This window comes from Pelodiscus sinensis, chromosome 15 (assembly GCF_052426305.1).
Source record: "Pelodiscus sinensis isolate ZL-2025 chromosome 15, ASM5242630v1, whole genome shotgun sequence".
NCBI classification, from domain to species: domain Eukaryota; kingdom Metazoa; phylum Chordata; order Testudines; family Trionychidae; genus Pelodiscus; species Pelodiscus sinensis.
Genome location: NC_143066.1, coordinates 20,392,152 through 20,499,605, shown reverse-complemented (window position 1 = coordinate 20,499,605; position 107,454 = coordinate 20,392,152). Strand labels below are relative to the sequence as shown.

The window sequence follows — 107,454 nt, the reverse complement described above, 5'->3', positions numbered from 1 at the left end:
CTTTAATTTTTTGTAAAAAACCCACTGCAGGTGAAACTACAAATTTCACAGCTGCATTAGAGATGTTTGGGGAGGAATACTAAAGGTGACTGGAGAGCTAGCATGGATGGTTGGCATTATTACAAGAAATCAGACCAGATGCCTCTGGCCCTCTAGATGTACGTGTTCCAAGAGTCCATACTAAACAGATTACTCCATTCCAACAAGAAAAGTTTAGAACCAGAAAGCCTCCTACCTGGCACATTACTCCTCAATCCCTTCTAGCAGATGTCTGAATCATGTACCTCAAACGTCTGATAACAAGCTCCTTGGAGTTGTATGAGAAGCCAGGTCAAGGGGACAAGACTCCTGCTTCCACTTTCAAATCAGAAGTAATCCCATTTGATCTCAGCTGTTAAAGAAGCGAACAAACAGTGGTTCATGCCCAGGATGCAAGCAATACAACGATCAGGCCTTATAGATGACAGTGTGTAACACTGCTTTAATGTTGTGGATCACGGATAAGTGCAACTAACATGGTACGGGAGAGCAAAAGCGAAGAATGGTACTTGACTGCTGCAGAATTTACGAACAGCACACCGAACAAAATGCCTCTAGTGCTGCCCCACACACATTGCAGCCCAATCCATGCTCTGCAGAAGAGGCCACCATATCCTGCTGCAGTTGTGTGTATAAAACAAGGAATTACAAAGCAAGATTATAAAGGGCTTGCCAAGGCTGACTGGGATGGGATTTACTACACTGCACAGATGCTGTGAATTTGGGTATACTGTAAACATTACTTCCATGTGGGTTGTCTCACTCTTGGAACAACCAATGCAGAAACATCATGTCTTTTAGTTTCTTCATTAGGTACCAATCCCAACCTCTAAGATATTAACTGTTTTAGTCAGTCTTTTATTTGTCTTATCACTGTACAATACACCAAATGACACTCCAGGTTCAGGTAGCAACTCACCTCAGACCTCACACTTCTCTTGACACTCTGACTCACACTTTTCTGCCTAAAAAAGATGATTCCCTCTGCTCTCCAGAGCAAGGGTGAGTATTCAGAGCTCCCAGCCCCATGAACATGCACAGTAATAGGAAAAATCCCTCTTAGAAATGGAGAACATTAAGTTAACATTAGTAGCTTTACAACAAGATTGGGCCTTTTTAGTACTGCATATACAAGATAGTCTCTTTCTCCACGGAGCCAACTGTTTCTGCACAGAATCCAAGCCTAAAAGAGAAGTGGCTGTAGTGGAATTTATATGCTGCAAGAAGAGAACAGAGTTAAGATTTGATGAGACTTTTACAAGGCAACAGCCCCACTGGAGGTGCCCAAACACGATATGCATTATACAGGAACAAAAGTTAGCAGAGGGCGTTTGGAATTAAGGGAACAGAACAAACTGTGCTCTAATTCATCCCCCACCCTCAAGCCATGTCTGTGCTCTTTTACCAACTTCAAAACAAAGAAGTGGAGAAGTGGGAGAATGCATCTTTCACCCAGATAAGGTTTGGGCATGCAACACTTAAAAGCATTCAGCAAACTCAAAATAGGGAAACACACATAAGAGAAAGCTAGACATGATATGGAATACAACTTTCTTAAAATCACTTTTAAGCAGTGTTGTAAATGTTGAATCATGCAGCACTCCTTTTAGTCATAATTAAGATCAGGTCACAGCATTAGGTAACTAAATCTTAAGTAACAACAAATGACTAATATATCACTTTATAGACTAACAAAACATGTAGATGGTATCATGAGCTTTCGTGGGCACAGCCCACTTCTTCAGATGACCGGAGTTTAGGATGTGCAGACCCAAAATAAATAGGGGAGAACGCAGGGGGGCGGGGAAACAAGGAGCAGAGGGTATGGAAATATCAAAGGGAAAAACAGGAAGACAGAACTGGGAATAGTAAGCACCTGAATATTGGGTAGTTAAGAAGATAAGAATTAAAGGCAATAATAGGAATCTACACAAAGAGCTGTTTGCACCTTCACTGAATGTAAATGACCAAAGTGGTTAAGCAAAAAAAAAAAAAAGGTGGGGATACTGCGCCTTTAAATACCCCCTATCCCTAGCTCCTCACTCCCCCGTCTCCACCAGACGCAGCAGGGGAAAATGGTCCCCGCCAGGCTTCCATCCGAGGGAAACAGGAAATACTGGACATTTCATATGTCCAGTATTTTGTTTGTTTTTTTTTAAACCAGACAGGGGACCGAACAACAGACAGTCCTGGTGAAAACCAGACACCTAGCAACCCTACAAGAGACTGGGGTGCAGGAGACTATGTGAGGTCTGAGAGGGAGTTTGGGTGAAGGAGCAGTTGTGACCTGGTCAGGGGATTGAGGTGCAGGGTCTGGGAGGGTGTTTGGGTGCAGGAGAGGATTCTGAACTGGGAGAAGAGTGTAGGAGGGGATACAGATCATGGGAGGAAGCGGTGACCTGGGGCACAGGGGTGTAGAGGGTTTGGATGGTGACCTGGGGAAGGAGTTGGGGTGCAGGAGGGACAGGGGTGCCAGAGACAGGTTCTGGCTAGGAGGTGCTTACCTAAGCATCTCCTGACCAGCACTCCCAAGGCAGGTTGGGCTCCCGCCAAGCTGCAGCCCCAGATCACTTAGAGCTGCAGGCTATTCCCTCCATGTGGCTCTCAGCTCTGGGAGAGGAAAGAGGCTTACGCTGCCCCCATCCCATCTCCCAGGCCAATCTCTCAGCTCCTATTGGCTGGTTGTTTCTAGCGAATAGGAGCTGAGAGATTGGCTGGGGTCAATTCCTATTGGCCAGTTGCTTCTGGCCAACAGGAGGTAAGGATTGGGCTGGTGGTGGGGAGGTCACACAATGCATCTCCCCACTCCACAGCAGAGAGCCGCCAAACTGCACTTTAATCCCCTAGCAGCTATGTGCCTGAGGGTCTTGGCAGGGTGGTCCCTGGGTCATATTTTGCCCAGCCGTGGGCAAACCTACAAGAGACTGGGGACAGGGGTATATGGATGGTGCTTGCAATATGCTATGATTTTTAACTCATGCAGATAAGGAACAATTACCAGTAGGGACCAGAAAGATTAAGGTAAAGGGCCTCTCCCACTAGACACACTTCACCTCTTTCATACCCTACCACTCTTGATCTTTTTTGAGATATTTCAGTTATTTGGAGGTTTCCTGGACTCTTCAGATGTTACTTCCATATGGCAGAGGGTCACAACACCATTCAGGTTTGGCATGTCCACTCCTCCCTCATGACAGATGGGTAGCTGGGCCAAATTTTAGCCAGTAGTGTAATGACTTGGCACATGGGATGGTAGTGCCGCTACTGTTTTGCCCAGTGGCCCCTTCATTAGTGCTACTTATTTTAGCCATGACTATAGATTTGCAGAGAGTGCTTGGAATGTAATTCACCAGCAAAATCCGGCAGGAGAAGTACCCTCATAAAAATCCAGGGAAGACCTTAGAGACTATACTTGGTGGTGAATAACCACATCCCTTAGTCTAAAAGTAGGCACTTGGTAACCAGAAGAATCACTTTTATTTGCAAACGTTATTTTCATGGAACAGCTACGCAGTGACAGTGCCACCTGAAAAGTGCAGCAAATATCAGCTGGGCATCTTGAACACTGGAAAAAATCTTCAGCAGCCACCTGGGGGAGCCAATACTTTTTATGTGCCACCCTACAAAGCACACTCTGCTCATTTCACATTGTTATTTTAACAGCACTCCATAGAGATACCATGCAGCTGAGGACTATGATCTTCTCACCCAAGGCACATGCTTCCCCATATTCCCTTCCAAACAGGCCTGAGAATAAGGCTCGTTATTCTCATCTGTTAATTCTTTAGCTGGTGATGAGGCTTAGTTTCTACAGGCTTCATTTTGAAGGCATGAACATCAACCTCAGATGCACCCACAGTTCTCTGGGCCTTAAAGACTGTGTCAATAATGGAGCCAACATCAACAGATTGCAAAGCAGTAAAAAAAAAAATAAAAATAGGGACAATCTCTTTCAAACAACAGAAGTTTACTCCAAGTTCTTCGCAAATATTCCTATTTCCATTCTAGTTATTACAAAAAATACCAAAGAATTTTTCAGTTTACTGAAGTTTAAAGAATCATAACTTACAAAAAATAAAATAAATAGCTTTTGATCTAAGAGAAGACACTTGGGAGCTATGTTGCTGCCCTTAAAACTAGACAAGAGTCCACATTTCCAGAGTGGTAGATATTTGGATCCACTGAACTCAAACTGCAGTCACTTCGCCATTTTTGTATAAAATAAGACTGTATGGAACTTGAGAAAAATGCAACTTTTCTTTTTTCCTACAAAGTGAAAACCAAACCACTCGAGTTTCTTGGAACTAGACTCCACTGTAAATTAAGCTCTGACAGGACTACTCTGGCTACCCACACATTTTGATGAATAAAAAGGTATATATATTTTTTGGAACAGTAAGAGCACATTCTGCACAAGCATTAAGAATTAATAGCAGCAGCCTCTAGAGACGGTTTCTCTGTTTCCATAGGGCTAACAGTCCTGGATGTGGCAGGGCTTCTGAATTAAATATTAGACAGTGAAATACAATGACAAAGAATACTACAACCAAATTATAAGATAACTGACTCTGAAGCCTTCAGTCAGGTAAATCCTTACTCACAAGGGTACCTCTCCCTCCATTGGCATAAGTGATGCTTTTCACATAAGTAAAAACCACTGAGTGAATAGAAAGCACAGAATTGGATTCTCAGTGTTGCAATCCATTAATTTTTGCATCCAAGCAAGAGTTTTGGTGTTAGGGTGACAGAGATTCCATATCTGCTTAATAAATACTGTTTTGACTGTGTGTTTTTTTCATCAGTGATACATTTCTGCAAACTTGCTGCTATAAAATATAAACACATATGAAAATGTTAACATAATGCATAAAAGCATTAACCACATACAATATGTGCCAAGGCAAGATCTGGCACACAACAGTATTTCACAAGGATTAAAAACGTTGAGCCATATTGCTATTCCAAAAAATATACTGAGTGTCGCCCATGGCAGATGGTTCTGAAAATGGTAAATGTCAACTGAACACACAGGTAGCATTTTACAGAGATTTTTCAAACAAAAGGACCTTCAGATCATAAGTGAATCAAGAGGAAAAGGACTTTTCTTGCTTTCAAAGGACGAAAACATTTTTTAACTGCAGTTTGATAGATCTGAGGCAGAAGATGAAACAGGTCTACGTTTGGTCTTTAGCCGAGTACATTCGCAACTTCTACTTCTTGCAAAGTAAATCTTTAAGGAAAACCAAATTGCATTTATGCTACTTATATTCTTTGTGTTAAACTCAGATTTTTTTCTGGGTCGGAGGTGGAAATGTTTGGTTTGAATAGCAGAACAAAGGAAGTCAGAGCTCTCAAAATCTTCTCAGTGTCTATATTCAGTCAATTTTCACCCCTCTTCCCCACACGTACAAACTATGTTCTTGTATTACACCAAGCCAGAATCTTTGGCCATATTATAGAAAATGCCTTTCTTCTGAAGTAGATTGGCTGGGGAATCACACTCCACAATTTCGCCTTTATCGAGGACTATAACTCTAAAACAGGAAAAGGAAAAAAAATGGTCAAAATACTGATGTATCTGGAATTTTAGCAATCTTAGCAAAGCATCTCAGTGCCACCAGAAAACACCAGAAACTACTTGTAAGAATTTCACAAATGGACGAATTTGTCCCCAATGTCACGAATCCTACTACAGATACACTGATTTTCTTTGTGCTTAGACTGCCTAAGCAAAGCAACAGTGTTACTGTAACAAGAAGGCTGTGAAAGCAAGCACTATCAAGTCATGACACCTAGCATTCAGAGTTGAAATGCTACCTCCAACTCGCTGTTAGAGGACAGAAAAATATTGCTAGGAGCCCCTAGGGCAATCAAACCAAACATGCAGGGGCTTCTACTTGTGAATGGCTGGAGTGCTGAATTAGTACTGAGTGAGTGTTAATAGCAGTGGTGAATCCCTGCAAGTTTGGTGGGGATATAATGCCCATTTCTGCTTTGTCCCTTCAACCGTGTGGCTCTCCAGTCCCATTAGAGCACTCTATTGTAAGGTCCGGAAAGATGGGAGGACCACTTGAGTCAGGTGCTTGTCAAGTTTTGATTCCGACATCCTACTCAGAGAAACAGGGAGCATTATGAGCCTATGTTTCAATTACAAGAACAAGTGCTGCCCTCAGCCACATCTGTGCAAATGCCATGGACAATGGGGTTGCACAACCATCACCAAGGACAGAACTTGACCGTCAGCATGCTTACACTAGGGACACATACAAAGAACCCACGAATTTCAGCTGACAACAGGTCTAGCAAACAGGGCCAGCTTTAGGCCGATTCGGCTGATTCCCCGGAATGGAGCCCCACACGACGCATGCGCAGGGCTGCCCCAGGTGAGCGACACATGTGCAGTGCCACCACCCCAGGTGCGCAGCGCATGCGCTGTCCCACCCCCGGAATCGGGACCTGTGCTTGTTAAAGTCGGCCCTGCTAGCAAATATAATGCAAGTAAGAGATGCCTAGTCAGTGCAAGGCACAGACAATTTTCCTTTGCAACAGTTGCATCACTTTACCTTTCATAGTCCATAATAGTGTTTAGACGATGTGCTATAGTTACAACAGTGCAGTCTTCAAATTGAGTCCTTATTGTTGATTGTATAAGGTCATCAGTTTCAAGATCAACAGCAGCTGTGGCTTCATCTAAAACTAAGATTTTGGACTTTCGAAGCAGAGCCCGCGCGAGGCACACCAGCTGACGCTGTCCAACACTACAAAAATAGAAAAGGTAACTGTAAGAAACTTGTGGCACCTTATAGACTAACAGATTTATTGCAGCATAAGCTTTCGTGGGCAAAGACCCACTTTTTCAGATGCATGTAGATGACATGCATCTGACGAAGTGGGTCTTTGCATAAACAACAAGAAGTCCTGTGGCACCTTATAGACTAACAGATTTATTGGAGCATAAGCTTTCGTGGGCAGATTCAGACTAACATGGCTACCTCTCTGATACTTGTAAGAAACTTGTAATTTGTTTCAAACCCTGACTTGGTTTCCTATACAACCTTTTGCGAATTTAGATGCTGAGAGTTTAGCAAGGTTTAGATATAGAACTAGCTTCAAGTTCTGATACTTCTCTAAAAACTGGTAATGGTAACAAAAGTTTTCAAGTGTTTTCATTGTTAGGAAAATACACATTACCAAAGGGTTTCCATGTAAGTGCACCAGACCATAGCACTGAAATAGTGCAGACTGTGGCAAAGTTCTGTGGAATAGTTCTGTATATGAACTGGTTTGATGGCCAATTTGTAATCCTAAATAAACACCTTCAACTTACTGATTAGCATTGCAGTTCTATTACAAGAGCACTATGAACCCTGCATTTGTTAGGTATAATTCTCCCTCCAAATTATAAGCAACTACAACAGGCTGAGGTTAATCAAAATATAAATCTACTATATTTAACTTACTATTTCTAAATTATGTACTTTTATTTTCATGACTTAAAGCTTAAAAAATTTTAAACACACCCAACTGCCTGGTTTGGCAATTTCACGTTAAAATTTCTCTTCCCAAACACAAGATAATCAAGGTCTTACACAGTGAATTAAAAAAGCAGAGTTTATTTATATAGTTAGGGCTGTTTTGATGTCTGAGATGGATTTTAAAGGTTCATGGGTCATGGATGGCTTGTGTTTGTACAGTATTGAACCTGGATAAATAAAGTGGGAAGAATATACAAAACGTGTTTCTCAGTGTCAAAAGTTTTAGCTCTAACAGCAAATTGTCACTGAAAAAGAAGGCATTTTACTGTACCTTAGATTCTCTCCACCTTCAGAACACTCGTGATTAAGTTTATCAGGAAGAGAGGACACAAAATTTTTCAAGTGAGCCAATTCCAAAGATGTCCAAATTTCTTCATCAGAATATTTCTCAAAAGGGTCAAGATTCATACGCAGAGAACCAGAAAATAATACTGGATCCTAGTCAGAAAATAGCATGCATTCAACACTTCAATATATAAAGAATATGGCAAAATTTCAAGAGAGTTTTCATTTAAATGGTAAAGAAACAGCTTATTTTGTAGGCAACTAAAGAAATATAAACTCTTGAGTTTCTTTTAAATAAAATGACTCATTTTTTGCTTAGAAAATGTGTTTGCAGAAAGAACCTCAGACTAGTTGCAATACCAAACAATTTATAGAACCATCTTCCACTAAGAGGCCAAAACAGCTTTTTCAAATAAAATGGCATGTGAAAACCAAATTCAGCATACATTCCCACAAGATCCAAAGTCTGAACTGGCTGCATCAGTAAATGCACCATGTGTTCCAAAAAACATCCCATGCTTGCAATCAACAGTGGCAGCAGAGCTGGAATCTAATATGGAATGATTCAAAAAGGGCAAAAGCAATACAATTCCCTGACCAAACCTATTACCCAGATCCATCATAGATGAATTGCAAAAAAACCTCCTACATTATATAAACCCAATTCTTTTTTACATTATTATAAATAGGCAGAAAAGCTTGTAAACTTATTGCTACAGAATAGTAACTCATAAACCCAATTGTTTTAAAAACTAAATTCAATGACACTTCACTACCGCGCCCCGAGTAAGGAAGTGACTCAGTCATGCAGAAATAGATAAGCAGACTTCAAGCCCAAAACAATAACCTGATCAGTGGCATAGTCCCCATCTGATTAATGTTGTTTCTCACAGTTCCCAAAGAGAAGTGAACCTCAGAGACCAGACTTTATCTACCAAGTCATAGTGAAAACAGAGTGAAATGTATTGAGTCCTACAGTAAATCTAGTGAGAAATCTTCACTCTGAAATATGCAATCTATATATACTCTCTATTGGTCCAGAAGCACTAGAGGCTTCTAACGGCCTTCATCGCACCAGTTATACTACCTGCTCCTAACTCTACACTTATGCTGAGCAATCTGCAGCATCAGAAACTAAGTGACTACTGAAAATCTATTATGAAGGAGTTTAAACACAACGAGTTCAGAATGTCAGAAGACCATGGATCCTGCTTCTATGGCATCCAACCAATTCAGCCCAGTCTGACTTTTTACATAAAGCCAGCACAGAAATCTGACCCTCCCTCCCCCCGTCAGCTGAAGTCAATGGAAAGAGTCCCACTGACTTCACTGGGTGTTGAATCAGACACTAATAAGGTATATTAACGAGATACGAATCCAGTTCATTAAAGTCTCAATAGCCTTAAGAAATTAATTGTGGTTTTTGTGGGAACTTTGCACCTACCTGAGGAATAATGGTGATCTTGAACCGCAGCTCATGGAGCCCTATTTTTGCAATGTTATTTCCATCAATAATAATCTCTCCCTCTGCAGACTCATTGATTCGAAATAATCCTAGAGTAAGGGAAGATTTTCCAGCTCCTGTTCTTCCAACTATTCCCACCTATTAGAAGATGCACAGAAAGAAGTTACCATTTACTAATTCTGAGAAAAAGGAAAAAGTCAAAGTGCCACCGAAAATGTCCAGAAGTGGCCACAGCTTCAGAAGGTCTTGCAACCCCTACATCTACCCTGTGCCAAGCAGCTGTGTTAAGAAAACGGAGAACTAAGCTGGCATAAGCAACTGACAGCACATATATCCAGAAAGTGAAAATACCCCTCGAACAGCACATCAAAATCTCAATGTCACCTGAAAAGCTTTGGGACTTTCCTGGACAGGGAAATGGAATTGTGGTGAAAATGCTAAGTAGAGAGGCGCTGACAAAGTTCAGATCACACCTGTTCCTGTATTTGTATGTGTTTTGTGGAGCTACAGGTTTGGATCTTGTTTTGCCACCTGAATTTAGGATACAATTGTGCTTATTAACATAATACTCAGTTGTCTGATTAAGAAGTTACAAAAACGTGCCTTTCTTGGATTTGCGCTTGTATGGTTTATACTAATATAAACTGCTGTGCATTTAATACTTAAATAAATTAATATGCTCACTTACATTACAAAAGGATTCAGAAATCAGTAAAATGGGATCTCTGACATTACTTAGGCTCTTCACAGTAAATACAATTTAAACTTCATACATTTGCCATTTCATTTTGCTTGTGTTGAATACAAGAAAAGGCCATCGGTTAAGGCCACACATTCTCCAGTACATTTATTTGTATTTCTGTACTAAAAGAACACTGAGGAAAACTGAGCATGTGTAACCCACAATGTACAGCATGGGTGTCTGTCCCACTCTAGCTGGCAACTGTGGGCTCTTGTTGTCTTATAAAGACCAGCCACTAAAGGACTTATTGTTTTAGCTCCAATAGAACCTCATCCATCCATTTTCTTCATATAGTGCATGGTCAACCTGTGGAACTCCTTGCAAGAGGTGGTTGTGAAGATGAAGACTAACAGGGTTCAAGAAAGAACTAGATAAATTCATGGAGGATAGGTCCATCAATGGCTATTAGCCAGGATGGATAGGAATGGTGTCAGAGGCTGGAAATGGGTGGCGGGAGAGGGATTGCTTGATGATTCCCTGTTCTGTTCGCTCCCCCTGAGGCATCTGGCATTGGCCATTGTCCGAAGACAGGATACAATCTTCAAAACTGTCATAACTGAGAAAATGGTTCAGTCTTTCTTTAATAGGATAACGAGTCTTGTGGATAAGGGAGAAGCGGTGGATGTGGTATACCTAGACTTTAGTAAGGCGTTTGATTCGGTCTCGCATGATATTCTTATCAATAAACTAAGTAAATACAACTTAGATAGGGCTACTATGAGGTGGGTGCATATCTGGCTGGATAACCATACTCAAGAGTAGTTATTAATAGTTCACAATCCTGCTGGAAAGGCATAACAAGTAGGGTTCCGCAGGGGTCTGTTTTGGGACCAGCTCTGTTCAATATCTTCATCAACGATTTAGATATTGGTATAGAAAGTACGCTTATTAAGTTTGCAGATACCAAGCTGGGAGGGGTTGCGACTAATCTGGAGGATAGGGTCATAACTCAAAGTGACCTGGACAAATTGGAGAAATGGTCTGAGGTAAACAGGATGAAGTTTAATAAAGACAAATGCAAAGTGCTCCACTTAGGAAGGAACAATCAGTTTCATACATACAGAATGGGAAGCGACTATCTGGGAAGGAGTACGGTAGAAAGGGATCTAGGGGTTATAGTGGACCACAAGTTGAATGAGAGTCAGCAGTGTGATGCCATTACAAAGAAAGCAAACATGATTCTGGGATGCACAAACAGGTGTGTTGTGAGCAAGACACGAGAAGTCATTCTTCCGCTCTACTCTGCACTGGTTAGGCCTCAGTTGGAGTATTGTGTTCAGTTCTGGGCACCGCATTTCAAGAAAGATGTGAAGAAATTGGAGAGGGTCCAGAGAAGAGCAACGAGAATGATTAAGGGTCTAGAGAACATGACCTATGAGGGAAGGCTGAAGGAATTAGGTTTGTTTAGTTTATAAAATAGAAGATTGAGGGGGGACTGATAGCAGTTTTCAGGTATCTAAAAGGGTGTCATAAGGAGGAGGGAGAAAACTTGTTCATTTTGGCCTTTGGGGATAGAACAAGAAGCAATGGGCTTAAACTACAGCAAGGAAGGTTTAGGCTGGACATTAGAAAAAAGTTCCTAACTGTCAGACACTGGAATAAATTGCCTAGGGAGATTGGGGAATCTCCATCTGTGGAGATATTTAAGAGTAGGTTAGATAAATGTCTATCAGGGATGGTCTAGACAGTATTTGGTCCTGCCATGAGGGCAGGGGACTGGACTCGATGACCTCTCGAGGTCCCTTCCATCCTAGTATTCTATGATTCTATGGTTCTAAGATGAGCCAGACATATTGGACAAACCTGAAATAAGATGGCTTCTCAATAAATCTTTACAGGAAAGAGATAGAAGAGAGAATTGTGGAGTAGTGTTCTGTGTTGGCACAGCTAAATCAATGCTTAAGGTTTGAAAACTAAAAGGCAGTGTTATTGGAAACCAAATTGATTATAGCCCTTTTTTGTTAAAACAGTGAATAATAAGAGTTTATTGGGATAAAGAAAAAAATACATTTGATGGAATTCCCATTTAACTTTAGGGTTTTTTTGTTCTTTTTTTAAATGGACAAATTTTAACAAACTCCTTTTTGAAAGAAATCTGAAATAAAAAAATTAACTTCATGAAAAAAATATGAAAAATACAATCATTTCAATAAAGCATGTACATTTTCCTTTTATTTTCCAAAAAAAGACATTTAATTGAGTTAAGGACGCAACTCTCAGCATTCTGCTAGTAGTTTATAAAGTGGAGTGCGGGTATATAAGCAATAAGCCATAGTACTTACCTTCTCTCCTCCGTTTATGGTCACATTTATGTTTTTCAGAACTAAATCCAAGTCCTCCCGGTAACGTAAGCCATAACCTTTGAACTCTACTTTGCCTTCATGGGGCCAGTTGTCTGGTGGAGCAGTTTGTTCAATACGCCACGGAGCCTGAAAGAACAAATTGCCCACACATTCAGATAGATTGTCATTAACAGATGATCTATTACCCTTCTAGACTGAGCAAACTAAAGAAACAGTTCCACTATGGGTTGAATAAGGAAAAAGAGGATAAGTCTAGTTTTCAAAAAGGGCTGTACTTGAAAAACACACAGGGACAAATTCAACTACATTAAAGATATTGAAGTTACAGGTTATAGTCAAGGGCAAGAACTGACTCAAAGGTTATGAAAAATCTATGTCCTGAGTAAAACAAACTTCACCTCCCAGGATAAGTCTCTCTACAGTTGCTGATGTGAAAATAACAAAACCAGAAAATATTATGACAAACTGGTCCTGCAACAGTTACACTCTGCTCTGCCAACCCAAAGAGCCTAAACAGAAGCTAGAAAAAAAGCTTGTCTGAGACAACAAACATTGAATACTTTGTGTGGGGGTAACAAACGAGTTTTGATTTGGACTTCAGTGGGCGTGCAAAAAGAGCAGGGTTTTTTATCCTAATCAGCAGTTTTATTAAAGCAGAGATCCCAGTGAGTTTGTTACTAGAGCCAATTAAACATTTTTTAAAAAAATCAGGAAATTTAAAGTTTTAGAGGAACCACAAGAAGAAAGGAGTGAGGAGAAACCCTCTAGTTTGTATCCCCACCCCGCAAATAACTCAGACTGGCCTGGGTGCTGGGTTTCGATTTGAGTGTTTGGCTTCCTATGAACACAATGCTGAACATAAATGTGTGTGGAGGAAGGAGGTTAAGAAGAGAAACACACATGAACGAAAGAAGTTTACATAAGTCATTATCAGACCAAAAATTAATTTTGCATAATTTAGTATGGACTAGACAACAGACAAAGCTTTCCATAAATTAAGTGCAAATAATGAAAAAATGGAAAAAAAAAAAGATACAAATGCTAGAAGTGAAGAAAGAAATGCAAAGTTAACATTCTGCCAGTAAGGGGCAGTCACAGCATTAACTAAGAAAAAAAAAAAAAAAAATCGAGCTTTACAAAGCAAATTCCAAACATGAGGATCTCCAGACTCCCTTGTAAGAAACATCTTAGAGCAGATGTGGGCATTCATTTTTGATGGGGGACCCTTCCAAGAATTTGGGAAGTAGTCAAGTGCCGCACTCTTCCATGATATTAATGGAGGAGATGTGGGGTCTGGAATGGAGGTTGGTTGCAGAAGTGAGCTTGCGGTAAGGTATTGGGGTGCAGGAGAAGGTAGGGTCTGGGAAGGAGTTTGGGTGAGGGAGACCATGGTGGCCTGAGGATCGGAGGGCAGGGGTTTGGGCTGTGACCTAGAATAGGAGGGGCTTGTGAGCCAGGGCAGGAGATTGGGGTGCAGAGTCTGGGAGGGGGTATGTATGCAGGAGGTGGGACAGAGGGTTTGGGTTAAGATAGGGGGCAGAGGGAGATAATGAGGTGGCAGAGTAAGGATGTTAACTAGCGATTAATTTACTAGTCAAGCAGTCGATGGAGTTTCCATCAACTACTCAACTATTCGATAGGCACTTCCGTGTTCTGCCTTTGAAATGTACAAGAGCCCCAAAGGGGGCACTTGTGCATTTTAAAGTTGGAACGCTGCGTGGAGCCCAGGGCCACTGGAAAGTCCCACTGACTCTGGGCTCCACACAAGTGCATTTCAAAGTGGAAGCGCAAGAGCCTCACCGGGGGCTCTTCTGCATTTTAAAGCAGAAGTGCCCATGTGAAGCCCAGTGTCAGCTGGGGAGTCTCCAGCTGATCCCGGGCTCCAAGCAGCACTGCTGCTTTGAAATGCCGCACGGAGCCCAGTGTCCTAGACTCCACCAGGCATTTCAAAGTGGCTTGCAGCCTGGGATCAGTAGGGGGCTCCCCACCTGACCCCGGGCTCAGTCCAGTGCTGCTGCTTTGAAATGCTGTGGTGGTGTTTCAAAGGGGCAACGCCACACAGCTGACCCCGGGATCCACACAGCACTACCGCTTTGAAACATCGTGGTAGCATTTCAAAGGGACAGCACCGCCTAGAGCCTGGGATCAGCTGTGTGGCCCTGCCCCTTTGAAACGCCACAGCTCTGTGCGGCGCTGCCTCTTTGAAGTACCCCCCTCTTGCTGGCTCTATCTGATAGAGGCAGCAAGGTGGGGGGGGGGGAGAAGAGGGGAGGAAGAGAGCGACTAGTTGACTATCCTACTGGATAGTCGACTAGTCCTTAACATCCACATGCCAAAGGCCAGCTCTGGATGGGCGACTTACCTGGGCAACTTCCAGACAGCAGCCCAGCAGGTTTCTCAGGTTTTTGCGTCTGAATTTCTGCAAGCCTGAGGGGAGAAAGGGAGGGGTGCTTTGCGCGCCACCTATTTTTCAAACAGGCAGCTCTCATTGGCCAGAATCCAGACAATGGGATTTTGCTGGTGGCAGCAACTGCACGCAAAGCACCCTTCTCCCCCAGGCTCACAGCTGTTCAAAGACAAACAGGACACCACAACCACCTTCCAGAGTGGTATGAGGATTGGGGCGGGGCAACGCAAGGAGCCTGCTTGAGAGCCCTCACTGCATCCACAGGCCAGATCCAGTGTCTTGGCAGGCTGCCATATTTTGCCAGCCCTGTCTTAGAGGAAGTTCTTCTAGTCAGGAACCAATACCATAGTCTAGCCAACTAAGAACAGCACCGATTTGAAAGAAACTCCCCCCTCCTGTTGGCCTCCGTCGGTCAGTTGACCATGGATGACGTATCCTAGTTCTCGTCTTGGTTCGTGTCGAATTGTCTGGGACAGCGTCGGGGACAGCGTCGTTGGTGGCTGAAAAGGCCAATCCGGGACAGGCATTCTTTGCCGCAGAAGTCGCAGCTATAGGTGGTTCCCTGGCTGTTGTTGTTGCGTAACTTCCTGCGGGCTCGCTTTTCTTCTGATGCACGCATCATGTTCGTTTCGCCTGACTTGAGCTGTGTGGTCAGGGTGCCCCTCCACTTTGGGCGGTCTGCTGCGAGGTCTTCCCAGGACTGCGTGTTTATGTCGATGGCTTTCATGTCCCTCTTCACGACATCTTTAAATCGCAGGTTCGGGCGCCCTGTGGTTCTCTTCCCAGATGCCAGTTCCCCGTAGAGGATGTCCTTTGGGATCCTCCCATCCTCCATGCGGCGTACATGGCCAAGCCAACGCAGGCGACGTTGTCGGAGCATGGTGTACATGCTGGGGAGGCCGGCTCGAGTCAGAACTTCGAAGTTGGAGACTTTGTCTTGCCAGGTAATACCCAGGATGCGGCGCAGACCTCGTAGATGGAAGGCGTTCAGTCTCCGCTCTTGTCTCGCGTATGTGGTCCATGTCTCGCTCCCGTACAGCAGGGTGCTGATGACGCAGGCGTTGTACACTGCCATCTTTGTTGCGGTTGTCAGCCTGGGGTTGGTCCACACTCGGGTTGTCAGGCGGGCTAAAGTAGAGGCTGCCTTCCCGATCCTCTTGTCGAGCTCAGCGTCAAGGGAGAGATTATCGGTGATGGTGGAGCCCAAGTACGTGAACTGGTGGACGACGTCAAGCTGGTAGTCGTCTACTGTGATGGCTGGTGGAGTGACAGTGTCCTGGCTTAGGACGTTTGTTTTTTTCAAACTGATAGTCAGCCCAAAGTCTTTGCAGGCCATGGAAAAACGGCTCATCAGCGACTGTAGTTCTTCCTGGGTGTGTGTGACGACTGCTGCGTCGTCGGCAAATATCATGTCCCTGATCAGCGTCTCGCGTATCTTCGTCTTGGCTTTGAGGCGAGAGAGATTGAATAGCTTGCCGTCCGATCTGGTGCGGAGGTAGATTCCTTCCGTTGCTGAGCCGAAGGCATGCTTAAGGAGCAGGGCAAAGAAGATCCCAAACAATGTGGGGGCAAGAACGCAGCCTTGCTTGACGCCGCTGCTGATGCTGAAAGGCTCGGAGCAACTGCCATTAAACTGCACTGTTCCCTTCATGTCTGTGTGGAAGGATTCAATCAAACTCTGCAGTTTTGGTGGGCAGCCGATCTTGTGAAGGATTTTGAAGAGTCCGTCTCTGCTGACCAGGTCAAAGGCTTTGGTGAGATCAATGAAGGAGACGTACAGGGGCATCTGCTGTTCTCTACACTTCTCCTGGAGTTGTCGTAGGGAGAAAATCATGTCTACGGTTGACCGTTCTGCGCGGAAACCACACTGTGACTCCGGGTAGACACGTTCAGCCAGCTTCTGCAGTCGGGTCAAGATGACCTTAGCAAATACTTTGCCTACGATGCTAAGAAGGGAGATGCCTCTGTAGTTGTTGCAATCACTTCTCTCGCCCTTATTCTTGTAGAGGGTGACGATCTTAGCATCCCGCATATCCTGCGGTACGGCTCCTTCTTTCCAGCACTGACAGAGCACTTTGTGAAGAGGGTGCAGTAGGGAACACTTGCACTGTTTCAGCAGGTCTGGAGGAATCCCGTCGCTGCCGGGGGCTTTTCTTGAGGCCAGTTTATCAACAGCCTTGCTGAGCTCTTCTACTGTTGGCTCTGCATCAAGTTCTTCCATTATTGGCAGGCATTCAATGGCATCTAATGCTGCGGAGGTCACCGTATTCCGTCTGGAGTAGAGGTCAGAGTAGTGTTCCACCCATCTCCCCAACTGTTGTTGCTTGTCGGAGATTATTTCTCCAGTAGATGACTTGAGGGGTGCTGTTTTGCTCTTGGTAGGGCCCAGCGCTTTCTTGATGCCGTCGTACATGCCTCTTGTGTTCCCTGATATGGCTGCTTTCTGGATGTCGTTGCTGAGCTGCTGCCAATATTCGTTCGCACAGTGTCTGGCAACCTGTTGAGCCTTGCTCCTAGTAGCCCTGAGAATTTGTAGGTTCCTCTGGCTTGGTGACCGCTTGTATTCTGCCAGGGCGGCGCGCTTGGCTTCTATGACTGGAATCATCACAGAGGACTTTGCTTCAAACCAGTCGTGCGTCTTTGTGGTCCTCTTTCCAAAGGTTGCCAGGGCAGTGCAGTGCATTATGTTCCGCAGTGTTTCCCACTTTCCCATGGCAGAGTCTCCTGTCTGTGTGGCGTCAAGTTCCTTCTCAAGCGCTTCTGCGAATTTCTGCGTCAGGTCAGGCTGCGACATCTTGCTGACGTCGATGCGAGGATTTCCTTGTTTCCTTGAACGATAAAACCTCTTCGGGTTCAGCCTGATCTTGCAGCACACTAAGGAGTGGTCTGTGTCGCAGTCAGCGCTATGATAAGAGCGTACGTGCAGGACGCAATTGATAGCTGAGCGGCGAACTAATATAAGGTCCAACTGGTGCCAGTGTTTCGAGCGCGGATGTCGCCAGGAGACCTTATGCTGGGGCTTGGTCTGAAAGTATGAGTTGGTGATGCACAGGTTGTAGAAAGCGCAGAGCTCGAGCAGGCGTTGGCCGTTCTCGTTCATTTTGCCGACGCCAAATTTTCCGAGGCACGAAGGCCATGAGTCATTGTCCGCACCTACTCTGGCATTGAAGTCACCCAGAAGGATGAGTTGTTCCTTGTCGGGGATGCTGTTGATGACAGATGTTAGGTTCTCATAGAACCGGTCTTTAGTTTCCAATGTTGCGTTCAGAGTTGGGGCGTATACGCTGACGAGGGTGATAGGGCCCGTGGTGGTGTTGAGACGAAGGGTGAGGAGTCGTTCTGAGCCATTACTGCCTGGTTCTACCATACTCAGTAGGCTATTTTTCACCGCGAAAGCTACGCCATGCTGTCTGGGCTCGTCTGGGGCCTTTCCCATATTTTGCCAGCCCTGTCTTAGAGGAAGTTCTTCTAGTCAGGAACCAATACCATAGTCTAGCCAACTAAGAACAGCACCGATTTGAAAGAAACTCCCCCCTCCTATCGCATTACAAAGACAATAGCCATACAATGCAAGCCTGCAGCATTGGCTAATAGCAGGGAAGACCTTTTGACATAAAATTATAGGTGCTCTCAGGGGAGAAGTTCCAAAACCTACTAGCCACAATGTACCTCTTTCTCCATTTCTGAGTATTCTTTGACTCTTTCCACAGCGACAATGTTGGTCTCCAACTCAGATGACATGCGAACCAGCCAGTTTAAATACGTTGTAACCTGCAAAAAGAATTGCTCAATGTAGAATTTACAATGCAAATGGACATTAACATACAGAACATTTAGCATGCAACACTAAGCTGAAAACTCAAAGTGCCATCTGCTCATTAAATGCATAAACACACACAACGGGCTTTACCTGGGATAAAATGAGAAAAAAAACTCAGCCTCCTTCTATAATTGTGTGTGATCCTAAACCAGCTCCCCATTTGTCCTACTAGAGTCAGGGTCCATCATAATTTCATTTAATTGGTTCAAAAGGTTTCTCCTTACAGTCCCTCCCACATAGGAAAGCCCTTTATAGCCACACCTCAATCTCTTTTCAAATCTTATCTGTAAATATTTTCACCATTGCATGCTTCATAAATTACATACTCTCTCCGGGACTTGTTTCATAAAGAATTCGGGAATTCAATTTGTACGTGACTACAGAAGGCATATCAATTCTCAACTCTAATTCTATTACAAATTTATATCCTGATACTGGGATTAGGGAAGTAAAATCCTGTTTAATTAGTTAACCAATTAAACGTTAAATTTAACCAGTTAACTGATTAAATAGAGTGGTGGAGGGGGTGGGAGGGGCTGTTAAGGGTGATGCTGACTGGGTAACCCATTAAGATCCGTAACTGGGATGTGGTCTTAAAGTGCAGAAAGATTTCCTGAAGCATATACCTGTAGTGAATAGGACACTGAGAGTCCAACTAATCCAGGGCTGAGGCTTTTGCGAGCAATCACTGCAAACAGCGCCGCAAAGAGGACTATACAGTTCCCCACATATTCCAGCCGGACCGCCAGCCACCTGCAAGATACAAACAAGGGATTCGATTTTCCAGAAATAGGTCACTAAACAAACAAAAAAACTCAGGGTGAAAATGCTTCAATTCACTTTGTTTTTTTGAATATAGGATTATACTGAGTCATTTACAACTACTCTTCTCCATCTTTGCCAATGACATGGGAACTGGCACATTTGGATCATGTCCAGAAGCATGGGTTGTGGAAGCACATGAAACTAATAAGGGCAGAAATGCTTGTTTTAGCCTTGAGCAGGATGGGTCTTGGGTACCCAGTGCAGCCGCAGTTAAGCAAAATGAACAGAAAGGGAAGGAGGGGCTCCTGCAGGTGCTGATCTCGCCCTGCCTATGCATCCCAAGCACTCATTTAGCAAAGGCCTGGGAAACACGAGCTCAGCAGTCCCATTCTAAATTAAAATCAAAATCTTTCTAAATACATGCTTCAGTAAGCAAAAACCGCTGCCTCTGGCAGCGAAGCAGTGCGTTAGGCCCCAGACCTGCTGTCCTTGTCCTGGCAACAATTCCTCTGAAATCAATGGATTGTACTTGACTGCAGAACCTCACCTCACTATGCGACCGCTCTCGGCGTGCTGATCCAGCCCTCGCACCCGCCTACCTGTTTGCAACAATGCTGGGATAGTACGCTTTCTGATTCTCATCCACCTTCAAGTCACTCTGCTGGATGAAACGCTTCTGCTCCTCAAAGGCTCGAATGACACTGACACCAAGGAGAGTCTCATTGAAGTGAGAATACACTGGGGAGCGGCTGACCGATTCCAGGCGTTTCAGCTGGCGAGAGGTGGCCACATAAAATATCTGGAAATCACATAGAGGAGAACACTAGGAGTCTAAAGAGAAGACACAGCCTGGACACAACTGCAGTCCCTATTAAGTACAGGGAGTCAAGGGAGCCAACTCTCACCCAGACTTCTACTCTGGATAGAAGTTCTACCCATCATTTAGAGAAATCCTATTTGCTTCTATGAAAATTCACTTATTCATGGATTTTAAAACCAGGAGAGAGAATATGATCATCTAGCCTGACTGTGTTTGTAAGAAGCACGGTAAACACAGCATCGTGGGGATCGGTCACCACCAAATGGCCCCAGATCACATCAGAAAGACATATTTTTCCCCTCAAATGCTGGTCTCACAACTCACTCTGGGATCTGAGAGCCAAGCTGAGTTCACTTTGGATCAGGTACCACCACCAGGAAAAAAAGATTGCTCGACTGGAACTTGGTGAACAAAACCACCGTGCCAAAAGGGAAGCCAATTCCCTTTTCCAAGGCTGTATTGGCTCAGCAGGGATCACAGGAGCAAAGCAGTGATGTCTTTTTGGCCACTGAAGTAAGCAGGCATGACAATACACACAGGGAGCCCGACTAGAGATAAAGAGTTGCTGTCAATCCTATTCTCTCCCTGTTTTAGGCTTACTTTTCTGACCATACCTCCACTTCATACATCTGTGCCTCTAAGCAGCACGCTGTTTGAATTACACTGGAAAACTCCTACTAGAGCTCTGAATGCGAAATACCCTACATACTGCACCTTAGATTCCTACGATTTTCTTTAAGACCAGTTATATTAAAACATTCCTTTTATCTTCTGGGTAGTCGGTACAATAAAATGATCCCTAATAGCAAAATTATTCATGGTTTGACACAGAGTCCTATTCAGAATGGCCAAGTAGAGCATGCTCAGCTACTTCATACGGTGCCCATAAATGGTCAGTCAAACATGGACTCAAGTCACAATCATATCAAATCTAAAACCCAAGTAACCAAAGGAGAGGAGAGGTAAACGCTGGAGTGAACTCAATGGCTGACGTTCCCTACCTGCACAAAGACGTAGACAAATCCCAGCGGTGGAATGACAATGGCAGCTATTGGTGTAGCCATGAGAATGATGATGCAGGCCCCAATGACGTTAAACATGGAGCCCATGAACATTTTGATTATCTGAGGAATCATTGAGTCTATAGTGTCAATTTCTTTAGAGAACCGGTTCACTAAGTTCCCACTGGGTGTTCGTTCAAAAAAACTCATTGGAGACCTAAGGACACTGTGAAGCAGGTCAACATGTAGGTGTCGCGAGGCAAATATCCCCCCTATTGACACAGCCATCGAGTAGCCAAACACAGCAATACCTGAAAAAGAAAACCAAGTTAACTTTCTTCCCCTCCCTGGGCAGGAACGTTTTACCTAATTATGCTTATTCTGTGTTTTAATAATAAATTAAATCTAAACCATAGAAAATTTAGTCAACACAATTTAAGTCACTGACGGCGGCAAGTGGCATCCTCGGGACGTGGCCAAACCCAAATTAAGGAGTTTGCTAGACATGGGGAGGTTAATTCTGGCACCTCTGGTGCTGGTGCCTCAGCTCTCCCTGGGAGCCGACAGCCTCCCTGCTACTGAAGTAGTTCCACTGGTCGTCCTCCCCCCCAGCTGCTAGACCGGCTCGACTCCCAGCCCCTCAGCCACTGGCCCCTCAGGTGCTGGCCTAGCTCTGCTCCCAGCTCCTCGGACACACGAGTCACTGATCATTCTAACATTCGGCTTAATATTTTGAACCAGTCAGTTTTAAAATAACTTAATAGATAATTCCAGGCAAACCTTGAGAAATTCCCAGTGCTCCATATACTCCTAGCCGGACATGGGTGCGCTGCTGAGTCCCATTAATAACGGGATCATCTGTCCATAAACTTAACCAGTAGTTGGAAGCCAGGGAGGCTACATGGTTACACAAAAAAAGGAAGATGCTCAGGAAAGAGATAAAGAGTCCAATGGCTTTCATATATTCCCAATACACTGTCACTTTTACCTAAAGATGTAAGAGGAAAAAAAGTCACTTTACACAGGAAGTATCAGGACTAAAACACTCATATTTAAACACCACCAACAGACTGGTGAAATCAACATACTTGTTACAGAGTTTACATCTTTATGGTGGGTCACAAAATACCTACTGGTCCTGTGCCAGAAAGCCAACGTCTGGCAACACCTGCACCATATTCTACCAGAATGCCTTGCAAAGGTTAGTTCTGAGACCCTCACCTGCCCTGGGATGTTGGCAGGCACTGCCACTTTTACATGCATTCAGAAAGCGAGACACTGATTAAGTGACTTTCATTAGGCACTTACCCTGAAAGTGCTTAATCAGTGAATGTCTATGAACTAGGGGGCTAGTGAACTAGGGAGGCTAATGTAGGCTTTCGAAGTTGCAAATGAAGCCCGGGATTTAAATATCCCAGGCTTTATTTGCACCTTACCATCCAGGAGCCATTTTTAAATCCCCTTCGTCTGAACTAACTGCTCGCGGCTACACGTGGCAGTCAAACGTTAACTCGAACTAAGTCCTTAGTTCGAGTTAACCGTTACACCTCGTGCAGCTACTAAATCCCGGTGTTAATTTGGATGATGGGGGGGAGGGGAGAGGAAAATAGCTCTGCACGTGGCTGTCCCCCCTCTCCTCACTGGGCCAGAGCTGTGCAGAGGCAAGGGGAAGCGCCAATGCTCTAGTCACGTGCTGCCCTCACCTGCAGGCACTGCCTCCGCAGGTCCCATTGGCTGCAATATGCACCCAATGGGAGCTGTGGGGATGGAGCCTGCAGGCGAGGACAGCATGTGGAGCCTCCTTCAGCCTCCACACACACAGTGGCTGCTTCCAGGAGTGGTTAAGGACCAGGGAAGGCAAGGAGCCTGCCTCAGTCCTGCTATACCACCAAATGGGAGCTGCCTGAGGCAAGCACCCTGCCCCCAAACCTTTGCCCAGCCCTGAGCCCCCACCCACACCTTAACTCCCATCAAAAGCCCACACCCACACCCCAATTTTCTGCACTGAGCATCTCCTGCACCCCAAACACTTTTTCTCCAACACCAGCCTGTACCCCCAGTTGGAGCCCTCATCCCGTTCCATTCCCCAAGTCTTTGCCTCAGCCAGGAGTCCCCTTCCACATTCTGAACACATCATTCAATAAATTACTTAAATTTAGTTTCCATTTAAGTGAAAATGTATTAGAAAATTTTAGAGAATTTGGTCATATTTATAGTTATATATTTAATATAGCATGTGTGAGTTTGCTGGGGGTGGTGTGCAGGGCAGACAGGAGTCATGTGCCTCTTTGGTTAATGATGATGCCAACATGGCTCCCAAGCCACATAACAGAGTACCACTTAACAGCAGGATGGAGGTGCTACAATAAAAGGGAAAACTGTGAGCCCAAGGTTACTGCCCAATATGTCTGAATGGGACTTCAAATTTAAGCTACACTTAGGCTACGTCTAGATTACCAGCCTCTTTCAAAAGAGAGCACCCAGGCAGTCTAGATGCTCTCTTTCAAGAAAGCCCTGTTTGCTTTCAAGAATGCCTTTTTTCAAAAGAGCCATTTCGAGAAAAGGCGTTCTTCCTCGTAAAATGAGGTTTACTGCGGTCAAAAAAACCGCCACATTCTTTCGATTTAATTTTGAAAGAACACAGTGGTAGTCTAGACGGAGGGGAAGTTCCCCCCCCCTCAAAAAAAGGCCACCTTTTTTTTGGAAAAAACCCTGTAGTCTAGACACACCCTTAGAGAAAGACTCAAGTGAAACAGTTGACATCGGTGCTGCAGCAGAGAAGTAACGTATTTTAGAGAATATACCCCACACCCGAAAATACCCCGCACCCGAAAATACCCCGTTGTTTTTCCGAGTTGAGTAAAAAAATCTTGTATACCCCGTGCATGAGCATAACCCGCAAGGTATACAAGACTTTTATTTCAAACTGTGCCAGGGTATATTAGCCAATTTACGGTGCCGGGGGAGGGGAGAGAATTAGCCAGCCTAAAACTCTATGGTTCCGGCGGACAGTCACGTCCCCGGTTCCTGCGCAGCCACCAGAGTCCAGTCTCCTGGCAGGGGAGTGCTCATCCCCCCTGGTTCCTGCAGCTGCACAGGAACCGGGGGATGAGCGCTCCCCCACCCGGAGGCTACGCAGGAACTCACCAGGTGAGTAAAAAAAAAATGTTGTATACCTCACACCCGAGTATACCCCGTGGGGGGGGTGGGGGGGGAAGAGGAAAGGAAGGACTGCGAGGTTTGTAAAAACGCATATAACCCACAGGTTATATGCGCTAAAATATGGTACTTTCCCTTCAAAGATCTAGTTCACATGACTTACAAAAAACTCCCGAGTGCACTGAGACTCGGCACTTGGATCAGACCGTGGAAACTTGGTTTTAATCCAGTTAATTCCAATCCCTCTAGAATGTGGCTCAGGTCACAGAACTGGTCACAACCTTTTTACTTCATTTTTTTCCCCAGCTTGCCAAGTAATGGTGCCAACCACACCAGTGTAAGAGACGTTTTTATTTCATCCCTCTCTCCCCCTTCTGTGCCTACAATCAAATCTGAGATGCAAGTTTAATTGCAGCACATCTAGAAATGATCAATCCATGAAGTTACACATGACCGGTCAACTCAGCGCCTCCCCGACTAGTTACTTGTTCTCTGCAGGGCTGCTGAGAGCCATTGAACCAAAGTGTAGGCCCTGAATCGAATGAAAACCATTTCAAGCCAAAGAGGGTCCTGCTGCAACCCCAGCATCCCCAATTCCAGCACTTATGGCTCTTTGCTCCTGTATCTGAATGCTATTGTCTGCTGAATCATCAACATTATTGATAACTAGATCCAGAAATAAAAGAAAATAATTAAATCTCACCCTCCCAGTCTTGGCTTTGTCAGCCTCCGTAAGTTTCCAAGCATTCTCTTCTGTGGGTGCCTTTTGAAGCTCTGTTGTACTAGTCTGATTCAAAGACTTCCCTGTTTCTCCACTGTAGGTGGACGAGTTACTGAGTTGTCTGAAAAACATTTTTAAACACCATCAGATTTCAATGACCCAAGTCTACAAGTCTGGGTGCAAAATTACTCTATGCTTCACCGAGTCAGGCAGAAACCTCCCTTACGAGAGAATGCATGTGAGTGTTAAGCAATGAGCCATTATTCTCTACTTGACTGCACTTCCTTGGCACTTGAAGACAAGTGTTTCAGAAGAAGTACAAGATAATAGACTAACATGCCAGAAAGGGTTTCTTGCTTGAGCAATCAAACTCAAGGAAAAGAGATCCTTTGGTAAAAAAAAGAACAACAAAACCTAAAATCAGCCTTTCTGGATTCTGCCATTGTTTTGCGCAGATGCCAGAACTCAAGAGTTTTCCCATCATCAGCTGCATTGGAAAATTAACCCCGTAATATTTAATACATAACTTGTCAGATCTCAAAATTTGCAACTGAACTGTCTCTCCAGAAATGGGCACATGCATGTCTATGATGTTTAAAGAAGGCATGGACTGAGTTATGCGTATCCTGAACTGAAGCCCACCCAGAAAATGCAAACCCATGCAGAAGAAAAGGCTTACACATTTTCATGGGAAATTCAATTTTTACTGGCAAATGAACTCCCGCACAAGGCTTACACTATAGGACTACAAAATAGCCTTAGATGTTCTCTTTGAGAAGCCTGAAGGGGTATTCTAAGTCTTTGCTCAAATCAAAAGACTTAATTATTTAAGGAAACTCATTCTCACAAAGAGCAAAAATACTCTGTAGAGTAGGCTGCAAACTGTCCAGCATAAAGCAGAAGAAAAAGACTAAGGGTTTGTCTAGATGACGAGAAATTGCACAGACTATTGGGACTGTACATGTGTAGCACATTAGTGTGTCACACTCGCTGTCTGCATGAATACCACTATTGCACACCCATTTCCCTAGTGCACTTTGATCTACTCTGCTTTGAAACAGCTACATACCTCATTATCGGTTTTCCTGTTGCTTCATTTGCAAGAACACCATTTTCCATCGGCTTTCCTTCTTTCACAGATGGGCTGTTTGCATCTGCAGGAAAAGCAAAAATGAGCAAAGTTAGTCACAGCTAAAGATGTCATACTCAAAACCCATCAAATATTTGTGCACCAGAATTGCATCCAAAAGGGACAACACAATTAAGCAATTAATTCTCTATATGGTAATTATGTCTAATGGGTTTAAACAATCATACTTTTTTGCACTAGTCTGAATCTTAATCTTACTGAGTAAATTCAAAGATATTATGCTCCTTGCCCTACTCAACGCACACTAAAGTGGATACTTGAAGTAGGATTATGGGATGTATTTGACACGAAAGCACTCATTAGCTTCATAGTACAGTACAAGCTGTGACTAATTTAAAAGATGCTATGAGCTTTTTTTACTCTTCAAAAATATGTCTTGACTATTCATTATAAAGACAAAGTTATTTTCATTTTAGAGTAAACTTGAAAACAGACATAAAATGGGTTTTAATGCAGTGGTAGAAGATGTATTCAGAATAGCCTGGGGAATGCAAGACAACTCGCACTATGCAGCAGGCAAAAAACAAACTTTCCAATAGGATGAATCAAGTACATCCTACTGAAGCCAAGTAACTAGAAAGGCCTTTCTATAAATCTAACCTTAAGCAAAAAATAAAGTGTTACGTTTCACTTGAAACACCTATATAAACCCATTCTATTAACAAGAGGAAGTATTGCATTTAGGCAAGTTATCCCAAAATGCTTGGAAAACCAAATCAAAATGTGAAGTTTATACAGCCTGTGAAACAGCAACGATAAACAACAAGAATTAAGTTCAAAGCTTTCTCTAGACAGTTTAATGAAACTCTAGAAAACAGTGTGTCTAGTACAGCTATTGGACCCTGACACGTGTATCTGTCACTAGAAGATTTATTGGGCATTGCTCGGGTCCTTCACAGGAGGGGGCTGGAGGAGTGGGGAGTGGAGACCATCAGCACTGGCTCCACAGGTGCTGGAGCACTCACAAAAAAAGTCAGGAGGTACTCCGCATCCACCAGTGGCCAAGCCCTCCCCACAGCTCCTCCCACCCACTAATCAACTTCTCCCCCTTCCTCCCACATGTGCTGTAGTATGCAGGAGGTGCTAGGGGAGGGGGAGGAGGAGGGGGAGCAGGGATGAGGCACGCTTGCAGGAGGGGACAGGAAGAGGCAGAATGGAAATGAGGCCTAGGGCAGAGCAGGGTGGCAGTGGAGGTTTGGAGAAAGAGGCAGGGTGGCAGAAAGAGGCAGGGTGGCAGTGGAGGCTTAGAGAAAGGGGTGCAGTGTGGGCAGGCTTGGGATGTGGAGGGAGGGTTGAGCAGGGCAGAAAGGAAGTCAACGCCTACAGCAAAGACTTACTACAGTCATCAATTCTGTTATTTAGAAGCCAGCATACCGACTGCTGAAGTTTAAGCCACTGTTTTAATGCACTACAAAACCGCATGCTATCTGCCCAAGGCTGCGGTTCTCAAACTTTTTGGGCTCCGGAGCCCTTTACATGCATAAAAATTTATGCAGAGTCCCAGCAGTCCACTGATTGTATGTGTTGTACCTATCAATGTTTCCAGTTCGTCAGTCTCGCAGAGCCCCTGGAGAGATCTCACGGAGCTCTGGGGCTCCGCGGAGCACAGTTTGAGAAACACTGGCCTAAGGGTATGAAGCAAGAAGCTAACCAACACTATTTTTCATGCAGAAACTTAGGCGGACAATGATGCAGGCACACGAGTGAACAAACTGCAGCCATCTCTACTGCTCTAATAAGAGAGAGTACAAAGCAAAGTGACAAAAAAGAAGTTACCTGTGGCTAGTGAAGGAGGAATGGTTCATTCTAATAAATATTTTACATCTAGAAAGGTTTACATCCGCTTTTTCAAAACCATGCAAATCTTTTGTATGACAGTAAACTATTTCCTCTATCTACATGCAGAAAAACACCTGAGCAAACCAACACAAACCTTCCTCGTCTTCTATCTTTGGATCTGTGTGTTCAGGATGGGGAGGCGGGGGGAGAAAAGGTGATGATGTGGTTTAGAAACAAGCACTGAACTCAAATGAAAAATGCTATAAACCAATAAAGCAAGGCAAATCTTCTCCTTTCTTAGCAGCTATATATTAATAGCAGCTAGAAGAGAATGATAACTAAAGAGCAGGATTTTTTTTAATAAAAGGATTACTGGCAATGAAAGTTTACTAAGACAGCTGTGTAGAAATACGGATATGCAGAACACAAGTCAGAGGAGGTTTGTTAGGTACAACTGTATTAGCTTTCATTTGAGCAAGAGAATCAATGTCCAGCTGCAGGATTAGCTACATTTGAGTTAACATCAGAATTCTTTGCCTCTGACATTTCTAGCATTCACTCTCGCCATTATTTTGTCCAGTGCAATTCTCTCTTCACCTGTAAGGCAGGACAAGTGGGTTCACCTCTGTTTTCCTTATACAATGTATATAAAATACATCCTACTTGGATAGATTTAGAAAGTGCCAAGTACCTCGTACAGAACACAAAGCATGGAATAGCTTTTCCTTTGAGAGAAAAGAAAATGACCCCATCTTCCTAGAGATAAACGATGGCCTCTAGAGAGGAGCCAGACCCTTACCTGCTGGGATCAAGTATCTCCTGAATAATGTTGACCCAAATACTGCACCAGCACAAAGACTCCAAAGTTCAACATTTGGAGAGAGACCAACAACCAAACTTGATGCTCTAGTGAACACTAGGCACACTGGGAAGGAGAGGGGTGAGGAAGCAGGGACAAACTTGCTGGGCAAAGTGGGGAGGGACCAGCTCTGTGCTCCCAGAAGAGAGCAGGGTGACAGCAGCCAGCCCTCAGCACCGTCTAGAACGTGCTGTGGCCTCTTTCTCCGCCAGCCCTTAACGCTGCCTTGAGCACACCAAGTGGTGCTCTGGTTAGGGATATTCAATTTAGATTAATTAACTCATCGAACACTCCATGGGATTTCCATCGACTGCTATTAGTCAATAAGGGCGCCTCCATCTCTGCACTGTAGCAAGAGCCCCACTAAGCTCTTGTATATGTCAAAAGCAAAACCGGTGTGGGCGGAGACTGCTTCAGTCCCATCCAGCTGTTTCCCACTGTGCCTCTACCTCCCCAACCCCCCGTGGAGACGGTACTGGGGGGGGGGCGGGAGGAGAGAAACTAGCTTTTAAGCAGATTCCCCCCAACACCAGTTCCTACTCCCTGCCTTTGCTGCCTCTCTCTGACAGAGGCAGAAAGGGGGGGGGGAAGTGACTACCTATCTCCACTCTGAAAACTGACCATTTACTCCTACCCTTTGTTTCCTGTCTTTTAATCATAGAAATGTAGCCGTGTTAGTCTGGTGTACCTGAAACAAAAAACAGGACTATGTAGCACTTTAAAGACTAACAAGATGGTTTATTAGGTGATGAGCTTTTGTGGGCCAGACCCACTTTCTCAGATCAAATAGTGGAAGAAAATTGTCACAACCATATATAACAAAGGATACTATTAATAAATAATAATAATATAAAAAAGTGAACACATATGAAAAGGACAAATCAAATTTCAGAACAGAAGAGGGATGGGGGGGTAAATGTCTGTGGGCTAATGATATTAGATGTGATAATTGGGGAAGCTATCTTTGTAATGGGTAAGATAATTAATGTCTTTGTTTAAACTTAGGCATCAAATGTCGAATTTAAGCATGAATGTCAGTTCAGAGGATTCTCTTTCAAGTGTGGTCTTAAAAGGGTCTTTGAAGCAGGATGCAGGTAATCAAGTTGTTAAGAATGTCCTTTCTGGTTGAAATGGCAAGAAACTGTTTTTTCTTTGTGATCCTGTCTAATATCTGTTTTGTCTCAGACACTTCGCCAAAGAATCAGTGCCTACAAAACAGATATTAGACAGGATCACAAAGAAAAAACAGTTTCTTGCCTTTTCAACCAGAAAGGACATTGTCTCAACAACTTGATTACCTGCATCCTGCTTCGAAGACCTTTTAAGACCACATTTCATGCTTAAATTTGACACTTCCACCCTCTCCTTTTTACTAAGACATATAGAATCTCTATTAATAGACACCCTCGGGACCTGACTGGTCCCAGATCAGGGATTGTGCCGAATCAGGGAAAGTCATTCCTGGCCACCTTGTCAACCCCAGCTGCAACACCTGGTAGCCCCGCTGCCTCCGTGCTTATCAGGCTCTCACGCAGCACCCAACTCCTGCTGCCACTCCAGGCAGCTCTGCTACCTCTGCACACCGGACTCCCGCTGCCCTACTGGGCAGCCCCACTACCTCACATGGGGCTCCCACTGCCCTGCCAGCCTGCAGGGCTCTCGTGCACTAGCTGTCCACCAAGACTCTTTGGTCCTGGAACATTCGTGGTCTGGATGTTGCCAGACCAGAGAATCCCAGTAAAGAGATTTTCAACCTGTTCCACTAACTCACTCATTAGCAAACAGCACATCAGCTTAGCTCAGTGGAGTTCTTTGCAAGCTTACCTCCAGTCTCCACATCCTGGTCAGCATTAGCGTATGTACGAAGAAACTCAGCAAAGGCCCCATCTTGCTTTAGCAGCTCTTGGTAAGAGCCCATCTCAGATATTTTACCATCAGTCATCACTATAATTGTATCCATCAGAGGCAGATAACTGACTCCATGGGTTACCAAAACCCGAGTCTAGAGGTTAAAATAATAAATACATAATATAAGTGTGTCTCTGAACAGTAACTAAGTGTTAAATTCATGCAATAAGTGTCACAAATCAGTGTAATTACACAAATAATAATAAGTATGTAACACACAAGAAGCATGTGTAAACTTTTAGAAAAAATGAGCTTTCATTTTTTGTTTTCCAGCTGATCTACATCTTAGGCATTTGGAGTCACTAAGCTCTGTCACAATACTTTGTACTGATCTTAGTGCACCTTTTATCTGAGAGGGGTAAAAAGCACTTTATAAACACTAAGCCCTGATTTTATAGCTATTGCTCTGCTCAGTACTGCAACATCTGACCGACTTAAGAGCATGTGTGTCAACTTAAAAAGTGACATAGGCATCAAAGTTTCACTAAAATCAATGGAACTTAGGCGCATAAACACTTAAGTTACTTTTGAAAATAAGGCTTAGGTATTGCAGTGCTGAGCTGAGTAGAAAATAAATGCCTTTAAATATCTGGGGCTAATTTGTCACATTCACTTCTCCATTTTTACAAATGAACAAAGCAAGTCGAGAGGTTTCACGTGACTTTCACAAGATCATGTAAAAAGTCAGACATCCAATTGGAAATAAAACCAAGAAATAAAAATGATGAGAACCAGGAAGTAAAGATGAGAACCAGGAAGTAAAGTTGAAGTTGTTTCAAAAGGAGCTTTCCAGTTCTTGAAACCTTTTGAACAAAGCTTACTTTACAGAAAGGATCATTCCATGGAAAAAAGTCACCCTCCTCTAATGTAATATTTCAAAATACCTACTTTGTTTTTCAGGATTCCCTTTGGTCCAATAACTTTTTCAAAAATATGCTTCCCAACATGAGCATCAACAGCTGATAAAGGATCATCAAATAAATAGACATCGGTGTTACAGTAAACTGCCCGAGCAAGGCTGACTCTCTGCTTCTGTCCTCCAGAGAGATTCACACCCTGAAGAGGAAGAAAATAAAGTGCTATTGGGTTTTAAAGTAAATACATTGTTTGAGTTTCTGAAGTAGGGTAAAAGTTATAGGACACTTCTGTGAAGATATTAAAGGAGATGAAACTTCATGATAAATATTCACAAATAGACATTATTTCAGTAACTTACTAAAAATCATGAGCTAACACCTCCTTTTCTGATATGTATGGAAGATCTTGAGATTAACATCTATCTAGGTCTCTAAATCAATGGTTCTGAAACTTTTTGGCCCGTGGCTCACCAAGCTCGATGCAAACCTTTCCGTGAACCACCAGTTGCTAATGAAAACGCGCCATAAATTAAATAATTACACCCAAGCCATTTTGATAGTGCTGCAGCTATGGAGAATGGTTTAATTTTGTCAGTAATAAAGGAAATATTAAATTATTAAACATATTAAGCATTTTAACTCTCTCCTGTTAGTTTATCAAACTTCATTTTAAATAAAGTGAAATATTTTATTTTAAGTCCAACACAAAAGGTTTCAATGTTTTCTTTATTTATGGCATGGGTGGGCAACCTTTTTTGGATTGGGGGCCACTGATCCACGGGGGGGGGGGGGGGGGGGAAATCACAGAAACCACACAAGTGAGAAACAAAAAAACATCCTCCAAAAACCCTCACTGATGTGGCCCCCAACTGAGACACCTCACTTCTCTGGCACTCCAGCCCCACAGGTAGAGGGGGAGGGACAAGGAGGACTGAGGTTCAGGGCTTTCCATGGGCCAGATTTACTCTTCTGGGGTTGGATTTTGTGGACTCTCCCCAAGCTCTGGGGTGGGGACAAAAATGAAGAGTTCAGTGTATGGGACAGGGCTGCCAGTGAGTGGGACAGGGATGGAGGTACAGGAGCAAGCTGAGTAGGGTGTCTAGCCAGAGGGGAAGGGGGCAAGAGCAAGGGAAAGTGAAAGAATAGGGCAGGGTACAGGAGCAGGGTGGGGTGTCTGGCCAGGGAGGAAGGTGTAGGAGCAGGCTTTGGGTGCACAGTCTGGGCATGAGGGGGCACTTAGTTGCTTTCATGCCCCATGCCACTCCCAGGCATCATGTCCCAGGCATGGCCTCCCACTGGCTGCAACTCTAGCCAACAGGAGCAGCAGGGAAAGCAGTGCACCGAGGCACTGCCTGGAGGCTGTTTCCCCAGCCAGGCAGAAGGGGTAGGGGGAAGGGAATGGCAGCATGAGGACCTGCTTCTTCCCCACGATCTGGATCTGGTGGGAGCCTCGGGGCTTTCCCCACTCCCCGAGTTAAGTCAGTACTGGTGCTCCAACCTCACAGTGGGGGGGACGGGGGAGGCTGGAGCACCAGCGCAGAGTCCCTGTGCAGGGAGAGGGAAAGAGGGTGGAAGGGAGGCGGGGGGCTGAGCTTGAGCCACAGACTACCTGGAATGTGGCCACGGACCAGTTTGAGAACCACTGCTCTAAATGCATGTTTCCATAGCACCTCCCTAAAACAGACATTCCAGACAGGGAATTTTGGCACCGTTGTAACACAATTATCTCTACTCTACTGCTCGTCCAATTACTAGTTACATTCACAGGATTTCCAAGAATTGAAATGGAATGTAATGAACCTCCTACATCTGCCCAGTTCTAGAAAGCTCCTTCAACAGGACTGTATTCAGTTCTCTTTCTCCGCAGGGAAGCCACTTCGGCTTTGTACTGATAAGCAAGCATTGTGTGTCCATGGTGAGAAGAGGAATTCTTGATTGTATAGAAGCTATTTCATATCACAAGGGGAAAACGGCACACTTTGCAAGTACACTCTGTGAAAAATAGCCCATTTTCCACTCATGTCTGTAGTTATCATAAGAGCAAGCCAAGCTAGCGCACGACTAGCCCTAGGTTTTGCAAGGCCTTATTCAGAGACCACACTGCAGAACTGCTGTTTATAAACCTCTTCCTCCTCTGTGGTCTGGCACTCTGGCTCTGCTATTGTGCAAAATTAGTGCGAGACCATGTATGCTCAATAGTCTGGAACTATTTAGTAAAACCGCACCCAAACTGTGACCTCTATAGCTCCCTAGATGCTGAACACTCTCAAGGCACCAGTGCAATAGACCCTTTTGTGCCCCTTACAATACATGCAGCACCTTCCTTCTACGTGTGTGCTTTATAAGGTGGGCAGGGGCTGAGGCAAGGGTTTTCCAAGCACACTCCTCCTGTTTTTCCCATTGACAATCAGCTCAATTCACCTAGCTGCCAGTTGCCTGCTCCATTCAGGTAAGGGTACCTGGGTGAGGGCTTAGATTATTAATTTGGTTGGACAGTGGCTTCATAGGGCCTCTCTGGAACTTTTCAGCAGCTGCCTCGCTGGTCCCAAAGAGTCTGCATGGAGAAGCATCAAATTGTCTTTCTTAGCAAGTCCACAGTTAGAAGACACTCCTGGCCGATTGCATAGGTGACCTCGATTCCCTATTCACATGCTTTACATTTTTCAACACTTAGCTAAATTTGAGCTAAGGGTGAATTCTCTGGCATCAGAGCCAGTTTTCACAGGGAACATTCGAAACAAGGGTGATATTCAGCTCTTGAACTGCTTAAAAATAACAATGAAAATCCTTACAACTACAATCTATGAATGGGAACAGACTTCCTTCCCCAGCTCTCCTGGCATCCAAGAAGCACTACCTTTCGCTCAACTGGGGCAGAAAAAAAAATTGCTTTCAGGTGGACACTTTGTCTGGAAGGTCCACCCGAAAGATTTTGAAGTTCAGTACAATTCTAAACACAGAGCTAGACTGGGAGGTGTGTGTCTAACTCCAATGATTTCATCCACTCCAATACTAGGGTGTGGCTCGATACCTTTTCCCCAATTTCAGTTCTGTCTCCGGTAGGAAGAATCTCTATGTCAGGCAGAAGTGCACAAGCCTCAATCACACGTTTATACTGGCTCTCTTTTATCTCCCTTCCAAAGATAATATTCTCCTTCAGCGTTGCATTCTGTATCCAGGCTTGTTGAGGAACATATGCGATTGAGCCCTAAAGGAAACAAAAATTAGCTATTCAATATTTCACCCTACTTAAATAATCTCTCGCAGGCATACTCCAAGCTCCTTGCAAACAATAATCCACACTCCGAACCCTTGTAAGATAGGTATGATGCCCAAACAGCCATATCCTATGTTCTACAGGGCTGCTAGGAGCACACTTCCCAGAGCAGGCAGACAGATGTGCTAGAGCTGCTTGAGCTACGCTAAAACAGCAGTGTGGACATGGGAACTCCCATTAGCCAAGCCTTGTCTTCCACCACAATCATGTTACATGTATTATTTTGGGGAATGGGCTTCAAATGGAGCACCCTTCCCTCAACATCCACTTTGTGGAATTCTCCCCGCTAACTCGTGCTCTATAGAAGTGGTTCCCAACCTTTTTTGTACCACGGACCAGCAAACCCATTCACAAACTTTTTGCAGACCAGTAAATTTTTTTTGCATATTTATTATGCAAATAATGAATATGCAAATAAAATCTGGCTGGTTTGCCAAAATCCGTGGCCCCCCAGAGCCTCCCAGTTCCAGCCCTAACCCCTAGAGTCCGCCACCCGTCTACTACCTACCCAGTGCAAGCCACTGACCCCAGAATCTCCTGCACCCCCCCGCGCCAGCCTCCTGCCCTCAGAACCCCCCAGTGCCAGCCCCCCCATCCCAAACACCTCAGTATCAGCCCCCTGCTCTTAAGAGCCCCCCACCACATACCCCAGTGCCAGCCTCCTGTTTCCAGAGCCCCTCTGCACCAAATGCCCCCCAGTGCCAGCCCCTAGTCCCCAATATTAGCCCCATCCCAGAGCCCCCAGTGCCAGCCCTGCCCCCCATAGCCCTCCCATTACTAGCCCCACACCCAGAACCCCCCAATGCCAGCTCCCCACCCCAGACACCCCAGTGCTTCCCAGCATTAGCCCCCACTTTAGAGCCCCCCCTATTCCTAAAGCTCCTCAAGGCAAGTCCCACCCTCAGAGCCCCCCAGCACTAGTCCTGCTCCCAGAGCCCGCCCCACTTCCCTCACCTAGCTCTGCGCTGCCTCCCAGCCACCAACTGAGCGCTGCTGCCTGGGTCACAGCTGCTCTAAGGCTGCCGTGCCAGCTCCGCATGGCCCTCCCGCAGCAGAGTGAACTGCTCTTCTGTGTCTGGAGGAGACTCTGCCCAGCCCAGTGCTGGTTGGCTGAGAGGCAGGAAGGACACGCGTTGGTGGGAGGGGAGGCACTGGGCAGTATACCCCAACCCCAGTACCACCGTGGCCCGGCAGCCAGCGGTTCGCAGCCTGGTGGTTGGGAACCTCTGCTCTACAGAAGCAGTCAGTGGTAAAAAGACATTTTGGCTCATATTCCTCTCCCCTTCCCCATCATATTCAACAGGGTGTAAGGAAAAGGATGGCTTGTGTTGAATATTTTTTCTGATTAAAAAAAGGGAAAGGTGTCTTGGAGGTTGCAACATTAGTAATTCAGGTCTTGTTTACTTCTTTTTTCCAAGAATATCTTAAGCACGATAGAATTAGTAAAACCACATTATGGGCACAAAGTAAATAAAAGTCATTTTATTTGGGGGGGGGGAAGAGGGGAGTGATTTTTTCTTCAGATAATTTAAGATTTTTCTATTGGATTTTTCTATTGAAATCTGCATTAAGAATAAAAATGTATAGCTGAAAAATAGGTCTTTATAAGAGAGTCAACCCTGACCTCTCTTTCAATTTAGGACTGTCAGAGCTTCCAAATCATTTTTCTAAGTCTCCCACAAAGACCTCCTGCAAAAACAGGAACAAGGTTTTACATTGGGATATTTCTATGATAAAACCAAAATTTTAAAACGCCATGCACATTTTGAGGCCTCTCTGCATATCATAAAGCAGCAAAATGCAGCACAAGCACACCCTCCCCTTTTATTTAAGCCAAACTTGTTAATTTGTGAGGCTTCCCCTGCCCCTTATGCTATGGAAATGCTGTTATCACTTTAGAAGCCCCCGCAAACAATAGAACTATTACCTAGACATTTCCTACCTTGATAGCCACAGATCCTTCCCTCTTGTCCATCTCTCCTAGAAGAGCAGACAACAATGAAGACTTTCCACAGCCAACCTGGCCCACAATGGCAATCAGGGAGCCTTCAGGGATGGTGAAATTAATGCTGAAATAAATCACACACAGTTCAGCCTTCTTGATACATGACACACAAATAATGGTAAGCATTCTATTATAGTGTCAAATACACAGAAACACCAGATACAATCAGGCCACTCTGTAGCCTCTGACAAGCGCAGTACAGTCTCATATAGTCTCACTATGTGATCAGTCCTCCAAAAAGCAGCCACCAATGCCAGCCTTCTTGCCCACCTGTCTGAGGCCCTTTCTTGAAACTCTCTGCACCAGCTCTATTCCATACAGTCTACGCAACACTATAAATACGGTGTTTTACAAACCCCAGACAATGTCGGTGTCCCCAAAAATATAGGATAAAAACAAGGGTAACAATAAGAGAGGCCTAGGAGAAGTGAAGGCTTTCAGCAGCAACATCATGCAAGTGAGTGAGTTAGCATGCTGCATGCTGAGGATTTTGTATGGTTCCTCTCCCAACCATCTGCAGCACTGGAACAGAGATAAGACGGAAGCAGAGCATGCAAGGGGATAAAGGTGAAAGGAGCCCCATAGATCTAGTCAAAAAACAAGAAAGGGGATAGTTAGTTGTGTAGATCACAGCTTGTACAAACTGCAAGCTATTATCACTTCAAGCCCCTGGAGAAGTCCACTCCTACCTCCGTCCTCTATTCTCTTCCTATATACTAGCCCATACGCTCTATACTGTGTTTTCTTTTAGTTAGTCCATTTGACTCCTTACCCCACTAATAACTTTGACTTCTTTTGTGCAAATCTGTATGCCTGCAAAAGGCTCCTGATTAGAGGATCCAAAAGGCTCCCTTCCCATTTAACTCCCTCCCCCCAACAAAAGCCACATACCTTATAAAGTATGAAACATCGTGTCTCTGAGTTAGAGAAATCTATTTGTATTGCTGTTCCTTGAAGGTTATAAACTCTTTGGAGCACAGACTTACCATTTTAGCATGGATTATTTATTGTGCAGTGACACACACACTTCAAGCTTTACAGAAACAATTAAAAAAGCATAAAAGTTTTAGAGCAATTATAGGCTAGAACTAATTAGGATACCAATTCTTACTCATTGAGTGAGGGAGGATCATTTCTTGACCAACTAAATGTTGCATTCTTCACAACAATGCTTCCTTCAGCTAGCAAATAATAAAAGAAAAATTATGTTTAGATGCAGACCAATTAGGAAACAGTTGTACAACATACTTCACTGTGCCATGGGAAGTAAATCCAGACACTCAGGCTACGTTTAGACTACGGAGTTTTTCTGGGATACCGCCGTGTCCAGGGAATGCATGTGCTCTTCCACAATTTTTTGCCGAAGAGCAGACGTGCTCTTTCGGAAGCCCCTGTATTCCTCATTTCACAAGAAAGAATGGCTCTTCTGAAAGAGGAGGTTTTTCCGAAATTTGGACCTTGTAGACGGGCCAAGTTTCAGAAAACCTTCTTCTGAAAAAACTATCAGAAAAAGGCGCACACATTGCAGAGTGAAATTTGCATACCTTCTTCCAGTAAAACTCCATAGTCTAGGAGTAGCCTCACACGCACACAGGTAGGCCTGGTGCTAGTTTAGTAACAGAACCCCAGCATTCTGTTTTCGTTAATTGTTCATGCTCCATTTTGACTGATTCGACAAATACGTTCTCAAGTTACAATCATGTGCTGGACAAAGTACAGGTATGGCAAGAAAAGCAAGTATAGCAAAATACTATCTTGATATTCAACTGATAGGACTTTGATTCCCAGTGTGTATTTAATCTGCTTCCTTTTCCAACAAATTAGATTTTACTATTTACTCCTTTTAACACTGTAAAGCCAATAAAAGAATCCAATTGAGGAATCTGGATTCTATTCTCACTTACAATTCAAAGGAAATATTAGAGCAGGGGTGGGCTGGATCCAGCCTGCATAACAGTTTGACCCAGCCCACGGACAGTATCTGGCCACTTTCTATTTCTATCCTACTGCTCATGCCACTGAATTTCCAGGCGGTGAGTCAGGCAGCAGGATCCTATTTAAATGGGTCCCAGCAAGTAGCTCTACCACAGAAGGGGCCAGAGCCACGAGCCCTCTACATAGCCACAGCAACCCAGGAAGTTCCAAAGCAACATGGTGGCAGCAGGGTTGGGAGCCAGGAGCCCTTTGTTATGTTTTTAACTCAAAGGGTGTGTCTAAAACTACATGGCTCCGTCGATGGAGCCATGTAGATGAGGCTGATTGGCAGAGGGAAACGAAGCCGCAATTTAAATAATCGCGGCTTCATTTAAATGGCTGCCGTGCTCTGCCGACCAGCTGATGATCAGCTGTTTGTTGGCAGATCGGGGCAGTCTGGACGCGCTGTGGTCGACAAGGCAGCCTTTGTCGACCGGCGCAGATAAGCTTGGTTTCACGAGGCATACTCATGAATGGAATGAGCCAGCTCATGACCATATACCAAAATTCATTAAGTGAGCCCCCTGCAAATATTATTGCCCACCCCTATATTAAAGGCTAAGATAACAAAACTGACATTAGAAAAAGCAGCCCCAACTTGTAAACAGAGCAATTTTGATCTGAAGTCAATGAAAGGCACTGTTCCTACAATGCCACAATACACATTCACTTTTCAGCCCTAGAGGGGCACATTTTCATATCCAACAATCCAGGGGAGTGGTAAAAAGGCAATACACTAATTTAGTTAAGATAATCATCAATACAAATACTGAAAAGTGATTGTGCATAAGACCATCTAGTTTTTTTATGTAGGATTTCAGTCAAATATATTAACGATCATCAGTTAAGAAAAGGAAGAAAGCAGAAAATAAGGAGCACAGAAAGAAACCCTGGTTCTAGGAATACACCAAGTGGCTCTACTAATGGAGAATGAATATGAATGCATTAGAAAGAAAGAATATTTTATTACCTTTATAAAAAAAGATGGGCAGGGAATCATTTATCTATGTTTAAACCTGCTATAATAAAGAGCAGTGCATTTTACAACATGGGACATTAAGATTCTACAAAACACTACAGTTCTGTGACAAATGCACACAGACACCCCTACCAGATAGGGCCCGGCTATGCTAGACACTGTACAAAAACAATGAATGACAATTTGGGTAGAATGGGAGACTGGAGGAGTGCAACAGTATTAATTGTATTTAAGCAGAGCTGGATGACTACCTGCAATTCCATAAATGAAGAGAGGTGTTGGTCAGTTGTGCTAGGGGAGATGCTAACTTCTAAGTAGTGTTTAGATGCTCTCCACAAAAATGACTATGGGTTTTCTGTATGAGAGTGCTTTGGCCACTTCCTGATCAGCACTGACTGGTAAAATTATTCTTCTGTAAGGTGTTCTTCGTGTACATTTAAAGCTGGTTAATTTAATAAGTTATTTTACAGTAACCTTCCTTGTTTCTTACTGATGCTGGACATGAGTGTTTTGTACTATTAACAAGAAGGAAGAAGAAAAACCAGTAGAAACTGCACAAAAATTGGGTTAAAAAAACAGATTTATTTTACCAGACCTAAAACTCCCACAAATTGCAAAAATTCATTTAAAAAGACCCACAAAGACACTTTAGAACCTGCCCAAAACATGCCTATTGATACTTATAGTTTGTAGCATTGGAAGTTAACATTACAAACTGGAAGCAAATAAAAAAAACCCACAAAATAAGGACTTACCATCTTTGAGGGATCCTCTGATTATGCTATCTGGCTCTAACTCTTCATGTGAGAGAAATAACCTGAGACGCTTTAAGGAAACACTTGCCTAGACATGAAACAATTGAAAAACTATTTTACACACAGGTTATAAAAAAATCTGTTTCATTGTGCTTGTTAAAATCCAGTATATACTTCCCACTACACCAGCCACTTCACCTACCTCCACCTCAAAACCAGACATGCATTTATTTGTATTGTGGTAATGCCCAGAGGGCACAATTAGGATTGGAGTCTGATTTCGCCAGGTGCTATAAAAAGGGCAGATCTTTGCTATAGAGCAGTGGTTTTCAGAGTATGGGTCATGACTCAGTATTGGGTCATGGAATGTCAGGCACTGAGTCTTGTTGCTGCAGGAGGATCAGGTGACCAGCGGGGGTGCTAAGGCAGGTACTTGCCTGTTCTGGACTGCAGATTGCACTGTGCCCCAGAAGCGGCTGGCAGCATGCCCAACTCCTCAGTAGGAGGAGGGAGAGCACAAGGGCTCCGTGCCCTGCCCCTGCCCTGAGTATTAGCCTCACACTCCCATTGGCTAGCTGCTTCTGGGACGCAGCATGGTCTGCAGTGCCAGGAGAGGTAGGAAGCTTATAAGAACATAAGAATGGCAGTACTGGGTCAGACCAAAGGTCCATCTAGCCCAGTAGCCTGTCTACCGACAGTGGCCAGTGCCAGGTGCCCCAGAGGGGGTGGGCCAAAGACAGTGATCAAGCGATTTGTCTCGTGCCATCCCTCTCCAGCCTCTGACAAACAGAGGCCAGGGACACTATTTCTATCCCCTGGCTAATAGCCTTTTATGGACCTAATCTCCATGAAATTATCTAGCGTCTCTTTATCTAGCGTCCTAGCCTTCACAGCCTCCTCTGGCAAGGAATCCTACAGGTTGACTACGTGCGGTGTGAAGAAGAACTTTCTTTTATTAGTTTTAAACCTGCTACCCATTAATTTCATTTGGTGTCCTCTAGTTCTTCTATTATGGGAACTAATGAATAACTTTTCTTTATTCACCCTCTCCTCACCACTCATGATTTTACAGACCTCTATCATATCTACCCTTAGTCTCCTCTTTTCTAAACTGAAAAGGCCCAGTCGCTTTAGCCTCTCCTCATATGGGACCTGTTCCAAACTCCTAATCATTTTAGTTGCCCTTTTCTGAACCCTTTCCAAGGCCAAAATATCTTGGCAAGGTAAGTTTGTCTTAGCATCTCTGCTGCTATGCTGACCAGGAGCCAGTCAAAGTAAGCCCCCCACTTCTCCAGCCCTAACCACCTCAAAGCCAGAGCCTGTCCTATACCCAAAGCTCTCATCCTCGCCCACACTCCAGTCAAATTATGTTGGGTCGCAGGCATCAACAATTTCCTTCAACCGGGTCATGAGAAAAAAAAATCTGAAAGCTGCCGCTACAGAGGTTATACCGACATGCTTATGTCAGCACAGCAGTGCTGGCAGAGCCTCCAGCACAGATGCCGTCCATCCCCACAGGAGGAGTTTTTTGATCAACGTAGTAACACCTCCAAGCTGAACATTATTGGCTACCACGATGGAAGCACATCCATTAACATGGTTACCCCTACACTGCCAGTTACGCTGGCATATAGCTCTCCTGATCAGCAGAGCTATGTCATTGTAACTTCTGATTGAAGATGAAGCCAAACACAGGAAAATAAGAGACTGCAAAACTTTACTTTCACAGGGGAGTGCATTTCAGTGGTGGGTAGAGAGAAGAGACTTTTCTGTGATAGGACTCTAATGCTTTAAAACATTCACAGACCTCAAAAGACACTATAATTCAAAATGATCATTTCTGTAAATTCAGTCGTCAACATTAAAATCTTACTTGTACAACGCTGCTGATGACCATCGGAAGAATATTCAGTGGGAACCTGAGGATGTTGAATAATGCTAAGGAAACAAAAGCTTTCTGAGCATCCAAGATGTTGTTTTTATCTATCAGCACATAAACAGCAAAGGTAGATAAAGCAACCTAAGAACAAAGAGGGAATAATTATGGTCTGTGTTCTGCCCTCTTACATTTATATACTCAAAGACAATGATTCCTCCAAGAACTCGAGCCACAGCGGAAAGCCAGTGAAACAAAACACTTGTTCTTAAGAACAAGAAAATAATCAGAACAAGCCTTTGCAAAACAAACACTGGGTCTTAACTGATCTGTTACTGAACAGTTGCTCTTGGAAAAGAGCCTCACTCCTCACAGAACCAAGAGGAGAGAGGAGGCAAAGCAGAAAATGAAAGTACGCTCATTAACTTTGTGTGTATATTTTTTGGTTTCTCTGCCTCCTGATCAGGGCCGGATTAAGAAAGTGGCTTAAGAGCCCTGGGCTGCATCCACTAAAGCCCCTGTTTTTTAGGCCAACCCGTCCTGGACCCCACACTCCAATCCTGAGCCCCCTCCTGAACTCTAACTGCCCCCGCACTCCCACCTCACCTGCCTGCCCTGAGCTCACTCCCACACCCTAAACTCCTCATCCCCAGCCCAGAGCCCACACCTCTAGTCAGAGCACTTACCCCTCCTACACCCACCCTCCTGCCTCAACCAACAGCCCCCTTCTGCATATTGAACCTCTCATTTTTTACTCCAACCTAGAGTCTAGGATCAAATAGCCCAGAAAAGTTAATCTGGCTCTGCTTCAAATCACCTCTTTTCTTTCTGCTACTTACAACTGCACTGTACCCCACTCCTGAACAGCTCTGAAAGTGGGCACATGGTTTATGTAACTACCACGACTTAGATCTTGCCCACACTACATTTTGTAGAAGGCTACCCACAAGCCTGGTTTTCACGAGCATCTCTTCCATAACTGGACTGGGTGGGTTAGAAGACTCATTTAAAAAAAAAAAAAAAAAAAAAAGTGTTCTTAACCACACTAGAAAATGAAACACTATGGCTGTGTCTACACTGCACCCCTTTTCCCGGAAAAGGGATGCAGATTAGACACTTTGGAATAGCAAAATCCACGGGGGATTTAAATAACCCCCGCGGAATTTGCATTAACATGGCTGCCGCTTTTTTCCGGCTTGGGGATAAGCCGGAGAAAAGCGCCAGTCTAGACATGATTCTCCGGAAAATAAGCCCTTTTCCAGAGGATCTCTTATTCCTTCAAAGTAGGAAATCCCCCGTGGATTTTGCTATTCCAAAGTGTCTAATCTGCATCCCTTTTCCAGAAAAGGGGTGCAGTGTAGACACAGCCATAGTGTTTCATTTTCTAGTGTGGTTAAGAACACATTTTTTTTTTAAATGAGTCTTCTAACCCACCCAGTCCAGTTACGGAAGAGATGCTCGTGAAAACCAGGCTTGTGGGTAGCTTTCTACAAAATGTAGTGTGGGCAAGATCTAAGTCTTGGTAGTTACATAAACCGTGTGCCCACTTTCAGAGCTGTTCAGGAGTGGGGTACAGTGCAGTTGTTGTAAGTAGCAGAAAGAAAACCCCCGCGGAATTTGCATTCCTACTTTCAAGGAATAAGAGATCCTCTGGAAAAGGGCTTATTTTCCGGAGAATCACGTCTAGACTGGCGCTTTTCTCCGGCTTATCCTCAAGCCGGAAAAAAGTGGCAGCCATGTTAATGCAAATTCCGTGGGGGATGTTTAAATCCCCCGCAGATTTTGCTATTCCAGAGCGTCTAATCTGCATCCCTTTTCCGGAAAAGGGGTGCAGTGTAGAGACAGCCTATAATACTCCACCCAGTTCAGAAAGGGAATCCCTGTGCATACACAGTGGGAACTAGTGGTGCTAAGGAGGCTGCCACACCTCTTGGCTTGCAGTAGTTTCCATCCTATAAAGGATTTAGAGCATGGCTCTCAGCAACCCCATTATATAAATAGATCTAGCACACACATGCATACTTATACAGGCTATGCTTGACTAGACCATCAATAACCACATGTAAACATTGTGTGGCTAATGCATTGTGTACTGACAAAGAAAACAGTAAGGTAACAAAGCCAGGCCTGCACCTAAAATTCCTCCCTTAAGACTGCTCAGCTGATCTGCTCCCTGAGAGCCATTCCCATATGCCTTACATCAAGGTGGTATAATAAATCATTTTGTGACAAGGCCCCCCCCATGCTTTATGAAAATTGGCTTCTGAATATGCATAAACCTAAAACACTTATGCAAAATATCCATTTTGAAGTTACAGTCTGCTGAATATATATATCCTATTTTGTGCATGTGTCATTGTCGTATGTGATGTTAGAAATATGAAGGGTAAATATGGTTTTAATTCTGAATGTGAATAACCTTATTTGTCCTATAAGCCCAGACTGTGGATTGCCCCAGAAAAACAGGTGTCCATGCCACCTGGTACAGGAATCCATCTTGCATGCACTTTTCTATAAGGAGGGGGAGTGATTAACAAGGGTTCCTACCCTCATGGGGGTGGGGGAAGGCTATTTAAGGAATGGAAAGCAATCAGATTTAATCTTCAGCTGGCCTTTGAAACTGCCTCACCCACCCTAAAATGATACACATAAAGAAACCTGACAAAGAAGAACTCTCAAAAACACACACACACACACACACACACACACACACACACACCCACCCACCCCCAGGCCAGAGTAAATATAATCAACTCTGACTTGATGCATATTACCTGAGCTAAGAATCTATTTAGGGTAAGAAGTTACATGTAACAACTTTCTTAGAATATTGGAATTAGCTGGCATTTTTTTTTATTATAACTTAGTAACTTCCTTTGATCTGTTTTCACTTGCAACCATTTAAATCCTACTTTTTATACTTAATAAAAAAAAGCCACTTTTATTTATCATCAAGCCCAGCACAAATAATTATTACCTGGGGGGAGCAACCACTGTGCATCTCTCTCTTTCACTGATAAAAGGGGCTGAGCTTATGAGCTCTCTCTGTGTAAAACTTTTACACAGAGTAAGACAGATTTGTTTGGAGTTTTGGTTCCTTTTCGAGGTTCCTTTTGGTTATAAAGAACACTGGCCAAAGAGCTACAAAGCAGGACAAAAAGGAAAACTGTGCATGGGAAAGAAATGAACCAATTCAAATGTCCTTTGTAGCGTGCTGTTGCTAATCATAGTAATCTTGATTAATACAAATTGGGGAAAGAATTATATAATATCCCCTTCCTCAGAGTCCAATCATGCTCTTGTAGAAGCTTAATGACAAGGCTCTTCTATGCAATCAGACCCATTGATAAACATTCGTAACACACCGCGTTTAGGTATGTACATTAATCTTGGCTTTGACAGAGCTAAACTGAAATAAGGAAAGTCCTTTGCGAAGCTGTATTTAGAAACTTAGTAAATCAACTTGTTAAAAAGCCATCTCACAGCCTTCTTTTATAAAAACATTCACTAAAAAATGCTTCTGACATTTCCTATGTAAGACGCTGCTTCTTCTGCCTTTCATCATACCTATAATGTCATGTAAACATGGTCAGCACTTGGAGCAAAGGAATCCATGAGTGGAAAGAACACTTCAACACCTTCAAATGGAACACACATATTTTACCCTAATGTAGGCATGGTTTGTTTAGTTCTGCCAGATGATGAAAGCAACTACCCTTTGTTCTTTTAGGGCCACAAGCAATTATAATCCAATGTGTCTCCTTTTCTGTGTAAATTCCAATCAGCCACAAACAGTAAAGAGACAATATTTAAACCAAACCTTTTTAAAAAGTTAGAATTTAAAATGATCCCAGGTTAGAGAACAACTCTCCCATCAAGTCAGCTTTACCAGCCTGGGTGGGAGAGAAGAGGCTTTCACACACATCTACATAACTAGTGTGTGGTGTGCTTGGAATTGCATAACATTTGTTTTAATCAAACCTCTCACCTGGGAATCTGTATAGCATACACTTTCAAGGGTGCTTTTTCTAGAAAATTTACAAAATATAAATGTTAATGTAAAGGGAAGTCCTAAGAGGTGCTACCCAGATAGTCTATATGCATTTTGTTCCAGTCAGCGACCAAACACTATTACTATTATTTGTGCCTTTTTCATTCCAACAATATTCGTAGTACCGGTGAATATGAAAGCCTGAAGAACCAACCAAGAACTCTTAAAGTCACTACCTACCAGGAAATGTTTAACTTGAAGGAGTTTGTTAATATTAAGACAAAAAACAAACAAATAAACAAACAAGGTTAAAAACTCTTTCTGAAAAGTTTACTGTTGAGCTGAATGTTGCTGTGAACAGAGTTCTATTTACAAGACTGAGTTTGCCGAACAGTGAAAGATCAATAGAGTAACTAACAGAAAAGCAGGATTTCACTCTCACTATTTCTTTGGCCTTCTACCATCCTGCAAAACACAACTTCAAATATGTTTTACTTACCAGAAAAGGAGCGCACACCCAAGTGAATGTAGACACTGCTGCAAGGTAAGCAGACTTTTTAAGCACTTGTAGCTCTTCCTGTCTGATCCCTAATACTTTCTCTTTAAAGGCTAATTCCCAAGCATAAAGTTTCAGCACTTTAATCCCATTGAGAATTTCATTCATCAGCTTAATTCTGTTGTCTTTGCTCTTCATATGGGCTACCTAAAAATCCCATTGCAAAAAAAATAAGTAATTAGAATAGCAAAATACTTGGCATGTCTAAAAGCCATTTGACTAAACCGATTTAGTCTATACAAATTTCTTCAATGTATATTTTGTGATGGGGAAGTATGCCTAATTATTATGGAAAAAGACCACTTACAAATATAAAAACAACAAAAGTACCAATTTACCAACAAACTCTGAATTGAAGAATTAAATAAACATTTTAACCAAATGTGGGGGTGGGGGGAGGAAATCTGAAGAAAGGCAAAAACACAAATTTCACAAAAATAAATATGTAGACACCTTTGCAGAATTCAGGAACTTGTAGAAGTTACACAGAGGAGCAGAGCATCTAATCATTAGTAAGGCATTCTATTACTCAAGTTCCTCCTAGCGACACGCTGAATACATGCACATGAGCAGCCTTCCAAGATGAATAGTGGGACCAAAAAAGACAAAACAAACAAACAAAAAAACCACCTTGTTTCAACACTGAGCTTGTAACTTTATGGACATGATAATGCCTATAGTGGCATAAAGCCCATTCACAACTGCTACAGGTTGGCCCTCCCGGGCCCTCCTGGGTTAACTGGTCCCGGATGAGGGATTTTTCCAGACCAAAGGAGGTCATTTCAGGACCTGCTGCCACCCCTCTATCAATCCTGCACCCTCCGGGCTTCCTGGCTCCCCCCACAGCCCAGCCTCACCACACCCAACTCCCAGCCCCTCCCCTGCACTGCTGAGTCACACGCCAGATCCCAGGCTCGCTCACAGCTCAACTGAGCCATGCGCCGGTTCCTGGCTTCCTCTCTCGTAGCCCAACTAAGCCATGCACTGGCTCCCAAGTCCCCACTCCCTTGCAGTGCACCTGGGTGCTCTGATCCTGGAACATCTGAGGTCATGCCGAACCACGGATGTTGCCAGACCAGAGAATCCCGGATTTTAGAGATGCAACCTGCATTACAAAATATCTCCAATGGCTAAAGAAGTAACACTAGATGGGGAAGGGAGAGCTATCCCTACCAATATCCAACCCGTGCAGCTGCATGGGATACCACAAAATCTGGGGCACCAAATTGCCCCAATTTTCACGGAATCCTAGCAGCTAAATGGTCATATTGGCTCCGTCAGTCCCTCCATCAACGAGTCATGTAGGTATTCTTAGAAGTTTGTTAAAAGACTGACATTAACATAATAAGAGTAGTCTGCTGGAATACTGTTAAGTTTTACCTTGAGGGAGGATGCTTGTAAGTACCCCAAATTCAGTAAAACACTTGATCCAAGCACTGTGGTATATCATAATAATTATATCAAATTAATCTCATCACTATGATCGGTGTCTTAAATCTGTTTCTAAATGAGGATTTTTAACTGCCCATCACAGAAATCTGTATCATTCTCTATACAATGGTGTTCGGGGTATTACTGCACCCCCTGGCCTGATGTTTCTCTCTTATAAACTGGTTTGTAGTTTTGTTCAATGGCTCCCGTAACCCCCGCTATACAAACTATTCCAACTCCCCTGTTGTCAAGAAATCGATTTTGTCACAAAATGTGTTTTTATCAGTAGTGGAAATGACTTCTGGGTGCGAGTGTGATTTTAGAAGTAAAGGGATTGTCAACACTGAATAGGAGAGCCATCTATGTTCAGAAAAATAATACAACAGGCCAACATGGTGACAGAAAACTAGCTCTAAAAGCGCCATCCTGGAAATGTAAATATTTCTCACATAAAATGGACTATAGTCAAGTATTGAGCCACGTTCTCACTTCATTTCATAGATCACTTGGTTAAAAGCCAATTTAAAAAAACTTCACAGTATGCATTTCGTCCAGCATTCTGTTGAGTTGGATAATAGTACCTTACCACTGTATTTCAGTTACTGCATTTAAAAAAAAAAAAAAAAAAAAAAAAGCCACAGCACACACTGCAGCAACACTGCAGGACAACAGTGCATTTTTATTTTGGAAGTGTTTTGTGCATTAGCTTTGCTAGTTCCTGGTGGGAAGGCTACTGTCAGGTAACAGACACCAATTTAAAAAAACACCCTGGCACATAGGGTTGCCAGGTAGACCCCGCCAAAAAACCAGACACACTTGATCGTGGGGGGGGGGGGCAGGTAGCAGGGAGAGAACTGGCCGGGAGGTGGGCAGGGCGGGAAGCAGAGTTGGCAGGGAAGGGTCAGGGGCCGCAGGGCTAGCCGGGAGGAAAGGGGGAGGGCGGGAAGCAGAGCTGGACGGGAGGAGAGGGAGCCCAGAAGAAGGGGGGCAGGAAGCAGACCTGGCCAAGGGGGCTGTGGGAAATGCAGCCACTAGCCACAGCCAGAGTCCTTCGGGCCGTGCCCTTGGCAGGCACTCACTTTAGTTGAGAGCAGAAGCCGGGCGGGGGCAGGGCTGGGAGCCATTCCCCAGGCCCGGCTTCTGCATGCAACCAAAGGCTCCCAGCTGGGAGGCGGGGCCGCGATTGGTGCTGGGAGCCTCTGGTTGCTTGCAGAAGCCGGGCGGGGAGAGTGGCTGGGAGTCCCGGCCATCGCCCCACCCGGCTTTTGCATGCAACCACAGGATTCCCAGCACCAATCGCGGCCCCGCCTCTCAGTCACTCCCCCGCCAGGCTTCGGTCCAGCGCCCAGCTGGGAATTCAGAAAATACCGGACATTGCACATGTCCAGTATCTTCTGAATTTTTCTACCGGACAGAGGGTGCAAATACCGGACTGTCTGGTAGAAAACCATACACCTGGCAACCCTACCCCCATAGCACAAGAATTAGAATAGTAAGCATAAATCTTCATGAATCGAATGAGTCACATAGAACAATCAAATAGCAACATGCCCGAAAGCATACACACATACAAACATGAAGTGCCATACCTGATATGTTTTTGTCTTCATTGCTATGACAGCATTTACTGGAACCAAAAGGATCATGACTGCCACACCGGCTAGAACAGAAGGACCTAAATTCTAAGAGGAATAAACATTTATATACACACGCTAGTTATTTAGAAGATATTAGGAAAACATCTTTAAAGATAATTAGCAAAGCATTCTAAGTAAAACCTGTGTGCGCGCGCATTTTTTTTTTAATATATATAAAATAAAAATACAATTTCTCTATTATTTTCTAATCCTTTCCTCCCCCCTCCCCCTTTTTTTGGGGCTAAGGATAGATACAGATAATTACGATCTTTGCTTCTTCAAATGCTAAAATGTAAGCTCCTTATCTTAATTTTTTGTTGGTGCTATTCTTTCAAAGCAGAATATAGGGGGAGAAGTTTCTGTGCTCCGGTCTTAAATTCCTGGCTGTAGGCAGAACTGAGGCTGCTTTTCTATGAGTTCCCTGATTAGATGAGGACCTGGAACAGAGGACCTAGACTAGAAACAGCAGGTATTATCCCAGCAGGATGCGAGCTGGGATGATGAATCAACCAAAGAGAGCCTTCATCTGCCCACTTCTCTGCTAAGTGACAGAGGGGAAAGTAAAGACCCAACAGTTACCTGGGTGCTCTGGAAGCAAAGGGAACCCTCTCCCCCCCCCCCCCAAAAAAAATCACATGGGACATAAAAGGGTTGTCAAGCTGGGGGCAGGTGCAAGACTGCTGAGTGGAGGAAGGGCTATTAAACACTCGTTTTCTACACAGGAAATGGATAAGAACCACCTTTGTCCCAGCATGGTACTTGAGTAGGCTTAGGCTAGATTTGCAATTCAGAATCTCCTGCCTCTTCTCTTCCATCACAGTGGCAGCATACTGCCCTAAATGGTTCTTCATGCATAACCTATTCTCACTCTCTCCTGTTCTATGCTCTCCAATGGTCTGACATTCGTTATCTATAATTTTGAACTTCAAAGGAAAACACATGGCTACCAGATGCATTCACCTACTGTAATTAAACAAAAAAATAAGATGTGTGACAATTACCTGCCATAATAAATACAATGCTAATATAACTTGCAGAGGTGCAGACCAAATCATATTTATATAGGTAGCCAAGTCCATGAACCTCTGAGCATCCACAGACATTAGATTTACAATCTCCCCAACAGTAGAAGTCTTTCTTGCAGAATTTGTGATAACCAATGCCTGTGTGTAGACAAAAAGGAAAACATTAAATATAGCAGGCAAAACAGCTTCATAATTTACCTTTATTTCATATTGCAGCGTGAACAGCTTTTTCTGGTGTTTAATTTGTGATCACAGGCAATGCTTCTCCTACGTACAGAGCTGTTTTTTTCCCCCACGCACATCTAAAAAGCACTAAAACTGAGTACACAATACACAATCAGGGTTAAATTAAAGAGTTGTTTATGTTCGGGGCTTTTTTTTTTTTTTCTTTTTCAGTGCAAAGAATTGAGTGCTGACTGCTTGACGTGTTTTCCTGCCTTATCTCCTGAAAAGAAGCCAAGTCTAAAGTTTTGAAAATAATTCCAGCTTGTTTCAGACTGAGGTGATGCAGACGATGCCTGCTTGGTTGTTAAAACCCTTTCCCATTACACTGGCATGTCTCGTTTCTTCATGGCCATTTTTTGCAAGAGATCAATCAAAGCAACTTCCTAACTGAAAATATCTTTAATTTACAGCTGCAGGTTGAAGAAGGTCTCTTACATTCTGTTAACCATTCAACACCTGCCATGGCAGAGGATTCCAACAAATTAAAATTACATAACTTATACAAGTTCATCACTAAGGGTATGTCTACACTACCCCGCTAGTTCGAACTAGCGGGGGTAATGTAGTCATCCACAGTTGCAAATGAAGCCCGGGATTTGAATTTCCCGGGCTTCATTTGCATGAAGCCGGCCAGTGCCATTTTTAAATGCCGGCTAGTTCGAACCCCGTGCCGCGCGGCTACACGTGGCACAGAGTAGCTAGTTCGGATTAGGCTTCCTAATCCGAACTAGCTGTACTCCTGGTTCCATGAGGAACTTCCTAATCCGAACTAGCTGTACTCCTGGTTCCATGAGGAGTACAGCTAGTTCGGATTAGAAGCCTAATCCGAACTAGCTACTCCGTGGCGCGTGTAGCCGCGTGGCACGGGGTTCGAACTAGCCGGCATTTAAAAATGGCGCCGGCCGGCTTCATGCAAATGAAGCCCGGGAAATTCAAATCCCGGGCTTCATTTGCAACTGCGGATGACTACATTACCCCTGCTAGTTTGAACTAGCGGGGTAGCGTAGACATACCCAAAGATATTATTGCAGCCCTACCCCAGTGTTCAGAGGCACCATTGCTCTCGTGTTGATGTAACATTTCAAACATGCATACCTTGCGATAGACTGCACCAATGACAGCTGTTTTAAGTCTCATTCCAGTAACAAAACAAATATGGAAGTATTGGTGGAGAATCAGAGTTTGCAGACAGGCACATGCAAACAGAAGCCCTGTGTACAGATAGCCTTGCCAATTTGGGGCATCTTTATCGTTCACAAAGTTAATTAACAATCTGCAAAGAGAGGATGTGATGAAGTTAATACACACAGTCAGAGTTTATCAAATTTCCACACAGTGACTAGATTATTCTACACATATCAGTCACATGAAATCCCAAATGCTCCAAACTGGTGGTAGCAAACATTCAAGTACACTAGGCCTCAGTCAAGTCACAAGATTTCAGTTATAAAGTCTGGGTAAAAAGTCCCCCAAATTCATCACCACCAGTGTTCTCTCTAAGATTTTCCATCCATAAGCTGAGTGAGTTGTCTCTTGTGCACCAATATTGAGTTCATGTGCACTTTTTCGGATGGATACCACTGTGGCATCCAACTTACTAACAAATATCTTATAAACCTCTCCCTTTTCCCTCTGCTGCAATGTCTCCCGCCCTCCCCTCTCCCCATCTACACCCCTAATGCCTGCTGTCCTCCATCCCTCATGCTCTTTTGCTGTCCTGGCTCCTGCCATTCTCATGCCCCTCAGCCCTCTGGGGACCTGCCCTCTTCCCCATCATCTCTGACCCCTGCACCTGCCCTTCCCTTCCCCTCTGGACCCACCCCTTCCTCTGGCCCCACTGTTCATCTGTAACTATCCCTCCCAATTCCTTTTCCTAACACACCCCTCTACCCACCTGCCCTGCCACTCTCCTCTGCCCTCTGGTGCCCATTCCTCCCCTCCCCACCCTGTGTCTGCCCTTTTGCTTCACCCCCAAAATCCCCTGCACCTGTATCTTCCCTTACCACCTGCACCCTCCTGGTGCCTCCCCCTTCCCACACTACCCCCTTGCCCTCTTCCTCTGGTGCCCACCCTCTCACCACCCTCTGCCCAGTTCTCCTCGTACCCCTCTGTGTCCTTCCTCATGCTCACCCCTCCTTTCAACCCCTCTTCTCCCTGCACCCACTCCTCTTCCGTCCTCTTGTCCCCATTGCCCCACCCCTCTCCTCGCATCACCCTGTCCCCTCCCTTCTCCCACTCCCAATGACAGCTTCCCATCCCCTGCTCCGCTTCCCCTCCCCACCCTGCCCTTTCCCTTCATTGTCTCCTCTTGGACCCTGGCATTTGTGTCTCCTCCACCCTGCCCCTTGGTGCCTTCCCCTTTCTTCTCCTGTCTTGGTTCCCTCCTCTACCCTCAGAACAAGCCCCTTCTTCTCCTGACCTCCACCTTCCCCTTAGTTCTCCTCCTACCCGTCCCTCCCTGCTTCTACCTTCCTGACACCTGAACCCCTCAACCCCCTAGTGCCGGAGCCAATGTATTCCCATATTGTTTTATTCTGCATATTATAAATAAGCATCCACTGGAGAATTTCCTATCCAGTAACTTCACTACTAAGGAACAAGAGGCAGGAACAAGACCCATCTTCCAACCTAGCCACAGATATCCTAGGGCTGGCAGCCGGTATTCAGCAAACCCCTCAGAAAGACATAAGTAACCAAGTACATCCTAGCCTGAAGGAAGGAAAGGAAATCCCTCTGGCAAAGTGTCCCTCTCCCTGAGCACTGGCAGGGAACAGCCCCGGCTGCCAGCGCAGAGTGGCCAGTCCCTCTTGACACATAGACAGTGCGCCCCCCACCCCCCACTGGAGACCCGCAGGGAAGAGGTCTGTACTGAGCAGCTCGTACCAGCTACCGAGAGCCGCTGTTGCCATGCGGGGGCCACAGGTGCCGAGAATATTGGGTGAGGAGAAGGAACAGCACTCTCTTCTAACCGGAGTTAAACCTCTGCAAATAGACTGAAGCTGCCAGTGCACATGCTGCACCTCAGACAGCGGGAAGCAGCGCACGTCACCAGCAACCTGCTCCCCAGGGTAGATCTCCATGTGCCCTACGTGCCGGGCCTGGAGTCGGAGCCACTGTGCTATTTTTAGTACCGAGGCCCAGCCTCCAGCTCTGGCAGCTGCCCCACTGCTCTTGGGGTGGGGCAGCCACCCACCACATGGCCCCACCTCTGGGAGCAGCTGCAGCCATGGCTCTGCTGAGGAGGTGGGCAGGACTGAAATTCTTCATGCGTGCCTGCACTGGCACGCAGGTTACAGGGAGCACTGACCACCACCCTCCTCTCCCACCAGCCTGTGTCACACTGCCTGCGTGTCCCTCCTTATATTCTCACACTCCACTTTGAAATACGTCCTCTTAGATGTACTGACAGAAATGATCGCTAGGAAGGTATAAGGGCTATGTCAAAAGGAGAAGAATGTGTTGCCTGGGCTCTGCACAGAGATGCTACCAGAGGATTGTTTTTTCCAATCACTGACCTGACTAAGGCACATCATCTCAATTTAGCGTTCCACTTCTTCCCTTACATTATACCAGCGCACCTTTTCCCCTCACCCTTCCATTGCTTCAGCTGCAGATTTAAAGGGTTACTTTTCACTTCAGGAGCTCTCTCCGTGATCCCAGGAACAGACACATATTAACATTAGCTTAGATGAAGCAAATTTCCTTTTGTCTCTAAACTTCCCTTTTCTGGCCTTCTTTGTGTTAGGAAGAGAACTCTCAAAGCATGAGTGGTCAATCCGAACTGGAAACCAGTGAATCAAAATCATTTGCATGGAAAGTCTAGAGCAAAAGGAAGCAACTTATCAGCTATCGCAGCTAGCGGATGAGTAGCCCAATGATAACAGCAAGAACAAATACCAATTAATCAAAGAGCTTTACCATGGTACGCTGTATAAACACAAAAACTGAAACAAGCATTAAAGGCAGCCTTACTTCAAGATCTCTGGCCCTGTAAACATCATAAGATCATGAATGGCTTTGAAGAGGAAGCTCATGAGGAAATACGGTCCAAAGGTTTTATACAACGCCATTAACAGAGAAGGCTGAGAGTTCCTTTGAGATGGTTTTACAATCAAAGCTTCAACTTCTTCGGTTACATCATCATCTGAGTTGGTTGATTTCATTTGCTTTTTGGGTGAATACACCATTTTTATGGGTGGCCTGCAATAATAAAGATTTCTTTAAATTAAATACATATATTTTTGTTAGTCTCGAAGGAGCCAAGGGACTACTTGTCTGTTTGTTTTTAAGCTGTTTTTAAAGTTACAGACTAACAAAGCTACCCCTCAGAGTTTACATTGTTAGGACATTCTTCTGAATCACACAGTCAACTATTTAAAATTAATGAAGGTCACACCTGCAAATTGAACATAAGAATGCGTAGTCTTAAAATGAGATATCCTGAGCTAGTTCTTCTTGGGTATGAGAGTAGATATCTCTCTACTTACAGCGGTATGCCCTACACACCTGAACCCCAGGGCACAGACTTACACCAGTGGTACCAACCAGTAGATCGGGATCTACCGGTAGATCTTGGAGTCTGACAGGTGATTCTGACTGGTTTGGCTAGGAGGCTATCAAGTGCCTGCATGCATTTCAGCTATCCCTCCCCTACACTGTCCTGCTGCTCCTGCCCAGAGCCTCAGAGCTGCTTCCTGGGAGCCTCCTGCTTATTGTGCAGAGTGGGGGAGACAGAGGCAGGGGGTCGTTGATGTCACTCTGTCCATCCTGCCCCCCCCCTTCCCCTGTACCTTGGGACGGACAGAGTGACATCAATTACCCCCTGCCTCTGTCACCTTCAGAGAGTGAGGAGGGCGGGGCCTTGGCGAAGGGAGGGGCAGAGGTATTTGGGTTTGAGGTAGATCCTGGACTGATTTAAATTCAAAAAGTGATCTTATGCTTAAAAAGGTTGGAGACCACTAACTTGCACAGGCTCACTACGTGCCCAAGCCAGGCCTCCCATGATGACATTTTATTTTTTAGCAGCATAGGGACCTGCCGCTGGAGCCTTTCCCACTGCAATGAGCGACTCCAGCAGTGAGGAAAGGTGCTTGGAGGAAAGACAGCAGGGAAAGGCTCCAATGGCAGGAAGGTCAGCAGGGAAAAAGCTCCGTGAATTCCCCACAGATAGAGCCTTTCCATTGTGGCACGTAACTGTGTTTCCATGTATATTATAAACCATACAATACGGTGGGCAATAATTTTCACGGGGGGAGCGGGGGGAGGGGAGCACTTAATGAATTTTGGTACATGGTCATGGGCTGGCTCCACCCTGGAAGGGGCGTGGCTGGGGACTAGCCTTCCCCCAGAGTGGTCTGGGGCCAGAGGCTTTGAATTAAGAACACAGCAAAGGGCTCCCAGTCCCACCACTACCATGTTGCCTGGAGGCTGCTTAGGGTTGCTGCGCCTATTTAAAGGGCTCATGGCTCTGGCCCCTGCTGCGACTGGGAGCCATGAGTCATTTAAATAGGATCCTGCTGCCTGAGCCACCATCTGGAAATTCAATGTCATGGGCAGCAGGCTATAAATAGAAAGCAGCCAGATGCAGCCCGTGGGTCAGATCGAAGTGTTAAGCAGACGGGATCCAGCCCCTAGGCTACATCTTACCCAGCCCTGATATCGAGGCTGGAGCCTCCAGGCTGAAATAGTTCCCATTATTCATAGTTTGGTTCAATGACTCTCAGCACGCCCACTACACAAATTGTTACAGCATCCCTGCTGTACACCTAACTGAACTGAGAACAACATGTGAACTTGAAGGAGTTTTCCTTCATTGAACAGGCACTTCAATATGTAGTGATGACATAAGCATGAGAAAAACTGGCAGACACGATTAACATTGGTTGAAAAGGATATAAAAATAGAATACTGCAAAGGCCGTAGTCCATTTCCAAGCTGAGAAATATCCTAAACAAAAAACATATGAAAAATCCTCGTCTCACACAAACTCACAAGGTTGATCCTCAGGGTCTATGCACTTTAAGGCAAATCCTGAGGTCCATACTCAGTATCCAGAAAAACTTCTAATGAGTTTATGGGACTGTATCTGGTAAGAACCAAATAATCTCAGATTTTAGCCACTAGTATCCCAGAGGCATTAATGGGCAAGTGGATTCATTAGGTCCTTTATGATACTTGATTGTCTACTACTTTTGGAACATAGTCATAAAAAATAATTCAACAAGTGAAAATAACTGACTGGATAAAAGCATACTAGCATAGCGTGTGATCAGTTTTACTTCACTAGTATTTCTCAGTGTTAAAAGCTTATTTTACTTGCACCCATGTATTATTTTATATATAAATAAAATAATAGTTTCCACTTTATATTCAGTTTTCTGAACATCAGAGGAATTCAAGAAAAATGTCCTGAATAAAATGAATCTTAAGCTACTCCATCCAAGTTTCACGTATTCTAATAAATACCAGTTTGTATTTATAACAACTAGCACAATTGAACTTACTTCTTTGGATTTGTACATTCCTTCGCCCAGTATCTAGCAAAGCCTTGTACTACCTCCTCTGATTTGTCCTCGTCATTTAATGACCACAAGTCTTTAGCTTCCAATGGGTGCCGATAGCCTTGAATCATCAACCTATATTGGAAAAAATCATCTTAATCATCCCTTATATACTGCCAAACAAGTTATGAAATTAGATAAACAGATAAACAAAATGCAGCCAGCTGCAGGCAAAAGGCAGTAATTTATTCGACACTGCACAAAAAATTTAAGATAAATTAGTAATATAGTGCTTAACTGACATTTCAGGGAGAATTTAGGAAACAGAATTAAATTACCCCCACTTGGAAATTAATAACGCAATTAAAACATTTTATAAACTGAATAAAATTTTTATTAGGCTTCATTTTACGTTTTACTTAAAAAGCAATACCTTTAGCTAAAACCATGATGAGACACTGGCCAACTCCTGATTAAGACAGACATTACCACCTTTTTAATCACTTATAATGCTACATTTTTTCATATTCTTTAGGGCTCTCCCATCCACATAGTGATACCATTTAGCTTGACGTAGCTGTTTTACTCACAATCCAAGGAGCCACTGTTGAAATAGAACAAACTAACTCTTGATAACGAGAAGAATTTTTTTTAAAGTAGAACTTTGGAAAACAATCATCCAACAGTCAAAATGACTTAAGTGCTGTAAGTTTGTTTCCACTCTACCATTCCTATCAATCAAACATTAAAATGCATTGTTTAATGATAATAGAGATGTAGCTGTGTTAGTCTGGTCTTGCAGAAACAAAAGAGACAGGACTATACAGCACTTTAAAGACTAACAAGATGGTTTATTAGGTGATGAGCTTTCGTGAGCCAGACCCACTTCCTCAGATCAAATTGTGGAAGAAAATTGGCATGACCATATATACCAAAGGATACAATCAACAAAAGTGAACACATATAAAATTGACAAATCAGAGCAGAGGAAGGATGAAGGTTAATGTCTATGAGATAATGATGATAGGGGTGGTGATAATTGGGGAAGCTATCACCCCTAACAACATAATCTCATAGACACTAACCTCCCCCCCGATTTGTCAATTTTATATGTGTTCACTTTTATTGATTGTATCCCTTTGGTATATATGGTCACGCGAATTTTCTTCCACAATTTGATCTGAGGAAGTGGGTCTGGCCCACGAAAGCTCATCACCTAATAAACCATCTTGTTAGTCTTTAAAGTGCTGCATAGTCCTGTCTTTTCTTGTTCAATGATGTGGTTATGCAGATACATGTGCATCAGCAGAAGTCAAGAGATTGAACAGACCCATCATTAGAATAGAATAAAATAATTATCCACCTATCACTCAATCCACCTAATTTCCTGTATTTAAACAATACCTTCTATTTAAAAATCTTAAAAATGTCTATAGATCAGGAGAGTCTTGATTATTTTCTGAAAGTACATCAATAGTACTTTCTGAAAGTAAAACAATATTTGATTTGTCCTTTTCATATGTGTTCATTTTTTTTTAATTGTATCCTTTGGTATATACGGTTGTGACTATTTTCTTCCATTATTTGATCTGAGGAAGTTGGTCTGGCCCACGAAAGCTCATCACCTAATAAGCCATCTTGTTAGTCTTTAAAGTGCTACATAGTCCTGTATTTTGTTACAATAGGCTGACACTTAATTGCTGCATTTTACAATGACTTATTCTCTTACCCTGTGATCCACCAGAAAGTAATTTTGGAAAGGAATGAAGCACTAGACTCTGGGCAGGGATTCTAAAGAAAAGGAGAGAGAAAAATGTCAACCACATAAATAAAATGTATTTTTTTAATCTTTCTATACAACGTCTATCTTTATGAAATTTACAACTTTATTATAACAATTCTTCAGCTCCGCTAACTCTTCCTCTAAAAATCCAAACATCCTTCCTCAAGCAGATTATTCTTCACAGGAGAACGCACAACATCGTGGATCCCAATTTTTTACTAGAATGGGGCAGACCAACACTACTCCATTCCAGTAATGCAGTTCCATGCAAAATATCAAGAAGTTATATGAGCTTCACCGCACATGCAGCTCTAAATAACCCAGCAGACCCTTATATTTTATTTTTCAGTAACTGGCAGAAGATATGCTGCTAATGCTTAGATCAGGGTTGGGCAATAAGAGGCCCACAGGCCAGATGCTGCTCACCAGGGTTAGCTTCTGGCAGGCCAACAGAGCTTTATTTACATGTGTGTCTGCAGGTGCAACTGCTCACTCGCAGCTCCCATTGGCCACAGATCAAAGTTCTCCAGCCAATGGGAGCTGTAGGACGTGGTGTCCCAGTCCACAACACTTCCCACATCTCCCATTGGCCTGGAACAGTGATCTGTAGCCAACAGGAGCTGCAAATGGCTATACCTAAAAATGCGCAGGTAAATAAAGCGCCAGCAGCCCATCAAGGGTGGGGCTTACGACAGTGACGTCAGAGGGACCCCGGCGAGCATCCGGGGTGGCGGGGGATTTAAAACCCACCTGGGCGGCAGAGAGGGGGGAGGCCGGCGAGGGGGAGCTGACCCGCAAGGAGGGTGGGTAGGCACCCGGAGACGCCTTGCAGGAGGGACTGGCAGAGCCGGTAAGGCTCATCACAGAGGGACGGGGAGGAGAAAGGAAGTAGCCCAGGGCAGGGCGGTGAACCAAGCCCGTGGGCTGGCTCATTCAGGGTCGCAATCCCGTTAGCCGGACTGAGACTGCGCTGTAGTCTAAGTCCTTAGGGCCCTGGGCTGGGGCCCACGAGTGAGGGCGGGCCCGGGCCCCCCTTTCTCCTCCGTCTCAGGAGGAGACCAGACTCTGCGGAATATCTGGACAAGGGAAGAAACTGGGCAGCTGAAAAGGGCTGGATGGCTGGCCAGGCTTAAGAGGGCCGGACGCCCTAAGACTCGGTAAAGGGAGTGAAGGACCGGGACGCCAGACCCACCCCCAGGAGCGCGGTCACAGGGAGGTGGGCAGCCAGGGATCTACCAGCTGCAAATGGAACCCCAGTGGGCCATATCTGGCCTGAGGGCCGCAGGTTGCCTATCACTGCATTACCAGCTCAAGGAATGCAACACTTCAATTCACAGAAGAGGCAGGTAATACTTCCACTTTGCAACTCAAAGCAGTCTCCAGTAGCTGGAGCCAGGGTATTAGATCTTTAGACTTCAGTGGTGCCAAAACCGGGGCAGCAAAAAAAGCACTTACACAAAATGGGTTTTCAATTAGGAAACTGTCATGTAGAGTCAGATTCAGAGTTAAACATAAGTAAAAAAAAGGATAAAAAAAAGCTCTGGAGTAGAATACAAAAAAAAAAAAAAAAAAATACAGATGACCCTAACTATCTACTCTTTGCCTGGAAGTGTGATATTTCAAACTGAGGACTCTCTTAACTTATGTGTTGCAACAAATGCAAATACAGTCGTCACCTACATTCACCTAATTTTACACCTGTAGAATATCTAATCCCTCTAAAGAGACTGCAGGCTTATCATACAACAGATAAAAAGTGAATGCACCATTATACAACAGTAGCTGTATCACTGTAGTATTTCTCAGAATAAAACACAGTGCCTACCATAAAAAATAAATACCTCTACCCTTCATGTTCCAGGATAGCTAAAGCACTCTTCTCCACCAGGCTGTCTCTTAAACAGGCATCACCACCACCAGGCTGTCTCAAACAGTTTACATTATGTATAAAATGCATATAATTTTGCACATTGTGGACCTAAGCCTGCATGGTGCCAAGGTTCCGCTCACAATCAACCCACAACAGTAAATGGCAAGTGCCTTCTACTGCAATTAAACTCAATGGGAATTGAATTATTCAGCATCTTCCAGATTCAGGCCCAATGACTCACTTAAAAAGAGTCACAGAGTAGGACACTATACACTAGGCAAAATATTACCAAGCACTTACAGGATCATTAACTGCTTCAGAAAACAGAGGTGGTCGTTCTGGGAAGCAGGACAAGATAAGCTGTATTAGCACCAGGATGAAGTAGCTGTAGAAGGTAACGTAACGAAATACATCAACTTCAGCATCCTAGAAAAAGGATTTGATGTGCTGGTTAGAAAAAGTAAAGCAACGGCTTAATGTACAACAACCAACCATGTAGCAAATACCTTTATTTGGAAATAAGAATATTTACTTCCCTGGAGGCTTAGATGCTTGTCAACCAAGCAAAAGATGGGGTCTGTGCTGCTGACCACAAAGTAGCAAGCTTTCCTTAGGAAAGTATTGGCCATTCTAGGATAAATAGGTTTCAGGGATTCCTCCAAGCATGGTCAACCTTAGACTTGCTGGGGTTCAGAGCAGAAAACCAAAACTCCACAGCAGGGGACTGAAGCCTTGGACCTTGAGCGCTGGCACCCAGGGTTGAAGCCAAAGCCTGAGCTACTTAGCTTTGTGGGGTCCTCTAACATGGGGCCCAAAGGCAACTGCCCTGTTTGCTGCCCTCCCTCCCATCCTCCATGCTGCCCCTGGGTTTTATATGCAGAAAACCAGTTGTTGTGGTACAAGGGGGCCATAGAGTTTTCATAGTATGCGGTGGGGACAGCAGAAAGAAACCCTGTACTATACCATGCTCTGTATAGGAGACAGCAGTTTCTCTTCCTGTGCGTATGCACAGCACAGCTCAAACCAGCACTCCCAAAGAAGAGACAGACAACAAACTGAAGAAAACACAGGGCCACTACTAAATATAATATCAATTTAATAGAAGCCAGTCAAAAGTTTTCAAAAAACCTCACAAAGCTGAGGAACTTTTTCAAGAAAGTGACATTTTATTTTCATTCATTTCTACAATTTAATGAAGTAGCCAAGGGTAACTTCTTTATTTAAAACCCAACCATAACGAGAACTATACAAGAGAACATTGTCCAAAGGGCGTATGAAACTAAAGACATCAAAGCAAATGCTTCAGGAAATCCACTGTCTAATCAACAGGAAAGTGAACTAAACATTACCCTGCACTGTTTCAGATGGAACCGTAAACACCCTCATTCTATTCAAGTAGGTTTTACTTGTTTCTAGAAGTTCCACTAAAACAGTTTTGCTTCTGCCTTGCCAACATTTATAAAACAACCAAACTTTTGATTAGATTCAAACACAGCAAACTAAATAAAAAAGTAAAATAAGCATTACTTAATGGCTCTTAAAAGCTCAGGAATGGAGTTACACTTAATGGATTAACTCCTCTGCTGAGTGTTTTAAGGAGCAATGATGGGCATCGTGGATTAAATCATTAAACAAGTAGCCACTGCTATTACAGCACTTAACTCACTATAATTGAAAAGTAATCACTTACCAGATTTAAGGCATTCAGTATTTTGGACCTGAAAATTATTGTAGCACACAGCAGTGCAATAAACCAGAAAATCAACATTATGCCTGAAGACTGGACTCCTTTCATTCTCTCATATTGTATTAAAAATGTGGCAAGCAACTACAGACACAAAAAAGATAGCATAAACATGTCATGTTCATAAGAGTTAAGAAATAAAATTACACACAAAATAAGCACAATATACATTTATCCCGAACTATGATTTCATGTTTGTATTCCAGTATCACCCAGAGGTTCTAACTACATCTCAAGTGTCTTTGGCACTGTACGAACATAACAAAGCCAGTCGGTACTCCAAAGGACATTAATTTAAAAAACATAATGCAGAGTGGGGAAAAGTGATGGATAGTACATACAAGCAGAACACCAGACAAAATACATTCAATGCCTCTAAAAGGAAAAAAAGGCACAAATGAATGTACACAGCCATATCTGATTATGAAGACATTTTAACCTTTTCAAGGGATTTCCCAGGGCTAATCTCCTGAAAACTGACACAGAAGGAGTTCATCTTTAAATAATCCCCTCTTTCATACTCATTTTTAAAAAATGGTTACACTAACCAATGTGATTTATGTTTGGGTTTTTTCAATTTCCACACGCTGTTTAGAGAACCTTTTATACACTTTGCCCTCATGTGGCATAAAGCATATTTACAATGGGTCCTGGGCTTCCCATTTTAGTTACATTAACAACTCAGCATGAAATTAGGGCCAAAGATGGGTTTGACCTAAGTTATTCTTTTCAAGTACTAATTAGGTTTTAATTTGTATTAATCCTAATCTGGTCTGAAAGTGGGGGAGGGAGGGAAAACAACTTGCTGCTTACTAAAAAGAGGTTCTCCTGAAGAATCACAATGCAGACAGCTTTTTAGAAAGGCTAATAGGATAATACCTGCATTTCCCAGCAAGCAGTCAGCCTGGGATACATAGCAGCTAGTGCACACAACACTAACTTTTAACACTTTCCATCACAGCACCAAGAGTTTGTGCATAAAGAAAACATGAAGTTCAGTCAGACCCAGAGAACTCAAGGATCTATTACAAACACTTATAACAATTTGGAATTTGCTTTTTAAAATTGAATAAGGTTGGCATCTTTCTTGACTATATATTATGGTTTTAAGAACTTCTATTTACAGCCATTCATCCCCAGATTAAATCAAGTTCTCAAGCATGTGCATGAGTAAAAGGCATCTCTGATCTCCAAAAAAGCATAGATGTATGGTGACCGGGTGTCCCATTTTTAAAGGAACAGTCCAGAATTTAAACCCTCCTGCTGGTGTCCCTACTTTTTCTTACAAAATGGACAAACTGTCCCATATTTCTGTCTCCCCCTCACATCATTACTGGCAGATCCTGCTGCTGGTTAATCCCTGTTTGCTTGCCTGCCACCCACCCATGAGGGGGGGACAAGGTCCAGTTGCCAGCAAGGGAAGGGTGGATGGGACAACATTGGTGGTCTGTTGAAGATGTATCGTGTGGGGTCAGCCATGCCCTCTGTTGGTCCTTTAGTGCAGCCCCCCGCTGCATGCCAAGTCTCGGTCAAAAGGGCGCCGCCCACACATTTTCAGCTGGCACTGGCTGCACACTTTGGTGGTTGGTGCGTGCAGGCAGGGTCAATTATGTGTGTCGCTCCTGCTGCCCACCCGCTGGCCCTTTACGTGCTTCCCCTCTCACTGTTCTCTTCCTGCTTTACCCGCTCTCCCCTTTCCGCCCCCCACTCCTCCATATCGCCTCCCGTTCTGCAGGGCACATCCTGCTCCCAGCGCTGTGTGGAGAACAAGTCTCTGGTTGGAGCACTAAACTCACCGAACAGTCAGACTTGTAGACTCCTTCCTTTCCCCGCTGCCGCTGGCTGGGCCAGCACCCTGGGAAAGCCCAAGACCTCCTAGTCTGAGGTGCTGAGCCCTGCATGTACCAGAGCCTCATATATCACTAAGAGAGGTGTATAGGAATGCGGGTGAGTCACCTCCTCCCCATGTGAGCCCTAAGGCCCTAAAGAAGCATTGCTTTTTAACAGGGTCTCAATCAACTTGAAGTTATTTTCAATGTTTGTACAATCAATTACTGCTGAACTCGCTTGAATAAGTGTAATTTTACCAGGTGTCCCATATTAAGCATTGGGAACTATAGTTGCTTTATATCAGGGTGGGCAGTAATTTTTGATGGGGGAGCCAATCCAAGAATTTAGAAAGTGGTCAAGAGCAGCACTCTTCCACGTTATTAATGGAGGCGGTGTGGGGTCTGGGATGGAGGTAGGTTGCAGAAGGGCGCTTGCGGTAAGGGATCGGGGTGCAGGAGAGGATGTGGGATCTGGGAGGGAGTTTGGGTGAAGGAGGTGATTGTTACCTGGGGCAGAGGACTGGGATATAGGATCTGGGAGGGGATATGGGTGCAAGGGGCAGCAGAGGGCTTGGGGGGCAAAGGATTGGGATGCCAGATGTAGGCTCTGGCCAGGAGACTAACCCACTTGTCTCCTGGCCGTCAGCCTTCTCAGGTAGATTCCCTTTCTCCCCACAACCCCGCAGTGACTGCAGGACCATGTGGACTTTGAATAGCTTTGAGTCTAAACAGACGAAGGAAGGGTGCTTTGCAAGCTGCCTGTTGACTACAGGCAGCTCCCATCAGCCAGAAACTGGCCACAGGGATTGCGCCGGGGGCAGGAGCAGCACGTGATGCCTCTTCCCCCTTTCTCTGGGCTTGCAGCTGTTCAAACAGGGCTCTGCAGCAGCCACTTTTCTCAGCAACATGTCGGGGACAGGCATGGAGCCTTCATGAGGCTCCCAACTATGTCCACGGGCTGGATCCAGCCTGCAAGTCAGATTTTACCCAGCCTTGCCTTACGCAGATGCCTAGAACTAGCTTCGCCAAATGCTGATATGCAGTTTTTAGCACCAAGTTTGCTTAACATAAATCAAAAAATCAGCATTTCAGTTTAGCATCAAGTGAAATCTTTAAATTTTGATTGTACTTAGCGAATGAAAATGCTAAGTAGATGCTAGAAAAGATCATACGTGCAGTTGAGAAAGATAGCATGACTTTGCATCACAGAAGGAATCAGAGAAGAATGACTTGTACTTACCATTGTTATGCCCAAAACTGTAGGGCTAATGACAAAAACTGGAGGTCGGAAAATATTTTGACTTCTTTCCCAGAAAGAGTAGAAAAGGTCTGCCCAGCAGATTATCCATAATAGCAAGCCCAAGGCCTGAAATATGAAGTATGAATAAATATTGAAAGTGAACTTGGACCAAATGTAACAAAATGTCTTTTGGTACAACAAATTAATATCAACCCAATCCAATGAAATGTCTCTATTTGTGTAGTCCTATTAGGCAATTAATACTAGTCCAACTTTATAGAACATACCTAGTAGATGAGGTAAAATGATAATCTTTCTCTGTAGGTCCCCCGTTAAAAGAAATAATTTTAGATTATTGATTTATATAGTTCTGATTTATTCTGAGATATCACACACTGACAGTTCATGAAGTGAAGATTGGTGTATTTCTCAACTTAGGCTGGGAAGAAACTCTTAAATTGCAGGTTTATAAGTGAGGCAGAAATCCCCCAAAATACCCATTAAGATACCAGAACTCCACTCAAAGTCTCTTGCTCGTTTTACAGAGGAATAAATTCTGTTTAAAAAAAAGACACGAGCCAATTCAGTGAGAGAAATGGAACAGGATTAATATAATTATTCTGAAAAGATAAAATAATTCTATGTGCTTTAAGAGGTGGTGAGAAGCCGGATTAGATTTAATAAAAATTTTTGTTTCTAAATTTGAAGCTTAATGATCAAGTTAGCCAACACAATGTGATACTTCCCAACTTCAGGGCACGAGGCATGCTCTGGGGCTGTATTTAAGATCAGTAACATGGACCAGTGCACAAACAAGGACCTTGAAGGATATGCACTTAACAACACCCACAAAAAACAAACCTGACAAACTTATTCTCAGGCAGACCACTAACATGACAGTGTAAGACACAGAAATCAAATTCAGGAGAATCTGATCCATGAATCCCATCCCATTATAAACATGTTGCAGAGTTAAACTATTTAATAATAACTGGGGGACTGAACTCCTGCTCGCTATGCTCACCAACTCCCCTCTATCAGGTGGTACGTGTCTGGCCAGAGGGGAGGGTGCAAAGGTAGGGGAGGGTGCAGGTGTCTGGCCGGGGGGAGGGAGAAGGTGCTGGCTAGGGGATGAGAGGTCTTGGCAGAAAGGGAGAAGGGCTGGGGGTGGGGGGGGGAAGGAAGGGGAGAAGAGAACCAGTCTCAGATGGTGGAGAGGTTGCAGGGTGGCTGGGATGGGAAAGAGTTCGGGCTCAGATGGCAAAGAGAATGCGAAGTGACCGGAGAAGGGTGTCAGGCTCGGATGAAGGAGGGGACGCAGGGCGGCTGGGAGGGAAGGGTCAGGGCTGGATAGCAGAAGGGACCCAGCTCCAGCAGCAGCAGCTCCTCCATGGTAGCGCAGCCCCCTGGGGCGTGAAGTGGGAGCTGGAGCTCAAGCAAACCACGCCTGGAGGGGATAGTGCCAAGGCTGGCCAGAGCAAGCAGCCGAGGACGGTGGTGGCGGCAGCATGAGGATGCAGATGATATCACTCTGTTGTCCCACTGGAATTTTTTTTTTTTTTAATATATAGAAATTCAATTTGGTACAAACCTGAAGAAAAAAAAATCCAAATATGTGGCACAGATTCTGAAGTGAAAGTCACTTACTGTTTTGGCTTTATTAAGATGCGACATTTGGATATAGCCCCTGTCATGACAACGGAGGTACAGGAAGTATACTGGGAAACAAACCCACAGGTAAGTACAAGGCACCCAGACAAGGACGGTGTTCTGAAAGCACTTGGTGAAATCCGGATTTTCTGTGTACCAGGTCAGGTTCCAGTCCTGAAGGAAACAAAACAGATAAGTAGAGAATGAAAAAACAAATTCACCACTTAAAAAAACCCACCACCTATTTATACCTGAGGAGTCTTATTCTTCCTGGACTATTAATCTTTAATCCAAATATAGGTTAAATTCAAATGGGTCAATATTAGAGAATATTTAAAGTTTTGCTTCACCTCACACCATTCATGCACTTTTAAAAGTTTCTGCTAGCACAATAGGTTACAGTTGCTGGGTTGACAACCTTCCCAACCAGACGCCATTGCCACGAATGGCATCTAGTCTGTCCAGTCCAGGAGATTTGGCAACCCTATGTGCTGGTGTCACAAGTTTCACAGCAGTCTTGTCACTCAGCTGGCATACGGAGATGTTTAGCTACATAGATGAAAATTCTCTCAATCCTTGAGAGTTAACCAAGATGACCTGTACAACTAATGGAGGGTTCGGCAAGCGACTTTCCCATTTGGTCTGTTTCTGGCTTCCTCTATGAAACGGTCAGCTGCTAAAGAGGAAGATAAGACTTTATGTACCCAAGAACGTATCCAGATAGGACACTAGCAGGCCTGCTGACATGTGCATGGGGGGAAAGCAAATGTAGCAGTTGCCCCAGGGTCCGGCGATTTAAAAGGGCCTGCCACCACTCCTACAGAAGCAGCCGGAGCCCTAGCCACTTCAAAATCACCAGCAGAGCACCATGCAGCATACTCCAGGTGGCTGAGGGCTAATTAGGGAGTGGAGGAGTCAACATGGCACACACTGGCTATGTCTAGACTGGCATGATTTTCCGCAAATGCTTTTAACGAAAAAGTTTTTCCGTTAAAAGCATTTGCAGAAAAGAGCGTCTAGATTGGCACGGACGCTTTTCCACAAAAGCACTTTTTGCGGAAAAGCGTCCGTGGCCAATCTAGACACGCTTTTGCGCAAAAAAGCCCCGATCGCCATTTTTGCGATCAGGGCTTTTTTGCGCAAAACAAATCTGAGCTGTCTACACTGGCCCTTTTGTGCAAAGCTTTTGCCCGAACGGGAGCAGCATAGTATTTCCGCAAGAAGCACTGATTTCTTACATTAGATCGTCAGTGTTCTTGTGGAAATTCAAGCGGACAGTGTAGACAGCTGGCAAGTTTTTCCGCAAAAGCTTCTGCTTTTGCGGAAAAACTTGCCAGTCTAGACACAGCCACTGAGTCATACTGAGGGCTGGGGGACTCAGTCACACCTCCTTCACCTGAGGCCCTGTCCATTCTGGAAGTACAGAGCTGGGCCTCCCACACCTTGCCCAAGGGTTCGGCAAGTGTACAGACCCCCTCAGACACAAATCAGGGTGTTTATCTGCAGTACACTGGCTTATCACACAATAATGCCCCAGTGTACTAAAAGTGCATGACAGAACTTTGATGTTACTCTTCCTATGCTCTGAACATGGTGCATAACCAGAGTCTAATCTAAAGCTAATGTATATAGAAAAAGAATACTGACCATCACAGCCATTGAAGCATGATCACCATTTTTACTACTAGCCACAAAGCTATACAATGCCATATACTCATTAGCAAAGGAAATCTTATCCCAGGAGAGCTCGTTCATAGTTTGAATTAAGGAAATGGAGATTACAATAAAGGAAGTGATACATGATTATTACTAACAAGGTGATATAACACTATGAACAAAATCAAGTATTGGGATAGTGAATAGCTACAGTAGGCAGGGTTGCCAGATGGTTTCCACAAAAATACTGGACACACTTGACATTACATCACAATCTACATTACATTTTATTTAGAAAGTATCGGACATTTATATTTTCTCAATTTGTTTCCCAAACAAAAAGCTCAAATACTGGACTGTCCGGTTCAAAACCGGACACCTGGCAACCCTAACAGTAGGAGTAGCATTATACTGCAAAAGAGGGATGTAAACCTAGGATTATCAGGTAGTTGAGTCTGCTACTTTAATCCCTCTCCCCCCGCCCCTTGCTGGCACCCCTTGTGGACAGCAGCTGCTAGATCAGGGTCCTTCCGCGTGTAGGAGCTACCCCCGCTGTGGCTTTACACTTTAAATGTAGTAAGAGCCTGGCAGTCTGAGCTGGGCTTGTCCAGTCCCAGCTCGTGCCAGGTCCAGGACCTACCCCCATTGTGCCTCTGCAGTTTAAACATAGGAGGAGCCAGGCTGCCTGCACGCACAGCTCTCACTACATTTAAACTGCAGAGCTGCAGCGGGAGTAGCTCCTGAATTCAGCGTGAGCCAGGACTGAGCAACTTCCCTTACCGACTAATCGAGTAGTTGACACAAATTGTACTGACTACATGATTAGCCAATTACTTTCTCTTAACATCCTCACTGCAAAACTGAAAATACGATATTCAGCAGCAGATCGTTTCTCTTCAAATATTTGAAGAGACCAGTTACTGCCTTTAGAAAATTAATTTTAATTCATATACAGAAGGATACAGCGGGACAAAAGTGATTGTGCCAAAAGTGAAGTAGAGTACTGTAATTCCTCATTTAACACTATAGATATGTTTCAGAAAATGATAGTGTTAAGTGAAAATGTGTTACGCGGGGTCAATTTTCCCATTGAAAATCATGGAAAAGGTGGGAGTTGCGTTTCAAGTGTTGGTATCTGTTGGGACCGGGACATGAGGTTGGGGGAGAAAGGGGACTGGGTTACAGCAGGGAAAGGAGGTGTTTGGCTCTGGGGAAGAGAAGGGAAGGCGAGGGAAGGGGAGGGGGAGTGGGTTGGGAGTATGCCCCTGTGACGGGTCTGCCAGGACCCGCACTGCATCCAGCGAGGGGGAGTCAGCGGGGAACGGCACGACGAGCGGCAAACCCTCCGCCACTTTGCAGGGAGGCGGGCGAAGCCCCCCGCAGCTGCCAGCAACAGGCCAGCTGGGGAAATCGTGTTATTCCGGGGACAGTCGTGTCATTCAAAAAAAGTTCCCCCCCCAAAAATCATGCTATCGCAAAAACGTGTTATGCGGGGACGTGTTAAATGAGGAATTACTGTATACCGCAATTAAAGACACTTGCTAGCTACCGTTCAAAAGACCACAGTCAACATGTCACATCTGATTTTTTTAACTTATTAATGGTAACTAACAGTTTAGAGAAAAATATTTCTATTTCTTCAGTTCTATTTTACAGCAGTGGTGGGCAGACTGCAGGCCACCCATTGTGGCCCACCAGTAATTTTGTTTAGTGTTGCCCACATTTAGGGTTGCCACATTTCACTGGTTTCCATCCACATCGTTTTTTCCCCTGCAAGTATTGCTGAAGTGACAAGCACATAAAGCCAAGGGACGTGAATTGAGGTGCGCACCGATTCCACACAGCATGAACTGTGAGAGCCGTGAGTACCCTCTGCCTCCAATCAAAGGGCTGCTACTGTTCAATCAGTACACTTCGCATTCTAAGTATGCAAGCACAGTTAGTAAAATTGCCCTATCCTGGGAGGCCATTTTGCTTACGACAATCTTGTGGCCCACCCACTATCCTGGGTTGCCCATCATTCTTTTATAGAACTGCGTAGAAAATCAATGCATCTGTTTGAACATAATGATCTCATTCGCAAACTCATACAACTCTTCATCTGTAGATTTCAAAGCACTTGTTCCTCAGTTTCCCCATATTTTACAAAGGAGGTAAAGATGGCCTTGAGCAAGTCCCTTCACCTCCAAACAATCTACTAGCAAAACTGGGAATAGAATCCAGCCCTCCTGAATCCCAGTGTCTATACAACAGCCCATACTACCACCTTGTAATTTTCCCCTATCCACACAACTCTTGAAGACTGACAGTAATTTATAAATACATTTTGTAAGATAGGAAAATGTACTTACAAAGTTACAAAAGTTGGCAGAAAGGGCTGATGTAACCTTGGAAGTATTTTAGTAAAACTTTTTTCAACTAACTAGGTCAGGCTGACAGGGTTCTAGTCTCTATCATTTCAATTGCCATAGATTACAGTGCTGTTTTATGAACTAATTCCTATGAAGTGTCTAAAAGGGGTGGGAGAGGAACCTATGAAGTATAGAGGTATTCCAGTTTAAGCCAAGAACAATTATCTTAATTCAGAACTAGTGCTTAAAAAATAGCCTAAGCATGGAGCTGAAAAGACAGCAGAAGGAAGCAAGACTCTTTTAAAAACATTCAACATTTGTACCCTTCTCATGTTGTTATCTTCTGTAAGTCAGAGCCTGCAAGATTTTCTGTTTTATCCTGAACTCAGTTCTTGGTTACATAAACAAAAAACAGAACTATGTAGAATAAACCATAACTTTATGGTTACATAAAGTAAGTGATGCATGTGTCACACAGTAGGAGTAGGGATACAAGTGAAATAAGTGGTGAGGTTTTGACTTTTTTTTCCCAAAAATATTCTCTCTTTATTTTTTTAAACCGTAAAATGCAAGGTTTCTGATCAAGTACATACTCTACAAATACATAAAACACAGATTTTCCTAGGAAGTAGTGAGAAGAATAAGCACTGAAAATCTCAAAACTGGAAAACCTGAATCCCTAATTACCTTTCCCATGTACTGTTTGTGTTAAGAGATCTCGCTCCACCTCTAGGTCAAACAACTCCTTTGAGGATTCTGCAGAAACTATCATGAGAATCACATACAGCAACTGCAAAATCACTGTGCAGGCATGCTTATCTATTTCCTTAACCCTAAATGACCCCATTAAAGGTTTTATTGGACCAATGCATGTTGGTGAGAGCGAGACTTTGGAACCACACAGCTCTTCTCTCTCTCACACACACAGACACTGGTCCAATAAAAGATCCCACCTACCTTGTTTTTCTAATATCTTGGGACTGACATGGCTACAATTGCACTGCATACCACTGGGATTTTCAGCTTAGTCATGCTTACGTTTCGCCACCACACGACTGTTTCCTGCTTTAAATATTTCAGTTTTGCTGCTCCCCTTACAATAGTGAAGAGAAAACAACCCATGACATTGAATAGCAATTTACCAGTCGGTACAATTACAGCAGATTCTTGATTTCATGAACACCAACCTCACATGTGACAGTTATACAAAACATTCTGCAAGTGAGGAAAAAGAAAACTCGCCACTTTCATTATGTAACAGCAATGAGAAGGTCAACATCTGTCCACATTCTCAAGCCTTCTGAGGATTGGAAGTCACTTTGCAAAGTTTGGAAGGACAAAAATAAAGTGATGCAGTGCAATAAACTGCAACTTATGCATCACACATACTGCAATTTTGAGATGTTCTCTGATTCCCAATAGGTCATAAAATAATAGTTCTACTAAAAACCCCTTCAAATCTAGACGTGCTCTCAGTTTATGTATGGCAAATACACAATCTTAATTTATGAAAGATTAAATATGTAAAACTACAATTGACATTAATTTCTCTCCTTGTGAACACAATTTCTGAAACCAATACTGAAGTATATGACGTGGAGAGACAAAAAAAGGGAAGGTTGCATCTTTATTTGTGTGTGTAATTTGTGTGTGTTTGCTTTTTCTACTCTTACCTTTGAATTGGACTTTGCTATTAAAAACAAATCTTTTGTTTATTTATATCCCAAGGAGTCTTTGGAGTGCAAACTCTGAAGAGTTCATGTCCAAGTCTGCCCCACAGAGACCAGCTTCTTTCATGCTTTCAGGGGTGATGATTTGGAGTGGAAATGTCTAAATTGCATAGTAATTAACAGCTTGGGGAGGATGGATTTGAAGAAACTCTGAAATGGAGGGACTGTCAGTGTCACCTACATTGAGTCACTGGGCTGGTGGAAGGTTGGGTAAGACTGTGCGCTTGTGGACATGCAGCTGCCCCAGGGTCTGGCAGATTCAATGGGACTCAGGGCTCCCAACAGCTACAACTGCTACTGTGACCCTGTATATCGATGCTGGAGCACCATGCCACATGCTCTGTGTGGCGCAGAGGGCTGGTTGCCCTGGCCTCTGCACCCTCTAGGAATGTGGAGGCCATCAGCTCCCCTGAGAGTGACTGAATGCTGCAACAGCTTAATTGCCAGCTAAAGGCTTGGATGCAAGAATGGGAGTGATGCAGCATGAGAACATGCATGAAAAAGGGAACAAGCAGATGATTTTCAATTCAACAGGTCTAGGTTAGTTAGGCAACCGTGCAATATCTATACTTCCTGTAGTCCAATGGTCACCAACCAGGAGATCGGGATCTACTGGTAGATCTTGGATCCTGTGACAGGTGATCCTAACTGATTTGGAAGAGGCTACCAAGCGCAGCACTTCGACTTCCTCTCCCCCCAATGCTGTGCATCTCCTGCCATTTGCCCTGGAGCTGTCCTCCCCCCACACACACTCCCGGAGCCTCCTGCTTGCTGTGCAGAGCAGATGACAGGTGCTCCCTCCCCAGCATGTATTTTATCTCCAGAGAATGGAGAGGAGGGGCACAACACAGCTTGGGACAGAATTTGCTGGCTGCTTTTCAGAGTGGTGCAAGGCCAAGGCCTTAGCGCCGCTGGCACCACTACCCAGGAGCCACCTGAGGTAAGCACTGTCCAGCTGGAGCCACTCCCAACCACTCCCCCAGTCATAAACCCCCTCCTGTACCCCAAGCTCCTGCATGAGCCCTGAGCTCCTGGACCCAAACTCCCTTGCAGAGCCTGTACCCTGACCCTCCTCTGGCACCCCACCTCCTTCCCCCAGGCTCAGCTCAGACTCCAATCCCTTAGACCAAGACCAGAGCCTGTGCCCCCAGCCTGATGAAAGGGAGGGAGAATGGGGGAGGAAGGACAGAGTGAGCAGGGTCAGAGCCTCGGAGAAGGGGCACAAAGAGGGTGGGGGGACAAGGGTATTTGGATTTGCTGTAGATCATGGATTGCACTTCAATTCAAAAAGTGATCCCATGCTTAAAAAGGGTGGAGACCCCTGCTTCTAGTCCGTGTCAGTTTCGTGGTTTCACAACTTTAGTGCAAACCAAAACTCAAAAAAAAAAAAAAAAAGTCAGAAAATATGCAGCAGAAAAAGAAAACATATTTAATTTGAGTTTATTCCAATACAAATATAAGTAGCAATAGTGTAGCAATATGATGACAAAATGGCATCTCTGCTGCTGGACTCAGAAAAATTAATGCTCAAAAAAAATAAAATAAACCCACACACCACATGCAGGCAATTGCAAAGATTAATAGCTCTTATTTTTCATGCAATCTAATGACACTGAGGCTGTTGGCAGTGGCTTGCAAATTGCAATAACTGTCCCATGTAAAGGATTAGGGGTGAAAGGGACCAACTGATCACAGGAGAAGAAGTGGAGCCTTACCTCTTAGGTTATAATAGGCGTGAAATTTTACAGCAGTTTTCCTGGAGACAGCTACTGGTTTTGTTTTAATTGCATTATTTTAATAAAATGTCAAAATACTCCCAAAGTAGCAGATTAGTACTTTTTAATATATTGATTTTTAATAAATCAACCACCCACTTCTCTCGCATCTAAGCTTACACTTATTTCAAAATTAGTTATATTTCTAGCTCTGTGGTTGCAAAAAAACAAAACCACCACCATACACAAAACACCACAGTCCCAAGTCTGCATTAGAGCACGACATGCAGATGAAGACTGAAACAATAAATCTTGGGGTCAAGTAATAGCTCCTTCCACAGGCACAAGAGTCCTGAAGTGTAGTCACAAAAGCTCCCGCACAAAAAAATGAAAGTGGTGCCAGGTGCCCAGCATTCATATGGACCCACTGAAAAATTACTGTTAATCAAATCTGGAACTGCACAAGATTTGGAAAAATAAGGGTTAAGCATGTCCTCCATTTCCATTTCAAAAGTGAGTGCTGAACTCTCTTTTGATAGTGGATTCCCCATAAAATCTATGCATACAATGCCAAATCTTGTGAAAACAATTTCTGTTTGAACTTTCCTAGACTGAAAAGATGGTGGTGCTGGCAGCAATACTATAAAATGTTAGTCTGCCTCTATTGTTGGGAGAAAAACTAAGGAAGTTGTGTCCTAAATAGGTCTAATTTTTGGAATAAACATTCAAAGCTATGTCTGACCTTGAAATTGGCTGATTTCATCCCTGGCATACAACAGCTGCTGTTAAAAGGAGCAGCCACATGCCTACTGTTCTCGTGTCTGTAATCCTTTTCAAAATATGCTTTAGTTCAAGTTTTCCATTGTCAGAGGTGAAAAAATTAAACTTGCACACAGCAGGTTTGAAAGGAAGAAACTGGTCTGAAGGTGTAGGCTTTTTTTTTTTTCCAAAAAATTGTGTGATTAATAGCACTATTAAACAAGAATAGAATATTATGTATATACATATTTGGGGGGGGTTACATTTTAAAATATATCAATTTCAATTACAACACAAAATACCAAGTATACAGTGCTCACAGATTTATTTGTATTACAAATATTTGCACTGTAAAAAACAAAAGAAATAGTGTTTTTCCAATTCGCCTAATACAGGTACTACAGGCCAATCTTTTATCATGGAAATTGAACTTACAAATGTAGACTTATGTACAAAAAAAACTGCGTTCAAAAATAAAACAAAGTAAAACTTTATAGCCTACATGCCACTCAGTCCTATTTCTTGTTCAGCCAAATCACTCAGACAAAAAGTTTGGCTACGATTTGCAGGAGATAATGTTGTCCATTTTTTGTTTACAGTGTCACCTGAAAGTGAGAACAAGAGTCCACATGGCACTGTTGTACTGGATGTTGTAAGATATTTACATGCCAAGTGCACTATGCCTGTGTCCCTTCATGCTTCAACCATCATTCCAGAAGACATGCATCCACACTGATCGCAGGTTCTGTTCAATAACAATCCAAAGCACAGTGGACTGACACGTATTCATTCTCAGCATCTGATTCAGATGTTATCTGTAGAAGGTTGATTTTCTTTTTTCTAAGTTTGGGCTCTGTAGTTTTTGCATCAGAGTGTCTGAAGAATTCTGGAACATCTCACATTTGTACCTTCTTTGCATTTTGTCAAATATGCAGTAAAAGCATTCTCAAAATGAACATGTGCTGAGTCATCATGTGGCAGAATGTGGAAAACACAGATTAGGAGATATACAATTCTCCCCAAGAAGTTCAGTTACATTATATTTGTATCTAAAAAATAATAATAATAATTCCTCTGGAATACGGGCCAATGCATGAAGGGGCACATGAAAGTTTAGCATATCTGGCATATACATAGCTTGCAACACTGGCTACAGAGATGCATGTGGTCCCTGCAACCAGCCACTTTGAGCAATGTCTGGGGGCACAGCAGGCGGAGAGCCTACTCAAGATTTCCACCGGGCTGGGGGCCAGTGATGAACACCTGTTTTCACTTTCAGGTAACATTATAATGAAGAAGCAGGCAGCATTCTCCCCCATAACAAACAAGTTTGTTTACATTTAAGCGATTGGCTGAACAAGAAGTAGGACTAAGTGGTCTTGTCAGTGATAAAGTTTTATATTGCTTTGTTTTCGAGTAAAGTTGCTTAAAAAAAATCTACATCTGTAAATCACACTTTCAGAATAGAGAGACAGTGCTACAGCACTTGTATATTAATTGAAAGATATTTCTTTTATCACTTTTACAGTGCAAGTATTTGTAATCAACATGAAAAAGCATTTTAATAGAAATCACTATATTTTAAAATATAGAAAATTGTTGGGGGAGGGGGGAGGAGAGAAAAGCTCACCCAAAAGGAAATGAGGAATTCACCTTGTAGCTCAGAGGTGGGAAAAAATATGTCCGTGGGCCTCATCCAGCCTGCCAAATCACCAGATCCATCCCACCACTGGCCCTCAGGGAGTCTTGAGTAGGCTCTATGCCTGCTGCGCCCCCAGACATTGCTCAAAGTGGCTGGCTGCAGGGACCACATGCATCTCTGTTTGCGCCACATGACCTAGGGGGAGGTAGGTGGCTTCTCAGGCTACCATCATCCCCAGCACAATCTCACAGCTCCCATTGACCACCCCCACCCACTGCCCAACACCCTTCTCCAGATCACAATCCAAACCCTCTGCACTCCTGTTCCAGCACCTATACCCCATCCCAGAGCCTGCAACCCCACCTGGACCCCAGAAGACACCCCCTTCATCACCAAAACTCCCTCTCACACCCCAATTCTCTATCTCCTCTACGCTCTCTTCTGCACCCAATTTGTACCCCATAATCTGCACCTCCTCCATTAATATCATGGAAGAGTACACAACCATTGACCACTTACTAAATTCTTGGAGTGACCCCCATCAAAAATTATTGCCCATCTCTGTCGTAGCTGCTTGGCTATTGATAGTTTTTTTTTTCCCCCAATGAAAAGTCCAAACATATGATTTTTTTTTTAAAATAAAGGAAATTGTGATTACATAACCAGCCAAATAGAGGACAAAAAGATACCTACATGTTTGGTTAAATTTTATTCAATACTCAAATTCACACAAAGCACATTCACTTTTTTCGGGGGGGGGGGGGGGCGGGGGAGGTGGGAAGGAACCAACAAAGCTGTCCAATGTTTTGAATATTAACATTCTATAGACATACTGCTCTGTTTAATGTGCAATCAGATTTCACTTAATTTAAAAAAACAAGATATGATACTATAGGTGATGTAATAACTTTCAATATGATAAATGCCTGTTAAATAGAGAAATCAATGACTATTTTACTTTACTTTTATTTAAACAAATATTTAAACATTACATTGTTGTGATGAATGTTTTGTTTCTGATACTTATTTGGCAAGGATTTATACACCAATTAACCCTTCCTAAATAAATAGTTTGAAAAAGCCTTTATACATTTACATCTGTTGATACTAAAGGTTGCCCACTCTTCTTGGCACCAGATTCTGTATTTGAAAGCACAAGTTCTAAGTAATAATAAAATAATGTTTCTTTAAAAAATTCATGATCTTTTTACTAATATTTTTACACGGAAGAATGGTACTCTGATTATACCAACCATAAACAACAAGAAAGACTACTGCAGTTTAACAGAACTCAGGGTATTTATTACAGGTATTCAAGACAGTAGAGGATGTATTAAAGATACTTATACACAATTTTAAAATGCATTTTTGTAGCTACATATTATGGTAAGAAAGGTATGAAGTGGTATGAGTGATTTGCATAATTCTGGTTTTTACAAGCATACAGAAAATAATTCTATTCACCCAAATGCTAGCATTTGCTCTCAAATCTCCAAAAGATTGTTTACTTTATGACTAATGAAATGAGTAGTCCTTTGGCACCTTAGAGACTAACTAATAAATAGGATCATGAGCTTTCATCAGAGGCATTCCAGTGGAAACAACAGAATACAGGATATATATAGCAGCAAAAGCAGTTACCATTCAATTGTAGGATTCATGTTAATGAAGCCAATTAATTAGTCTAGATATGTCCCATTCATAGCTTTTGATGTGAAAAAGCAAATGTCAAAGACAGGAGAAACTAGCTTTGTAGTGCATTAACTAGTTAGTATATTTATTCAAGCCCAGATTGACAGTGTCAAATCTAGATAAATTCCAGTTCAGCAGTCTCTCTCTGTAACTAGGTGGTGAAATTACTTTCTAAAAGAATGGTTACTATTTAATCCATGATTGAGCAGCCAAATAGATTAAAATATTCCCCTACAGGTTTGTGTGTGTGTGTTACTATTCTCAAGGTCTGATGTGTCAATTTATCCATTGTCTAAAAGACTGTCCAGTGTGGCCAATATACACAGCAGAGGAGCATTGCTGGCACATATCATATTAGATGATGTGCTATTGTATAAACCCCAGTTAGGTCCTATAAGGTATCGCTTGTTTTGATATGTGGACAAAGTTGGCAATGGGGTTTGTTGCGGGGTAGATTCCTGGGTGAGTAATGCCCCCATTTCATAGGGGTAATCGTGATATTCAGAGCTTTTTCTTATATAGGCATCTATCATCTACCTATACTGATTTTTCACACTTATCTGAGCACCCAACTAAAGATCAATTATGCCATTATGTAGAACTATAGTACTAATCACATAAAATAAACCTGTGGACCCAGCACTCGACCTGATTAACTGCTGATCTGATGGTGAGAGACTATTTGCAGGTCCCCCCTTTTTCTATATGAAATACACAGATGGCTTCTACTACCTATGCTCGCTCACTCTCACTCAGTATTTTGAATATCTGGCCTCAAAAGTCACACTACCACCAAATTACCAAACAGCCCATCAGGCTAGTAACAGCCTGCCTACATAAACCTACTTCCACATGTTCGTTCCTCAGCTTCCACAAGTGAGATTGCCAAAGTGCATTTGTTGTCATGTGGTAAAAACACATCTTCTTTTGGTCATTGAAGACATGTCTGAAACTCTCATGGAGGCCCATGTGCCATTAATTACTTAAACTGAGAACACTCATGGCAATCTCACTCTGAAAGGAGAGGGGAGATGAGGCACTCTAGCTTTACCAAGAGGAAAAATAAACTAGGAGAGGTCAGTCATGTTTGGGAATACAGTGCTGGCGTAAATGGGATTTTACATCCCTAGTTGCATTGGTTAGCTGGTTAAACATTGTGTTTAACTGGTTAACCAATTAAAGGTGGGATTAGAGGAAGAGGTGGGGCAGGCTGGATTCACCACAGAGAAAGGCTGCTCCAGACAGCTGGCTGTAGCTGCTCCTGCCTGCAGTGGGCCCCAGGGGGCCAGAGCAGCTCCTCCATCTGTGGCCAGTGGCTTCAAACAATCTACCTTGCAGTAAACAGGAAGAATACTTGAGTCTCCACTTAGGGCAGTGGTCTTGAGGACTAAAAATCCTTTCTGAATTTAAAAAGAGCTACCAAGATCTACCGTGCCCCTTCTCCAAGGCCCTTCCCCTTTGACTAAGCCCCACCTACTCACTCCATCACCCTCTCTCACTTTCACTAGGCTAGTGTAGGGGGTTGGCTGGGGGGAAGGAGGTGGGGGTCAAGGCTGGGGCAGGTGCAGGTGCTTGAAGTACAGGAGGGAATATGGGGTGTTGGCTCTGAAAGAGGGCTCAGGGCTGGGGCAGGAGGATGGGATGCAGTGGAGTGTATGGGGAGCTGGCTCAGAGGAGGATCAGGGTTGGGTGGCTGAGGTACAGGAAAGGGTTTGGCATGCTGGCTTGGGAGGCAAACTAGGGCAGGAGTTTGGGGTGCAGGAGGGCTTTTGAAGGAGTTTTGGGTACTGGCTCCGGGGAGGGGTTGGTGCTGCTTACCACAGACATCTCGGCTACATCTATACTGCTTCCTTCTTGCACAAAAACCTACGCAAATGAAGCAGATTAGCATATTGTCTCACTTAATTTACATAATTAGGGGCCTTTTTGCACAAGAGCCATTCTTCCTCATTATTTCGGGAAGAACAGCTCTTGTGCAAGAGGGGAGTTTTGTGCAAAAAGGAGCCGTCTACACAGCCTCATGCGCAAAAACGGCCCCTAATTAATTATGCAAAGGAAGTGCAGCAATATGCTAATCCACACTTCATTTGCATAGGCTTTTGCACAAGAAGGAAGTAGTATAGATACAGCCCTCCTGGGAAGCAGCATAGTGAGGCTGAGGCAGGTTTCTCTGCCCACACTACCCTCTCATCTCCGTTTGGCTGGGAATGGGGAATTGTGGCCAATGGGAACTGCAGAAGGCTGTGCATGCAGGAAGGAGCAGCATGCCGAAACCTTTCCCCTGCCCCCTCCCCACAGCAGGGAATGAGTGGGCCACATGGGGTTGGGGCAAGCAGGGAGCCTGCTCATCATAATCAAATGGGACACTCCCCAGGATCAGCCTCTTTGTGACCATTGACTTAGGCTTTATAATGAAAAGGTAACTAATAGGGATGTAAAATCCCATTTAATTGCTTTTTAATTGGTTAATCAGTTAATGTGATGTTTATCTGGTTAGGTGGTTAAAGGGGGAGTAGGCAGTCGGGCCACAGCTGGGCTGGAGCAACTCCCCCCTTCGCCCCCTCCTCCCCCCCAGACAACTGGAGTAGCTCCTAACTCTAGACCACTGGCCACCTCTGTGGCACATGAGGAATTGCTCTAGTCCCCTATCACTTAACCAAAACCAGTAAACAACACCCATTAAGGTAATGCTTACTGGTTAACCAATTAACCTTTCCCACCCTCTGTAACTAACCTGTGATAGTAACCTCACTGTGTGACGGACCAGGCCGTGTCTGGGCACAGCTGAGGGCATCCGCTCAGGGCGAAATGCTCAAATCCGGGGCTCCTTACAGTCCCCCTGACTGGCGACCTCTCCAAACAGGCCACAAACCAGTCCCACAGAGCGCTTCAGCAGCCTGCCTGAAGCCTCCCGAGCAAAACCCCTCCGACACCCCAGCAATATCCGTGCCCCAGATGGCCCCGGGCCTATACACAGGTGGGGGGGTCCTAGCACCCAATCCCACCTACCCCGAACAAGTTCTGTCCGGTTCCAAGAAACCAGCCACAGATCCCTGGTCAATTTACCCTCTGGACCTTACCACAAATCACGCTGGGCCAATCCTTTAGAATCTATATCTAAAGGTTTATTATTACAGGAAAGAAAAGCATGAGAGTAAGGTTATTAAAGTACAGTACGTTACATGCACCGAATCTCCCAGTTCTCGATGCAGGCTCTAGCAGAGATGTTGCAGCTGCTGGTTTAAAAGTTCTTATTGCACATCCTACGATCAGGATGGGTTCACAGGTCTTCCGGGCTCTTCAATCCCTGCAATGCTGCCTCTAGGATGAAGTGCTGAGCTGAGCACCAAATGGCATCGACCACATGGCCTCTTTATACTCCTTCCTGGCCTCTTCTAGTATGTAGCAGGTCACCTGGTCCTCAGCCTCTCTGTGTTCCCTGCTGGCTGCTCTCAGGACAGCCCCCATTCTTTGGGTGTGTCTTTGGCCCATTGAGAACCATTGTCCCACAGGTAATTAGCATGTCCACAGGCTCGGCCCTGCCCAATGCTTAACCACATGCAGGGAAATCTTCAGTTTCCACACAGATTACAGATCTACACACACAGACATTATATACTCACATAAACAGTGTACACAGGATCAGAAAACAACAAGCTCCCATTCAATACCCCACATGGCTCCCTTTCATACAGATTTCTGGGGCCAACACCCCCACCTAGGGGTGCAGCAGCGATCTGGCTGCTTCCCTCCAATTCGGTAATGTGACACACTGTAAAACCAAAAACCAGCAAAGACAAGGCCTGTATTACTCCTGAACCAGCCTTCCAGCTGATTTTCCCTGTCAGGGATAAGAGTGGCAGGTGTGGTTGTCTAGGAGCCTGTTAATGGAGGGGCTTCATCTCATCCTCCCCCGTGCGTCTGGGTCACTCTGCACTCAAACGCTGAGAGACTTCTATTGTTTATTTACTGTTTTTTTAATAGTCACATGACTAGAGCCTCTCTAAACACAGAAAAAAGCTCATCATTAATACTTTTCAAACCACAACTATAATGCTTAAGGAAATTATATTTTTGTTAGAGCATGGCTTATCTAAAATGGAGTATGACGAGGGAGAAAAAAGTCCACTAGAGTTTATTCTCACTACAAATGCTGCAAGGAACTGATTTGTAACATACTCTACTAGTATGGAATCCTTTGTTGCGTTTTGAAAATTATAAATGAAGATGTAAATTTACACCTCTGGAACTCCTTCCAGTAAAGGGATCTCCAAAGCACCAACTTGCATAATACTGTAGGTATCATAGCCAAAAACAGGAGGGCAGCGTCTAGACTGGCAAGTTTTTCCGCAAAAGCAGTTGCTTTTGTGGAAAAACTTGCCAGCTGTCTACACTGGCCGCTTGAATTTCCGCAAGAACACTGAAGATCTAATGTAAGATTGTCAGTATTCTTGCGCAAATACTACGCTGCTCCCGTTCAGGAAAAAGCCCTCTTGCGCAAATGTATTTGCACAAGAGGACCAGTGTAGACAGCTAAAAACTGTTTTGCGCAAAAAAACCCCGATGGAAAAAATGGCGATCTGGGCTTTCTTGCGCAAAACCGCGTCTAGATTGGCATGGACGCTTTTCCGCAAAAAGTGCTTTTGCACAAAAGCGTCTGTGTCAATCTAGATGCTCTTTTCTGCAAATGCTTTTAATGGAAAAACTTTTCCATTAAAAGCATTTGCGGAAAATCATGCCAGTCTAGACGCAGCCAAGCTGTATCTCCTGACTCTTAGTCCTTTGTTTTAACAACTAGATCATATCCAAACATTAAGCTCTCCTCCTGCTCGGTTTTGGCCACGATGTAAAGCAAAAGAAATAAAGATTTAAAGTTCTTGTGACAGAAAGTTACTATTTCAATGGATTCAGTACTAACAACTGAGCATGCAGAGAGTCACAAAACAACCACACACACAAAAAAACATATTTTGCTTAACTGAGCTGAAAAATGGGAAGTGAATGTCTGGCAAGTTTCAGAAAGAACAATTTCCTTGACTTTACATGCCACTAATATTAGCCTTGGTAATCCAAGATCAGGGCCAAAAAAACAAAAAACAAAACCTAACTTTCCAAATATAAAAACAACCTCCATTTATGTAGAGTTTAATTGTCCCCCATCTTGCTGTCTGTTGGTCCAGCTAGAGGAGAAATTTGGCATGTCATTTGTGTGTCATTTCAGGCCCCTATTTTTAAAATCAAAGGGACTTTTAAAGTTATTCGAGGGAACTGTCTTTGATTTTAAACCATGATCAATTAAAGAAATATGGAAGCAACAAGTTGTGGCTTTGTTACTTTGCATCCAAGTCTTTTGTGTTAGCCTCCCTGATGCCATAACTCAAGTGACAGCCAGGATACCGAGACTTCAGGTCACACTATACAAAGGTCTTCCGGTTTTTGTAGCTTCATGTGACACAGAGGAAGAAGTGGTTTATAGGATCTAACGCCATAAACGATCTAGTATCAGGTCAGCCTTATTTTCCCCTCCTGTTACCAGGACATGCTAATATGAGCCCATCAGTAGTAAGCAAAAGGTCAGCCCTTGTGGCAAGTTTTTTTGAGACACGGCCCAGAACAACCTCACTGTAACCTAGATTAACCTTCACACAAGCCAGAATTAGCGAGTCTTTTTAAACACACACAGCACTGGCAGCTGAGGGAGGGAGGGCAAATTTTTTTCTTATAAGTTTTTGGAGTGAACTTAAAAGTGCTCATTTGAACTGAAAATTCATGCCCTCTATTTAAAACAGCATTCCAGATGGAGGACAGGCATCAAGCTACACTTCCCCACTCCTTTCCTGAAGTAACAGACAGACATGGATATAGTAAACAATTCTTTGCTCACTCAGATCTTTAGTTTCTCTATTGAGGCTGCTCAGGCGGGTGTGGCAGTTGTATAGCTCTCAACTTTTCCCTCATTTAGACCTAAGTTTACTTCCATCCCACACTAACTTTAGAGTCTGCTCTGGTTTTCATTACTGTACAAATGAACAGCTGAGTCATGAGAATGAGGCTGTAACTTATTTATGCTAAAGGTAACCCCATTGTTTAAAACTCCGTCATCTGTCATTCTCCTTCTCTCCCTCCCCGCCTTAGTATCCTGTATTTGGTCTTGGTCCTAAGTTACAGGCAAATTTGATCCTACATTGTCAACTGCAGAGATTCCCAGTTTTTTTTTTTTCCCCTTTTGGAACCCCCACCCTTCCCCCCATGCTATAAAAATTCCTCAACCCATGTGTGCCACCACTGTTTTACTGCATATCCAGTAGATGCAAAGCCAGAGCTTGTTATTAGGGGATAACAAGCAAGGCAAGTGCGTGGGAGTCCACACCACAAGGAGCCCCACAAAAGCTAGAAAGCTGAAGCTCAAGCAATTTAGACTGACTGGGGCCCAGGATAACACTGGCTCTGCTCTCTGGTTTATTTTCTTGAAAGTCTGAAACCTGCTTGTAGCCCCCCATGGAGCCCCAGATGTTGGTTGAGAACCGCAGGTCTACAGCACTGTGGAAAAGCAATACAAATTAGCAGCTGTACAGAGCAAGACATTATCAACACAAACCTTGCCACAGTTAAAGCCAGTGGGCAATGTCACTCAATCTATGCTAGTAACTTCAGCACTAGGGGTTGTCACGTGTCCGGTTTTGAACCGGACAGTCCGGTATTTGAGCTTTCTGTCCGGGAAACAAATTGAGAAAATACCGGACATGTAAATGTCCGGTATTTTCTAATTAAGTAAGTTTTATTTTTATCATGAGTATCAGTACGTAGTTGCGTGAGCGTGTCTACCAGCCAGGCAGTATGCAACTACACAGTAGAGGAGGGGGGTAGGGGCGGGAGAGGAGCCGGAGTGATATGGGATCCCTGGGGCTGGACTCGCTCGTGCGCCCCGCCAGGACTGTGCGCGGGACGGGCAGCATCGTGGGATGGGCAGCAGCGCAGGATCTGCGTACACCCAGGCCAGCCCCGCTTCCTGCTGGCTGGTTCCCCCACCCCCACTTCACCTCCCAGCCAGCCCTGTTCCCTGCCGGCCAGCCCTGCTTCCTGCCAGCTGGTTCCCCCCTCCCGATCTCCCCCGACCAGCCCCGCTCCCCCCAGTTCCTCTCCTGGCCAGTCCCCTCCCACACCCGATCTGATATCAAGTGTGTCCGGTATTTTTTTCAAACCATCTGGTAACCCTATTCAACACATACATAAAAGCACCAAACATTAATACAGATATTTTTCAAACAACCCATCCCACACGTACCTGCAAAAACAAGCGTGAGCCCAAATGACTTTTATATATATATATATATATATATATATATATATATATATATATATATATATATATATATATATATCACTGAGACCAGTGAAAACCAAGAACAAAAGACACCAATTCAATCTCGAAAGTATTCTCATTACCGTATTCTCTCTCATATTAAAGATTACTAATGAAACCAGCATGAATTGTGTATACACAAACTCACATTGTACAGAGAAAGTAGTTATCTTACTGCTGCTAAAATTAAACAAAATCTCGAGGCATCTTTTTGCAGGAGCTGCCATCACTAAATGAAAGTAAGAATGGCCATACTGGGTCAGACCTGGGATGAGGCATACCTGGGAGGTCAACAAATGCCTTTGATGTCGACCGCGGAACGTCCAGACTACTACGCTGAGCCAACAAACAGCTGATCGGCTCAGCACGGCAGCCATTTAAATTTAAATGAAGCGGCAATTATTTAAATCGCTGCTTCATTTTCCTATGCCGGGTAGTCTAATCTACATGCTTCTGTCGCCAGAGGCATGTAGTCTAGACATACCCCTAGTGTCCTGTCTTCCAACTGTGACCAATGCCAATGTCCCAGAAGGAATAAATAGAACAGGTAATCATCAAGGCTATGTCAGCCCTGCACACAATTTGAGATGAAATAAGATATTCAATTTGCACATCTTATTTTAATTTTATTTTGAAATAGCTTATTTCATAATTTAACACTGTCTGCACAGCGCCAAATTTTGAAATAACCCACTATTCCAAAATGTCCCTTACTCCTTGTGGAATGAGATTTACAGGGAAGTCAGAACAGTGAGCCCAAAATAACAGGTTTGCTGTGAAGATGCGGGATTGCTATTTCAGGATACTTCTGTATCCTGAAATAGCGTTTTGCAGTGTAGACATAATCCAGGTAATCCATTCCCTGTCACTTCTGACAAACATAGGCTAAGGACACCATCCCAGTCCATTCTGGCTAATAGCCATTGATGGACCTATTCCCCATGAATTTATCTAGCTCTTTTTTTGAAACTTTAGGCTTGGACTTCTCAATAGCCTCTGGCAAGGAGTACAATAGGCTGTTGTGGATTGTGAGAGATGTACCTCCTTTTATTTGTTTTAAACCTACTACCTATTAATTTCATTTGGTGATTCTTAGTTTGTATGTTATGGGAAGAAGTAAATAACTCCTCTTTATTCACTTTCTCCACACAAGCCATGATTTTTATAGACATCTATCATATCCCACCCCTTCATCATCTCTTTTTCCAAGCTGAAAAGTCTCAGTCTTATTAATCTCTCCTCCTATGGCAATCATACCCCTAACCTTTGCTGCCCTTTTTGGAACATTTTCCAATTCCAAAACATCATTTTTGAGATGAGGTAACCACATCTACATGCAGTATTCAAGATGTGGGCATACCATGGTTTTATGGAGAGGCAACAGGAATCATTAAGAAAGGCACAGAGAATAAGACCGAGAATATCCTATTGCCTCTCCATAAAACCATGGTATACCCAAATCTTGAATACTCTTCAAACTCCCCAGAGCTCCCAACCAGTAGGAAAGATAGTAAGTATAGTTAGAGACCACTCTGGCTTAAACAGGTGATCTTGAATAACCTGTCATATGTCAAGCTATATGATGGTTATATTCAAGGCTAGACAAACCCCAGCGAGAGCCACTCGCCAGCCCTGTACTGTGCATGCGCAAGACTGGAAGTGCGCATGCGCGAAGCGCCGGTAAATGGGGCAAGTAGATTCAGCGATTTGTCAAGCCCTGGTTATATTAAAGAAAAAAAGCACAACATGAGCATGCAGGGACAAAATTAGGAAGGTCAAGACATAAAACAAGGTTCAACTAGCTAGGGACATAAAAGGTAATAGGAAAATACAAGTACATTACAAGAAGAGGAAGAGGGAGGACAGGGTAGGTCCATTACTCCTTGATGAGGGAAAGACCACAACAGACAACACAGCAATGGCCAAAACATTTAATGTCTTTTTTGTTTCAGTTTTCAGCTAAAATAGTTAGCACAGGGTACGTCTACACTAGCCCCCAATTTGAACTAGGGAGGCTAACGAGGGCGACCAAAATTGCAAACCCTAACCCTAATCTCATTCCATGAGGAGTAACGGCTAAATTTGGGTTAGGAGTTTACTTCGAACTCCCGTTTCACTGCTGCGTTCGTTATTCCGGGCTAGTGACAGTTATTCCGGGCTAGTCAATTTCCAAAATGGTGAACGCCCGGGAACATGCTAATGACGCGCGGGATATTTAAATCCCGCGCTTCATTTGCAATTTCGGTCGCTCTCATTAGCCTCCCTAATTTGAACTAGGGGGCTAGTGTAAACTTACCCACAGAGAACATCAAGGTAAATGGGGTAGGATCTGAGGCAAAAATAAGGAAACAACAAGTACAGTGATTATTAACAAGTTAGATGTCTTCAAGTAAGCAGAGCCAGACCAAATACATCCTAGAACACTTAAAGAACCAGCTGTCATGATCTGGACCATTAGTGATCATCCATAAGAATTCACAGAAGACAAGGCAAGATCCCAAAAGACAGGAAAAGGGCATACATAATACCTATTGATTAAAGGGGGAGCAAGGACAATCCCAGGAATTACAGACACATTAGTTTAACCTTGGTACCTGGATGGATAATGGAGAAAATAATCAATCAATTTGTAAACACTTAGAAGATAAGGTAATAAGTAACAGTCAAGAACAAATCATGTCACTACATCCCTATGCGGATACAAAATTTGTAGCCACATCCAATCCATGTGACCCAAGGATATAAAACAGATGTCTACAGATCTGCAGGATTCTACATATCAAAGCCACCTAATCTTTGACTGGGTAACAAGCCTTCTGGGTAGGGGGAAGAGGAAGATATACCTCAACTTTAGTAAGCCTTTCAATACCATCTCACATGACTAATCTCAAACTATGGAAATATCCCTGTTCTATATGAACCAGCTGTACAGTGGATGCCCAATTGGTTGGAAAAACATATTCAGTAATTATCAATGTTCAGAATCTAGCTGGAAGGGTATGGGGTCTTACAGACATTTGTCTGGGGCCCGGTATTATTCAATATATTTACAAATGATTTGGATAATCACACACAGTACACTTACAAAGTTTGTGGACAATACAAAGCTAGGAAGATTTGCAAAAGCTCTGGAAGACGGGATTAGTTTTCAAAATGATCTAGACAAACTGGAGAAATGGTCTGAAATAAATAGGATGAAATGCAAAGGAATAATCAACTGCACAAATTCAAAATGCAAAATGATTGCCTAGGAAGGAACGCTAAGGAAAAGGATCTGGGATTAGAGTTGATCACAAACTAAATATGAGTCAACATACTAAATATGAGCCAACAATGTAATGTAATTCTCCACCCAGCACTTGTAAGGCCTCAGCTGGAATACCGTGTCCAGTTCTGGGCACCACACTTGGACAAACTGAAAAACATCCAGAGAACAGCAACAAAATTATTCAAGGTCGAGAAAACATCTACAAGGGAAAAAAATGGATTTGTTTAGTCTGAAGAAGACTGAAGGGGGACACGATAGCAGTCTTCAAGTATAAAAAGATTGCTATGAAGGAGATAAATCATTTAACCACTGAGGAAACAAAACAAACGAACAAAGTAATGAGCTTAAAGTGCAGCAAGGGAGATTTTAAGTTATAGAATGTTGCTTAATGTCTAACTATAATGTCAATTAAACACTAGACCAAATTACCTAGGGAGGTTATGGAATCTCCATCATGGGAGATTTTAAGAACAGGTTAGACAAACACCAGTCAAGGATGGTCTAGAATAGATAATATTCATGTCCTGCCTCAGAGAGCTGGATTAGATCAATCAGGGTCCCTTCCAGTACTATATTTGTATTTCTTCTAAAGGTCTGGGAAAGGTAATCAGAGAATCACAGCTACATGCAAAGTAGAATGGATTTTTATGAATAAGTAGTTAACACATTTTGCATTCAAAATGAAGTGGGTAATTAACAACTCTGCAGTCATAGGAGGGAAGGTACAGATTGTTGGGCAGGTTACAGATTATTTTAATGAGCCATAAAGCCAATATCTATAGTAAGAGCATAATTTTGGTATGGGGCAGAATTATGAATTTAAGATCCCAAGCTCATCTTTTGAAAGAGTTGTGCAGATTTCCTTTCAAGATGAGGACTGAGGGATAAGATATGGAGTGATCTTAGGCAATAACCGGGCGTGGGTATGTGTGTGTGTTCACCTAGAGCACAGCGATTGTCTAGTTTCATCCACACAGGTGGTGTTGGGGCATTTGATGCACTGGACAAGATACACTACATGTTCTGACAGGCACGTGTAGCACCCACAGATCTTGTAAGGTGTGCTGTGGATAGCATTGCTCATCAGAGCAGCTTAGATAAGGCTGCAGGTTTTGCATCGGTTGTTATGGAAGTGCCTGGTTTCCACTTTGAATTGGTGTGTAATGGCCTCTGGGGGTTTGCTTCTGATTATGATCTTGGTGAGATTAGGGAGCTGTATGAAGGCCAGAAGAGGGAGTTTGGGAAAGATTTCTTTCAGAATGAGCTCCCTGTCGAGTATGTGCTGTAATTTGTACATGATACCCCACAAGGGGTCCAGGAAGAGGTGTAGGTGACAGACAGACAGAAGTATGCAAAAAATGCCTCCACTCCCCTACCCCTGCCTCCGGGTATTGAAGCAAGTTCTCTTATGTCTACACTTGCACCCTAGTTCAAACTAGGAATGCAAATGTAGGCATTTGAAATAGTTAATGAAGCGGGGATTTAAATATCTCGCATTTCATTAGCATGATATTGCTGGCGTGAACTAATGCATCCGAGATCCACATTTTCATTAGCATGATCTCAGATGCATTAGTTCGCGCCAGCGAGATTATGCTAATGAAACGGGAGATATTTAAATCCCCGCTTCATTGACTATTTCAAATGCCTACATTTGCATCCCTAGTTAAAACTAGGGTGCAAGTGTCGACATACCCTAAGTCCATAAGGGTGGCCCATTCCACAAACATTGATGTTTCTGAGCTTCAGGCGATAGCCGAGTTTGTCTGTTCAATTAAAAAAAAACAACTGGTCTGGTAGCACTTTACAGACTAACAAAACATGTAGATGGTATCACATGCTTTCATTGGCCATATGAAGAAGTGGGCTGTGCCCACGAAAGCTCAGGATACCATCTACATGTTTTGTTAGTCTATAATGTGATAACAGACCATTTGTTGTTTTTTTTATTGATGTTTCTAAAAAACTAAAGCCAAAAGGTACTTTCCATTAGGGATGTGAATGGTTAACCAGTTACCCAGTGAACCAGTAATGCTTAACGATTCCAGTAAGGACTGAAGCAGCTCCCTATCAGACACAAGACAGGAGGCTGCTCCAGCCCCACAGGCCAGCTGTGGATAGCAGCCACCCCAGGACGGGGCTAGAAGCAGCAGCAGCCCCAAATCTCATTTAGTTGGTTAACCAGTTAAAAGTTAGGTCAACCTAACATTTAACTGATTAGTCAGGATTTTACATCCTTACTTTGTATACTGCACACACGTTTGCTCTGGACATTAAGTTATTTAATTTTAATTTCAGCATTTGCCATGGAAGTTTTAAATCACAGTTGTTTATGCCTGAAAATGTGACATTGGCAGCCTACCATGGTGAATGTGTCCACATGCTTCACTGTGCAATAGCCGCTTATACAAACATCATCATCTGATAGACTACATCTAGACTGGCATGATTTTCCGGAAATGCTTTTAACAGAAAAGTTTTCCGTTAAAAGCATTTTCAGAAAAGCGCGTCTAGATTGGCAGGATGCTTTTCCGCAAAAGCACCTTAAAGCGTCCGTGGCCAATCCAGATGGTTTTTTTTGCGGAAAAGCGCCAATCGCCATTTTCGCAATCGGGGCTTTTTTGCGGAAAACAAATCTCTGCTGTCTACACTGGCCCTTTTGCGCAAAAGTTTTTCAGAAAAAGACTTTTGCCTGAACGGGAGCAGCATAATATTTCCGCAAAAGCACTGACAATCTTCCATGAGATTGTCAGTGCTTTTGCGGAAATTCAAGCGGCCAGTGTAGACAGCTGGCAAGTTTTTACGGAAAAGCGGTTGCTTTTCTGGAAAAAATGGCCAGTCTAGACACAGCCTAAGAGTATAATAAAAGGTTATTGCTATGCAACCTCATCTTGGAACACTAGTGTAGAATATAGCTAGTTAAAATTATAAATAACAATATAAACGGTCTTTGAAATCATTTCAATGTATATCCACCGTGAAGTCTGATTAAATAAATACAAAACCAAAGACATTTATTTGTCCTTTATGGTAGTATTTATCAAGAAAATTCAGTCTCTCTGATCCAATGACCATCCACATAAGAATGGAAACAATATTCATCTACCTCATATGGTTATTATGAAGCTTTGCAAATGTTAGCGAATCATGCAGTGCCCCCACTCAGAAGAGCTATTATACTGAGTCAGATTAGTGGTGCATATAGGTCAGTATCATGTTTTCTGACAGTGGTCAATGCCAGATGCTTCACAGCGAAGAAAAAGAACAGGGGAATTATCGCATCAACTACCCTCGGTTGTTCTCTCACAGCTTCTTGCAGTCATGGACTCAGGGACTTTAACTTTTTTTTTTAATCCAGTTATACTTTTGGTTTTCACTTATCTTGGCAATAAGTTCCACAGGTTAACTGCATTGTGTTAACTGAAATTTAACACCCTTCTCCTTATCTGGCTAATCATGTAGCCCATGGGTTCCCAAACCGGGGGGCATGAAGAATTTCCAGGTGACCCAGCCTCCACCCCCATCAAGTTTTTTTTTGCTCAACAAGTTTTGCTGCTATTTTGTGTGTGGGGGGGGGGGGGGGTTCAAAAATCAAAAGGGGGTTGGGGCATGATGCCAGAAAGTTTAGGAACCACTGATGTAGCCGATAATTGATACAAATTGTATCAGCTACATGATTAGCCGATAAGGACCACTCTGCAAAGCCACAGCAGTGGTAAATCCATGAGCCGGCTCACACCAGCTCCAGGAGCCACTCGCACTGTGGCTCTTTATTTTAAGGCGACATCTACATTGTGCTCTCTTGCGCAAGAACATGTGCAAATGAGGCGCAGCAATGAATATCGCTGCACCTTTTTTGCATACTTAATGAGCCACAATTTTTGCACAAAGGGCTTTTGCGCAAGAAGGAGCAGTCTACACTGTTCCTTCTTGTGCAAAAACTCCCTCTTGTGCAAGAGCTGTTCTGCCGCCAAGCTCTTACTATATTTAAAATGCAGAGTCGCAGCGTCCCAGACCAGCGCAAGCCAGGACTGCTTGGTCCTGGCTTGTGCTGAATCCAGCAGCCCCTGTTCACAGCGGACACAAAAAAAAAGAAAACCCGGTCGTCCCCTCCTCCCCCCACCCAACACCATCTCTATAGTGCCGCCTCCCCCTGCTGCCTTTATTAGAGGCAGGGGAGCGCGGGGGGGGGGGGGGGAGGGGCATAGTGGAGGCTGCTACAAAGCAGCCTCTGCCTGTGGCGGGCCAAGGGTCGCCGGGGCCAGAGGCTGCTCCGGCAGCAGCCCCTGTCCACTGAGGGCCCAGTGGGAAGCTGTTCAGCCACCGCAAACAGAGACTGCTGCCAGAGCAGCCTCTGCCCCTGGAGAGCCTCAGTCCACCACAGGCAGAGGCAGAATCATAGCAGCCTGCCCTATCCCTATCTCCATGCTCCATCCTGGGCCCTCCTATACCCTACACCAGAGTCTAGGGGGGCTCAGGATAGTAGCTTGTGTGCTCCAGCCCCACAGAGGAACAGCAAGGAGCTGGAGCACCAGTGCAGAATCCCCAGTCCTGGGGGGGGGAGAGGGAGGAGAAGCCCTAAACTTTGGAGGACCGATCCAGGCAAATCAGGGGGCACATCTAGCCCCCAGGCCTTAGGTACCCCATCCGTGCTTTAGTGCCTCTTTAACACTTTGATTGTCCAGTGGCCTCAATAACTTTGTTAGATTTCATGTTCTGATTGTACTCAACACTACTGAGTTCTCCAAACACAAACTGGTGGAAGACCACCTATATACACAGACATTGCATTTTCAGGAAGTTCCCATCAAAGGGTAAGTCTATACTGCATGCTTATTTCAAAATAAACTATTCTGGAATAGTAATAGAGATGTAGTCATGTTAGTCTGGTCTTGCTGAAACAAAAGACAGAACTGTAGTCTACACTGCAGGGAAACTTTGTAATTAGTCCAAGGCCGATTTCCCTAATGTAGAAATGCTATCTCAGTTTAGAGCCCAGGAGGCACTGGGAAGGAATAACTTAGAATTATTAAGCCCCTGGTGAGGGGCTATTTCGAAATAGCAGAAGAGGAGCATCTATACACGCCTCATTTCAAAATAGCTATTTCAGAAAAGGCAATATTCTTCATAGAATGAGATTACAGAATAAGTCGTCCATTATTTCGAAATAATGGAATGACTGTGTAGACACCTGCATTGTTATTTTGAAATAACGCTAGTTATTTGAGTGTAGATGCACTCAAAGTGAAGAGGAATTGGAAATAACTTTTATGTTACATAAGAAAGTTGCCTTTTCCCTCCCCTAAATTCAATCTACTAACTCCGGCAAATTATCAGATTCTACTTTCCAACAGAAAAGCTTGTCAGACCACGTAAGCTGAGACTTCAGTATTGTCCCTGGGAAAACAGAAGGGATGGTACTGGGGAAAAGCTCAACTTAGCAGTCACGCTATCCAGCATTTAATTTTTCAAATACTATCAGAGTAAGTAAGGTATGAGAAGACCAGAGGTTTTTTTTTTTTTAATCCTTTTCTTCCAATACACTTACAAAATGCAAGACTATTTAAAATGTAAATAGTTTGATTTAAGCAGTATTTGATTACAACAAAACATATAGACAAATTAAACTAAGCTGTTAAACTAAAATCAGTCTCTGGACCTAATGACTGGAAGATCGCTAATGTGACACCAATATTTTAAAAGGGCTCTAGAAGTGATCCTGGCAATTACAGACCAGCATGTCTAACATCAGTACCAGACAAATTAGTTAAAACTATAATAAAGAATAAAATGGACAGACACATAGATGAACATAAATTGTTGAGGGAAAGTCAACATGGTTTCTGTAAAGTAAAATAATGCCTTACTAATCTACTAGAGTTCTTTGAGGGGGTCAACAAACATGTGGACAAAAGGGATCCAGCAGATACAGTGTACTCAGATTTCCAAAGCCTTTAACAAGGTCCCTCGCCAAAGGCTCTTAAATAAAGTAAGTTGTCATGGGATAAGACAGGTCTTCTCATGGATTGATAACTGGTCAAAAAAGACAGGAAACAAAGGGTACATTTTCAGAATAGAGATAGGTAACTAGTGGTGTCTCTCAAGGGTCCTAGACTTTGTATCAGATGCTTTACTAGTCTCACATAACCTTCTTATAATAAAGCAGGAAAAATACAATCTAGACAGGGCTACTATAACGTGGGTGCATAACTGGTTGGATAACGGTTCCCAAATAATAGTAATCAATGGTTCATAGTCATGCTGCAAGGGCATAACAAGTGGGGTTCCACAAATCAGTTCATATGGATCAGTTCTGGATCTAGTTCTGTTTAGTAACTTCATCTACAATTTAGATAATGGTATAGAAAGTACACTTATTACGTTTGTGGATCATATGAAGATTGCAAGAGCTTTGGAAAACAGAATTATAATTCAATAGGATCTTGACAAACTGGAGAAATGGTCCGGTCTGAGGTAAATAGGGTGAAATTACATAAGGACAAATGCAGAGTACTCCATTTAGGAAAGAACACTCAGTTTCACGCATACAAAATAGGAAATGGCTGTCTAGGAAGGAGTACTGCAGAAAGAGATCTAGGGGTTATAGTGGACTACAAGCTAAATACGAGTCAACCACGTCATACTGTTGCAAAAAAAAGCAAACACCATTCTGGGATGCATTAACAGGTGTGCTCTGAGCAAGCCATGAGAATTAATTATTTGGCTCTATGTTGCACTAATTAGGCCTCAACTGGAGTATTGTGTCCAATGCTGGGTGCCACATTTGAGGAATGATGTGGAGAAATTGGAGAAGGTCAAGAGAAGAGCAACAAAAATGTTTAAAGGTCTAGAAAACATTACCTATGAGGGAAGACTAAAAGAACTGCATTTGTTTAGTATGGAAAAGAAAAGACAGGGGCGGCCCTAAACTAGCTGCCAGCAACTGGCGCCCTAGGCGAACCATGCAATTGGTGCCCCCACCTCCAAACTCCTCAATGATATTGCTCCACCATTTGGCACCCCATTTAACTTGGCACCTTAGGTGACCGCCTGGTTTACCTGTATAGATGGGCCACCTCTGCGAAAAGACTGAGAGGAGACATGATAGCAGCTTTCAAGTACCTAAAAGGGTGTTACAAGGAGGAGGGAGAAAAAGTATTCTCCTTAACCTCTGATGATAGGACAAGAATCTGCAATTTGAGCTCATTACAAAGGAAGTTTAGGTTGAACATTAGGAAAAGCTTCCTATTAGGGTGGTTAAACACTGGAATGAATTGCCTAGGGAGGTTGTGAAATCTCCATCATTGGAGATATTGAAGAGCAGATTAGACAAACACCAGTCAGGGATGGCCTAGGTGGTCCTGTATAATCTCCTTTGCCCTTGCAACTCTAGCTCTTTCCTTCTTTTCATCTTTTTCCATGCTCATGTTTTAATTTTTCCCCCCCACACACACTCCCGAGTGACAAACTGGGCCCCAGTTAACCAACAGAGATGCGATAATGCCAATTTTCTAACCAAGAATAGGCTAAGTATGTATAATCTCAAGCAGTGATCATACTCAAATTTAGAAGCATATGTTTAAAGGGGCAGTATTTGAATATTTACAAATGTTATATGCACGTTGCCAATATGCCATGTATTTACCTGGCATTACTTGGGTCCTTAACTCAAACATTTTGTTTTTCTTCATTTAATTTATTGTTCTGGGATAGGGGTGAGGATGAAGGTTTCAGTATGCAAGCTGCCCCGGGGGAGAGAAGACAACCCCAGCCCTCTTACTGTAGCAGTTCAGAGCCAGGTGAGAAGCATCTGTCCATGGCCACTGCAATAGGCACAGCTGGGGGGAAGGAGTGCATGTCCCAACTATGGGACAGACAAGAACGCAGACAAAAAGACAAATATGCAAATTCTCTGAAATACATAGTAGATAGTTGTCCTTTTCTCCATCCTTGCCTCCTGCTGGCCCAATGGGATTATAGCTATCCTGGGCCCCATCTCTGGACCCCTTGCTCCCTCATACCAGATCCCGCCCTTTCCATATTATGAGAAAATCAAATTCCAGGCACATCCCAATGACTTGGCATAATCAAACCCTTACCTTGCTTTAAGTTATGATAAGAGGAACTGCGTACCAAATTTGGTGGTCCTAGTTCTTACCATTTAGGACAAGTTCCTGAACAGATTCACCGATGGACAGACAGATGCACATTTCTAAAATATATAGTAAGAAGATGAACACTGCTATGCAATATATTTGAAATGATTTGATCAGTGTGGTAAAGTTAATGTATAACCATGGTGGGTTATTAGAATGTCCTGTATGACCGCAGTTCTAATTTATTAGAGTGCTTTAAGAAGAAGAAATAGGAAAGCAAAACAATACGTCCAGACAAGGATTCCCCACCATACACTTGAAGGACAATGAGAAACTGTTAGCTTCAAGATCTTGTCTCCAAGGAAGATATAAGTTGGGTTTGCCACAGCTAGGAACCTGGAGATCAAACAGAATTAATGATTTATAAAATGCTTCTCAAAAGAAGAAAGCCTCTGACAAGGGAGCCTATTTAGAGAGACAGAGAAAAAGATGTAGCAGAGGGAGTTTAAACAAGAAGGACCTTCCTATTTTCAACACAGGGCAGGCCTTAAGGAAAAGCTAGATATATATGGTTTATTGTTTTGAGATCTTCTTTTATCTTAATTGCTTTTGTTCTAAATAAATAACAGCTTTATTTAAGGAGTCTGCCTGCGTATATTAACCCTATCACTGCTCTGATGTACTGTAATCACAGTTAGTACCAGGGAACTGTAACCCAGGGCCCAGTCAGAGTGCTGAAGTATCTGTAATTTCATCTGGAGCCAGTGATCATTAAGATACATCTAAACAGCAAGCAGAGGTCCTGACAGCAAGTCTTAGAGCCCGGGTCCATACTAGATTCAGACTCATGAGCTGTCTAGATATTCAAGGCTTGAGATCTGAAGCTTAGTCCCCCCTTGATACCTTCGCAGACTGTCTATATGGCTATTTTAATGCTGTACCACAAGCACAAGCCTGTAGACCTGCGCTATAGGACTCGCTGAGAAAGGTTGCCTGCTGCATGTTGTGTACATGTAATCCTGAAGGAAAGAGACCTACGAGGGGATGCATTCCATTAGACAAAAGGGGTCACAGATGCAATTTACTCAATAACTGACAATTTACTTATGCAGACTCTACTCTAGTATTTTGGGGTGTTTCCCAGTGTTGCACTATAGCACCACCATTTCAGCTTCACAGGTGTTAAAAATGGATGGATCACTAGTGTATTCGGAGACCAGACATTTTTTACGGGGTAAAACAGAAGAAAAAATAACTGTAAAGTGACTACCCTTGTCTTACACTATTGTGAGGAGCCTTGTTAAACAAGGAGGTATTTCTGAAAACAGCTACTGAAGACAAGTGCAAAAGGGAGAGGAAATGGAATTCTAGGAACTCTGTTGCAAGAGGTACTAAATGCCCCTATGCCAGATGCTCTATTCACTGCAGATTATAGCACCTTCTCCTGACCATTATGGGGAATAGCTCACCAGATTAATGCCTCATTCCACAGTTCAAAGCCATCCCTCCACCTCTGTCTTTTTGGCTTTGTCTACACTTTTAAAATTAAAGCACTGCAGTGAAAGTATGGCCATAGCAGGAGCTCTGGGAGAGAGTTCTCACACCGTTTTATGTAAACTTCCTCCACAAGGGGAGTAGTCCCACCCCACCTCAATGCGGTCCCACCCAGGGCACTGCAGCGCTGCCAGAGCGGGGGGCCTGCCGGGCCAAGCAGGAACGGCCAGGGCTCGGACACCTCCTGCCAAGCACAGCTGGGGCCAGGGTTCTGCCAGGCCACTCCAGTACAGCACAGGATCCTGCCGGCCCATTCGGGACAAGTCAGAGTGACCAGGGTCCCTTCTATGTAGCCGGTGTCCTGCTGTCCCAACGCAGGCACGGACCTACCTGACACATACCCATACGACCAGCTGGATTCAGCCAGGGCTGATTCAGGCTGCCACAGTTGGCCATCCAACCAGTTATCCAACAAGCATTCTAGAAAGCCTCCTGTTTACTGCCTAACTGGTTAATCAACTAACCTTTTTTCAACCCTAGTGTAGACTTAGCCTTGGTCTGCAGCCCCCTCTCACTCTAGGAGCTGCTTCAGTTCTTTGTCACTCCGCACTCAGAGTAGGTCACTATCATGGTTTCCCTTTCAGGCTAAGGTGGAAGGGGGAGACTTTTCCCGGTGGCACTGCCCCACCACTGCCTTAACTCAGGCCTGCCTTCTACTGTGGGTTCCGGCTCAGAAACCTTTTAGTCCATCAGTTTCAATTTTTTTTCCTTTCTCAGTTCTCCCCCCCACTCTCACTTGCAACATGCTATGAAAAGCTGTGCCATGTTTTTCTGCATATAAAAGCAAGGGCCAGCATTAAGGGGTAGCGAGCAAGACAATTTCCTGGGGGCCCACAACATTGTGCTCATGGCTCTGGGCTGCAATCCTGCATGATGGGGCTTTGACTTTCTGCTCTAGGCCCTACCATATATAATGCCAACCATGTTTGGAGAACCTCCTGAAACTTGAAGCCAGTGAGACTGTTCCACCCTGTACCCTGCTGCATTCCCTTGAGCCGTTTCCTAACCTTTAACTCCCCCTTTCTTCCCTGGGTCTTCCAGCTTCAGCACTCCCTTGTCCAATGAACTGTAGGGTCACATGTCCCTGTAGCTTCCAAATACGCCTCCCTCTTACCAGAAAGCAACTGCAGCCTGCTCCAGCAGCCCCTTCTATTGTCACCTTCCTGGCCCTACCTGTACCTGCAGAGGTGAGTTTCTTCTAAATGAAGGCTTCTCTCTCCATTTTAATTCCCACAGCTTGCTGACTAATAGACTAATTGGCCCCTCTGGCCCTGCCTTAACTCTTTCAGGGCAAATGTGGGAAGGACACACCATTACAACAGCCACTGAAGTCAAATGAAGTAGGAGGACACACCATCTTTTGTGTGAGTAGGCTCTTCTGTACAGCTAGGTCTACATTGCAAAGACAAATCAGAAAAAAACGCAATTTGCAGTATGCAAATTGCATATCTTTTTCTGCTTTACTGTCAAAAGAGGTTCTCAAAATTAGGCGCATCTACGCGGCACCAAATTTCAGAAAAAAAGTCCTCTTTCAGCACATCCCTTCTTCCTCGTTAAACAAGATTTACAGGGATGGCGAAAGAATGCATCCGTTTTTTCAAAAGTTTTTGCGAAAAAGCGAATGCGTTCCTTCTACGTGGCATTGCTTTTCAAAGCACTGCAGTCTAGACATAGCCTACGAGAAGAATCTAAAAAGTAGGGGACCACACCAAAGAAGTGGATAGTGCAGGAAGATTCTCAGGAAGAAAAGATGGTAATGACCTACCTATCTGTATGTTTCAGAGCAGCCACAACTTGGGCAGAAGTTTCCTTCCTGTACATTGTTGCATCTACTAGTTGGCTTATACCCTCCACTCAAGAGTCACTACATTTTAGAGATTTTACATGAATTTCCATATATAGTTTGAAATACATTAGAATCAGAGTTGCTATTACTAATTGTTTGTATAAAAGACATTACATTTTGAACCACAACTTTTCTGAATAGAGCCAAAGATGTTATTTCAAAATGTTATAAAACTTGTTTCTTTGTGATGCAATGTATTGTAAAGGGAGCATGACTCATTTTCCCTCCTAACCTGATGATTTCAATTTTCACTCCCTGAAGTAACGGAAATAAAAACCAAACATGACAGACTGTTTCACAGCAAAAAAGCACCCAAACAGGATGCATGTTTTACCATAGCTTTCAAATGGAAAGGAGATGGCCTATAACCTTTGGGGGGGGGGTGAAAGGGGGGTTTCTAAAAGTTATCTGATCCACAAATTCTAATTCAGTAAGCCTCTTTTTGATGGTCAGCTCTAAGAGTCAATCTTTCCCTACTTGCAGCTGTATTCTTTGAAAAACATTGAAACAGGTGCACATTTCTTTCAAGTCAAGGCTCACAATATGGTCAGAATTTTCAAAGAAACATACCAACTGCAAAGTTTAGCAATAAAAAAAAATCTGCCTTTATTCACAAAAAGAAACCATGAATACTCAATATTAAATTTTAAAAGGACTACAAATTAACTCTAAAAAAGGATATGATCATAAGTAGCCTTCACCTTTTTAATTAAGGCCACCAGCTTAGATCAAGCAGAATAAGAATGTCCTAGTTCTCATGCTTTGGAATAAATCCAAGAACAATGGGAGTCTGAAATCCATAAAGTGCTTGCACATTACCCAACTAATTAGTAAAAAAATGACACAAAGGCATATCCATCAATCTTGAAAATAAGCTCTATCGCAGAATTTTTCATTTATTTTAAGTCAACAGGAAGGTAGAAAGCTAAAAGAAATATGACACACACTATATGCATTTGCCTATTTCTAACTAAATCAGGCTACAAACCTGAAAAAAAAAAAAAGCATCTAGTCTCTCTCTGCTCAAATATAACAGTAGGGTGAAAAATATACCTCCAAAGCTATTCCCTTGTTTCACCACCAAATCACATCACTTATTATTTGTTAAAACAGTTGTGTACTGTTTATTATGTATTTAAAAACTGTAACTTACAGCTAGATAAATTCATGGAGAAGTCCATCAATAGCTATTAGCCAGGATGGGCAGCAAAGATGTCCCTAGCATCTGTTTGTCAAAAGCTGGGAATACAGGAGATGGATCATTTGATTATTACCTGTTCTGTTCATTCCCTCTGAGACACCTGGTATTGGCCACTGTCAGAAAACAGAATACTGGCTTAACAGACCTTTGGTCTGACCCAGGACAGCTGTTCCTATGTAACACTGTCACTAAACTTTTCCTAATGTAACTTAATGTTTGGACCTATGAGAAACAAAATATTTATCAATATTCACAGTAGGGACATTAAATTTAGTTTAATCAACTAATCAATGTATTTTTCCATTGACTAGTCGATTAGTCGAGAAGCGGGGGAGCTGGTATGTTGTGGGGGGGGGACCTGTTGTGAGCCAGGAATCAGCTGTCATCCCACTACACTTTAGCCTTTTAAATGTATTTAAAAAGCAGAGGCGCAGTGTCTGAGACTAGGGTTACCAGATGGTTTAAAAAAAATACCAGACACACTTGATTTCAGATCAGGGTGTGTGGGGGGGAAGCGGCCGGGAGGGGAGCGAGGCTGGCCACGAGGAGGTCGGTGGGAGTGGGGCTGGCCAGGGGAGGGCAGCGGGTGGGAAGAAGGGCTAGCCGGGAGGGGATAGAGGGGAGCGGGGCTGGCCCAGGGGGAACTGGCTGGCAGGTAGCGGGGCTGGCCCAGGCGCATGCAGATCCTGGGGTGCTGCCCATCCCACACACGGTCCTGGCGGGGCGCATGGGTGAGTCTGGCTCCAGAGATTCCCGCCCTAGCCCCGCCCCCCTCCTCTCTATAGTATAGTTGTGTACTGCTTGGCTGGCAGACACACTCACGCAACATGAGCATATCTACCAGCCAGACAGTACGCAACTACGTACTGATACTCATGATAATAATAAACATTTAATTAGAAAATACTGGACATTTATATGTCCGGTATTTTCTCAATTAGTTTCCCAGACAAAAAGCTCAAATACCAGACTGTTCAGTTCAAAACCAGACACCTGGCAACCCTATCTGGGACTGGGCATGAGCTGGGAACCAGCTGATTCCCATCTCACACTCAGTCCCTGATATCCCATCTCATACTCAGTCCCTGCAGAGATGGGGCTGGCGGGAACCGACTTTTAAGTCGGCTCCCACTCCCCTCCTTGCTGCCTCTGATAAATGCAGCAAGGGACAGGGGTGGAGCAACTAGTCGAGAGACTAATCAACCATCTGAAACTTTTGCTAGTTGCTTACATCCCTAATTCACAAACAACATATTTGCTCAACATATTTTGAAGAGCTATTGAGATAAACACCACTAAAAAATAAATTTAATCAATATTCATTGATTTATCTGACATTCTCTCAGAGTATGCAGTCACTCATTAGATGTCCAAATACTATTTGACAGATACATTATTTGACAAATGTGAGAAATTCATATTTGTTTAAAATTCTATTCAACTAGCCCTACTTATTAATCTACTTGTTATATTTCTCTTCACATTCCATTTCTTCTCCTTGCTATAATGGAATCTATTTTTTCCTTCATTTCCTTCACTGTTTTCCTCTTTTCCTACTAATTCCCACTTCTCTCTTCATTTTCTTACATTGTCAATTCTACCTCCTCCTGTGCATGTTCTCTACATATTGTACTTCACTTCTCAAATTTATGTGTTTCAGTCTCTTTCTCTCCCTTTCTGTCCAAATCCATGCATTGGCCTTAGACATTTTACTAGATACCCAACAGCCAGAGCAAAAACAATAAAAAAGCATGGCAACAGCCAAAAACCAATATGAAAGGTAGCTTCCAAAATACCACAAGAGCATAGGTGTTGAGCTACTGCTACTCACCGTCTCTTACAGCAGTCTCTTGGATACAATGGAAACCTATAAACTGGAGCAAAGGCAATGAAGTGGAACATCTGCAGATTTAATCAAAATATGCCTCATACTTACACACTGCATTGTACACATGGCTCACATTTGGCTTCAACAACCATAAGGACTAGAGACTTGGTTTAAATTTGAAAACTTATGCAGAAGTTGATGGCTCCCTCTAGGGAAGTCAACCTACTTGCCATGGGAGAATGGTATTTCAAGCTTCACACACAGCTTTAATAACCTCTTGACAATTTCAGGAAAAGTAGAATTAATGCAAACTGTCAATAGCTACTATGATCCCCCCAAAGTGCCTCTGTCTGAATTCCTCTACAAACAACTCAATACACTCAACCAATAGGTAACCCAGCAATCATTAATATTACCATTATAATCTGATGAGCAATGCAGGCTGCTACCTCAGAAGGATTCATCATTCTACAAACTCTATCTCACTTCAAGCAGGTTGAAGCTTGCAAGAGAGTTCTTTTTCAGTAAACAAGGCAAGTTCCCAACTTTCAAACTCCCAAGTTCTAACTCTGGTAAACCCTTAACTATTTACCAACCTTCCACAAAAATGCAGGTCAGTGATGTGATTTCCTTCTTCAGCCTTAGAAATACCTATCTAACTGAACATGTGAGAGTTCAAACTGTATTTTATTAGATCAAAGTAGGAAACAGTTACTACAATGACTACATATACACACCACTATTTATTTTGGGACTAGTACCTTGAATACATGTCCAGTCTACAAGATACCATGAAAGTTGGAATCATAGAAAGGAGAGGCAGATTAGATTCTATATCTGCAGTAGCAAACAAAGCCTCACTTGGAAGTACGGCCCCACTTGATCTACAAAACAAGTGTTTTCTTTATCATCTCAGATACAAAAGGGACATTTCCCATATGCCTCTATTCACACTCAAAGTTGCTGTTTCCATTACATTCAAGGTGACATCAGGCAAGTGAGCTATACATGTTTTATTAAATAAACAGACCAAACGAAAGCAAAACTAAACAGTATTTCACAGGCAGGGACCATATATACATGTCTGTACTGCATTTAGTACAATGGATCCCTGATTCTGACATGCTAACAGAATATTAATATTTAACCAAAAATACATAGCAGAACCATGTAACAAACCACAGTGTAAGAAAACCATACTTCACTACATGATCTGGAGAAAAACCAGAACATATCCCATGTCTTAAATACTCAAGTATCCAAATACAAAGTGCATTTAAATGCAAGACTGAGGCATACATAGCAGTGGAAGGAGAATCAATGAGGAACATGGGGGGGGGGGGGGAATCAAAAGAATACAGAAGAATCTTTGCTATTTAATTTTTGAGATATGGCAACAAAGAGTCCCCATGCTAGTTTACTTAATACACACAATCTAAGGTTCTGATGAATTTTTGTTGGTCTCTAAGGTGCCACAGGACTACTAGTTGCTTTTAATCTAAGGCTGATGAGACAGGAAATAAGAGGAAAAAGTGCTCTCAGTTAACTCATGTCACAATTACCGTAGCCCATTAACAGAGCAGCTCTACTACTCCATAAACATGTGCTCAGAGCCTCGCAATCTCCTTAGGTGGGGGCTTGTTATTACATAAGCCTTCTGAGTGTGATGAATTCGCACGTTCTCCCTGTGAAGCAGCCTGTACCATGCAAGCGCCCTCACCCCCATCTCATGCCACTAGAGCTGGCTTTAGCCTCCGACCACCTAGGAGCTACATAAACTGAAACTGGGCTTAGTCTGGCGCAGTTACCAAGCTCTTGCAACGGGCAAATAGGTCTTGGAGACCGTCCTATGCGACCAAGGAAAACAGAGCTCGCACAATAAACAGCCATAAACCCGCTTACCAGCCTTTTAATCCACCATCCCAACCCTTTGCATAACCATTAGCCGGGCGAGAGAACAACAGTAGGCATCAGCCAAGCTCCTGGTACCCTAGAGCTATGGAGTGATGGGGGGGGAGAGCCTCCCCCTCTCCTGGACCGGGGGCCCTGCACTCCCTTCCTGTAAAGGGAGGGGGCTGCCCCCTCCCAGAGAGGGCCTGACCCGGAGAAAGGCTGCCCCCTCGCCACGAGGTCCCTAACCCAGCTCCCCTGTGGCACCAGGCGGCGCGCAAGCCCGGGGCGCTGAGTCTGGCTGGCCCCGGGACACGCGCTAGCAGCGGAAGCCCCCAGCGCGGCCGCAGCCCCCGCCACGCTGCCTTACCCAGAAGGGCTCGGAGCCGCCCGCGCTGCACAAGCCCTGGGTCGCCATGGAGCGCGGCGGCGGCGGCTAGAGCTGCCCCCACTCCACGCTCTCCCTGCCTGGGCGGCGGCGACTGCCAGGCACTGGGAGAAGGCGGCCGGGCGCGCCGGCTCGCGACTGCCGAGCGCCCTGATTGGCTCCCAGTCACGGGGATACTGGCGCCGCTGGGCAGATTGCACCGGCAAAGCGCCGCGCTAGGGGAGCAGCACCAGCCTGGCCGACCGCTAGGGGCGCCCTACCGCCCGCGGGAGCCGGGCTGCATGTGGGTGTAGTGTGAGGTTTGCATCCCCCCCTCCAGCTAGAGAGCCCAGGGATTTGATTCCTCCCCTTGCAGTGCAATTAGCAATGTGCACTTGGCTACATAGTGGGTGGGACATTAGTACACCCCACGCTGCAGAGCCCCTAGTGTAACCCGTCCTACACAGCTGTGGGGCCCTTGAGACTTAATAACTGTGGAAGACATAGAGCAAGTGCCCCTTATGTTCAATAGAA

At 43.8% G+C, this 107,454-nt stretch overlaps 1 protein-coding gene across 2 annotated transcripts; it reads right to left on the bottom strand.

Annotated features, from left to right (window-relative positions):
- Positions 1–3,985: 3,985 nt before the first annotated feature.
- ABCC1 (ATP binding cassette subfamily C member 1 (ABCC1 blood group)) lies at positions 3,986–107,120 on the bottom strand. 2 transcript variants are annotated; one of them, XM_006119586.5, is made up of 32 exons: positions 106,924–107,120; positions 67,960–68,136; positions 66,313–66,438; positions 63,190–63,327; positions 61,800–61,925; positions 59,576–59,637; positions 57,850–57,981; positions 55,319–55,546; positions 52,442–52,619; positions 51,098–51,259; positions 50,049–50,141; positions 46,972–47,175; positions 42,479–42,625; positions 40,606–40,693; positions 38,009–38,078; positions 36,835–36,961; positions 34,647–34,823; positions 31,647–31,814; positions 30,675–30,852; positions 28,146–28,169; positions 26,132–26,216; positions 25,045–25,183; positions 21,963–22,170; positions 21,183–21,493; positions 19,961–20,160; positions 19,223–19,349; positions 18,446–18,547; positions 12,349–12,495; positions 9,304–9,462; positions 7,846–8,012; positions 6,603–6,797; positions 3,986–5,573 (listed from the first exon to the last, which is right to left on the bottom strand). In XM_006119586.5, the coding sequence occupies exons 1-32, from the start codon at positions 106,969–106,971 to the stop codon at positions 5,465–5,467; spliced, it is 4,602 nt and encodes a 1,533-aa protein (XP_006119648.3). In that variant the 5' UTR covers positions 106,972–107,120; the 3' UTR covers positions 3,986–5,464. The 2 variants fall into 2 exon arrangements, with proteins under 2 accessions (XP_006119648.3, XP_006119649.3); XM_006119587.5 differs by lacking the exon at positions 28,146–28,169 and having other exon boundaries at positions 106,924–107,119.
- Between the last annotated feature and the right edge of the window lie 334 nt (positions 107,121–107,454).

What these genes read in the sequence shown, in the direction of transcription:
- ABCC1 (XM_006119586.5), bottom strand. Translation starts at nt 106,971, where the DNA reads ATGGCGACCCAGGGCTTGTGCAGCGCGGGCGGCTCCGAGCCCTTCTGG. An exon ending in TGAAGACAAAAACATATCAG is followed by an intron (nt 47,176 to 50,048) that starts GTATGGCACTTC and finishes TGGGATTTTTAG; the next exon opens with GTAGCCCATATGAAGAGCAA. An exon ending in ACTCAGAAATGGAGAAAGAG is followed by an intron (nt 12,496 to 18,445) that starts GTACATTGTGGC and finishes TTGTTCTTTCAG; the next exon opens with GCTCCGTGGCGTATTGAACA.